A 144179-nucleotide genomic window follows, 5' to 3' on the forward strand; every position below is an offset into this window, starting at 1 on the left:
TCACCGCTGGCCGTGGGACATGTGTACTAATAAAGCTCCTGCAGCTGGAGCAGCATGCTGTGATGCAGAAAGAGTTCTCCATAGTTCTCACCTTGTAAAGCCCAGCAGCTGAGGGATCTGCCCTTTTATTTTCTTTCTTTGTATATTTATGCTTGAATAAAAACCTTTCATACGAGCAGGGAACATTAATAATCACCTCACGCCTACTCCGAGGCTGGAACTGAACTACGTTGAATGAAAAGCATTCTGGTAGTGAATGTAAACAGATTAAGACTGCATTTCTATATTATTGCCTTGACGTGAATACATTCAATGATATGACCTTGAGAACAATTTTCTTTAAAGTGCATTCAAAAAATAATAACTTTAGTATAATGTCAAATTCTCATTTTAATGTCAAATGAACATATTTTAGTTCTTTATTTTCCAATATGTTAGTGTGTACTCATCTAAAATCTTAGTTATAAAATTTGTTTTATTCTAAATCTGAGAAAGCAGAAATGTTTTCATGTTTGGAGTTCACCCTAAACTATATCGGCCAGCTTCCTGTCAATGGAGCTGCACTGTTGCAGAGTTGGGCTTGTTGCTCTGACAACAGATGAATTTTAAATCAGCTTCAAACAGCCAACAAATCCAGATCTAGTTTGGTTCAAGGGAGAAAATGATACTTTGAGATCTCATCCGTTTTAGTTCACACTGACTTTTCAGGAACAAAGTGAGAGTTTTGGATTGGCAACAATAAACCTGTAACATGTGGTGTGTGGACCCAAGTGCAGTACGACCAGGAGACAGAGTAACGTTCAGGAGCTTTATTCAAAGCGGAACAAACAGCAGGTAGACAGAAACCAAAAGGAGCCCCGGACGACGAAGCCTCACTGTCTGACTCGGGGGCCTCCTGGATGTTTCTGGCCGGGGTCTTTGTCCTGGAGGGCTGGTCCGGGTGCTGTCGATGGAAGTCTGCGATGAATCGATGGTCATAAATGTGACGAGCAGGGACCCATGACCTCTCCTCAGGACCGTATCCTTCCCAGTCCACCAGGTATTGAATGCCCCGACCCCAGCGGCGAGAGCGAAGCAGGCGATGGATGGTGTAGACAGGTCCTCCTTCGATGAGACGAGGAGGCGGAGGAGGAGGAGCAGCTGGCATCAAGGGGCTCTCCCGGACTGGTTTCACCTTGGAGACATGGAACGTGGGATGGATGCGCATGGACGTGGGAAGCTTGAGTCCCATTGCCGCCGGGTTGATGACCCTTTCGACCTCGAACGGACGGATGAATTTAGGACCCAGCTTCTTTGATTCTACCCGAAGGGGTCGGGGTCCCGGGTCGACAGCCACACCTTATCCCCTACTTGATACCTGAACTGTCGAGCCCGGCTGCCATCTTGGAGGATGTAGACGGGGGCTGGAGTGCGGTGTCGGTTGGCCACCTTTGAGTAGCGGTCAGCGGACCGAAGCAGGGCTGTTCTGGCTCTCGTCCAGGTCTGTTGGCAAGCGGATGAAGGTCTGGACCGAAGGGCAGGAAACCTCCTTCTCCAGTGTGGGGAACAAGGGAGGTTGGAAGCCGTGGATGGTGCTGATGAGGTGGGTGTGGCAGACAGGTGCACTGCATGAGGCTGATTAGGTGAGTGAGGGAGAGTGTGGTGAGAGAGAGGGGGCTGGGCTGTGAGCTGAGAGAAATAGTGCAGGAAGAGTGAACAGGTGTGACTGTGACAAAACCTGATAATGGACGTGACTTAAATTACCGATTAATTACTATAACACTTTTTAAAGTTCTAACTCCCACTGCATCCAGCTCCTCCTGACGGAGAACTGTTGTGGATCCATTCAGGCTAGTAGTTCACTCCCTGTAAATATCAAACTAGAATAAACTCGTATCATGTCGGAGTACTCTCAATTATTTAACATCCCAAAATAATTCAGTCTCACAGCTTCAGTCTCATTTTCAGATTTTCTTTCTGTTGTGGCTCTATGTTGCATAATATAAGAAAAAAAGAACACAGCAATGAATATTTAATGAATGTTCTGCTTTTCTGATTTTATTTGTGAGGAGATTGTTTGTACCTGGAGATTTGTTTCTGTCCCCCTTCATACCCATGAACTTTACTGTTACTGCGTCTAACCAAGTCTCGCTCAAGGATAAGTCTTTTTGAAATCTTGTGTTGATCCACATTCTCCAAATCATCTAAATAGTCAACCACGATATTGAACATCTTTCAGGAGATACGCTTTCTTTACTCCAACACAACAAACTGACAACATCGGCCCTCCTCTCTACAACTCACGTTTCAACCACGGTCTTTTGGCAAATCGTACCGTGACAAGGAGAAGAAGAACAAGGTTTCATTTCTCTGCAGGGTTCTTTCTATACTGCTGTCAGTCACTTAGAACAACAATCTGAGCCAGTAGCAAAAACATAAACTGTATCTATGAAGTGGAAATAGTCGTGCAGGCTGTTTTCATACAGCGTTTGTAGCTCTACATATGGAAAGGAGTGGGCTGTAATTCAAATGAAACCAAAAGTCAATGTTGATTTATATGTTACGAAACTTTGGGACTTAGGTGACATCACTTCCATTGTTATTGCAATCCAAACCATGACGTGCCACTGAGACTAAAAGCTCATGTTTACAATGTTTTTGAGTAGTAAGTAAAGAAAAAGAGCGATTAGATTGTAGTCCGTTCAGTGCCTGCTGTCTGCAGTGTTTTCGCTCAATACCCAATCAGTTTTATAAATTGTTGTCCACATAAGTAAAAAAAGGGTTTTCCACTTCAGGTCAAACATGAACCAGTACGTGTTGTTGCTCAGGTAATGGGCAGCAGGTACACAGATGCATACACTCAGACCTGACTGCTAGATTTACCGTTCACATTTAATCATGTCTGTTTGCAGGTCTTGAGGAGAACTACTTTGAGGGAAGTTCTATGAAGCCCTTCAGATCCCCAAAGGAGCTCCATGAAAAATTGAACAACAATGTGAAGTGTGAAGCTCATTAAGACGAGTACTCTCTTGACTCAATCAGAATATGATTACAAGAAAAACCAAGCGTTATAGTGCTACAACACAATCTTAGCTCTGGATGTTAAAGGTGACCATGCTTCTGCCATCAGGACCCCTTTACTTTGTACCGACCTGCCTGAGGAGATCAGTCATATCTCTTAAATCACTTCTTTAAACACATTTTTTGGATGTCATCTTTTTACTCTTTTGTTTGCTTTTTTCTCTTTTGATTAGTATTTATTGTAATGAGTTGTTGTTTCATCTATCGTACTGTCTGATCAGGGTTTTACCTCAGTTTGTCTTGCTTTTGTCTGCTGTTATTTTGCTTTGTATCTAGCTTTTCATTTACTAATCTCTGTTTTTAAAAGTGTGATTATGAGATATTCATAATAGACAGGTTGGGAAACACTTTTATTTTCATCTTTGTTTCCAGTTGCAAATAACATCTCTAGATAGTGCCGTTAATCAGTTGATTTATGTAAAATCTGTACGACTGGAACTGAGGAAAATAAATCAAAGGATAGTTCTGTCAGATGCTGTTCCTTGTTATTTTTGTTGCATTAGAATTTTAAGTAGCAGTACATTGATTGATTATTCATTATCATACATTTGTTGTGTGTGTGTTCCTTCAGTTTGTGTATTTTAGGAGCTATCACATGGAGTGTGCCACTGTCTCAGTCGGCAGTCTGCAGTGAGTTCCCCTTCAGCCAGAGGGCTTTGGATAAGTCAGGGGGTATTAACATTTTCCTTGTGAGACCCAGATGTCGGGCTCCTCTCTATCCTTGCCTGCGGTCAGTGATAACAATGGACACCAGTCTTGGAGGACACATTTAGACCGGCAGCTGGAGGTTGGAGTCACATTTGTTTGTTCTCTCCTCTCTCCTGGGGGAGAGCGCTTCTCATTCAACGAGCCAAAAGACTTCAGAGGTTAAGGATTCATGTTCAGGATCCTTGTTTGGAAATGATCATGCATGTCCATGTATAGTCTATTCATTACTCAATTAAAAATGGTGATATCACCCCCTCATCTGATTCAAGCATTGACAAGCCATGTGGAATATTTGGTTCTTAGTGTCTGTTGCAACATGTAATGTTGGTACAATTGGCCTTTTGCATTCTGAAGCTGTCGGTACAGATCGGCACAAATAGCATGAGCCAGATTAAACTGGAGAGGACGCATGTTAATCAAATGTGGAGCTCTTTGAGATGTTCTACTTAAGTGATGTGTCTCAGCAATGACTCAAGACCAAACCTGTCTAACATCTCTAATCTGTGCTATCACCTGACTGAGGTTTCTTCTTTGCACACTGAAGGAAGCCTGTAAATTAAAGTGTGACAGTCAGTGTCTCATTGTGCTTGATACATTTAAACATGGTGGTGATATGTATAATTTGTATATAATGTCAATGTTGGGCGGAATCCTTGTCTGTCCAAAACCGTTATGTTTCAGGAGCACTGCATGTTCATCATCGATCTTAATAGCTTTGGATGCTTTATACAATCCACGTGAACTCCAGATACCAGATATCATGTGACAGCCCAAGAGAGACATGTTCTTTATGCCCGCACAATACATCCCCAGTCTGAGCCAGTACAGCCGACCGTAAAGAACATCACTGGGCTTAACGATGACATTACAGCCGTCTGCCTGTGAGGAGGAAGATGTGAGACAGTAATGTTGATTGATGGTTATTGTCCTTATCAGTCAGACCTTAAAGAAACCTCCCGTGGTGTCTGGCCATACGGATCATTTTTGTTTTATGTTGTTTAGGTTTTGAGATATCTCGCTCTGAGTGTTACGCCTCGACCCAAATAGTACTGTAATGCTATCTGCTAGGTAAGCAAGCACTGGAAAATTACACCAAAAACTACAATGCTGATTGGTCCAGTCACTGGCTTGTCGGACACAAACACATTTCTTTAAGATGGATCAGATGGATTTTCATGTGATCTCATGATTCTCTTGTGATCTCGTGACATTGCGAGAAGTAATGACTCTGGTGTGTTGACAAAGAAAGCACTGATTATAACCCTAGTTCTATGACAACATGCAGAGCCCTGTAACAATGTACAACGTTAGTCATACAGTCATTAGAGAGCAGTGTGTTGGATGTAACTCTATCAATATGCAGAAATGGAGGTAAAAGGGCTTATTTCTTTTATTGAACTTGTGGAATAGCTATTCATGTAAGATGAAGGCAAGACCAAAAACATGATTTTAATCGAATCAGAATGTGTTTGAAGGAGGAAGTGGTGTCCTGGAGAGCAGGAGAACATTGACATTCACCTTTTCATACTTTAAGTAAAATATAACATACACACCCTGCTGCTGACTGTATGTGCCTTCTGATCAGCAGCAGGCGAGAGAAGACAGATATAAAAGCGTGTGATTTTACACATTGCGTGACAGGAGAGGTGTTGATGAGTTCACATTGAAGCTGTTGATCACTCTGCTTGTGACCCCCCCCGTATGCAAGATATTGAGGGTTTCAATGAAAATCCAAAGGCTGCCTGTGAATTGAGAAGAAACGGGGAATCAATAAACTCATAAACAAAATGGAGCTTTTCACCAACATCTTTCAGAGGGTATAAAGGCCGGACCCCGCGGTGTGTGTGAGCGCTGCATGGCGTCTGAGCTGCTGTCCACGCTTGTGTTCACCACACAGACAGCTTCACCAACGCCACGCGTCTCTCTGCATAGAGCAGAGAAAGTTTCTTTCCTTCCTTTATAGATATCATTCATATTCATTTTTGACAGCAAAGGGTTATGAAGCATGTGATCATTTGTAGGTAATGATAACAATCCACAATTAAAAATCTTGATCTTTTAATTTATGGAGCCGTGCAAGTCACTGTATTTTCCCCAGATTTGCAAATATTTCAGAATAAAAGCCTTCAGTCAGCAAATGATGGGATTCTGTTGAAAATTGCTAAAAACGACATCTACTGTTTTATATCAGCCCTAAACTTGCGAGGCTAATTCTGAGACAGAGTCAACCGTTTGGGACTGATCTTTGTCATGAAATAAAAACTACACAGCAACATTTCACTGATTACAGAAGATTAAATATTATCGCTATTATCAAAGCTACCGTGAGCTTTAGCGCTTTCATCGTCGCCACCTCGAGGCTTTTGTTAGACAGAAGTGGGCGTGGTTTCATCTCTCTTTAATTGACCCATCCTTGCTCAGACCTTGAAGGCAGACTGGCCAATCAGGGCGTAGCATTAGCATTAGCTCCAACCACCATCCAACAACTATCCAGTTCTGAGCACCGTCACATGGTGGAAGGTTTGGTGAAACTGTTTGCAGTGAATGACATCCTGTTAAAGTGCCCTCTCTCATGGGAATGCATGTGATCGATAGTGATGCAGCAGTAAGAGGAATTCATGCTCCCTTTGTTTTATTCTTCTGAAGCTTGTTCCAGTCACCGGATGGTACCAGAGCAGATGGTTTATGAGGCTGATAATGAAAATATGCTGGTGAGCACTAACAAGCCTCAGCTCACAGTTTGTAGTTGTTGATTTTTCCCTATTTTCTTTCACTCTAAGTTGTCATTGGTTGAACAACAGGGGATTTGTGTTTTGCCTTTATTTAAGGCTAGTTCATTTCATATTAAATCATAATATTAAATATTTAAAATTTGTAATAAAATTGATTCCCATCCATATTCTGAAGCTTTCTGTGGAGGTTTATGTTCATTTAACATTCATAGCCCTATGTAGACAACAGTTATTACTGAATCACCAGACAAACAAAGCAGAATGTATTATGTATGGCTGTTGACAGTATTTTCTGATTATGAAGTCATAAAAAGAGGTGGATGTAAAACCTGATGAAATCCTGAATAGGAGTAAACGTTTCAATATTTTCTGCTATTTTCTGCTTGTTCTTGTGGCATTAAAGTGGCTGCTAGACTTTGAAATTGGATTATCATGGTATTTGCTTGAATATAACCAGAGCCAGCGTATAACAGTGGCAGAAACCAAGTCGACTTATGGGATCAACAACTTAGTGAATTTCACAGCAAATAGGAAAAGAATAGCAGCAGCATGGTTTCTCCTGCGATAAGACTTCCTGTGTCACATTCTGTCGAGCTGAGAGGAAACTGAGAATGAGAACAGCTCAGAGAGATGAAGCTTAACACCATGTGCTAGTCAGTTCAATGTCTTTCCCTCAGTCATCAGCTTCTAATCAACAGTCAATGCTTTTCAAATCCCAGAGAGGCAGGCACCTTTGGATGGGATTGAGATATAAGGCTGCATGAAAGTTTCCCCAATTCTTTATTGATATACGCCACAATAAAATATAACGTTGACTCATTTCATGTGCGTGTCCACGGTCTGTTTCCAAACCAAAGCTACACACAGCACAAGAACTCAAACCATGTTTGGGCTCCGATACTTTTGGGTTTCAGCTGATATTTTCTGCATGTTTGAAAATGGCCATTTTACGTCTTCTCAGTGTTAATGTGATTTAAAAGAGTGATAAATAAATACTGAAATAAGTAATGAAACTAACAAACAAACTGATGTCTCTCAACCTTCACTTTTCATCAAGCGCCAGACATTTTAGCGTCCACTTAAAGTGAAGCAACTTTAAGTTGAGCTTTAATAGCGTATGACAGTTTTATCAACCAGCTGTGAGTTGGATATCTTACCTTTATTAATTATAAGGCTTGATAGATTATGTATAAGGCATGAACGGAAACATTTTTTGGGGCTGTTACGTTTTGAAAACATCCAGCTGGATTGATGCCTTACTTGGACCAAAATCCATGTTATGGATTTCAATCCTGTATTAATAACTTTCACATATTTAACTGCAAACTAGATGTCTTACTAAAATGTGAGAAAAACCATGAGTATATCAAATTCAGACATTCCTTTTACAGTTCATAAATAAGCTATGAATTATTACTAAATGAGTGCCTCATTTATTTACTTATTTGACACTTGGATTATATTAGATGATTTTTTTATATGTCAAAAATAATATTACAGAACAGCAACATCATTGCCAGGCACCATGTCATCTTGGTAAATTATTCAATAAACCAGCTTCTATTCCCTTTATAAATTATTCCTTGTAATAAAGTGCTAGTAATTCATTTTCACTCTCTCAGACGGCAGAAATGTAAAGTGGAATTGTCAGAAATAACTTTTGCTGTTATCAAATTACACTCAACTTAAATGCAGTGAAGACATATTGCATTTGCTAAACATTGACTGCATTCCCATCTGCAGTGTTCATATCTACACATTACATTTTCTTTAAATGGTCGGTCAACCAAAGTGACCCACTGTTAGTCTGTGCACTCATTGGCTCTTCCAGAAGTTCAGTCTGGTCCGGAGAGACCTCTGGAGGGAAACTTCAGTGTTGGTTATGTAAAACAACAGGTATCTTAAGTCTTTTACTTACTACCGTGGTTTTATTAATACAATATATTATTTGGGGGGTCCCTTAGAAAAGAATAGTGTATATGAATATGATAAATCCTGCTGTGAGAACACTCACTGTGCTGTGGTGGTGAGCTGGTATTCTTTTCATCTCCTACAATGTGTAAATTGGACAGAATTCTGAAAGCTTTAGGTGAACATTATCAACAGATAAGAGGGTTTGTCTAAGGTGTTAGATCAGCCTATTTGAGGAGTCAGCAGACACTGAGCAACATGAGTATTCATTGTGAGTCGCGTGTCCATCTGACGAATGTGAGACCAGTATTAACTCTCCTCTTCGCTCTGGTTTGGTCTCCACCACGCCCCCAATGGGAATATCTGACCGTGGTGAGACTGAACTAAAACAGTTTAGTTTTGGCCAAAAAAACCAAAACCAAGAACTCAACTAGGTTAAATAGCTCTGAGAGCTGAACATTTGGAGGTAATTCTCTTTAAACAACACGTTCATATTCAACCCACTGTTAATAGAACATATTGATTAGTACAGCTTTATAATATGACTGATTTTATGCCCATTCATAAACCTTCCAGACCTAAATGTCTTCTATATACAGGGCTTTTTAATTTACCACCTACTGCTGGATGATAAATTAACAACCACTGCCAACTGTTATGTTTTGGCTCCTTGTTAGGATTTTTTTAAATGTATTTGCACTACAAACACAAGCGACAGAGTGAACCATGACTCTGTTGGCCTTCCAGTAATTCATAACTGTGTGTGAACTGCTAAATAGCATATCCGAAACAATATGAGATTCCATTATTTATGTGGAATGTTTCAATAAAAAGAGAAACCGTTCCATTTAAATCCAATTGTAACACTAAAGATAATGGCTGCTTTTCCCAGGAGACCATCATTCATCTTCAGTAAATATGAGACCTTTCTGTAAACACAGTCCGGTCAGACTAATGTTACATTTTCTACCGCTGATGCTGATTTACAGTGAAAAGAGCGGCATCCCACAGTGACGGGCCATGGATTAAGCAAACATTAAAGTTCCCATGATCCTGCAGTGCTGACAGGAAGGGAGAGGACCACAGCCGATGCACAACTATTTACATAAATCAATGGATTCTGTGTGGCCTCTGTGTGAATACTTATCCCTGTAATAAACTCTTCTTCCACAGAGGGCAAGAGAGTAAGCATAAAATATGATGTTTTACCTCGACTCATGAGGTATCATAGGCCACAGGCACAGCATGAGATTTCACTGCATGATTATAATGAGTTATGATGATATGATGAATAACGCCTCCAGCTATAGCTGCGGCATATAAACAAGAATGAATGTTTCTACAAAGCCTGACACATCTTCGTCCCGATTACATGGAGCTCCATTGTTCTCCTCAAACTATTGAAAACACATGGATGAGCCCCTCTGTAGCTGTTCTGTCATTACCATGAACAGTAGTTTATTATTCACAGTCCTGGTTCTGGACCTCTAAATCACTGCCCACATCTCAGAACTATATGGAACCTGAAATAGATCTGGTGTTGTCTGTTTTGGAGGTTTGGAAAAAACATTGTTGCTGCAGGCTTCCTACATGCTAGCTCGCTAAGAAGCTACTTCCACAAAAATAGATACAGAAAAATGTCATTTTTTTGCTTTAACTTTCATTATAAACAATAAACCTGCAGTGACATATTTCTTTGGACGCTGTGGGGCAGTGGAAACACGTCAACACATGACATGTCATCACCTTTTAAGGTGATATGGTGACTGCTCATTTACAGATCCAACATACGGAGCAGCATCATCCTTCATTTGGGGTTCCGTCTGTTTTCTCTCTGTTTTTGGTCTCCACCGACTCTTGAAGAAAGATATCTGGCTCCTAGTTGTGGCTCGAGTTCCAGAAGACAACTCTCTGTGGTTTCATCACTACCAGTGACCCCATTCAAAGATGAAACATAGTTATTCTAAAAATATGAATTATAGCTGCTTTTTTGCCATAAAAATGGGACACGAATACCACCCAAACAGAAATCAGCGAGTATGAACACATTTATACAGAGAATAAATAAAATGTAATGAATTGTCAGTTGGGTCTGATGATTCTGGGAGCCTCTTCTCTACCATCAGTGTTGGACCTCACTGATGTTCTTGAGGTTGAATGGGGACAAAACCCTGCAGCCTGGTTACAAAATCTTTTTGAAAGCCTTTCCAGGAGGATTTTCTGCAACCTTTGGATCTAACCTATTCATGAGGACAACTGCTGGGCTGTTCATCTGTTTCCAAATCTATTTATTAACAATTTATTGAACGTTAACAACTGCACACTTGATTAAATATGTTATTAATCTATGAACTATTAGTAAATGACTCTTTAACTTTAAATGAAGCCGTTACTTGAGACTCATAAACCTTTACAGAGGGTGCCCTTGTGACATAGTGGTCAGTGGATGAATCAGTGTTGGGTCTCAGATCTGCAGTCTGAACTTTGGTGGTTTTTCTTATGTAACTCATGGATTGTGCCTTAAAACTTGTGATTTATGTTCCAAGCTGGCCAGAAAAACAACCCCCCTGAGAGCATGCTGTGTGTTTGTGCTGCACACATTGACAGGACTACATCTCTGTCTGCAGTAAAGAGGCATGGAGAGATGAGAGCCCTCTGTAATCCAGCAGTATTAAAACAACCTGCAGGGGAGGAAGCCATGATTGAATTTGTTTGTCTGAGACGGACCCTTTGCGTTTGGTGAGTAACCTAATTCTGTCTGTCTGCCGGGGCCAGTGAAAGCACTGCTCCCTGTGCTACTGCCTCCACCCAGCCGCCATAAATCATCTGGGCAGAATATCATCTGGCACTGACCTCCACGTCCTCCATGCTACGCCTTCCATCACTCTGTTTTCCTACACGGGCTCACAACACCAAGCTGCAGTGTATATCAGTACATATGGGCCTGGAGCTGTGTGTGTAATCATCTCTACTGGTTACCAGCTGGCAGCTGACAAACAGCAATGTTCAGGCCGTAAAGATGCACATCAACCTAAACAGACCATAATGTTCACAACATGACAGAGCTCTGTCACTTCCAATCCGAGCAGAGAGAGACGTGTCGTCAGCATACCACTACTTCTAGTGTTATCACACTTTATCTGTCATCTCATGCTGCATCTGTTTCTCTGTAATAAGGGTTTTCAATCTGCCAAACACACGTCATTGGTTTTGTAAATGAAGTGCACTTCATTAAGCAGGAATTGGTAGGTTTATTATGGAGTGCACACGTGATGCCTGAGAGGCAGCGGAGTGTTTTCTCCCTGCATGAGGATGACAACGCTCTGGTACTATAGGTGAGGGGAAAGCTCCAGAACACAGACCATCTGTGAAAAACTGAAATTACAGTCCCAGAATCTCTATTCAGCAGCTTTTATAGTTTATAGCCGATAAAAAGCGTAGAAATATCCTCATCATTTATAATTCATAGCCTATAGGTTGACTATTGTATTTAAATAAACATCATTATGCGTTATTGTACAATTAAGGACATGAAATAAGCGCAGCACATTCAATATATATTTCAATAATGACAAAGACAAGGCAGAACTACTCTTCAGCCCCTCTACTCCATCATTGATAAACTGTAATATAATAACTATATTCAGTCTGTTGTTTACAAAGACCGAGACTAGAGGCAACCGTGTCCTCCACTCAAGATCCACAACACTTGAACAGTTGACAGAAACCAGAAACTCTTGAGCTCAGACTCCAGCGAGGTCTCCAGCAGAGACCGGCCCACTATGGACGGACCCAGATCCGGCTTCACTGCAGCACTCAACCTGAATTTGGGATCTCAGGCGTGGAGCTCTACTTCACCTCGCTGCTCCGCCGGTCTCCGCTGGGAACCAACACCGACACCACGCTGCTGGAGACCCAGTCCATTTGTCAGGGCCTGCTGTAGGGAATGAAGGCCCAGGAGACCCAGAACCAGGACCAGGACCAGACTAACAGACCCTGCTGCATTGGAACCTTGAGAGGTTTTCTAAAAGGACTACATTTAGTTGTAGGGAAATTAAATTAAAACGTTGAAATTTTATCCAATTTCCTCAGAACGTTTAAACCTAATCTGGTCAACATTACATTTCCTCCAAATCACATCAGCCAGTGCACATTAGCTGCATCTGAATTTAATTCATAGTAACTTTAAAATCGTTGCATTATTGATGTGTTTAGCAGTATTGTTGAACAACTGCCTTCTGACTATAAAACATTCATCTGGAGAGAGTCAGTGTTCCTGTGGATAAATATAGCAGAATAGTCGTTCCTGTGCTTCCATGTTCTTCAACAATGACAACAGATCCTGTGAGCTGCATTGGATCATTTTGCAGCATGGTTTTGGTGCTCCGTAAAGTATTACTCAGGTGGTATGGAGTATTTATGCTACTAATTATTTCATTCAACTATTAAACTCCATAGATTATTCAGCTAATGAAATATGGACCCTCCGAAGGCTTTAATTAAATTTCCCTTATGAGGTTGACAAGCAGGTGAAGATTGTGCTAATATTAAGCTTGGCTGTAAGCCCAAAAGTATTTTAGTATTCTGCTCCAGATGCTTCCACTGAAGGGCTGAAAATAGAGCATTCTGCTGTTTGTTGGCACACCTTGGATTCCTCCTCTTGTGTCTCTGTTACTCTGAAGATGAACTCCACCTGTTTCCATAACTCAAACACGTGAAGCCTTTTGGCACTAGATTCTTTCACATTCATACAAACAGTGATCTTGCCAATTGCTTTGGCCAGACCAAAATGTTAATGATGAAACATTGTGAAGTGCAGTCTGAAGTTGGATGAGATCCACTGAACAACAGCTGAGCACACAAGATGCCCGTACATCTGCTGAGCAGTCACACGGCCACGTTCAGCGGCGTAATCACAGCAGCAGCCCAGCCCATTCATACCTCAGCATTCATATGCTCTCACAGTCCACACGTGACGCTGTAAACATGTTCATCGAATGGCATCAGTTTGATGATGTGACGAGAAACTGGAAAAGTGAAGAGAAACGATGACATCAGAGGAGGCCAGCTGCTTCCCCCACATGCCCCATACGCACAAATGAAGCTCGCACAATGGACTGGATCAAAGTCACATTTTAGTGCAGCAAATTGTAAACAGTGTATTTTTCTAATTATAGTCCACCCCACTATATGGCGGTCCAGGCCATCAGCCGGCACGATGTACCAACATGAGCTCATGAATCTCAACTACTAGACGACATCCACACCACTACGGTTCTCTTTAAAACGCATATCTTTTCTTATGTTAGCGCTAAGCGTCCACACTACTCTGGCTGTGTTGTAGTGTGGACGGGCAGAAACGGAGTCCTTAGAAAACGATGGAACACACACCTACGTTCACTACGTGATTAGGTCTCACCAGGCATCACATGTCCTTTCCTGATTGGTTACACCTTTGAATGAAAACAAACACCATCAGCCTTGTTTACTGATCAACTGCTAGCTGTTGTGCAGTTCACTTCTGCTTCTTTGCAGCTTTGAGGAGAGGAAGCTCATAGAGGAAGATCTTCAGTATCAAGCACAACCTTTATTTATACTCTGTTGTATTTGTAACCAAGTAACAAATCCCCTTCCTGTTCACACCAGCACCAGCATGCCCAGTGTGCGTCAACAGTCATGTGATACGATACAAGTGTCATGCTTAATGGATCAGTATGCAGGCTTATTTGTATGTTGGGGAAAGTCTTTACGCCTGGAGCGAACGTCTGTCTCTCAACGGCATTGGGTTGCTTTCAATAGCACACATGAAAAGTGATGGAAAAGGATGTGATACAAAGTCATTTAGTTAGTAGGCTAAAATGAGGCTGACCTGCCAAGAAAAAATGCTAACAGCAAATGTATATATATATGTATATATATATATATATATATATCAAGCGTGTGTAGTATTTAGGGGTATCTATCAGGAGAAATGGAATATAATATTCATAACTATGTTTGTATCAGTGAATAATCACCTAAAACAAAAAAATAATTGGTAATCTTAGAACGAACCCTTCAGCCCCCCCTACAGTAGTGCTGTTAAGGTAAGGATGACCTCTGATGGAGTTCAACCGTTTATCATTCATAGCTCACGTTACCATTGAAAAGGGAGGAGGGACAATCTACCACCAAACCGCTAGATCCTCTCAGATCTGACCTCTGTAGCTTTAAGGGACTATCTTAGTGCACTGACATGATGTCCACCTGCTGACAGCTGGGTCACATGAGCAGATGGTTTGGGAATCTACAAACAAGGTTATTTTTCCTCTAATTTGAAGGCCTTGTTTACTAAAACCTCTGAATTAACAACTAATCGAGAGGCTTTGTCTTGTTTATGGTGCCCAGTGTCAAAACCTAGTTCAACCATAAATGAATGAAGGATAAATGGATTTTGGGCGCCTGGGCAAATGATATATTGGCGCTGCCATGCTTAGTCTGCTGAGCCTGTGGTGGCCTGAAAGAGTGCAGTACACAGTAACACAGCACACAATGCAGGGAGAGTGGGAGGAATGGGGGATGAACAGGGGCACACAGCTCAGCCTGACTCTGGGACCTCCTACTGAGGTAATCCAGGTCTGGATGAATGATAAGCTAATTCAAAATATCTGGATATGACTGACAACCTGCTGTCACGAGGCTTTACAGAGGAACCGTTCTAATGGCTGTATCCCAAAGCCCTGCACACACACACACACACACACACACACACACACACACACACACACACACACACACACACACACACACACACACACACACACACACACACACACACATGTTTGATTCATTAATAGCAGGCAGCCATTTTTAGGAACTCTGTGTAGGCTCATGTTGTGGCAGGGCATTTCAAAATGCAGCTGGCATGAGCCCCATGATCCTCTGCTGCCATCAGCTCTGAGTCACTCATTTACATCAACAACCAGCGATGTGGAAACTCCTCCTGCTGCAGCTGATGAGACAACTGATGAGACAAGCCCTAACCTAGAGCTAACCTGAGCTAACCCTAGCCCTAACCCTAACCCTAACCTGAGCTAACCCTAACCCTAACCCTAGCCCTAACCTGAGCTAACCCTAGCCCTAACCCTAGCCCTAACCTGAGCTAACCCTAGCCCTAACCTGAGCTAACCCTAACCCTAGCCCTATACTGAGCTAACCTTTTATGAATTTTAAAACTAATATGGACACAGGTAAACCTGACTCTTGGGCACTTACCTTCTCTTGTTTTACCTTCCATGGGCAGGGGACATGTCTCCAGCCAGCGGTAGAGGACCTGCGGAGACAAAGGAAAGGGTTTAACCACACCCACAACCCTTCCCTAAACCTAACCACACCACTGGTCCAGCCCTAACCCCAACCCTCTAGCCTTTTATTAGTTTTAACAGTGTTTATCCCCTTGAATTGTTCCTTCCCCCCCTTCCCCAGTGTCTTTGTCTGGTCCTTGTATTTGTTTTATTTCTTTTATCCCCTTATTTTTTTATAAAAGGGTTGGTTTTAGAACACAGTGAAAAAGAAGATGGCCTGTGCCTGTGCACGCCCAACACCTTAGGGTGTTGGATACCCAGTTTTTAACCTAACCCTAACCCTAACCCTAACCCTATACTGAGCTAACCCTAACCCTATACTGAGCTAACCCTAACCCCCTAACCCTATACTGACCTAACCCTACCCTAACCCCTACCCTAACCCTATACTGAGTTAACCCTAACCCTATACTGAGTTAACCCTAACCCTATACTGAGTTAACCCTAACCCTATACTGAGTTAACCCTAACCCTATACTGAGCTAACCCTAACCCTAACCCTAACCCTATACTGAGTTAACCCTAACCCTATACTGAGCTAACCCTAACCCTATACTGAGTTAACCCTAACCCTATACTGAGTTAACCCTAACCCTATACTGAGTTAACCCTAACCCTATACTGAGCTAACCCTATACTGAGTTAACCCTAACCCTATACTGAGTTAACCCTATAGAGTTAACCCTAACCCTATACTGAGCTAACCCTAACCCTATACTGAGTTAACCCTAACCCTATACTGAGTTAACCCTAACCCTATACTGAGTTAACCCTATACTGAGTTAACCCTATACTGAGTTAACCCTATACTGAGTTAACCCTATACTGAGTTAACCCTATAACCCTAACCCTATACTGAGTTAACCCTAACCCTAACCCTATACTGAGTTAACCCTAACCCTATACTGAGTTAACCCTACTGAGTTAACCCTATACTGAGTTAACCCTATACTGAGTTAACCCTAACCCTATACTGAGTTAACCCTATACTGAGTTAACCCTAACCCTATACTGAGTTAACCCTATACTGAGTTAACCCTATACTGAGTTAACCCTATACTGAGTTAACCCTAACCCTATACTGAGTTAACCCTATACTGAGTTAACCCTAACCCTATACTGAGAGGCTGTGAGGACAATATTCTCCAAAGTAAAGATGTTGAGGGGTTTCTGGAGGCCATTACCGCTACATGGCTCTCTCCCCACTTTACTGCATATCTATTGACTCTGAAGATTCCATATTCATCTATGAAGGCTGCTGATACCCAGGGAGGGATGCAACCAGCTGCCTGGCTGCCCAGGTATTTACCTGCATGTTAATGTAAGCTCTGGGACACAGCGGAGGCTCTGGCTGAGGCCGGTCACAGCAGGGCTTTATGCCGTGTTCATAGAAGATCCTCACCCAAAACCCTCCACACACGCACACACACACACACACACACACACACACACACACACACACACACACACACACACACACACACACACACAGCCTTCGTCTCTCATTTGGTGTGCTACCTTGTCACCGTGGCGATCGATATTCCTCGGTAATGGCTGCCTGGAGAGCGCTGCTCTTGAATGACAGCTCTGGGAGCGCGGTTGAGTGATGGCGCGTTGTTTGCCAGCTTAATTAACTTCCAGTCGAGTCTCCAGTATTCACATGCAGCCCCCCCCACCGCTATTCTGCCTGCATCACTCCTCACCCAGCCCACCCCCACCCTCAGCATAAACAACATGGCAATTAAAAGGCTGCCTGCACATCCGTGCTGCTTTGTTTCCACACGAGGCTCAAAATAAATATTCATCTCAGTGTGTGTAAGGCTTGTTTGCTGCATCATATATTATGGATCAAACAATTTCCCTAATGAAAGAAACTTTTCCCCGTCTACTGAAAATAATATTCCACACTGGCCTTTATTGATGGGGGAGCTTTGCAAATGTCACAGGAGATTGTATGGAGACATCCATTGCACCTCAGTAACTGCAGATTACTATTAAAGATTTCAATTTTCCCCCTGTCACTTCAGTTTTAAGTCAAAAGCTAATTTGCCTGGCTTGTTGCAGAGGGGATCGATAGATTGAATAGTGAGGAGGGAGGTAAGGTGGTGCTGGTGGAGAGGGTGATTTCTAGACACTTTGACTGAAGACAGGATGCTTCAGGCCTGGATGCGAGTATCAGGGGAGGCTTGTAACCACGGCAGCGGCACTCTTTGCTATTCAGCTCAGAAGTCTTGTTTTCCCTGACGGAGCACACAGCAATTCACAAAGGCCGAACTAGTCTGAGAGTTCAGCTTAGCTGGCAGAGCCCAAACTGTTTGCAGATGCAATTCAATGTTTCAAAAGTTTCAAGAGCAAGATTGCCGGTATTGATCGAGTCGAACTGAATAAGCAGCACACAGCCGCATGGCTGCAACAAGATCTACCGTCTTCTGAGATGAGGGCTTCATTGCATCATGGGAAAGCTGTAATGCAAACGTCTAAGAAAAGGTCGAAGAAAAAGTCTAAGAAAGGTTCCTCATATATATATATATATATATCTGAGAAATATAGATGCTTTTCACATCATAAGATATTTAAGAAATATAAGATGCTTTTCACATCATAATATGCAATTTAGATTGTTTCACCATCACTAGACACCAAAATGATTCTGTTTTCTTCTTGTTATATCACACATCGTTCTCCTTGTTTCACAGAACCAAAGTATCTCGTTAAAACAAACACAAAGTGAATATGTTGTTATAGAAGAAACGTCCATGCTACCTGATTAAGACCATCAAATGAGAAATGTGTTGAAGCCCAAAGTAGCTTCCAATTTGGCTTCATATTAGGGTTCATTATAAAACGGTAGTTAAATGATAAACACATCATTTCAAACCCTGTGGCTGTTAGTTATCCTTTGTAAACCTGTAAAATATACATCTGAAATTTAGATTTGAGGTTTTGAGATTTTAAAGACTTTGGACTGTAAAAACACAGAAAAAAAAAAATTATATATATATATATATATATATATATATATAATATATATATATATATATATGATGATCTAACTGAACCACCCAGCCTAGTGTTGCTACTCTTTTCCCATAGAAGTAGTCCTGCGACAGCCACAGATAGCAGATTTCTTTTTGTCAGAGCATTTGGTTTATTGATTGCTGTCGGAATGTAAAACGAATTTCAACAAATATGACAAAGATGTTTCTGAATACATTGCCGTCCTTAGCTTTAAGGGCCTTCGGGCCTATTTGTGCACAACGACCACTATTCTACATTCAATGTGTCCCCTCCTGTCCCTTTGTGCTATTACTGAGCAGAAAGTCTGCTTTCAGTTGTACTGTCAAAAAGAGAAACTGAGAGAGCAGAGTGGTGAGGATAATAAAATGGACTTTTAAAAAGAGTCCAATAAAGTATTATTCACAGACACATTTGCACACACATCCATCCAATCAAATCCAAACATGTTCTTTTTCCCCTTTTTTAGAAAATACTGTGATATTTTATTAAAAATGTTGCAGAAAAAGTTTATACAGGTTTCCAGCCAGAAATATCTCTATTATCACTTAAGGCAAAACCGCAAACAAAAATAAGACAAACTAAGGATTTTAAAACTCTACATTAAAACCCTTGTCTTCTTGACTGGTTTAGGGACCGAATGGCAAGAATATATCTTTTATAGAATTTACAAATGTAGCTTAAAATCTTCTGGATGTACATCCATTTTTTCCATTTTTTTGTAATGGGATGCAAAACGGAAAAAGAGTTATTGGTTACTTTTGTTGTAATTTTATAATAATTAATATCATTAATATTTACACTCATTCACTTGCTTTTGTAACCCAAAATATCACAAGCCTGGCACAATACTTTACATATTGCTAGCATATGACAATTTGAAATATCTAACATATATTTCTTTACAAACATATCCAACTAATATTGATACAAAAAAATCACTGCCTCTTTTATTTCTAAATAATACATTGCTGGTCACATTGTAAGCTCAGGCAGTGCTGAGATTGCAAGACAGAAAAAGCCCACAAAGAAAACTATCGGAAGCATAACAGGATGACGGCAGGTGATGGGATCAAGTCAGTCCTCGTGATCAGACAGGAGACGTGTCTGGAAATGGAGAGTAAAGCTCTGGACATGCGATGCCTAAAGAGTGGAAACAAAGCAACGTACGAGACAGTACTGTATGTGATGGCCTGCAGACGCACAGCGTGCACCTCTCCGAGGATGGGATTGTGTTCGCATTTTGGTTGTTCTGTGGAAAAAATATTGAAACGCAGGTTGTGATCAGAAGAAGAATGAATGTTTAGATATATTTACACGCACCTAAACAGAAAGCACAAGCTGGGAAACCCAAAAGATTTCAGCCAAAGTAATACAAATAAAACCAATAATAGGATCTCTTTTAATACAGATTTTTTTGTCTTTTTTTGATTTTAAATTTCCACGCACAACTATATACCTTTTTTCTTTTCCTTTCTATTTTTCTTCTTTTTTTTTTACAAAGTTTTCATAAATACATTTCAGGCTGGGGTGTAGAATTCTGTGCCCAAGTCAGGTGTCTGATGCATGAAGGATCATGAAAAGATGATGTTTCAGACGTTTAATTGTTGCTTTTCAACAATGGCTGCCACTGTCTTCCTGTTGTGTATTTACGGCACAAAAGCCTCTGCAAAAGCTTCTCTGTCACACTGAAACTGTCCATTTCATATTGTAAGAATATTAATAGTCATCCCCTGGTTGCCTTTTCTTTTGGTCAAACTTCTCGAAAGCCATCCATGAAGCTTAGCTCCAAGTAGAGTTCTTACTAGAGTAACATTCACTTTGAATATTTTCAGGATCAATTTATACTGTTGATGCTTTTCCAGAAGACATGGTACCAAAATAACATCTTCTAAGTCTGTGCTTCACACAGTTAGCCACTCATATTTGCCTTGCGAGGATAGTGGCTGATCAAGAGGGAATCCACGCCACTCCGTCCCGGTGGAGCTATACCCGCGTGGTGGAGTGGCCGTGGGGTAAGTTGGTACTGTTCTGGCTGCCACCGAAAGTATTGAAGTTGTGCAGAGGCTGCATGCCAGCCAGCGAGTTGGGGATCATGGTGATGGTGCTGGGCGTCATCAGCGGTATGTCGTCGGGCGAGCGGCGCAGCGTGAGGGTGTAGTCGGGCGGGCAGGTGAGGCGCAGCGTGTCGTGGGTCTGCAGCGGCTCGCACTCGTGGTGGTGCTCGTGCTCGTGCTCCAGCTGCTGCTGCTTCATCTGCAGAGACATCAGCTCCTCGCTCTGCAGGTGGGCCACGTTGTTGGCGGTGGAGGGCGTGTTGCTTGGTGCGGAGTTGCGCTGTGGGGTGGGGACTCGCCGGTTGGAATCGTGCCGCCGCTTGTCTTTCTTGTAGTAGAGTGCAGCGAAGGCAGGATGTTGAGGAAGAGCAGGGAGGCTCCGACTGCGATGGTGACACTGAGCTCGGTGGAGTAGTCCCTCTTGGTCTCGATCACCACAGTCGACTCGTCCGTCAGGTCGCCGCTCTTGCGCTGGTCAGTGGTCTGTTTGGTGTTGGCGGGTGGGACCCCTGGGTGTCGGGTGGTGGATGGCCAGTTGTTTTTGCCAGGGAACCGTTTGGTGTAAGGGTAAGGGGTGGTATCCTGCGGAGGTATTTTGGTGGTGGTGGATACATATTGAAAGAATTCATTGATGTTGTGGAGATGCGGGACTAGTTCTAACCAGAAAGCCACCTTGGTAGCGCGGTAGTGGTCTCGGACTCGAGGTTTGAGGCCGATGTGAAGGTAGAGCTGGTCTTTGGGGTTGTACTTGGTCCAGGCTACCTCCTCAAAGCGGTTAGGCTTTGTGTGGATGAACTTTGTATCCTGTGGAACCGGTTGGTTTGGATCCCTGAAAGACCAAAATAGAAGAAAGAAGATATGAAGGTTATCATAAGACGTAATCAAAGTACCAAACTCTTTTCTGTGCAGCTGTAGACAGCCGTCCATACAGGGCTGAATCATTAATATGGCACATCTCTCCAAATCCATTATAACACAGCAAGCATGAATTAATACGACATAAAATAACAGGAAACATGCTAAATATTATATGAACCTTCATCCCCATTTCAAACAAAATGACCATATTTTAAAGAGGTTTGTGACTCTGTAAATGGGTTTGTCCTTCAAATCATCTCAGAGCAGTGTGATTTATTTGATTGGATCCACTGAGCACTAATTTGTGACACTTCCAGATGATTCATTACTCCAAAAAGTCAAAGCCTTTCTTCCACTTTTCTGCTCCCTCTGTTCAAAGCTAATGTGTTTGGAGGTGACTCTGTATTTGATGCAAGAGCTGACTAAATGTTCTGTGTCCTTTAAAGACCAATAACACATTTCCAGGTCTGTTGTCACATTTTCTTAATATTCAATCTCACCCGGGGTGTTACTTCTCTGTAGTTTGGAACAGAGCTTCCTCTCTAGTGACTTTGTGGGAGCGTTTTCATTAACTTTGCAGAGGTGAGGGGGAGTGAAGGCTAGACAACAACCTTGGAGCCGACACACTGGAGTGTTTGTGTAGCTGTGTGTTGTTGGGTTGGTGTGCATGTTGGGGGCTGTATATCTGAATGCTCAAGAGGAGGGACTCATTTTGAATCATACATCGCATTTAGGGGCCACCATGGAGCACTGATGAACTCCTGCCTCTATATATATATATATATATATATATAAGCAACAAACAGTGAGGGTGTGTGTGTAGACTGGTAATATATAGGTGTGTGTGTGTGTGTGTGTGTGTGTGTTTGGGTCTTACGGATGTGCAATTCCATCTCCTCTTCATTCAAATGAATGCAATGTGTTAAATGTAAAGTGTTGGTATGAAAGGTGCAAATGCTAATGTTGCTAATGCACCGTACAGCTGTCTACCCCAACATCCACACTGCAAACTATTTATATGCAGGATTTCAGTTCGTTTTCACATTGGAAAAGTGACAAAATTAAGTTTACTCAAAAAATCAGTAGTCAGGCTAAAACTCTTTATTTTTGGACTTGTTATTGATGGCCACGTTTGCCCTACAATGCAATTTGGAAAAGGAAATAGAGAAGCTGCACATAGCTGCAAAAAAAGTAATTGTGGATGGTGGTGGTAAAACAGCTCCAGGAACAACCCAGAAAATAACAAATAGCAATTACATTTTTGGAACTGCACGTTTTTGCAGTTTAATTTAAATGACATTTCAAAATTTCAAAGTTGATTGATGGTGCAATTTTAAAACAGGTTGATTTATTTTATACCAACTGCAGAAACATAAAGATGAGTATACATATTCTACACAACTAATGAAGTATGGAATTGTGACTCAGAATATATCACTACATGTGAGCCTGTATGGAGCTTCAGAGCTACATATGTATTAAATCATTTAAATCAGTGTGATCACACTGTTTTGATCATATTTGTATGTTTAAGTGAAAATGAATGAATCAGATCATTAAATGTGACATGGATCAATACTTCACTGATATAGCACTTTTCAAAAACAGGGGATCTTTTGCCTACTATTGGGAGTGACATCATCACACTTTAAAAAAATGAGCTTATTGAATCCGCAAGAGTTTGAGCTTTCCAGTCATACCCAGTTTATACTGTTTAGAGATCCCAGTGTTCAGAAATCCTCAAAAACAAGATGGCTCAGAGGAGTTGCTTCATATTTGAGAATGATTTCCTGTCAAGCTGAAACAGCAGATTCACATATCAGGAAACGTTCTGAGCCAACCCATTGGTTCTCCTTCAGGATAATACCCGGAGTAAGACAAAGCGTTGGGTCAGAGGAATCAGCTGAGTCAAGATTCCTGCAGAGTCATCACTGAAGCTCAGAATGAGCCGGTAATATCAAGGCCCAAGGACCAATCGTTTATAGAACATCGTTTTGCATGTTTTGTGCTGTATTTGATTTGTGGTCTTAGGAACCTGTGTTATAAGAGTTAAGCCGAATAACAAACAACAAAGATATGGAATGTAAAGGGTTCAAATGGACTGACAGATGTCATTTTGTACAGCAAGAGAGAGGACTAAATGAATTCTATGCAGTCCAAGTTTAGACCTCCTTTTCTGGTTGTAGCTCCTAAAGCCTTATTCATGATCTGTATCTTGGTTACATGGTTCTGAGATAACATCACTATATCAATGCCCATTAAAAGCACTAGCATACCAGTTAACTGTACTGGTTAGAGAGACATTCCAGTTGTTACAGTATTACTCTTTAGAACAGAGCTATTGTTGATTATATATGTAATGTATCTGTACATAGTAGTTTACCTTTGCTCAGCTATATTTTCCCTCTTTTTAGCCATATGTGTATTTCTGTGCATGCCCATTGAGAGCAACACATTGTTTACACTCACTTGGCCATTACAGCTGATAATGATTCTATTTCTGATTCTCATAAAGCTCATAAACCGTGACCCCCCTTAAATATGCCTTCTCTTTACGCCAATAAATGTGTGACGCCATGTGACACTGATTGTGATAAGAGAATACAACAAACGACAGTTTGATCAAGTATTTTCAACAGCAGCTTTGTCAGATGAATCCATCCTCAAGCTGATTTATCCGAACTGACGACTACCAGCACTTACTATATTTTCCCAGACCATGTTAAATCTGTGTTCTCTGGCAATACCTTAATGTCACATCCAAAATGTGACATTAAGGTATTGCCAGAGAACACAGATTTAACCAAAATAGGTTATTGTTGTTGCTTTACTTACTTACTCATTTCAAAAAGCTACAAACACACACACACACCATCTGCTTGTGCTCTTAATGGTGATTTAAAGGTAACCTGGAATGTATCACTTTTCTCAGCCTCCTATATTCCAGCATTTATGCAGATATGTCAGTGTGTCATCTGGCTATAATGATGAACCCATGGACCCCATCACAACCCCACTGATGCATATTGCTCCACATTCCTTTAGCGGGAGGATTTATGTGGGGCCGCTCACATTTTGCCCTTTTATAGCCATTTGGACCAGATCATTCCAGGAACTAAACTCACAAGCTAAATCAGAAGCTAAAAGTCCTCTTTGGGTATTAATGTTTGGTTTTCCACCACATCTGGAAATGTGAAAAGATTTAAAAAACATCAACAATGTTTGTGACTAAACCAACCAAATTAAGCTCTGGATTCCTTCATTTGGTTAAATGCAGGTCTGTTTCTTAGCTCCTGTGAAAGTTCCAGCTACATCAAGCCTTTTGCCAACTCCTAAAATTATTTTTTGTGGATGAAGCATGGGAACGTATTGTTTCCATAAATGTTCATGTAAACTTTTTCTAAACTTTATAACTCACTCCTTTTCCTGGTCGTGTTTTCTGCTTTGTGACAATGCGTTTTTACTGCTCATCCAAGTGGCTTTCATATAGTTTTAAGCTAACACTTCATCCCCTAGTTCATCGCAAATGTTCAAATTTAAAACATCTGGAGAAATATGGTTTTCACTGGACATGAAGGAGATGAAAAACGGTCAGACAAAACGTACAACATAGAGTAAAAGTATAAAGTAGCTGAAAATAGAAATACTCAAGGAAAGTACAATTATTGAATTTGCACATAAGCACCGTGCTTAGACTTAAATGTATTCAGTTACAGTTCACCAATGCATATGGATATATGAATGCAGATGGACACAAACAAAACATAAAAGACAAAAAAATGTGTCACCATCATCACTGATAGACTATTTTAACAGTAGTTTCCTAATATGGGCCCCAGGAAGAGTACTAGTTGCCAAAGCTACTGATCTTTCAAAGGTAGGACAAACAAATAGATCCAAAAAAGCTCCACAGCTCCACCTGTGTCTGCCTTATGTGGCTCCCTCATTAAAATGGTTGGTCTATGCAATTATGCAAAGTCTGCCCTCCAACTGGTGTCTACATATGGAACTATACATAAGGCAGAGCTAGCATGTGGTGGGCCTGTCATCTCACTGCTAACATATGCTGCAACAATATGCCACTACTGAATTTGTTCAGGGAAAAAAGACAACGTTTGGGGCCTTTCGGTGCTCATTGAACTGCAAAATACCTGTTTTGCTTGCATATGTTTCCATCAAGCATCCAATCTGTTGGTAATAGCAGGGACTCTTCCCATAGGTGGAGATACTAAACCTGTACTCCTCTCAGTCAGGTGTATGAAAGCAGACATTTCACAGTCACAATAGGTGTCAGCAGGAACAGATGCTGTCATGTACTGGATGAGCTGTGATGAATCCAGTGTTTCCATTTACTGTCTGTCACCAGAGCAGCTTTAAATGAAAGAGACCTTTTCAATCATAAACATACATGTTAATAGAGCGCTTTTCAATCCTTTGATTATTATAGTTATTTATTTCTCAGCTTTATCAATTCATTTATTCATTTAACAATGAATATTTGAGTCTATAAAATGACTTAACTAATGGTCGTAGCAAGTTTTAAGAGCTTAAAGCAAAAGCTTCATATTGCTTTTGTATTTTGTCTGACCAACAATTATAACAAGATACAACCTTGTTATACATAATATATAATAAAATTAAACTTTGAGAAGATGTTTTAAGCAATATTTGGTATTTTTACATGACTAGTACAATGCCTGTTGGGCCGATATATCGGATGAACGGTTGTTAAGAAACTTGGTCAGAGACTCCATTTTAGTTAGAAAAATAGTATTAATACCATTGAAATCATTTATAATAATATAATTAATTTCATTAAGTTGGGGGACTTTTAATCTCTAGTATAGATCAAGCTTAAGAATTTGTCTCTTTGAGTTCCCATGATGCAAATCAACATCATTGTATTAGAAACTTCTGTCTGGAAAACATGCTCTCATTTTAAAATCCCTTACTGTGATAAATGTGTAAACTTCAGTGTTGTAAAAGTGGTGAAATGTAAATAAGGACATGTACTCAAGTAATCAGTCATTAAATTCAAATTAAATGTACTTGTAAATGACACAAAGTTTAGTGTAGCGAGTTTTTAAAACCACCCAGAACATCATAGGTAGGATGTTAAAGGATGTTAAAGGATGTTAAAGGATGTTAAAGGATGTTAAAGGACGTTACCCCCCAGCTACAGCCTGTACACCCTGCTGCCGTCTAGCAACAAATACAGAAGTACCAGCTTCCGTACAAATCATTCATTCCTCCGGACCCTTCACATAGCATGTAGTTTTTGGGTGTTTTTGTGTTTTGTGACCACAATCTGTATTACGTTGTGCAACCCTGTTGTCGATGCCAATAATGTAACCTTGTAAAGTATATGCAGTTGAACATTTTCCTACTTCCTAAGCTAAATTACCTTTTTGAAACACCCATAGGATTAGCTGGGAAAATGCATCTACGAAAGAGCTGAATACAGGGCTGTTTTTCTGTGTTTGGTTCTCACAGGACAGCAATGCTACAGATATATGATGATCTTATAGAATGCATTGCTGTAGATTAAACTACCAAACAGCATAGAAAGGAGTAAAAACATCTGTAAAGTGTCACATACACATTAATGCAGCAGTAATATTCATCCAAACACGCCATATATACACACACGACATGGAACCTTTTACTGCACAATAAATACTTTTACTTTTTACTTTAAATGAAAGCCCTATATTCAAAACCTTTCTTAAGTAATATTATAACCAGCTAAATGTACCTTTAGTGTTTTCCTACTGTGGTATTGGTACTTCCTATATCTACTACCTCTGGGTACTAAATGCTGCTCTGTCTTTGGAAGCAGCAGACTCTGCCGTGGGCCGCTGAGGGTAGCATGGATAACGCTGTGCTTCCTGCGGCGCTGCTAGTCCGAGGTGACCTGTCTGGCTACTCTGTGACAGTCACTAGAAGCACATGTATGGTCCTTTGAGAGAGTCACTGTGTGTCTGGGAGTAGTGACAGTACATAGTCGTAGCCATGCTGTTTATTGGCATTAACACAACTGTTCATGAGCCCTAAATCTCCTGTTAAGCTCTAAATATTGTCCCATTTGTTCTGATTACTGCCGTAGAAGAGGAATACATCCCAGCCAGTGTTTGCTGGGGGAGTCAGCGTAAGAAATATCCATCACAGTGTTGCCTATAACATCTTAGCCTGGAGGATTCTGCACATTCAACCTTCTAATCCAAGAGACACATACAAGCTTGTTTTGTTAGAAAAATCACCTTTTTATTAAAATCATACGTATTTGCCAAAGCTTGTTGGTAATAAATCCTAGGCTGTTAGAATGTGTTGCTGACTGTTAGGACGCATGCTGGTATAAAGTGCAGTAAAAAAAGACTGGATTTAACTGGACTTTTACAGCTGGAGGCAGAAGACGGGATGTAAAAAGCTGCAGTGCTCTCAACTGCAGGACTGTTTTTTTTTTTAGCTGAACAGTTGGTGTGCCAGTTTGAGCCAGAGTGAGCCAGTGTGTCAATGCTCCTTTTAAAACGGTCACCTCTAAAATGTCCCGTCATTACATCCTCCCTGCAGCCAACTGTCCCCATAAAACCAGAAAGGATCAATGCTGTTCAATCATTGGTCCTTTCTGATCCCTCACACACTGGTTTTGATATTTAAAAAAGGAAGCTCACGCTGGGAGGTACAATATATATATATATATATATATATATATATATATATATATATATATATATATATATATATACACAAAGGAGGAGTTTTCCCGCTCAAGGTAGACATTGGGATATATGTTCTGTGGACTCTAATAACTAGCTCTGATGTGAGCTGAGATGCTCATGTCTGTCTTGGGAATACCATTGTACAGTCTATGTAGAGAGTATCTTCTAGTAGGGATGATGGTGGAGCTAGCAAGCAGTCTGCTAACCTGATTGGTGGATAGTTCGACTACTTCTAGTACCAGTGAGGGATAATATTCATCTTTGTTTGGTAACTTATAAGTTGAATGCGTTATACAGACACATAAAGATAATGATGAGACATCACCTTCATTTTGATTTAAAACATTGGCTCACATTCTTAAAATATAGCAATGCTGAAGTGTTTGTGACGCTCAGATTTGAATTATTTTTCCTTTTCACACCTGTTGAATGAAAACAGATTTTACCTGCTGCTGACCTCGTCAATTCGTTTCTCCCTGACACATGAGGACAAAATAGCTAGTTGCTGTTAGGGATGTTTTCCTGACATCAAACCTGTTAAGGCTGTTCACATTACAGAGAGTTGGAGACAAAAGGGGCTCAGTAGAGAGCGTTGGACTGATGACCAGAGGTTACTCTAGAGTTTGGGATCATCCCTCGTATTGTGTGTTATAGAGATTTCTTTTTGAACAGACATAAGGTAAAGTTTCTAAGCATCAACCTGCCATGATGCTGGACGGGAGGCTGTGTGGGGGAGATTTGTTGAAAAATGGCCACTTTCCCTCACTGCTTCTTTGGAAGTAACCTCAAAAAAGAAGCATAAAAATATCCCTCCCCCTCTAACATCAAGTGGATGGGAGCCAAACAGAGAGCAGGGGAGTGAACGCTGCAGCCTATGAAGCTGATCAACACTTCATCATATTTATTCAACTTAAAGTGAATTTTCAGGACGACTGGGCTGCAAACACCCTGATACCTAATCTCAAGGTGCATGAAACAAAAAACGTGCTCCAAATATAAACAGTGAGAAAGTCCTCTCATCACATCCAGAGCAGCCTCAGCACCAGGGGAGGATTCCACGTGTTTGATTAACCTCCACTTGATCCCTCTGACTTAGGAGTTAATTATTTACACACTAATCATAACAGAGCCTCTGCTGATACCCCGCTCCAAACCCATCTTTGGAGTATCAGAGATATTTACTCTCCGTAGGGGTTAACGGTCATTTAATTGTATAAGATTGAAGTTAGTTGGTGTGCACTCCAAACCCCCGCTGGGTGGAGGTTTGGTTTCAGTCTTTTGCTCAGCTGTTAGCTATACCTGAATCCACTTGTTTTTCTTTTTATCAAACAAACAATGAAATGTACAGATATTTACATAAGACGTCTGAAACAGATGCTTTACATTGAATATGGTACAGATTTGTAGAATGCTTAGTTAGTGGGAGTATTGTAAATGTACTGTGTAAGTTGTTTAAGTGTGTCATATATTCCTGCTGTATCTGATTAGCTGTGAACAGAGTAATGAGCAGGTATCACCATGCAGAAGAAGAAAGAGGAGGATGAGGAGGAGAGAGACATACATAAATGTGAAAAGAAATGGTCATCACAAAAACGTTGATGCGTATGTTTAATAACTGCATAAATTATAATAATATGAAGGGAATAAATCAATCAATAGTTTGTGAGTTTACGTTTGTGTTTTGGTTCGACTGCATGAAGTGTCATTGCAGACACACCTGAGGACACCTTTCTAGTGATGTCAGCGTTAGATTGGGAGCACTGTAATATCCATGTTTCTTTTGACAACAATCACTGGATTACTTCTGATGCCAAAGATACATGACAACATAATCACAATGTAGATTACTTCTAAGTAGATTATGGATGTTTGCTCTCAGTGGACAGAGTTTGGAGTAAGACTGATCCCAGCAGTGCGTGTTTGACTGGCTGATGACTCCAGGAGGAAGGGGTGAAGTTTTAGACCCATAAGTGAATCATAAGGGTTATGTTCCTCATATATATTAAAGGAATAGGATCTCATACCAATGGTATATTATCAAACCCAAGAAAACACTCACCCAGTTTTGGCGAAGTTAGTCCAGTAGGTCATGACCACAGCGCTCAGCATCACGTCATTCTTGGAGAAGTTGCAGTTGAAGAGATCCGTGGGGCCGATCATGGGGATTCCAAACACGTACGGTACTTCGTCACCGTGAGCCGAGTCGGCCCAGCTGGGCTTCATGTCGCTCTGACAGTGGTGGTAGAAAGCGTAGAAGTAGGTGGGTGAGCCGTACTGGGCGTGGAGGTCAGCCGTGGCCACTGCCGGCGCCACCCACTGGTGGTCGGTGAACAGAGCCACCAGGGTCTTGCGCCGGGTCTCCGGGTTCTCCTTGTCCGCCCAGTCCGTGTACATGAATTTGATGGTCTCCCGCAGAGTGTCCTTGCCCTCCGGGTAGCCGTAGAGATGGTCCACAAAGTCCGACACAGCGAAGTCAAAATCATTGGCAGACACCCCGTCCTCGCTGTCCACGATGCCGTCCACGAACTTAAAGCCCTCGCCCTGATTGACCCCCAGCATGATGTCGTAGTTGAGGAACTCCCCTTGCTCCATCAGGATCTGGGGATCATCTGGGATGACGTCGCCGTCGATCACAGGCCCGAAGGCGATGTGGTATTTGGCGGGCGTGATGTACTGCTCGATCAGCTCCTTGTAGTTCTTGTTCTGCAGGCACTCCACCAGGTCGATGGTGTCCAGCATGTTGCAGCCCACCTTCTCGGCCAGGGCTCGCGTGTACTTGGCAGGCTGGTAGTTGACGGCCCAGCTGGACAGGGCTGTGCCACTCTGGATGATAGCTTTCTGGAACAGATCTGAGATTGGAGCTGGTATTAGTAAAAACACTCTCATGGTCTAAAGCATGGAAATGGAGATATGTGATATAGAGTAACATTTGTTTGTGATCAAAGGAACGTTAAGAAGGTTTTTGGGGTTGTTATAAATGTTGATCTTCATTTCTCTCCGCCGCTAAAGGGTTGTGTCTGTGCTGGATTGACAGTTAAGTCCCAGCAGGGAACCACAGAGACAAAGTAAACTAAGTTGTGCTGTAGCTCTACAAGCCATTAGCAGGCAGTATAGGTTAGCAGCGGTTTTGAAGAGCAAGGTGCATCTAAAGTGACAGATTTGACATTTGCAGGTATGTTTTTAAGCTCTTTAATGTGTTATTGCTGACTATCTAATTAGTAGAAATATCCTGCAAACTGATGTCAGCCGTGCCCTTTTCCCTGGTGGACGTCTCACGCTCTTGGTTGTGTCGGCAGCTGTCTGGCTGTGTGAACGCCTGCCTGGTGACATTACTGCTGTATGCAAACACAGTTCAAAATTAGAAGATTTAGGCTGCATGGAAACAAATTAATGGCAACCGGTTAAACAAAAAGGGACAAGGTATAATCATGGAATTATCCCGTTAATCTTAAATATCACTGCGACAAGCCCAGTCAGAATTCTTAAGCTCTGTCTCTTGTCACACCAGCATGAAAAACAATTCAAGGGGAATAAAAGGATGATTCAGAATATTGACGGTACATCTTTGTGTCCCTAATGAATAACCCGAGGCATAAAAGAGATTTGCTGTGTGTATAGCAGCGACACCTTTGTCAGATTTCACATCCTGGTATATTGGCAGAAGGGCCTCACAGACAGCCAGTCAGCAAGTAGGCCACATGCACTAGGAACAGTGGAGTTATGTGTTGTTCTTTTTGTTTTGTTTCACATAGTTCTATTTATACTCATGCAAACACACAGTGGCGGTGACTCAACCAGGTCGACTTGAGAAGTATGTTTGGAGCACACAGCAGACATTTCCCACAAGGCCCGGGTAGCAGAGTACAAGCTTTTACTGCTCCGGCTGTTAGTCAGACGTGAAGGATCAGTTCAACTTACAGTCAGAAATGAATTACAGAACTATACATGAGTGACTGAGTAATCATCTCGGTTTGTCGCTGATGCACAAGCTGAAGGTTCCTCTGTCTTCATGGCAGCTAAACAACAGCAGGGCTCCATTTTTCATCACCAAGAATGCTTGTCTAGTTATGGGCTGTTTGTCGACTCTCTCTGCAGTGATTGATTCCCATCAGAACATCAGGACTTTTATCTAAATGTAAAGTAAGACATTCATATTCCCCCAAGTCCACCAGCAAGACAAATGACACCGACCTTATAACTGCAACAAGAAGCAAGACAAAAAGAGGTTGATTTTATGGGAAGGTGCATTTTTCATTTCACAAACCCATTTTCACTGAGAAGAAAATGGCCTGGGAACTGAAGGAGCACTGTTCTAACCCTTTTCTCTGACAGATGGGTCAGGCCATCTTCCTCATTTCAAGTTTCAACTAATCATTAGTGAAAGCCAGAAAGAGAGCAACCTTTTGACTCTTCTATTTAAAAATGTCCATTAATAATACATATAATTAAGTATAATAATTCAGAATCCATCCTCCATCATCTAATGCTTTCAGACTGAGGTAGAACACACTTGAATGAACACATACTTTAGTTGTTGTTGCACGTGGTTATCAAATCTGATCGAGAGATCCAGATTATTGTAACTCACTTCCCTGCCACAGATAGCTCACTGATTAAAGCACTCTTTATGAGTCTAAGGATCATATAAAGAAAGCCCATTCCTTTTGAGGTGCTTTAGAAACAGGAGGTCTTAAACTTCTTCATTTGAGTTTACAGGATATTGAACCTTCGTTCTTCATAATTCATTTAATACTTGACTTTCTTCTTTACAGGACTTGTGCAAAGGCTCGCCCTACGGGGCCAAGCACGAGTATAAACCTAGCTTCACCTCAACCCTAACCCCAACTCTGACAGGAAAAGATCATATCTTGAGTGGATCATTTGTGTTTTTGCCTGAAAGGGTTAATTCCTGCGTTGCATGAACATGCAAATTCACATTCATGGCAATTTTCCATTTAATACTTCTTGTGCACGAGCATAAATGTCTTCCTGATGGTGCTACTGCAAGAAAGCTAATTATTATCTATTAATTATTATTAATTATTATCTGTTTGAGGAAATATGACAAAAAGTTATTTTAGTTTTCGTCGGTTTTATTTTTTCTAAGTTACCTCTAAATGACAATATGAAATGAAAGAAGTGCTCCAGCAGTCACTGTGGACCTGTTTGTGTAAAGCAGCTGTAGATGCACATCTATAGCAGTCATGACAAAGACGCACCTTCTGAGTAATGTGAGAGGGTGAGCAGGCTGACGCACGACGCCCCGGCTCCAGAGCCAAAGATGGTCACTCTCTTTGGATCTCCTTTGAAGGCCTGGATGTTCTCTTTGATCCACCTGAGAGCCTGGATTTGATCCAGCAGGCCGTAGTTGCCCTTGGCTGCCTGGTCTCCTGTGCTTAGAAACCCTGGATTGATGAAAACAAGAGAAGAAAACAATTTCAAATTTGCTTCAAAAGGTTTTTGACATTAATTTAGACTGAGAGTTCAAAATATTAATACATGCACCCTTCACTGTTACAGTGAGTTAAATCATTGAAATTAAAACTTCAGCTCTCATATGAAGTCATCTGGCATGGCAGCTTTTATTATTAAAATAGCAGGTTGTTCTCTCATGTTTAATAGCTTTAGCACCTTTAAACATTACTTTTTGGACACAGATGTATGAGTAAGGTCTGACCAGTAAAAAGTGTCCGTGTTGATAACTCTTTTAAATAGAAAAGGCCTGAGCCTGCTTGAGAACCCGGACGTCTTGTGCATGTTAATAAGAAATGTGTGTGATTGAAAGTCTGAAAAGTCTTCCTCCCCTGTGCCATAGAGCTCCACTGTTGTCCCAGAACTATCATAAATACATGAGTATCATCGATGCACTGGGTGACATGTTCCTTCATTACCATGAACACACTGTGGTTTATTTTGGCTCAACGCCACGTACACCCAAATTATGAATTCATCCGCTGTTGGAAATAGCCCCCAAGAAATGCACACTTTATTTTTATTTGAGTGATATTTTCTAAATACCACAGGAACCTGCTGTTTAAGGTAATTACTGACCCTCTTTTAATTATGGAACCGTTATTTGTGAGCTGTCATGTTTTAAGTATAACCACTGGACTTGGGGCTGAGAGCCAAACAGACAGAGCTTCCTGTGTAGACTCACACTGAGCACTGAAGCTGCTCACATGCTACACCTCCTTTTAAGACACCATCCTATCAATGCCAAATATGCCAAAAACAAATCATTATTTACTGTCTCCCATGACTGTCTTCTGTCTTGCATTGATAATCCCCTGGACAATAAAATAATTAGCCTGTTTGTAAGTTATTCAACACTGAGATCTGCTTCCTCAAGTGCCAACATACAAGTGTGCAAAGGCCTTTGAATTTGATTTCACCCATGGCTCCAGAAATGGTCGGCCAATAGGGATCCCTCCCAGTCAAGAGCCAGACCAATCAGCCTGGCAGCGCCTCCACATCCGAAACTTGTTGACAAATTAGCAAATGCTCCTAAACCCATTAAGTGGCTTTCTAGATGGAGCCACGGCGGGAACTGGTGGCTCCTCTCCTGCCAGGCCTAAGAGCTTGGTGGCCAAGCCTGGCAGCGACAGCCTGTCTCTGCAACTGACCAAGACCGAGGCGGTGTAAATGACAAATGGGATGAGGACTGCTGGGTAAGAAAGGGGGGAAAGAGGAGAGGTAGCCTGTGGCTGCTTGATAGAGGACAGATCCGGTTTGTCATGGTGAGGTGGAGGGGATGATAGAGAGGAAAGGAGGGCAGGGGTGTCGGAGGATTACAAGGCCTCTGGCAGCCTCATTCACCCTGCAGGACGACCACAGGCCCCGCCTCTCTCTCCCCCCTCCTCACCCCTCAGCCCCTCTCATTTCTCATCAGCTACCCCTTTTTTCCTCTCTCCTCTCATCTCTCACCTCAAAGGAGCCGAGGAGAGGAGCATGCCTACCAGGCTCTCCCCAGGATGTGTGAAGATTAGTCAAAGCTTCATTTCAAAGCATGTCCCAAAAATAAACTGCATACATAACTAAGCCTACCGCCAAGAGATACATTATGATCAGCGTCTGAGAAACACAGATATATCAGAACCCTAAGAGACTTAAGAAAACACACCAGTTTGAAATGCTGAGGAGCATACAGATGTTCACTTGGTCAAATATACCTGTTCAGGAGGGATAGCTTCTGTATCAACATTAACATTTGGAACAATGACATTTATGTTACCGTTTCCTAACACACTGCAGCAAGTGAAAGTGTAGGTCAGCAAATGTTGATATCACAAACTGATCAGGTCAGCTGAAAAGCGACTCTTCAATTGGACAAATATGGTGAACGGATTCAGCAGTTCAGAAAAAAACTGCTTGAAAATTCTACATAATAAAAAAATGGTTACAAGCTTACGGCTACATTACTGCTTCTATTTAGTAACACCTTTTTTGTTATGACACAGCAGTATAATATTTTGACTTTTTCAGGAAAAAATCAATTGAGTCTTGACTCAATTGAAGCTCTTTTTTGCTAGGTTTGTAAAGAAATGTATCGTCTGCATACTTGCAGATTCTGTGCTTGTAAGATCATTTAGTGCATTCACAGAACTTGGCCTGCTGTTGCTGCATGGTGATAGGCTGTACAACTGTCACAACAATATGAATATTTAGTCAAACTGCTTGCCAATGTCAAGACAAAGCCTTCAAGTTCACCTTACACGGGTGAAAGAGAATGTTACAAAATGATGCCCAACGTTTGTCTACTTGATTTGATGAACTGTCATTACTGTTTCAATTGTGTGCCGTACTTCATGTCAATCAACCAGTGTCTCAACATTACCATAACATATATGTATGGACAAAAACAAATGTAGCTATTAAATAGCTACATTTGTTTATGTATTTTGTTTTTTCAGATCGGGTTCTAGCGGTGCTGTCATTGACACTGTGATCTCTCACCCTTCATCAGCCACTAAGGAGGCAAAGCATTAAACCCTCACCTCCCCTATTTCTAATAATTCTGCCTTGAGTAAATCAAGACATCAACACCCCACACCCTTTTCTGATGTGAATAGAGGTTGGATTATAAATACCAATATTTTTTAAACTTGTCAAAAAACAACAATTCCCTCAAGTAGTCACATACAGCTTAATTCATTCCTTTTTGCTATACAATACTGCTTGTAGAAACTAAATCGTGATTAGATTAGAGTTGTGTTGAGGTACTCACAGCTTTTGGTTAAGGTTTGAAAAGTTCTAAGTCTTGGTTTAATTTTGCGGAGGCAAGACATGATATAACATGACACTCTATTAATGATAAACCAAAAGCACAATCTCTGCCTAACCATGAGTGCTCAGGTTTGGTTTGTAATCACACTGTCCCTGTACTATTTTATATTTATACTGAACATATTATAAAACAAAAGATTGGGATCAAGATTTTAAAAAATAGACCCTCGTTGAGACCTTCCAGCTTTTGACTGAGGCCTCTGATCTTACCTCCAAACCCCTCTTTCAATGACCAACTGCATTATGAGATATATGATCCATCATTTTCAGAGCTTGACCACATATTTAGGACTAAAAGTCAGGATACCTTGATCTCTTATGCTTCAGTTTTAACAATTATTCCATAAATCTTCATTTGAGTCCCCAGTTTTTACCCCTTGCCAGCATGCATCACTGTATCTGTTTGTGTGATATTGATGGACACCTATTCTCTCACTATATACCTCACAGCATAACAGTTGAGGAGATACTCACAGTTGGAAATCGTGCAATAATCTCATCATTCATTGCAATGACTGTGTACATCTAGGTAGGATGGAGTAACAGATGTGAATCCTTTCTGTTTGGTTACATAGTTGGCAGTAAAGCTCCAATAAGGTTAGTACAAAATGTTTATGCATCAATATATATATACGTATTTTATTATAACAGCCAAAACAATACATCGTCAAAATCAGTATTCAGATGGAGCTTCATTTGTTCCAAACTTGCAAACCTACTGGATAAAGTTTAAAATCCATGTGATCAAAATGAACAAGACATTTTGGAACACAAGTGATTTCAACCTGACAACAGAAATGCGTTTGCAGAGCCAGATATGAGCACAGTCCCTCGGTTCCATTTGGAGCGTTTAAACTGACTTAATCTGCACAAAACATCTCAGTTGAAATTTGAAATGAGTTTTTACCATGTGCTGAAAATACCATCGGCGTGTTATCTAAATGCCACAGTGTGTTTCTGTTCACAGTTTAATGTTAAAAGTAGCAGCATCAGATGACAGCAGAGCCATGTGAGTGACACAAACGACACAGAGAGAAATGGCACTGCGGCTCTGTGGACAGACGGTGAGCCGGCAGAATGCCAAGTGCTTGAGCTCAGAGCACAAAATGTTCAGAGGGAAGAGAGACGTGTGAGTCAAGGCATTTCTTTTAACTCACTCACACTGTTTTTGTCTTTTCAGCTCAAAATGAGGGCTTTGTTATTGTCTTGTAGATTTAGAATAGAATGCTCCATTCATACTAATCTGAGCACCAAATATGTGTCAGGCATGCCGGCTCAAATCCAACGGATTGTATTGTGACTGATCAGCAAATTGTGACATGACCGACACATTAAAAACAATAATAGTATAGTAATCTCTTTGTTAATGTTAGCATAGTAATCGAAGCACATTCCCTCTCACAACTAGAGAAATGCCGAGACTTGGTCAGTGGCCCTAATCTGGCTCCACGTACCCCTGTAGCATCAGCTTTGGACCTGTTCACTCTCTATGCATACAGTGTCTTCTCACAATAGACTTCTGTGTGTTTTATGTTTGCTTTCACAGAACTTCATAGTTAGGTTTAGGAAACAAAACTCAGGGAAAGATTGGGTTTGGGTTCAAATGATTATGTTTGTTAGGTAGAATACCTACCCTGTTAAACAACTGCTGTTTGTTGTCCAGAATGTATGTAAGAAAACTACATTCTGTTTGATTTTATGGGGCTATGGACTCCCTTTATGCTTCGCAGCACTCAGCTCAGATATGGACATCATCATCGGTGCATAAAAGCTCAAACAAACACCCCTAGAGTCCACATTCAGTGGCAGATTAATCGTAAACGGAGCAGCCAAAAGCCTTGCTAGTTCTTGTGTCTCAATACAGGAAAGAGGTGGTTGTCAGAGCAAACATAAAATGACACCTCTATCACTGTAATTCAGCAGGAAGGAGACGTAGAAGGTCCTTTATCAGTGTGTCCGATGCAGAGAGGCAGAGCACACTGACAACATGACAGTCGTAGAGCTCACGTGCTCCTGTCCAGAACATAATCTCCCACCGCTCCCGGATGCAATGTTAATTATCAAAGGGAACGATGGGAGAGGAACGCTTTGGGATAAGCTCAGCAAGGTCAGCTCAGCTCAGCCATAGCCACACCAAAAACTGCTGTGTGTGAGACAGGAGGTGGCCCACCAGGCCGGGTCAGGAGGTGAAGAGAAGACAATCCCAGCCAGGCCTTTTCTCACAGCTGAGGTCTGTAATTAGGCCGAGGTATTAAAGTCCACACGGGGCCGCCTGCTGTTAAACACAACCCCCCGCCTGACAGCGCTGCAGTGAAACAAACACAGCTGTCAGAAGGCCCACGCCGGGGCATCGGAGGGTCACATCGTGTGAAGGATTTTGGATGACAGCGGAGCAATGAGTCACACTAAGAGTGACATCTTGATCACGAGTGAAAAAGACAAATGTGGACATCCCTCTGCAGCGTCTCTTCTTTTCACTTAAGCTGCAGATTAGCTGTGGTTGGCTAGGCTGCACCCCGTCTCCACACCGGACAGGTTTGAGGGTATTTTAGAGGATGACACCAGAGTCATCTTTTTCCTATCATCATTAACACCTGAGAAAAAGAGACGCCAGCAGGCTCTCCTTCCCTCCCAAAGCTCCCATTAAAAGGAGCTCACAGAGACACGGCTGTCTTCTCTAATCTCATCAATCATGTTCAACAACACGTGCTCGGCACTTTTGTCTTGCTGTGACTTTATTGCTCAGCTAATTACCAGTTTAATGGGACTATTTTAACTTTTCTCCCCATTACTGTGCACAGATACTTACTTCTGTTGGTAGTGAGGAGGCAAAGCAATACTAAAGGCATTAAAGGGAGGTGAAAACACACAGTGGTCTCCTCATTCTGCCTACTCACTGCAGGAGGAATGATAGTTCTATGTAATCTATAGAAATGAAATGACTCATGAAGCCGTGCTTGGAAAATAATACAATATTTATGATGAATCAGAACTGATGTTCTCTCATAAAACATCCATGTCCCCTGTGTATCTGAAAAAGAGAAAGGAACTCCTGTGGTTTCCGTATTCTAAGAAAAAAAGATTTTCTTCCTCGCTTGATCTCATAATTTAAATCCTTTGTGAACATTTGTGATAATCTACGACTATGATGTTGTCACAGAGACAATGTAAGCCTCGTCCCTACACTGTAATGAATTGTTGTAAATTTAAAACATACAGTATTTTCTGTGAAGTGGTGTAAATATGCTCCTCTATATCCAGAGAGCCACCACCCATCGACATGCTGCTGTCCATTGTAGGTGAATGTGTCTGTTCTGACGATAGGATATTGTTATTAATCAAACTTCTCACTGCACACAAGTCATTTTGAGTGACAGGACGTAATCGCCTGCTACTGACAGCAGAGCTTCAGCTCCTCTGTGTGGAGATCAACAGAGGAACCCGGTGTCCTTACCAAACCAAACTGAAAGTCTCTTCTATTGTTTTCATGCATGTGTGAGTTCATTAACTATAGATATGTATAAGACCTGTTAACAAGCTATTCTATTACACGGTTCGTGATGCTATTTTAATTCAGTCTTTGAGGTTATGGTCATGAGTTCCTTTAAGGGTTATTAATGATTGTATGATTTGATTATTTTTATTATTCTGAACATGCAGTACATTATTAGTTTTGTGATGTCTGTCTTTCTTTTATTTGTGGGAAATTAATGCAACAGTAGTGGGTTTTGAAACCCTTAAAAATAACCGGTAAAGTTCTGGCATATACTTTGAAATGACTGTAAAACCCAGTTATCCTCCTATCACAGACTGTAATCACGTATATGGTAAGATACCGTGAAACAATATTAAATAACTGGCATCCCTGCTTCTAGTAATTCACCGTTATTTTATGGTGAAATGGTTTGGAGGGTACAGCAGTCCGTAAACAGTAGAGACACCGTCACCTGAAGGTATTCGGACATTGTAGAGCCTCGTTGGATCCGTGACATCGTGACAAAAATAGAACCAGGTTAAACTTTGGCACTGTTTGTTTGCTTTGTTTGGCACCTTCATTATTATCACTGACATAAACGTTGGTGTGTATTATCTGTCTGAACAGAGCTGTATTCTCTCTGAAGTAATCTTTCTAACTTCTTTAAATAGGATGGCCGTTAGTCTGCTTTTATCTAAGGACTTGTGGGAAATGATGCCTGTTAACAGCTAAAAACTGTAATTTTTTTTAAACATTCACCATCTTTATCTTGACATCTGGAGTGAAACACCCAGCATGGTGTTGGGTAAGACTGAGCTCCATTGATGGAGTTTTATTAAGTTGACCACCTGTCCAGCATAATGAAATGTTTTACACAGAAGAACATTCTTCACTTTTAATTCCAATGACCAATTATCCTCTGTATGAATGTTATCTCCTTACACAATGGCTTAAAGGCTGTTTCAAAGCACAATCAGCCTTTCGGATTATCTTAAATATACTCTTAACCTTCACATTGTCAGGAACAATACAGACTTGACCTCTTTGTTTTAAATAGCAGCTACCTGCTCTCTATATGAGTAAGAAATAAATAAAGTGTGTCTCTTTGAGCTCTTTTAAATAGAATTTGGACAATGGTGAAAGCTGGTGAGGGTTGCTTGTGATTGTCACAAACACATTGATGGGTTTTGATGGCGCCAGATAAAAAGAAGTAAAAATCTCTCTAAGGTCACGGCAGATCGAGTTTGAAGAGCTTAACAAACAGGCAGCTAACTAGACTGAAAGCAAAGACTGCAACAATGCGGCTTTGATAACAGCTTGAATGGACTCAATCGACACAGCTCCTCCATGCTGTAAATTATTATTTCATCCAATGCCAGTCACACAGATGTTGCCTAGCTTCATCATTTTGGGGCATTGTTTGAAGTCAATTATATAATAAATCTGTTATCTGGGTCTTTCTGGTTTTTAAGGAGAAACTCTGTGATGAGATGAGACTTCTCTCCCGATAACAAGTCTTCTCCTTGTTGTTTTCTTGATGTTGGTCTCACAGCATCAAAGGAAAACTACGTAGTGATCTAGGACGAGCCAGCCGATCTAAATATGTATTCTGTGTTGTGCAATGGTTGACAGTATCACAGTGTGGTGTTACTGTCATGGCCATGGCCATGTCTCTGGTTATTCCTTGTGTTTCATGTGTTTTCCCTTGTTTGTTTATCTCTGTGTGTGTCTGTGAGGTGGGCGTGTCACTCCTCTCACTCTCCCCAGCTCCCTGATTACTGCCAAGCATACTCACCTGCTCCAAGCCACACACCTGCCTTCAATCTACTCATCAACTCTGCAGTATATCAACCCCGGTCATCCACTCACTCACCGCCAGATCGTTGCATTTATGTCAGACCTTCCAGCAATTTCCCGTGGACTGATTTCCCGTTGCCGACCCTGCCTGCCTGTCTGGACTTCCCTGCCTTGCCTGTGCCCCGGTCAACGACTCAGCCTTCTGTCCCCGACCCCGAGTTTAGCCTCCGCTTCCTCTGGTTTCCGTCTGCCTGATCCCCTGCCTGTTTCCCTCTGTGAGTCATATCCTGCCTGTCTGTCTGCTGAGTTCTCAGCTTTGAATAAAGCTCCAGAACTTTATCCGTCTCCTGGTCGTTCTGCTTTTGGGTCCACACCACAATCCGTGACAGAACGATCTGGCCACGACATGGACCCAGCAGACGCAGACTCCCTCCTTGGTCAACGCCCCTGCTGTGTTCCAGACCCTAGTCAACGACGTCCTCCGGGACCTTCTCAACCAGTCTGTCTTCGTATACTTGGACGACATCCTGATTTTCTCATGTAACATCAAGGAGCACATGATGCATGTCCGTCAAGTGCTGCAGAGACTCCTGGAAAACAAATTATTTATCAAAGCGGAGAAATGTGAGTTTCACGCTAGTTCTGTAAGCTTCCTGGGGTACATCATCGAGAGCGGACGAGTGAAGACAGATCCTGAGAAGGTCCTGGCGGTGGCTGAGTGGCCACAGCCCTCCTCCCTGAAACAGCTCCAACGGTTTCTGGGCTTTGCCAATTTTTACAGACGCTTCATTAGAGACTACAGTCGAGTAGCAGCACCTCTGACTCAACTCACCGGTCCTGGTTCAGCCCGACCCCTCCCGTCAGTTTGTCGTGGAGGTAGATGCCTCTGACACTGGGGTCGGGGCAGTCCTCTCTCAACGCTCCCTCTCCGACCAGAAACTCCACCCCTGTGCTTTCTATTCCCGACGACTGTTCCCAGCCGAACGCAACTACAATGTGGGAAACCGTGAGTTGTTGGCGGTAAAACTCGCCCTGGAGGAATGGAGACACTGGCTAGAGTGAGCGGAACACCCATTCATTGTATGGATGGGCCATAAGAACCTGGCTTACATCCAGACTGCTAAACGCCTTAACCCTCGTCAGGCTCGTTGGGCGCTGTTCTTCGGTCGCTTCAGCTTCACACTCACCTACCGGCCTGGTTCCAGGAATGTTAAACCGGATGCCCTCTCTCGCCAGTTCACCTCCGAGGAGTCCCCCACCAGCCCTGATACCATCCTCCCGTCTTCCTGTGTGGTGGCGGCCGCTACCTGGGAGATCGAGTCCCTGGTCAAGAGGGCGCAAGCTTCCCAGCCAGACCCAGGTAATGGCCCCCCCAATCGTCTCTTTGTCCCTGACTCTGTTCGTTCTCAGGTTCATCTCACAGGTATGGAAAGCCTTCTGTCAAGCCCTTGGAGCCTCGGTGAGCCTCTCGTCGGGTTTCCATCCACAAACTAACGGTCAGGCGGAGCGGGCCAACCAAGACCTGGAGGCCGCGCTTCGCTGCGTCGCCGCCCAAAACCCCTCTTCCTGGAGCTCCCAACTACCATGGATAGAGTACGCACACAACTCTCTGTCCAGCACTGCCACAGGTATGTCACCCTTTGAGGCTTCGTTGGGCTACCTACCCCCTTTGTTTCCCGCTCAGGAAGAGGAGATTGCTGTACCTTCAATCCAGGCCCATCTCCACAGGTGTCGCAAGATCTGGAAGGATGCTCGCTCTGCTCTCCTCCGCACCACTGACCGCAACCGGCGCCTCGCTGACCGCCACCGTACCCCGGCACCCAACTACCAACCAGGTCAGAGAGTGTGGTTGTCCGCTAAGGACATCCCATTAAGAATGGAGTCTAGAAAACTGTCACCCAGATTCATCGGTCCCTTTGAGATTGTTAGTGTGATTAACCCCTCTGTTGTGAAACTCAAGTTACCCAAGTCCATGAGAACCCACCCCACCTTCCATGTCTCCCAGTTGAAACCGGTATCAGTCAGTTATGAGGGCTGCTCTTAAACCAGGTACCAACAGCTGGTCACCACTCACATGAAGTCATAATAAGTTCCTTAACTTAAAGCTTCTACCAGGAGCTTCAGTTTTGTGTTGATTCTGGCGTCCCCTGTGGACAAAAGCTATCGTGTTTCCGAGCACCAGATTCCTTCAGAAAACTGCTCTTTTTACTGCAGCAGACTTCCTGACTTTTAGTCCCTCGTATTAATCAAGCAGCAGAAACGATGGATCCTACATTACCCATAACCCAACTTGATAGCATATTTTCAATGGACCCTCCCTGACAGATAAACACCCACATCTGTCAAACTGCACACTCCCTGTTCTGACACATTGGCTCTGTCATTAATTTACAGTGTGGAGGCGTTAACAAGGGCCCATAGTTCATCTAAGCCCCAAAGCTGGAGATGGAAACACTCTAAATTGTACTATAAATAATACTATACAGTAGTTGAGCATCTGGCATTCACTGCTCACACGCCCTTATATTCTAAATACCTATTTAGGAAATGTGGAAGTGACACTTAACTTGTTTTTATATTCTATAATTAACAAGATAAAACACTAGCGGTGAAGTTGTTAAAAAGAGCATTTTATCAGTTTTCAAGACGGAAAATCAGTTTTCCTGTTTCTTGTCTTTGTGCTTAGCTAAGCCAGACTAAACACATCCTGGGTTTCTGCACTGGACCGACAGATGGAATTGATATTGATCTCCTCATCTGACTCTGGGTAAGATGGCAATCAGGCATATTTCCAAAGATGAGAGAGTGTTCCCTTAAAATTCAAACTTGACGGGCAATAAGAAATCTCATTTTCTCTGTGTACCACAGCTGTATTGGTAAGTCAAGGTGTAAATTGATTTTGGGGTGTACTGTCCCTTAAACTTAAAGAGGTTAAATTGTTTTGATTGAGGTATATCAATGTAAAAATAACACATTGATGGTAAAAAATGTGAAGAAAAAAGGGTTCTCCATGAGTCTACCATTTACAGACTTTATGCTAATCCCAGGCACTTTGGAGTGAAAAGCAAGCAGTGAATTGTGTTATTTTTAAAATGGTTTCTGCATATTAGGGTCCCTAAACCCTCTTGGACCTGCATACATGGGGTGTGTCTGGAGAGCTGAGACTCTTGTGGATTCAATGAGCCCAATAGACCCCTTCACTAAGACCCACCCCTCCACTGCTACTCCGTCAAGCTGTCAGAGCTGCCATGGAGCCCACACTGTCACTAACTGCACTCCTTGAATACATAAGCATTTGACAGATATGTCTATGATTTAAAAAGCAAGACCCTCTTGGATAATCACATGCTCGTGAAACTTTACAACCACAAACTAACTAGACATAGGGCATTACTAGGTATCCTGACAATAAGAGGGTTTGTGAGCAGTTTCCAGAACAGTCCCATCCATCTGCTAAAGAATGCAAATTCTATTTTAATCTAGACATTTTTGATACCAAATCACAGCATGGATTTCTATATGGTGTTCCTGAAGGTCTTGGTGACCTAATGTGGTATTTTTGAGGTATTTCTGATCATTTTTATAGTTTATCAAGCGTTCATTCCAATCAGAGTATTGGCGGTTCGATACCCGGCTTCGGCAGTCCATGTTGCTGTGTCCTTGGGCAAAACACTTAACCCCAAGTTGCTCCAGAAGGCTTTGCCATCGGTGTGGACTGGATGTTGTATGAACGTTAGTTAGTCTGATGGGCAGGTGTCACCTTGCATGGTAGCCTGTCACCAGTGTGTGAGTGGGTGAATGGGTGAATGATATGTAATATAAGCTTTGAGCTACTGATTGTAAGTCGCTTTGGATAAAAGCATCTGCTAAATGACTGTAATGTAATGTCAAACATTTTTAAATATGGCACCAAATCTGTGTAACAAATGCTATCAACCCCAAAATTATGAGAAATAAAAGATTATTTAAATCACCATCATATACTTCCATCCTAATGTTTTCTAAACCCTTTATACACTCTGTACTTTCAACATTTTAATAGACCCCTAACCAAAACACATGTCTATAACAGATGTGACATGTACTGCTATCTCCCCTAATGCCCCCCCCCAAAAAAAACCCAATGGTCTCCATGGTAAAGAAGGGTGGAGTAGAAGAGGTTAAACACTCACTTGGCTTCCTCATTGCCTTATGAAAAACACTTCCATGGAAAAGAGAGTGAGAATGTGCCGGAGTGATGTTGTGGTGTGGTGTGGTGCCCCCCCCCTACTGTGGAAGAGTGAGGCTGGTCCCACATCCATCACCCTGCGTATCTTCATTAAACTCCACAGAGCTAATTAGGATCTATCTGACATCCGTGGGGAGACATCTGCACAGCTTGCAGAACTGCACAAACAATTCACGGACACAAGCAGCCGTGCACTCTGCAGGCATTTAAATAGGAAAGATGCCGTTGCAGCACGCGAGGTACAGCGAGGTACGGCGATGAAGCATGTGAGTCTGCTGGACTTGAAATGTCTCGTTAGCCAGAGCTGTGCATCTAATGAAAGCACTTTGGGCTGGTTTTCCTGCTTAAACAATGAAGACAGCCTGACAGCCCAAATGTATTGTTGCTAATGTGGATGCTCTGACTGCTGACTCAGCTCCTCACTGAAGCACCAAATCCATGACTTCTTCAAGGCTTGTTCATTCTCATTTTCATCTCAAGCTAAATGTGGACTAACACAAGTAGTAGTGCAGGTCTCGCCTTGAGCTTTAACTTCCGAGGTGCATATTCCAAAATATATTAGCAATTAATCAAATTACCAAAAAGTAGCTGACACACCGGGTAGGGGTTCCCGGGGGAGGAGTCGCACATCTTTCTGCCATTTTGGCAATGTTGATAAAAAATCCTACGTTTTACCTCAACTATATTAAACAGAGTGAAGTACTATTGGTGATTATGAAACAGCACCGAATACGTTTCTTCAGCCTGTATTTATTATATCTCTGAGATCTGTATCTCAAAATTAAGAAAAAAATCTATTTTCACAATCTTGTTTTTGAGTAGTTCATTTTTAAGTTTTTAAAGAGTTTACAAAACTCTAAATAGCTTCTTATTATCACAATGAAACAGATATCCAATTACCAGATCTACTAATGAAAATAACACAATTATTTTTATTATACAAGAGTTTTTTTATCAAAACTATTAGGTTGTTCCACGATGAGATTAGTGTCTCATAAAAACACACCGACATTTACAAAATCAAAGATACTTATGCTAAAAATATATAAGAAACATATAAATATCATATATATATATATATATATATATATACATTTATATAGTTATATATATATATATATATATATATATATATATATATATATATATATTGTTCTGACACCAGGCTCTGTGTCCTGTCTGTCTTCTCTTTGTCTGCTTGATTGCAGCTGATGAGACACACCTGAGCATCGTTGAGTTCCAGACATACAGACTCAGAACCTGAACATGGACTTCAGCTCTCTCTCTGCTTTACCTCTGCTGACACAGATGCTGTTAGCTTAGTTTATCTAAGTTAATCTTTAGTGGTATTTGTTAAATAAATGTGGTTGTCTCCCGTTTATGTTGCAGCCTTTGAGCCGGGCTGTAACATATGGGGGCTCGTCTGGACTGGATTGACCCGGTTTAGATCAGTGAAGTTGGTTCTGCTGGTTGTAAGTAGCTTGATGTACAGAGACAGATCTCTGATCAGCAGTAGACAGGTAGACAGGTGCAGCTCGTTAGGTGAGTGAGATGTTCAGTCTGGTTATCTGGTAGTCAAGGACTGCTGTGCTGAGTAGACGAGACGAGAACTTTTCTCCTAATCATAATTTATAGTAGTTTGGGCTGCATGTGTCATGAATAGGATATCTGTATATTTCACAGTTAGGACTTCTAGGACGTTTCTAGTAATCTAGTATTTTTCTTATAATGAGGGGAAGCTGATCTCATTTCTTCTTATGAGAATATTTAAATCCAGAACTTGTATCTGTTAATACAAGCTAAAGATCTCATAATCCTGAGATAATTAGTTCCTGCATGTATCAGATACTGATCTTGTAATTATAAATTCCACATATATATTTTATAATTCAATTCAGAAGTCAGGATTGAAAGAAACCTTTAGAATTCGGTGCATCACACAGTTCTCTGCTGACAAATCTAATCCACGCTATCCACTGAATGAACTCCAACATGCACCACACTGTTCTCCTCCAAGTTGAGATGTAGAACATTTTACATTCTCACCCTCGTTTTACTATAAACTCTACATATGCATTAGATTATGAGGGTTATAATGAGGCAGCGTGGCGGCAGAGAGTGGGAGTGTCTCAGCGGGAATAATTGGTTTGTTAACTATCAGTGTTTTAGCTCTGTTCACACACAGCAGGGCCGCGGTTTGACTTCCACAGCTCAGTATCTCTGTTAACGAGCACAAACCCGCCCCACCACCTTGAACAGCGAGCCCAGATCTGTGCAGTGTGAGGCTCACGTCCCCGGGCTGCTGAGTCCCCGACTGTTTGTCACTTCATAAATGTCAGCCGAGTTGTCAAACTCAGCCCATGTGTCAGTCCGAGTCAGGGCTACTTCCTTTCTCCTCCTCCTTTCCGTTCCCTCCATCCGTGACGGCGGCCCGAAGGCGCGACGGCCACATCATTAAAGCCTCATCATCATGACGGAGCTCGCTCACACAGGACGTGAGGAGTCTGACGGGCCGACGGAGGGTCTGTGACGAGCTCCTCATATGGGGGGGTAACAGGACGTGCTCCCTCCAAAGTCCTCCACCTTTCTCCACCTTTGCCCCCCTCAACACTCAGCCGCTCCCCCCGCCTCCCCTCACCGGGCTGAGTGGGGATGTCAGCCTCCTCTCAGGTTTCCAAATTGCTCCCGAAAGCCACCCAGCCGTGGCAGATGTGCATCGGGCAGAGGACGGAATGAGGGCACGCGGAGAGGAATACGTTTCCAAAACGAAGCGTGGAGATGTTTCTGTGCACGCTGGCCTCCGGGAAACAGGCTTTTTAAACGGGGTGAAGGAGTCACTTAGTCATCCTGGAGGATTAAAGCCGACCTTCAGGATGCTCGTACAAGGACGAGGATCCCTTTCCCAATGATTTGATTATTAATGCTCCAATGCATGTGGGCATTTCCGTCTGAAGGAGCCTCTGTGATGAGGAGGAACATGAATTAAAGCAAAATGAGAAATCTAATCACAGTCTGAACCACACAATGTCAGAGGTGGGAGGTAACCAAGTACATTCACCAGAGTACTTTATATTCTACCACAGGTTTGGATTCACTGAGCACATTCTATATTCAACATGAAATAAGATGGTTTCATCCTTCCTCTCCATTCTCTACCTTGCCTCCTCTGTCCTTCCTATTCTTTCTCCTTTCCTCCTGTCCTCCCTTTCTAGGACACATGGTGGTCTTTTTCATATATGAATGTTTTGTCATTTCTTGGGATTTCGGTCATGTCTGTCCATCCTGGTAGAGGGATCCCTCCTGTTGCTCTTCCTCATGTTTTTTCCATTTTCTCACTGTTGGGTTATTTCTTCCTTCTCTGTCTGTCGTATGCTGAGCAGATCTTAACGCCCCCTGTGGGGCTTCTGATTGGGGATACTGGGCTACAAGATGAAAATTGACTTGACTTGACTCTTGTGTTTTCAATCTTCTGTCTGCTTCCTCACTTTTCCTTGTCTGCTTTCTATACTTCCCCTTTGCCTTTAACATTCTTTCCTTCGGTTTGTCCTTCCTCATTTTCTTTCTGTTATCACTCATTATTTCCTTTGTCCTTTCTTTGCACTTTTAGTCATTCCTTTAAACTCATTTCTTCCCTTTTTGCTTCTTAAGAGACAGGTTGGTACATGTGGTACAGGTACATGTGGTCCATTTACAGGTACATGGTGGTTATATATGCTGCAGGGCTGATGAGGGAACGTAGAACCAGGCCAGGTGAGCCGGTGACTGGGGCAGAAGCTGGAGGTCATCTGGTAGACAGATGGAGAATGTTAATGAATGTGGATGGAGGTCTTTGTTCCTCTGATTTCCTCCCTATTTCTGATCCTCGTCCTTTACTACATTCAGTCCTTCTCCTTATGATAAGAAGGAAAAAGAAAGGAAATGAGGATCCTTCCCTCTTTTTTTCTCCTTCTTCCTTCCTTCCTTTGAATTGTTCCTTCCATTACATTTGTCTCTCTTTCTTTCTCCATCTTATCTAATCATCTATCATTACCCAACGATGAGGCTTCTCTCTGAATCGAACATTTCATTTTCCTATGGGACAGACTGCCTGCTAGGCCGTTACTGATACATCATCTCTCCTTAGTGGAGCTGATGCTTTATCTTCTGAGGAGACGGTGTTTCCTCTCAACTCTGAGGCAAAGGAAGGAGATCGCTGGATGTGTGAGTCTGCTACATGGACAGAGGACGTGGCAGTGAGGCTTAACAAGCTTCCTGTCCTGACCCCAGGTGGGCCGGCCCTCCTCGGACTCCTCTGTGCCGCGGCGTTCATACTGAGGGGGCGTATGATGTGTGACAGCTGTCACAGGTATCAAACCTGCGAGCAGCAAATCCAGCGTCTGTGGCGAGCAGCGCGGGGAGGACAGGCGGGACGGAGGGGAACAATGGGGGGCTGAAGGAGTGACAGCTCGTCCAGGTGGAGGACAGCCGGGTGACAGTGATGGAGGGGGAGGAGCTACAACACACCGCCATCAGGTCCCTGTAGTCACTGCTGTTCTCTGCTGTCTCACAGAACTATGCTGTCAGAACACAGGGGTGTTTGCAGATAATACAGTGTGTGTACATAATGTACTGTGTGTGTACATACTGTACTGTGTGTATACATAATGTACTGTGTGTGTACATACTGTACTGTGTGTGTACATAATGTACTGTGTGTATACATAATGTAGTGTGTGTACATAAAGTGTGTACATAATGTACAGTGTGTGTGTACATACATACTGTACAGTGTGTGTACATACTGTACATACATAATGTACTGTGTGTGTACAGTGTGTATACATACTGTACTGTGTGTGTACATAATGTACTGTACTGTGTGTACATAATGTACAGTGTGTGTACATAATGTACTGTGTGTATACATACTGTACTGTGTGTGTACATAATGTACTGTGTGTACAGTATGTACACACACCGTACTGCAGCATGTGGAACCACACTCACATGCACATCCACAGTGAAACCCAACTACACCACTGAACACTGGACACACATCACTGCTCAGGCTACATCTGGGTCACAAGTCATTAAATCCTCTTGTTCATCAGCTGCCCACACACACACACACACACACACACACACACACACACACACACACACACACACACACACACACACACACACACACTCACTCCCGTGAACTCACCGCATACCATCTGTCCTCCTAAAGCTGGGCTATCAAATCCATGAGGGTCTAACAGGTCAACATCCACAGAGCTGCAGACGCTCGTGAACCAGCCGGGAAGAACTGTGAAGACTACCCACAATGCAGCTGTGGTCACTGCTAACACTCCATAATAAGTTATTAGAGTTATTCTACTGTTGACAAACAATGAAATGATGATAATGTTTACTTAATATTAGTAATGCATTCATTTGTTATTCTAACAGTTAGTAGTTTGTAAAACATCTGTCAACATTATGGACCCAGATATTCATTACATTTTATTATTGGTTAATAATTGGCTTGTAAACCATCAATAAACATTATTTGGATGACTATTATAGAGGTTCAATTGATGGTTATAATATCTTCTTAAAAGGAAAGTATATACTTTGTAAAGCATCTATAAACTTCTATAGACTTCATTTATAGTAACTTGTTTAAAGCATTATTAATGAATGCTTAATTAATCTCTCTCTCTCTCTCATATTTATACAGTGTATATCATATATTATATAGAGTATATAATTATAAACAAGATATTCAACTTATATAATACAAAAACTAATATTAAAACATCACAGAATATAGCATAACTAATAATTAGCAAATGTTTCTAATAATTGAATTGAATTGTTTAATTACAGTTCAATTAACTGTCCATTTACCATTTATTAATGTTAGTTATTATAAATGTCCCCTTACATTGCCTTAGCAGATTGATAAAAACACAATTTGATTCTTGAAATTGTAAACAATAGTCAATCCATGTGACTTAAGGCTTTACCTAAAACATATTTACGGATGCATATGAGTACAATTCATGGTTAGAAAGTAATAAATGTGTAAGAACTGAGCACACTGTCCCTACAGTAGATTGTTTTGCATTCTTAATATTGTTCAGTATTATTGTATTCTTTCTGTCATCAATGATTTTCATATATTGATGCCTTCATATCATGACTGCTGTAGAATAGTCTCAGGCAGAGTGACCATACAAAGAAGAACAGATGGAGACATGTGGGGGGTGTTTCTGTAGAATGAGACAGTAAAGTAAAGACAGTCTGCTGGGCGGAGGAGGACCAACAGAGATCAGGAGGAAATGATGATTATCAGATAAAACCACAGAACAGCTGGTGTCTTTCTTCCAGCCGTATCTTTACTGTCAGACTCCCATAAACTCCATAAAATGCTTTAGTTGTTCTGATGTTCATTCTACCTTCTGGAAATCAACCTGACCTCCACAGAGAAACAAGGCTGAGCAGAGTCCAGCAGACGTTCTGTTCAACCCAGCATCAGCACACGTTCATGGCTATGTCGAGCCACAGAGCAGTTTGAAAGCGCCTGAGCGGTTCTGGAGAACCCGATCCATCCGGCCATGTGGTGTTGAGGCTCTGACAGGTTCATGAGGAGAAACTCTATTTAATAAACAATCAATATCAGTGATCACACATCGGAGGGACTCCAGAGAACACTGATGACGGAGCACTGTTGTCGTAGCCCTGACTTGCCTTTTTCCTTTTTTGGGCTGCGTTCCATCACCTTAACCATGGTGCCAAGTCGACAGAAGTGGGTCACAAAGCAGAGAAATGATATAAGTAATCAATCCTGAGCAGACGTACAAGCATGTCAGAGCAGCTGCTAATCCTCTTTGTTAGGAGCTCCTCCAGGAAGCAGCTCCTCCAGGAAGCTGACAGACGTAAACAGCCTGATGCAGCGTCTCCAAACCCGTTACATGAAAACCAAAATGTGAAATCAATGCTTTATTCTCGGAATATGTAAAAACATGTTCAAAACAAGTGCTGCAGTGCGCCCGCATTACTTTTATTCTTTGCCACAAGAAACCTTTCAGACTGATGTAATGCACTCTGAAATAATGGGTCTTAATTGTCAGAGTGGCGAGCCCGGCTCCCTTTAATGCAGTGACGTTGTCATGGTGACCGCCATCAGAGGGAATGGGAAGCTTTTCTCCAACATTACATCTTGACCTGGGAAGACTTAAATGCATTTGCTCGGAGTTCTACTGTGTGCTTTTTGTAATTACCACACATGAATGCAGCGCAGTGCGGCGGTGTGACAGGTGATCTCCTCTGGGTGCTGAGAGGGAACAGGACATCACTCATCCCCCGGGCTGGAGCTCACTCATAGGGGATGAGTCTGGGTATTATGGGACATCAGGTCACAGGCTATTTTAAAAAATGTCCTCCTGACTTTTTTGTTAAACTCAGATGAAAGGAAAGCTGGACACTCATAACTCTGATGCATCCTTGTTTTAAATCCTATAAATCAACTGACTGGCTGGCTCCAGACCAGCTGGTAGAGCGGGTATGACTACGACTAGTAGTGTTGGCTCCGTCGTCTACATGTTGTGTCCTTGAGCGATACAATAATTAATGTGTAGGGCAACCAGTATGAACATAGAGTCCAATGGAGACGTAAATGATGAGAGAAAGTTTTATGAAATGAAAAAGCAATAGAAACCCATCTAGAAAAAAAATAATAGGTATTTGACCACAAAATACATAAAACATGGAGTATGATGTTTGGAAGACAAGCGTAAAAGCTGTGTTAATATCCTTTCAGTAAATGTATGCATATATAAAATAAATAGAAAACATAAGAGCAGGATCCAGAGAGTGTGAACTAACCGCCCTGCGGCTCCACCCAGAAGATAAAGACTTCTTTCACGTTGAGGACTATAAAGCTGGATGCTTTTTGTCTTCACCCCGTTGACAGGAAGGCAAAGCTAAATCCACTTTGCTCAGTACTGGTTGTGTTTAACGTACAGAACCCATCACACACACTGAACAGCTGTTCATGTGCTCTATAAAGCCGTATCAAAGAAACCCCATGGTGGGATGGCTTTGTGAGTGCATCTCACAAACCTGTAAGCAGGCCAGAAGAGGACCCCCCCACTGCGGAACTACATGTTCTGGTCCTCCTTCATAAACCAGTGATTGTGGTGTGTGCTGCTTGTCTTTTGACCGCTGCAGGATTAGTCAGTGACTCTACGTAGTTCAAGGCAGGACGTGCATTTGTTGCCTGTAAGAGTTCAAACTGAGGGTATTGTAACCCTAGTTCTATGAGCACAGAAGGAGCCCTGTGTTAAAGGGGCCCTGTGGCTCCTACGCAGCTTTCTCAAACAGGTACGGGGTGCCTCATATACTTGGGGTTCTTTAATCAGCTTTGCATTTTGGGATCACTCTGCCCCAAAGATATCATGATAATGAGCCCACTGCTCTTTGGTGGAGCAGCGCCTGGTGGGGTGCTGGATGCGTTCTGGTGGTCTGTAGTCAACCCGGGAATATTATGTCGGATTGGATCTTTACAGGCCTGTGCCAAGGCAGCGCTGCTTTTCAACAGTCCCACGGGAACACAAACTTTACCTCTTAACCCTCTACTCAGTTCTGGCAAGGCCCTGGTTGTTTGCGGGGGCTTCCAGATGGATGGAGCTGGAGAGGGATCTCTCTGCTGGCTCAGAGGTTTCTGTGGGTGTGCACCTGGGTCACTGATTGCGTTACTTCTGGCTACATTCACCACAGCTTTTCCAATAAAAGGCTGGTGTCTGTGGCCTGTAGGAGTGAATCCCAAGCGTATTTATAAAATGTTGACTAGCAGAAGAAAACCCTCAGTTAAAATAATGAGAATATAATCATATCCATGTCTGTGCTTAGTTTATCCCGGAATCTGATTTAAAGTGTTTGCTCCTTGTTCACTTAATGACCTTCTAGTCTCTCTGAACTTGGACCTGCTCCCCAGTGTCCAACCAACTGGAGAGAAGGCGCTGAATGTTCATTTAGAAAGCAGCGATTCTTTTTTCATCCTTCAGCTTGTGGGTAGCTGCTGTTAGATCCCTAGCCATGCTATCTCTCATACTGTGAGAACCCCCGCTCACATTATGTTCTGTCACTTAGAAAGTTATCTGCAACGACAAACATTTGTGCAAAACGTCCGTTTGTGGTCATTATGCTTCTGAGTCTGTTTAACAGGACACGGACATACCCCCCAGACCCTGGCTGAGTTACCCTCTAGGCGAGATTACTGCAATTCCTTATTATCAGGCATTTATACTTCCTGGTATTATGTGGCTTACATACAAATTCATTTTGTGGGATATCTACGAATCACAGCACATTAAGAGAAATAATAATAATAATTAAGCCTTTATTAGTCCCACAATGGGGACATTATTTCTCTGCATTTGACCCATCCCAGAGGAGCAGTGGGCTGAAGCGCCCGGGGAGCAACTTGGGGTTAGGTGTCTTGCTCATGGACACCTCGGCATGTTGCCAAAAAACCAACCTTGTGGTTACGGGACAAGCGCTCTACCTCATGTGCCACAGCCGCCCCGAAAACACATGCTGCATGAGAACAGCCTGCTTATTTCCATACCTCTTTCACTCTAATCCAACACACGACAGGCTGCAGATGAGAGGCTTCAGTAAGATCCTCTGACGGCAGCTTTAGCTCTTCTGCTGGTGTAAGGAAGAGCTGTCTTTGATGTACTAACTGTCTGCAGCAGCTGAATGAAGGCATACTGAGTGTTTGTGCAAACACCCTGCTCTTCAGCCACAACAGCCAGCAAGTATGATTTTAAACTTCACAATGACAGGTGTGTGTTCACAGACACCTTTGAGTCATCAGGAACAAAGCTGTCAGCCAGTCGTCTGTCTGCAGCGCTGTCTGTGGTTCACATTACGGCTGCTGCCTCAGTGTTGGGCTCACTGACACCTTAAACTGTGCACATTAATGCGCTTTGACAATACGATGCTCATGTCACATATCAGGTGCTATGTCTGGATAATGGTTAAATGGTGACACAAGAAACTAAAGAGAAAATATCACTCTGTCTGATGAAATCAAAGCACAGCGTCCCTTTTACACGACTGTGAAACGAGCAACTGAGCAAAGTCTTGTTTTGGCCCTAAACACATAGTAATTCATATAAGTCCTCCAAGTTAAACGACAAAATACATTGTTTGTCCCTTTAGTGCCACAAACACATGAAATTAATTATTGAACGGGCCTTCAGGGGACCGGCCCAGGGGCCCACAGTCTCAGGGACCCCCTGGCCTTCACCTGCAAACTGTCACTCAAAGAGACATGTGCCACCCAGTGAAAGACTCAAATGACCACAAAGAACATTTTAAAGACATTATAGCGACAAAAACCACTACAAAGAGACACAAAGTCTCAGGGGCCATCGTCACGATACGCTCATGCACACATAAGAGTGTTTTCTGATCTATGACACATTACTGTTGAAAAATAATAAACACACTGGTTTATGTTTGTGTACAAAGACATACTTGGCTGGGCTTAACATCAAGGTTTGAGATAAAATAAGGATTTAGTGGAGGTTTAAGGTTAAATGAATATGTGGTTACAATGAACAACACGGTTATGGTTATGGAACGATGGTGTCATGTTTAAAAACACCCAATGCTGATTGGCAGTAGAAAATGGGAAACAGCAGTCCTAATGGTTGCAATCTGATCTTTCATGAAACGCTAACTTCGATATTTCTTAACCTGACCCTATTTTCCCATGCGTTTGTGTCTAATTGACTAACAGGGACAACGATTTTTAAAACGGGTCCAGTATTGATCGGGAGCTCTGCAGCCAGCAGACATCCAAAGTGCTGTAATGTAATCATGTGGAGCAATTCTTCAACGTCAATGTACGTCCACTAGAAGGGCTGGTTTCCACCGTACACGGCCTCAGATGTAGCTGATCCCCTCTGTTTGTTATTGTGTCTCACAGTGTCGCAGTACTCGAGATCAGTCTCCGTCTCGATGCAGTCTATAGACCACCTTATGAAGGTCTCAGTCTCGATGCAGTCTATAGACCACCTTATGAAGGTCTCCGTCTCGATGCAGTCTATAGACCACCTTATGAAGGTCTCAGTCTCGATGCAGTCTATAGACCACCTTATGAAGGTCTCAGTCTCGATGCAGTCTATAGACCACCTTATGAAGGTCTCAGTCTCGATGCAGTCTATAGACCACCTTATGAAGGTCTCAGTCTCGATGCAGTCTATAGACCACCATATGAAGGTCTCAGTCTCGATGCAGTCTATAGACCACCTTATGAAGGTCTCAGTCTCGATGCAGTCAGTCTCAACGCAGTCTATAGACCACCTTATGAAGGTCTCAGTCTCGATGCAGTCTATAGACCACCTTATGAAGGTCTCAGTCTCAACGCAGTCTATAGACCACCTTATGAAGGTCTCAGTCTCGATGCAGTCTATAGACCACCATATGAAGGTCTCAGTCTCGATGCAGTCTATAGACCACCTTATGAAGGTCTCAGTCTCGATGCAGTCTATCGAATGCAGTCTATAGACCACCATATGAAGGTCTCAGTCTCAACGCAGTCTATAGACCACCTTATGAAGGTCTCAGTCTCGACGCAGTCTATAGACCACCTTATGAAGGTCTCAGTCTCGATGCAGTCTATAGACCACCATATGAAGGTCTCAGTCAGTCTATAGACCACCTTATGAAGGTCTCAGTCTCGATGCAGTCTATAGACCACCTTATGAAGGTCTCAGTCTCTCAGATGACCACCAGTCTATAGACCACCTTATGAAGGTCTCAGTCTCGATGCAGTCTATAGACCACCTTATGAAGGTCTCAGTCTCGATGCAGTCTCAAGAAAACCTGATGAAGGTCTCAGTCTTGTCACAGAATCAACCTCATTTGAACTCCGTCTTGTCCCCGTCTCAGACAAAGAGGACTCTGGTTTTATTTCTACACCACAAATGCGTGGATATGGTATACATGTACACCACATGTATTTTGATATCATTCATTAGAATTCTCAATGTATGGTATTTATTGTATCACTGTTGGTATTGTGCAGTAAGAGAGTCACAGCTAAAGGTCTGGTTGGTCCAGAAGCCAACTGTGCTTCAAATGGATTCACTTACAGCGATGGCAGCCACTTACAGACTGTGTTCTGGCTACAGCACCACATAAGTGGCCCGTTACGTGGAAAACCACAATTTGAGGAAATGACATATGGGCATCTTTATGACGTTTTATATTTTCCATTTCATAGTGATGATTGACCTGAAATGTGACAGTTGGCCACAGGAAGTGACTCATGAACACCCAAGAGGCAGTGGGGGAAATGGACCATGTTGTTCAATGAGTGACTGTAACTGCTAAGCCTATGAAGACACCAGCTAACACACACACACACACACACACACACACACACACACACACACACACACACACACACACACTCTCTCTCTCTGCTGTCACAGATTAAAAGCTAATGTGAATCTGTGTGTATCTTTGCTGTCATTGCGCCCCACTTAGCCATCTCTGATTTAGATGTTTTGGAGATATTTTGTCATGTTTTGTTTAGTCAAAGCTTCCATTTGGACGTGTCATTTCCTGTTCCCTTTCATTATGCTCCAGACCTGCTGCGCTGCTTTTCAACTCAGGAAAATGAGTCTGAATCTCAGCAACTGTAATTACTGAAAATGCATTCCATTGTGCAGTTATGTTGACTATCCTTTGCTTATACCATCACTTACTCAAAGGAGAGTACATCACACTCTGGTGGGGATGTAGGGTTGTTATTGGTGTTGTTATTATTATTATTATTATTATTATTATTATTGTTGTTATTATCAGCTGTTATTAGCTGCAGCTCAGCCGGGTCCATGTGGCGGTTGGAGACCGACCGGGACATCCATCTCCTGGCAGAGAAAAACCATCTGCCCTGCTAATCCCTCCAGTGCATCTGTTGCATTCTGCAGAGGGCGTCTGCATGGAGAGCAGCTCCTAAAGCCAACGCTGACTCCTCATAACCACATTTAGTTTTCAACCAACATTGTTTCTACCCCACCCAATTATTTTAAGAGTAAGAGAGAAAAGGCCACAGTCGACTGCAACCACATGAGAGTCAGTGGCTTCACAAAGAGACATTTAACAGAACATCTTTGAGAACTGGTTCCTCTTACTTCAACTCTTTATGCTAAGCTAACCATGTCCTGACCATAGAGTGTATACCTGCCTTGACATTGGCGTTTAGGTCGGCCCCTTCTTTGTTTAATGCTGTCGCCATTTTGTTTTAAGGCGACCAGAATGTAACAGTAACTTTCATTAACTGTAAAACACACTGTACAAGGCTTAAAGTTCTAAGAAAAATACACAGACAAGACTTGGTAGCGACCTGTCAATCACAAGGTAGCCCCGCCCTAAAGCATACCCTGCTTTATGGTCTTTATTTTACTCTAAATGGAGCATCATTTACCAACTAAACACAATGGAGACCATAAATTCATGTTAACGATATTTAGTGAAGTGATAAATCGAGTATGAAGTAGGGGGGATTTCTCATAGACTTCTATACAATCAAACCAGACGTGGCGCCCCCTGCTGGCTGTTAGAAACAATGCAGGTTGAAAACACTTCCACGTTGGCTTCATCTCTCAGAACCTTCGGCTACCACCTGGTCCAGAGTCCAGCTCTGCTTTAACACAGATATGAGATGGATCTTCTCTCCGTCGGAAACAAAGCCAATGTTCGTATGAAACAGCGTCTCTAAAGTAAGAAGAGCCAGTGGACTCTGCTGATTGGTCCGGACCATGGCCGTGGCACACATTGTGAAAAGCACACACAGAGCTCCATTTGTCATGTTGTTCTGCCAGAGCGACAGATGACTCCCCCTCTTCCTCCTCCCCTCTCTCTCATCATCGCCGGCCAAGATGAAGAGCATGTTCTGTGTTTATTTTCTTCTGTCTTTGTTTGAGCAGGTCTGTGTCCCGTCAGAAGGCATCACCTCATGGTCTGACTCATGACTGGAGTGGACTGCACATTTCCCCTCTTGCTCCTCACGTGCTGTCGTCGCTTCACCGCCATGGGGGGGTTGGATCAATAATGACCTCCTCCCAGCCACAGCTGTCCTTGCAGAAATGTAGTAGTCATGGAAGAAGAGGAGGCTGCTGGGAGGCTGAGAACCTGCCCTCTGGCATCTAAAGAGGCACTAACTAAGACTAGAATAGAATGATGCAGCGACATTAGGGATAAAGAATCACACGGGTCTCTTAAAAACATGGAATAAATAACCAGGCCAACACTCTGCTGGGCTTAAAGCACATGGAGATCAAACAAAAGGATTTATTGGAACACACTCTGGGGTTTTGCTTCTCCAGTCCTACTTAGTCTGGTTTCACCAGATGACTCTACTTGTACCACCGTTACACTTTAGCATTTACTATGTCTCATACTTGATATTTTGTAGCCTCTGGACATGTCAAACAAAGCTAGATCCAAAGAGAGTGAATGATGAATTCTTAATTGTTATTATTTCTCTTCCTGTGAGTTGGTTTCATCTGAAGGCGAGCTCTTGTTTCTTTAATGATCCCTGAGGTTATACAGAGTCCAGGTTGTTCTGGCTGATTGGTGAGCAGTGGTTTGACAGCCTCTCAGAGCTTCATCCTATCTGTCTATTTGTGAGAGATGTCCCTCTCAGGGCCACCGACTCATACTGAGCAAAGTGCTGGGCCATAAGGTAGTACCACAGGAAAGGAACATTTTATTCATCTCGTCAGTGTCAGTGTCACGACAGCGTTTCATGTGTGATTCAGCTTCTTCTTTTTACAAATTCCAATTTTCCTATCTATTCATTATTGTTTGTTTACTAGTTTTTCCAATGGTGTTTTATTTACTCTGCTTTTAATAAAGTGTCCACCAAAATGTTTCTTTCATGAGGCTGGTGTATATTCTCTCTTTGCAATGGGAGTGCTACGTATTTATGCTATGCTACAAACATCAGCAGTGTTTACAGGTGAATATGTATTTTCCACTGCATATCCGGTGTTTTTTTTTCCTGGTCCCGAAGAGTTGAAACATGTTAAACTTTGGTTAAACGCTGAGCTCGTCATTGACACGTTTACCCCGCCTCCGAGCTGTATGTGAATCCACTGTTTGAGTAAAGAAATGAAGGTGAACATCCACAGTCTTTGATCGGTGTAAAAATACATTCAAGGGCTGAGCTGAAGCTGAACTCCAGAAGTTTTCTTTTTTCTGGAATAGTTTATAGTTATGTGAAGGTTAATTGTCCCTGCTGCATACCCACATACTGTATGCCCACGAGTCCATGGAGACACAAAGATGCATGCTCTGGAGAATATCTCAGAGCATCTTTTTCTACACAGCAGACATATACTGACCTGACCTCAGGTCAAAGTCCTTTATAGCAAATATTCCAGTTCCATCTGTTTTTGACAAGGCAAACCGTCTGCTGTGAAAAATTGTCCATACAATTTATTTCACTCCACATTATCTCCTCCTGGTCACATCAACCCAATTATCAACAGATCTGTAGTTCCCATCAGCTCTAAGAAGCCTTTCACTCTTTCTTTAGCTCATTGTGTTGGTTTTCACTCTCATCAGCCTTGTTTCCAGCAGCAGCTGGGCGGCTGTTTTCAATGAAACCCTCTGACACACACACTGTCCACTACCTGCTCAGCCAACCCATTCTGACTCCTTTCTACTTAAATATCGACCTTGGTCATGGCACCCTTTAGCATTTTAGATGTCAGAGCAACTGACTTAGTTTAAATAGACGTCTGTGCAGGGCGACTGGGAAGCCTAATCATTTTTTGTAAAAACATGCTTAATTTAACATACGCAACAAAACACAACTGAATGTCACTTCATCCCTGAATCCGATTTTATTTTTATTTTTTTTATTGTAGTCACATGGTGGAACATTTTTAAAATACCTATCAGCAGCTCGACACTTAACAGAGCTCTATTTGTATTAGCACCAAAGTCTGTTGAAGGTTGATCACTTCCTGGCCAACTGTGTAATGAACGACATAGTGTTCCATTAAATGTGATTTAATGACATTAAAATGTATCTCTGGTCTCTCGAGTTCTTGTAGTAAATCCGATAAGTGAGTAAAATGGTGAGTAAGCTGAGTAGAGGTCGCAGGTTTTTGTAGCAAACAGAAAATAAATCCCATCTCCATCAGTCAGCCATCATGAGTCATCTCACGTCTGGCCACAGTGGACAGTGGGGGGTGAGAAGCAGAGAAAATGGAGAGTGCCATGTGCTTCTGACAGATCCCAGTGCAGCATAATGGAGCTCACCATCACTCTGGCTCATGTGACAGCTTCCTGAAGCCAGATGGCACTCAGTGTTGTCCAAGAGGCCTCCTCCTGGTAACTCCCACACCCCATTGGTGGAACCAAAACCTGTACGTACAGATGACCCACTGCAGCTCTGCTGTTGGCTGCAACCTGTGGACCATCTTGCTGAAAAGAGGGGACCTAGACCTTGTGGACCATGCTGCTAATAGCATGCATTGGACTTGGAAGGTTGTGCTAATGCTTGTGCCTCAAGGATCTGTGAGCACTTTCTCTGTTCTATTACTAGGGGAGAGAAAACCGTAACCATCTAGAGAGAGCACCTTGTAGGAGACTCCTTGGTGTCCCAGATGTAAGAGGCACCAGTAGGCTGAGCCATGGCTGGCATAAAGAGATCAAGACTACAACTAGAACCTGAACCCCAACCTGAACTGTTTAGGTAGACCGTTTCTGGAAGGTGAATCCGCTGTGTTAGAAACATGGGGGAGAATTTACCAATCAGCCGATCAATAAGTGTTCTGGTTGTTCAGTAGCAAACATAGATTGTCCTCTGACAGTATCCAGTCGATAGAGCAAATTGAAGTCACACAATTGAAAGTACTTGACTTGTTTAAATAGAGAAAAACAATCTCAAGTTTTGAACTTGTACAATCTAACAACATTAACAGAAATAAGAGGAGATGAGACACAGGTCTTGAATACTTTGGTTATGAAGTTATTTGGTTTCAGCCACGTAAACATTAGTTTCTAATAAAACCGCTCATGGAAATAACGGTAATTTGGAACTAACTGAAAAGTCCATTAGTTCACTTCCAAATAATTAATTAAAATAAAACAGTTGATATCATAACCCGAACATATTTTTGTCAGTTTGACTTGGATTTACACAAAAAGACTTCTAAGCAGCTGTGAGGCATATTACAGAATTGTGTTAAATATCTTGTAGGGTTGGAATTCATTTTCCTGATTAAACCACAGTCACACAGTAATCAAATCATAGGTAGATTTATTCATATTTATGGGGCAGTGTGGTGAAACTTTATAACCTGTAGTTTTCTAAAATGTTCAATGAGAAATAAATTCCTCCAACACCCCCAAAAGGCACTGCACAACAGTCATATTTTCTGCTGAGCATGCATTGCCTCAAATTCCCTCAGGCAGATCAATGATGAGTGAAACTAAATGTAAAAGTTAAACTCAATAAAAGCCAGTATATAGATGGCCCCAGTGTCCTGCAGTGACAAGTGAAGCAGCAGCCCTCCAGCTTGTCCGGTAATTCATATTTATTTGGACAGACTGATCACTGATCAGAAAAATACCTGAAATGACCACAGAACATCTGAGAAACTCTCCTTAGAAAGTGTTTGGAAAAAATGAAGCACTTTCCAAAAATACTTGACAGGTGACTGGATAAAACATCTGTCAATCAAACTCTTACCAAGGCTAGTCTGGAGAAGAACAAAAACATCATTTCCATCTAGAAAAGTCTTCAGAGTCGTTCTTTGCTATTTTGCAATGAAAAAATAATCTCCAACTTTAATCTGGTCAGCATTCTGTTTCCAACAAAACATATTTGCTGTTTCACATTGTATATAAGTGATGTATTAGTTATAATATAGAAGGTGATTACTGGCTGCAGCTGTGTAGTAGAAATCAATACACGCCCTGCAGCCAATGAGAACGGAGCATTCTATATGCTACAGATCCTTTAATGCACAGTGCTTTGGATTATCTGACACTTTATACCAAACTGATCTTGACGATTATCACTTGACTTATTATTATTATTATTGACTAAGTCTGAGTCAAATGAAACTTTTTTTTTAATATTTCCATAACCAGCCCAGCCTGAACCCAGTGACTCAGACATCCATCTTGCAGTTGGTGGAATAAATAACACCCTTCCTGGTGTTGAACAGGTTTTACAGTGTGTGCTGCTGAGTCATGCAGCAGTGTGAAGAGGACAAGCCAATCGTTTGTCAGCGTTTTCCTTAGTCATAGCTGCTTCATTGATTTCGTGATGAATTATCCGTGATGATATTTGATGTGACATTATTTAAATATTCTGTATCGATTTTAGCCTCGGATAGATGTTTCACAATATTCTGTAAATAAACAGGACCAGCTGTAACCATAGCTGGCCTCAGCCTCCCTGTATCCGTCTACGGGTACAGTGGTGCAGTGGTGTCTGTGAACCAGCCCGAGGAACCTGAGCCGAGGCAAACAGTGTAAGCCATCCAGCTGTGGGACGGTGTGTGAGGTTAAAGTGGTGGAGGGTGATGAGTGTCGGATGACTTCTCTCCCTCCGTTTACACTCCCCTTCTCCATGTATCCTCCAGCACAGGGCTAACCCCAACCCCAACCCCTCAGAAGCTGCTCTCTGAGCAGAGCTCGTCCTCCCTCCACACAACAGGTCTGCCTCGGCCCACTCTGTTCCCACTGTGATGGGCAGCGCTGCACGTTAGCACCTTTCCCACCAGCAGCTGGAGGTATCTGTTGGAATCATTCCAACCGCAACACCCAGAAATGGTGTGAGGAGAGGGGCTGCTCTGTGCTCCGTTAGAACGTTTAGCAGACCTTTATCCCTGTGAGGTCCTCTCTTTGTCCACAATGGGATGTTTTTTCTGCCAATGGACAAAGAGCGTTCTGTGCCAAAAAACATGCTTCCTACGTAGATGATCTGATGGTCATTTATTTGTTAGAACCTTTTCTTTCACTCGGTAACTGCTTAAGCTGAAATAAAGGGCACTGCAGACCGGTGGGAAACAAACATCCAGCTGAGCCAAACTTATTTAGAAGACAAACCTTATTTTAAAGGGTTGTGCAATATCTTTGCTGCACTAACGTTAAAAAATGAGTTCACTACCTTTCTTATGTTAAAAAATTCCAAGTTTGGTGACATCAGTGGTGGGTACATCCATCCCAAAATCTAGATTTTGATACAGGTCCCCTTTACAACTGGTTTAAAACCAGTGCCTCCCTGAGTCTATCTGGGGTCTGGTTAACAATGAGCCTTGACCTAAGAGGATTGATAAGTGGTGAGCTGCAGATGACTGTAGTTTGTGTGAACCAGCACCTCTACCTCATGTTGTCACGGTGATCTTGTTTTTTGCTGCCATGCCGTTACGGAAAAATGAACGAGTGAGGCGAGTACAATATTATAATGATTGGTAGAAATGATGGCAACGAGAAAGAGGACCATCGTTGTGATTAACTGGGATTATAAGTAACTACCAAAGGGACCAGAAAGACACCAGTGAGTCCAGTGAGTCCAGTGAGTCCAGTTCTGCTGGAACCACTCTGCTCCAGTCTGAGGGTTTGTCATGGCTTCCCTCCAGTGACTCCGCTGACACAAACATTTCATATGAGCCCACAGAGTGAATCTACTGTGTGTCAATTAGTGGAGATGGGAATCTTCTCTGTCAGAGCCACAACCACTTTGTGTGTTTCTACATCAGAATCTGCAGCCTAACACGATCACCACTTCTACAATGTCACTCTGTTTCTCTCTTTCTGTTCCAATCAGCTTCCTGTCTCTGTCTCTATCCTCATCTCTCTCTCTCTCTCTCTCTCTCCTCACCTCTTTCTTCCTCTCTGCGGTGCACACTTTTCCAGAACACCTTCTCCCCCCGGCTCTCTAAATATAGTGACTGGTGCAGACAGCTTGGCCTTATAACAAATGGTAAGCAGAGCAGAGCGATGGTAGCAGCAGTGTAAAGATGTGCTGTGGCTCCACTTCAACAATAAACCACATGCACATGAGCCACAGAGCCGACGCATCACATTTAAGGATGCCAACAGAAATTCACGGCTAGAACCAGAGCAGCTAAAACTACATTTTTTTTGTTATTCTTTGTTAACATCACATATTTTTTCTAACAAATTCCAAAAAAACTGCATTCCATATTTGAAAATGGCTAGAAATACAATTTATGATTTAAATCAGCCCTGATCAGAGTTGACCTTTTCAGACTAATCTTTGTTGTGAAGTGAATGTTAACGCCTTTACGCTTTCACACATTTTACTACAGCCATGTAGAATAATTAAACAGATTTGTGAACAGTTTTGGAAGGCACAGAGAAATGTTGTCCATGTAATAGGGCAGCAGATTAGCAGACGCCTTTTGTCATACCAGAGGCCATGAAGAAATGACTTATTATGCATTTACTTTGGATGTTGTAGAAAGTTTCATCTTTGAGTTCTTCACTTTCAGGATATTTAATCTGTAACTGATTGTAAAATATGTTCTGCTAATGAGTAGACATGTTTTTTCATTCCTAAGAGGCACTGTAGGCCTGGGAAAGGACTGAAAACAGATGAGGGCCTGTTTCTAAATCACACATCACTATCCGTGTTAAAACGGGAGAACTTCCTACAAGCTCCCAGCTCATGCTGAACTCAAGCGATGATGTTTTTTTGAACCGACTGCTGAGTTTATTTGTTGAGCTGACTGCTATTTCCAATCATGTAGCCTTCCATCTTACAGAGGGAAGAGTGTGACTGCAACTCTGATCAAAAGTAATGGTTTCTCTTCACACTGTCTTTACTTTTCAGACATGTGCAGGATGCTTCTGTAACAGCCAATCATCAGAGCTCAATTTCCTGCAGAAATGGACTCAACTGCATCTTTGCCCAATTAGGTCTACATCTGTGCTCCTAAATATCCCTGTGTGTTGGTGTTAACTTCTGTAACTCTGACTCGGTTCTCCGTTAATGTGGCCCCGAGGGATGAACTTCGATTGAAGTCTCCAATTAGGCGTTACAAGCTGTTTACAAAGATGAGATTTTAAAAAGAGAAAGACGGGTTCACATTTGTTTTACGCATAATTTAGAGGTTACAATTAGAACAGGCAAAACAAACTCTGTGCGGATCCTTTAAAATGCTTTTTTGATCAGAAGAGGGCCGATGTTCTGTCAGAGGAGAGCCACAGCTACGCTCCCTTCAGCTGGAATTTAAAAACTCTTTCCCTCCGAGCGTTTGATGTCGTCAGCCTCTCTCAGACTGCGACATTTTCTCGGGCAACAGACATTCAGAAGCCAAACCTTTGCGTCAAAGGCAAGATAAAGTATCCCTGTGTGATCCAGAAACCACTTTCATCTGACAGAGGGAACAAAAATAAGATGCACAGCACTGCGGTGTAGATACCGGCTCAGATCACAACGGATCAATTTTCCTGGCATGGAAATTTTGAGGCTGCTGGATGTTTGATGCTGCAGAGTGATTAAAGTAATTGAAAACGCTGCAAATGTGAGAGTCTTCACTTAATTTGCATGGGATTAATTTGTGCTTCGAGGGTCATTCGAGGCTGCGTTTGAATACAACCATTATAAATAAAGCAAAGAATGCTGTAAAATGCAAACGATCTCCTACACTGCCATTAGCAGCTGATTAGCACCATGGGGGAAAAGCATGATAGAATCAGAGAAGCCCACAAACCACACAAGCAATCAAGAATATATCAAACATCTCTGCTTCAGTGTGAGTGGATTCATCTGCTTGATTTGCTACAGTATATATTTGCTCTGTTAGAATGAAGTGATGGATCTATTGTGACATTCAGACCGTTGATGTTTTTCAAATTTAATTGAAGGTATCAAAGATTCTACAATGTATTCAAAGAGCGCTCTACAACGTTTCCACTGATCAACTCCTGCATGTAGACATCCAAGTGATCCAGCGTAGCCTTCCTTCACTCAAACACCATCCAGCTGGTGAAACAGTGAGTCATTTCATCAATAAATCAGCCCTCTCCAGACTGATCACAGATCTGTGGACTCACCCAGAACTCCGAGCCGGTAGTTGATGGTGATGACGATGACGTTCCCGTAGCTGGCCAGGATGCTGCCGTCGATCATGTTGCCGGTTCCCTCCATGTAGGAGCCTCCGTGGATGTAAACCATGACCGGCTTTAACCCATTCTCATCGTGGATATCTGTAAGAAAAGAAATAAAAGATATGAAATGTGACTTTGTATTCAGCAAGCATTTGATGTAAGACCTGATGCAGTATGTGGCTGATTCCAATGTTGTCAAAGAATATCCCCAAAAATGTACCTCTAGAAAAATGTCTAGTCTATGTCTAGTCTATGCCTAATCTATGTCTAGTCTATGCCTAGTCTATGTCTAGTCTATGTCTATGTCTAGTCTATCTAGTCTATGTCTAGTCTATGTCTAGTCTATGTCTAATCTATGTCTAGTCTATGTCTAGTCTATGTCTAGTCTATGTCTAGTCTATGTCTAGTCTATGTCTAGTCTATGTCTATGCCTAGTCTATGTCTAGTCTATGTCTAGTCTATGTCTAGTCTATGTCTAGTCTATGTCTAGTCTATGTCTAGTCTATGTCTATGTCTAGTCTATGTCTAGTCTATGTCTAGTCTATGTCTAGTCTATGTCTAATCTATGTCTGTCTATGTCTATGTCTATATGTCTAGTCTATGTCTAGTCTATGTCTAGTCTATGTCTAGTCTATGTCTAGTCTATGTCTAGTCTATGTCTAGTATATGTCTAATCTATGTCTAGTCTATGTCTAGTCTATGTCTAGTCTATGTCTAATCTATGTCTAGTCTATGTCTAGTCTATGTCTAGTCTATGTCTAGTATATGTCTAATCTATGTCTAGTCTATGTCTAGTCTATGTCTAGTCTATGTCTAGTCTATGTCTAGTCTATGTCTAGTCTATGTCTAGTCTATGTCTAGTCTATGTCTAGTCTATGTCTAGTATATGTCTAGTCTATGTCTAGTCTATGTCTAGTCTATGTCTAGTCTATGTCTAGTCTATGTCTAGAAGAGTGTTTATTTGCAGGTTTTTAAAAAGACATCCAGAAGAGCTCATCCATTTAGTTTTACATATCCCAGGTCAGTGGTGGAAAGTAACTAATTAAGAACATTTACTCAGATACACTTTGAGCTTCTTTTCTTCTGGTTGCATTACATTGTAAAGTAAAGTGAGGAGAATTCAGATGAACCTAATTAACCCCATGCAAGTAAAGCAGAGGTGAGTACAGAACAGATACATGCATCGATTAGCAAAGTAAACCAAGTGCAGAACAACTACCCCGGGTCCTAAGGTATAGAGGGCCCCAAGCACAGGGGCCTCCTGCCACGATCTAGTTTACTTCTTTGAATATTCACTACTATGCAGTGAACACCAAAGGAAGCATGGGATGGACATTAGGGAACTACGTACAGATAGTTAATACCAAACTAAAACGTTGAACCAAAAATAAAAGGACCCAACAAATGAACCAAGAGAAAGAATAATTAAATGACAGTAAACAAAACAAAACTGCAGCTGATGAGGAATGGATAGTACCAACATGATGAAGACCAAAGCTGATGTCACTGCAGCAGGAAAACAAAATGTGTGACAAAGAGCCATTCTACAAATGAGTACTTAACCCTTCTACTAATACCAGTGAATGTCCTCCAAATCCCTACGACACCACATGGGTCCTTTGTAATTACCCTCTAGTGTGGTCAACACTCTAGTACGACCCACACCAATGTTTCCTAGATGAACGCCACTACCAACGGCAGGAGATCAACACGTCCACCTGCCTCAAAGTCACACCTTAACATGTGGTTAACGCTGTGAAGCCGCTGCAGCTTGGTTAGCTTTCGACCACCGAATGTATTTACATATCTTTATGTATGCATGTTCAATTGCCCCCTTAACTCCCTGCTTATGTTTTCATATTCTTATGTTTTGCCAATGTTTTTAAGATCAGAGTTTATTTATTTATCTTTAAACGGTTTATATGTCATTTGTGTTCGCTGTTTGAAAAACCATCAACACATTCTCACCCCAAAAGGCTCCAATGAAAACTAAGAATAACAGTTCATATCTGCAGGTCCTTTACATAAACACAGTACATGAATACATGAAGATTAAGGATCCCAAAATACTGTTTTTAACAATGGTAAAGTACTGAGCAGGACATTTTACAGCACAGTGCTCTCTGTTGAACAGACATGCAGTGAATGAGCTGGAAAATATATCTGTCATCTTTAAACTGACATTTCCTATTACTATGTTATTTGTTTGCCTACATGTGCATCAATACCAATATAGTTGCAAAAAGCTAATATCCTTCTGTATAATGGTCTGGCTGTTATACCAGCCGGTCTCTCTATGAAAAAGCCAATACACAGATCCAACAAGGGACCCACAGGCTGAAAGCATCACATACTGCAGGGGACCATTTCATTCAGATTGTCTCATTCTACAGAGACAGAAAAAAACATCAAAACAAATTGAAATGTATTAGAATTACATAGGACTTCTACATCTGGCAGCTTTTCATTAAAAGATAAAACACTTCTTCCACAACTCTCTAAAGTCCTCAATAGAGAGAACAGAAACAGCTCGGTGTGAATCACTGTCGCCCAGGAAACACGGCCCACTGTCTACACAAACAGGAAACTAGTGGACCCCTGATTTAACACTGATGATTGTACAGTACAGCTCATAAGAGGGATGATGTCAGAGATATGAATCTCCTGCAGACTCTAATAAGATTTCCACAGCCTCCACCCTGAAATCTCTCCATCTCCCCTCCTACCTGCTCCATTTGTTCTTTGTGTAATTTGCAGGGAATGCTGCATTAGGCCGGATGAATACGTTGTTTATGAGGCTCTCCAGCTGTGATTAGATGGGCGATTAGTACATGTGTAGGTGGTGATTATAAATGAAGAGTGCATGAAAGAAGATGGAAGGAGAAGATGAATCCTCCCAACGAGCAGGGCTCACATAAATCATCCAGCAGCATCTTCATCATCAGGAGCCCTCAGCTGGCTGAACATTGGGTCCTCTGGGTGGACTCTAGCAACAGCCAGTGTTTGTGGACATGCTTTTTGATTCACTTGTTTTTAACTGGAGAAAAAAAAAATACTGCAAAAATAAGTATCATATTGTCCTCACACGGCCCAGTGTTTCTGCAGACCTGCTGCACTACAGTCAGGTCTGGTTGCCTTGAACCAACAGCTGAACGAAGCCATTATCTGCGGCCCCGCCGACCGGCTGCTTGGAAGTCTCTCAAATGTCATCCGGGATGAGAGCATCTGCTGAGGAAAATGTCAAATGGAGAGGGGAGCTGGAGCGCGTGTGTGCTGCCACTGTGAAAGATTTAAAGCCAAGATTTTGTTTTCACCGTCCATTCTCAAAAAAGAGGCCTCGGTTTACCTCGACTGTAGGGAGTAGGCCTGTTCAAAACACACCTATATTATAAATATATTGACTTCATGCTAATATTCCTGGATTGTGGTAAATGCAAACTAAACACTATTTTCATCAGTGAAGTCAGTTAATACTCACAACTCTGTGTTTCTAACATTATCAATGTTTTCATTCACCAATAGCTTCCATTTTGTTTGGTTTCGGTTTGTTACTTAGATGTATTTTGTTGTTTTGTTTCTCCTTCCCCCTCTCTCTTTCTGTGTGTGTGTGTGTGTGTGTGTGTCAGGAGGGCATCGCTGGCTGCTGATCAGACACACCAGTTCTCAATCAAGTCATCAGCCTCAGACTACATAAGCTTGGCTCAGGGCCAGATAACTCTGTTTGACTCTGCTAGAGGGTAGCTGGTAGAGGGTAGCTGGTAGAGGGTAGCTGGTAGAGGGTAGCTGGTAGAGGGTAGAGGGTAGCTGGTAGAGGGTAGAGGGTAGCTGGTAGAGGGTAGAGGGTAGCTGGTAGAGGATCAGATTCTTGCTCTTCTGTATTTGCAGGTTTTGAGGGTAGAGGGTGAGGGTAGCTGCCTCCACTGGTAGAGGGTTGGTGACTTTGGTAGAGGGTAGCTGGTAGAGGGTAGCTGGTAGAGGGTAGCTGGTAGAGGGCCTTTAGAGGGTAGCTGGTAGAGGGTAGCTGGTCTAGCTGGTAGAGGGTAGCTGGTCCATGGTAGCTGGTAGGGTAGCTGGTAGAGGGTAGAGGGTAGCTGGTAGAGAGGGTAGAGCATGGTAGAGGGTAGAGGGTAGCTCAGTGGTAGAGGGTAGCTGGTTGGTCCCGCTGACCTTCAGTAGAGGGTGATTGGTAGAGGGTAGCTGGTAGAGGGTAGAGGGTAGAGGGTAGCTGGTAGAGGGTAGCTGTGTAATGGTAAAGAGGATAGGGGCTGGTAGAGGGTAGCTGGCGTGACCGTATAGGGTACCTCAGTCTGCTCGGCAGGAAGCAGCAGGTAGAGGGTAGCTGGTAGAGGGTAACAGTGAGGCTGGCTAGAGGGTAGCTGGTAGAGGGTAGAGGGTAGCTGCTAGAGGGTAGCTGGTAGAGGGTAGCTGGTAGAGGGCAGACGGCCGTCTTGAGTCCAGCACTTACTGTTTGTCTTTTCAACGGTGTGGGCGGGGGAACAACCTTGGAGAGGCAGAACGCTGCCATTAAGTTGTCGTCGTCTCTAACTCAGTTCTGCTGACATGCTAAAAACAACAGCATCCTACTTCCTGTCCAATACGATTTTAATGACATGCTACTATGGCTGGCTCTCCAAAACAACAGCATCCTACTTCCTGTTCAACACGGTTCTACTGACATTGGTTTTAAAACAAGAGCAGAAATCAAACTCTTCAAGCTCTCTCTCTCTCTCTCTCGGCCCGTGGTGCTGCCTGGGTGACTGTGCAGCGAGTTCGTCCCGGACATTCATCACTGCCACCCGAGCTGGAGGGATAATACATTCCTCCAGTGGCTGCGCTGCAGTGCACACATTACTCATCTTTATATGGGGGGGGTCTCTGAATGTTTCTGTTGCTTTCAGCGTGTTCTACTGTTAGCTGGATGAATACAAATGCTAGCTGAAGGGAGGCCATGTAAAGTGTGTCCCCCATCGCTGCCCCCCCACCATCACTGCCATCACCTCTGTCTGTCCCAGCATGCCCTCAGCAGCACAGACGGCATCCTGCTTCCTGTTCAATACGGTTCTACTGACACGCTAAAAACAACAGCATCCTGCTTCCTGTTCAACACGGTTCTACTGACATGCTAAAACAAAAGCATCCTACTTCCACGGTTCTCTAAAAACAACAGCATCCTACTTCCTGTTCAATACGGTTCTACTGACACGCTAAAAACAACAGCATCCTACTTCCTGTTCAATACGGTTCTACTGACACGCTAAAAACAACAGCATCCTACTTCCTGTTCAATACGGTTCTACTGACATGCTAAAACAACAGCATCCTACTTCCTGTTCAATACGTTTCTACTGACACGCTAAAAACAACAGCATCCACTTCCTGCATCCTACTTCCTGTTCAAAACACACTAAAACAACAGCATCCTTCCTGTTCAATACGGTTCTAATGACACGCTAAAACAACAGCATCCTACTTCCTGTTCAATATGTTTCTACTGACATGCTAAAAACAACAGCATCCTACTTCCTGTTCAATACGTTTCTACTGACATGCTAAAACAACAGCATCCTACTTCCTGTTCAATGTTCGCTAAAAACAACAGCATCCTTCCTGTTCAACACGGTTCTACTGACACGCTAAAAACAACAGCATCCTACTTCCTGTTCAATACGGTTCTACTGACACGCTAAAAACAACAGCATCCTGCTTCCTGTTCAACACGGTTCTACTGACACGCTAAAAACAACAGCATCCTACTTCCTGTTCAATACGTTTCTACTGACATGCTAAAAACAACAGCATCCTACTTCCTGTTCAATACGCTAAAAACAACAGCATCCTACTTCCTGTTCAAATAACTGACACATGCTAAAAACAACAGCATCCTGCTTCCTGTTCAATACGGTTCTACTGACACGCTAAAAACAACAGCATCCTGCTTCCTGTTCAATACGGTTCTAATGACACGCTAAAAACAACAGCATCCTACTTCCTGTTCAATACGGTTCTACTGACACGCTAAAAACAACAGCATCCTGCTTCCTGTTCAATACGGTTCTACTGACACGCTAAAAACAACAGCATCCTACTTCCTGTTCAACACGGTTCTACTGACACGCTAAAAACAACAGCATCCTACTTCCTGTTCAATACGGTTCTACTGACACGCTAAAAACAACAGCATCCTACTTCCTGTTCAATACGGTTCTACTGACACGCTAAAAACAACAGCTCCCTACTTCCTGTTCAATACAGTTCTACTAACATGCTAAAAACAACAGCATCCTACTTCCTGTCCAATACGATTTTAATGACATGCTAAAAACAACAGCATCCTACTTCCTGTTCAACACGGTTCTACTGACACGCTAAAAACAACAGCATCCTACTTCCTGTTCAACACGGTTCTACTGACATTCTAAAACAAGAGCAGCCTACTTCCTGTTCAACACGGTTCTACTGACACTCTAAAAACAACAGCTCCCTACTTCCTGTTCAACACGGTTCTACTGACATGCTTAAAACAACAGCATCCTACTTCCTGTTCAATACGTTTCTACTGACACACTAAAACAACAGCATCCTACTTCCTGTTCAATACGGTTCTACTGGCATTCTAAAACAACAGCATCCTACTTCCTGTTCAATACAGTTCTACTGACATTCTAAAACAACAGCATCTTACTTCCTGTTCAATACAGTTCTACTGACATTCTAAAACAACAGCATCTTACTTCCTGTTCAATACAGTTCTACTGACATGTTAAAACAACAGCATCCTACTTCCTGTTCGATACGGTTCTACTGACATTCTAAAACAACAGCATCCTACTTCCTGTTCAATACGGTTCTGACATTTTAAAACCACAGCATCCTACTTCCTGTTCAATACGGTTCTAATGACATGCTAAAGTCAACAGCATCCTACTTCCTGTTTAATGCGGTTCTACTGACATGCCAAAACAACAGCATCCTACTTCCTGTTCAATAAGGTTCTGACATTCTAAAACCACAGCATCCTACTTTCTGTTCAATACGGTTCTACTGACATTCTAAAACAACAGCATCCTACTTCCTGTTTAATAGTTCTACTGACATGCTAAAAACAACAGCACCTTACTTCCTGTTCAATACAGTTCTACTGACATGCTAAAACAACATCAGCCTACTTCCTGTTTAATACAGTTCTACTGACATTCTAAAACAACAGCTCCCTACTTCCTGTTCAATAAGGTTCTACTGACATTCTAGAACAACAGCTCCCTACTTCCTGTCCAATACAGTTCTACTGACATTCTTAAACAACAGCATCCTACTTCCTGTTCAATACGGTTCTAATGACATGCTAAAGACAACAGCATCCTACTTCCTGTTCAATACGGTTCTACTAACACGCTATTACAACAGCATCCTACTTCCTGTTCAATACGGTTCTACTGACATTCTAAAACAACAGCATCCTACTTCCTGCTCAATAGTTCTACTGACATTCTAAAACAACAGCATCCTACTTCCTGTTCAATACGGTTCTACTGACATTCTAAAACAACAGCTCCCTACTTCCTGTTCAATACGGTTCTACTGACATTCTAAAACAACAGCTCCCTACTTCCTGTCCAATACGGTTTCTAAAACTGACATTCTGACAAAACAACAGCTCCCTACTTCCTGGTCAATAGTTCTACTGACATTCTAAAACAACAGCTCCCTACTTCCTGTTCAATACGGTTCTACTGACATTCTAAAACAACAGCATCCTACTTCCTGTTCAATACGGTTCTACTGACATTCTAAAACAACAATACGGTTCTACTGACATTCTAAAACAACAGCTCCCTACTTCCTGTCCAATACGGTTCTACTGACATTCTAAAACAACAGCTCCCTACTTCCTGTCCAATTCAGTTCTACTGACATGCTTAAACAACAGCATCCTACTTCCTGTTCAATACGGTTCTAATGACATGCTGAAGACAACAGCATCCTACTTCCTGTTCAATACGGTTCTAATGACATGCTAAAGACAACAGCATCCTACTTCCTGTTCAATACGGTTCTACTGACATGCTAAAGACAACAGCTCCCTACTTCCTGTTCAATACGGTTCTACTGACATTCTAAAACAACAGCTCCCTACTTCCTGTCCAATACAGTTCTACTGACATTCTTAAACAACAGCATCCTACTTGCTGTTCAATACGGTTCTAATGACATGCTAAAGACAACAGCATCCTACTTCCTGTTCAATACGGTTCTACTAACACGCTATTACAACAGCATCCTACTTCCTGTTCAATACGGTTCTACTGACATTCTAAAACAACAGCTCCCTACTTCCTGTTCAATATGGTTCTACTGACATTCTAAAACAACAGCATCCTACTTCCTGTTCAATACGGTTCTACTGACATTCTTAAACAACAGCATCCTACTTCCTGTTCAATACGGTTCTAATGACATGCTAAAGACAACAGCATCCTACTTCCTGCTCAATAGTTCTACTGACATTCTAAAACAACAGCTCCCTACTTCCTGTTCAATAAGGTTCTACTGACATTCTAAAACAACAGCATCCTACTTCCTGTTCAATACGGTTCTAATGACATGCTAAAGACAACAGCATCCTACTTCCTGTTCAATACGGTTCTACTGACATGCTAAAGACAACAGCATCCTACTTCCTGTTCAATACGGTTCTACTGACATGCTAAAACAACAGCATCCTACTTCCTGTTCAATACGGTTCTAATGACATGCTAAAGACAACAGCATCCTACTTCCTGTTCAATACGGTTCTAATGACATGCTAAAGACAACAGCATCCTACTTCCTGTTCAATACGGTTCTACTAACACGCTATTACAACAGCATCCTACTTCCTGTTCAACACGGTTCTACTGACATTCTAAAACAACAGCATCCTACTTCCCGCTCAATATAGTTCTACTAACACGCTATTACAACAGCATCCTACTTCCTGTTCAACACGGTTCTAATGACATGCTAAAAACAACAGCATCCTACTTCCTGTTCAACTGGAGGGTGGCTTAAAGAGACAAGCACCTAAACAGAGTGTTTGAGACAGAGGATGAATGAAGGTTTATTCAGACAGAATGAGAAACATAATATGTTCTTTTAACATTAAAGCATGTAAACATGTTCTAGTAGAAACCCAGAATAGAACTGTGATCCTGAAAATGAGCATGATATACTGTATCCCCTTCAAGACGAGCACCTCTGACAGAGCTCATCTAACAGTGAAGAGCAAACTTTGAGAACAAGCGATGTAGAAGAGTTTAGGACACACTGGGTTGTCTGCAGTGCTGTTTCTCTGCAGCAGCCGCTGAGGTGTAGCTGAACCACAGGGGATCACAGGAGTAATTCATTGCCTCTGCAGATGTTCAGACAGTCACAGCGAATCGATCCTGCTCTCCTGAAAACACAGTAAAGCCAAGTAGTGCCTGAAGACGCTGTTTATCCAGACCTTCCACCATGTAGAAACCGTTTGTCCTAGTGTGTCTGTTTTTCCCTGTGGTTTCAGCAGAAACTGTGATCATGAGACGTTGATGCTTATACTGTTCCTTTGCTTATGTCTTGCACTCTATAATACTAAACCTGAGCCAGTAATGTCTGAGTAAGAACACTTATCTCTACATAATCAAAAGCAGTGGGTTTCCTCTTGCATTTACAAGGAGGTTGTTGTCTGTTTTCTGCACCAGCTGTGGGCAGATGGCGAGTTTTCGATCTGTTTTAACGACACATGCCGTCTCCTAACGATGTGGCCCGTCTGATTCGAGGTAAACTATGCTACATCTGTTACCATCAAACCCAATATATGATGCTGTTTACAACCAGTGTGATGAAACCCCGGAGAAAATCCAGCTTTTAGAAAATGGAGCTACAGAGCAACACTAAATAAATTACAGTTTCCTAAATAGACCAATCATTTTATGAAACCAATTTGGCTTACATAAGAAACCTCTGAGGATGATTTTCAAACATTAGTGTATCATTTCATTACATTATTCACAGGAGAACTTAACCAAAGTGACATCGTTTTTTTTACCGTGCACTCACACTGGGAACATTTTGGGGTTTAGGTTCTGCGTTGAGGACACTTCAACATTTCCTTCACAGGACAGGAGGAGCCTGGCAGCAAACCTGGAGGGTTAAAGGGGCCCTCATTCACGTTGAACAACTTCCCCTCATTCCACTTCTCTCATTGCTGGAAGCTCGACAAACATTGGTGGATTTTGAAGTTGAAAGTTGCACTTCCTGTTGAGTGTCTCAATGAATTAAGATGGTAAAACAAAACATTAACGCTGCAGTTATCAATACCTTTATATTAACGATGGATCTAACGTGTGTACTGTGAATGGTGTCACTCATGAATCAGAAAGTCGGTGGTTTGATCCCCGTCCCTTGTGTGTGGATGTTTGGCTCTACTAGTGAGCAGATGGCGCCTCGTATGGCAGCCTCTGCCTCCAATGAGTGGGGAATGCTGGCTTGTGTTTGAGTGTCCGCTAAGATTAGAAAAGTGTTATATGAATGCAGTCCATTTACAAATACCATCATCTACTGAGGCTAGCAACATCCAGCACAATGCATCTCCATCCAGACGGACCTCTCCTCAAGAGGCCTTAGAGGTCATCAAGACGCTCATTACGACCTTCATTTTTGATTCTTAAAAGTTGGAAACTGTCTTCATCTTTTATGTCAACAAAGCCCGGCAGAGCCAAACCCACCATGAACTGGTAAACGACCAAGTACTGTGTCACGTATGTTACTCCTCTGTGGCGTTAAAAACACATGATGACTCCCACTGCTGCTGGCTGACATGTTCCTTCATCACCACCAAACACAAGCTATAGTCCTACAAGCAAACTCTGTACAGTCACTCCAAAAGAGTCTTTGTTAACGAATCAATCAGCAGAATTTCTTCTTCTTGTTCTGTATTGTTCTAATAATTGTAGCATCCTTTTAACATTGAATCTGATATGAAAGGCTGGAGTACATTCTGTTTGTTTTACTGAAAGCCTGTTAACTCCATCTAAATGTTTTTATTTGATCTCATGTATAAAACATTTTAATTCTGTTTTGGTTTTCAATAACACTTGTGGAAAACAAAGTTGTGATTTTTATATATCTCTTCTAAATAGCAGGTTTCCCTGTTCAAGATGGTATACGTTGATGGTACTGGCAGTGAAGATGGGCAGGAACATTAACTTGTGCATAAAGTCACTTTTACACATTAATAGATAAGGTCTGTGGTGAATTATGTCGCAGTGGTTTGTCATTTTTATAAAAAAAGGTTTGAGAGAGCTGAGAGACAAAGAGAGCTCAGAGAGTGTTTTCATGGGTTTACAATTTGCATGTAATTAGCACCTGAGCTAGCACAGCAGCAGCTCACTGCAGCAGCAGCGTAGTGCAGGTGATGTTCAGAAATGAAGAAACAAAAGGCTTTACATTTACTTCTACTGAGAATAAAAAGGTGTTTTAATGAATTGCAACATAACCAAACCTTTAGTCTTATTACTACAATGCTGAAGACAGCTGATACAGCTCAGTAGAAATGTGAGCCCATCTCAGTGTAAACTGTTATTCAATCTTTCACTGAATGTCAAGTTTAATGAACTTCTGTTCCTTCTCTTGTTGCTGTTATATTCTGCTTAAGCTGTAAATATATTATTTAAATTATGAAAAAGAGATCATTTATTAATGTCCTTCCCATCACAGCTGTAATAGTTATTTAAACAGTGATACTTTCCATGGAAAACTTTATTTTGCAAAGTGGCTGAATCTTGTTTTCCTATCTTGTATCACTGTATGTGTTCTAATCCATCACTCATCAACATGTCAGAGTTTAAGCTTGTAAAGGTTGTGTCACCCAATGAAGGAAATATGTTGTTCATACGGAATAAAACCATAAACCACTTTTGGCTTCAATCTAAATACAGAACAGAATTCCATCTGATCCAACATGGACATATGTTGACATATATTTTTTTTAAATAAAATGTATAGCACTTTGGACACAGCTATTTTCTATTGTTATATTTTCCATAAATATTCTATATTATGGTATAAAAGCAGTTTCAAAGCGCTCTCTACACTGTCAAAAATAAATGTATTTTATTTAAAATAGGCAAGATGTATATTAGTGTGTGTGCAGTTAATGTTACGCTGTTTAGAATGACAGAAATGAATAAATATCACTACATAAACATATATACTATAACTGTGACATAACCCAATAAGTTATTTTAAAAAAGGAAGACTTTAATAAAAAGTGGCTTCATGAAATATACACTCACTGGGAAAAAGGATATTTTGAAATAAAAACTGCTGGAATCTTATTATGAAAGTAAACAGGGTGAATTAACATTTCATATTAATATTTTTACCTCCTCATTGCATGGTCATGGAACATACAACACAAGGTCACACTGGAAATCTATCCATCATGAGGAGAACTGGTGAAGCAATTCATATAGTTTGGTTTTGTTGGGCACAGTATGAGTTTGTATGATGGTGTGAAAATAGATGCCTATTAACCAGAGGTAAAATCCCCTCTATCAGATCCATAAATCATAAATCATTGAAGAGTACGTTCAAACCCTCAGCTTTGGCCCCTGGTCATAGCTCACATAGCTGCCTGGCTAATGCTAACTCATGTAGAAGAATGCACGCAGAGGATTATGTCAAATATCACTCTCCGGAGCAGCAGCCCTCAGAGCGGAACAAGCGGCCATGTGATTCAGAGAGGAAACTGCCTTTTCTGACTCTAGCATGTCTCTCCCCGAGGACAAACGCTGCCCTTTACTCAAATGTCTCCTTCTCCTCCTCCAGTCATCTGCCAGTCCCCACAGATCACCAACCAGGGCCCAGAGAACCTGCTGGATCTGGTTATTGTCATGCAGAGGAGCGAGGTGTTAATAGAGGAAAGAGAAAGTGTTTCTCTGGAGCCACTGATGAACAAATCTCCTCTGTCAAAACAACATGGGTTAGAGCTCATGCTTCACCAAGCAATGGAAGAAAAGAAAGGTTAGAGAAGGGACATGATCGTTAAAATGTTTAAGGCACCAGAGGAGATAACATGCAGAGCTGCATCAGATCACATTTATATATATATATATATATATATGAGACCTCCTTCCTGTTTAGAGGAGCCCTCTCTCCTCAGACCAGACGCTCGGCTTCACACCCCTCCAAAGAGGAAAGAGGTTGGTTCAAAAAGAAAAAGCTGAGTGCACTCCGAAGCCCTTCAAGGGGAGTAAAAATGAGAGAGGGGGGGGGGGGGTCAAAAGGAACTGACTAAAAACAAAAAGGTCTGCAGGTTCGCTGTCATGCACTTGTCAGGCTTTTATTTTGTCGGTCAAAAAGGGGTTAAAAAGATAGTAAAATACCTTCATCAGCGCCACCATCATTACTGAGGAAATCTGCACCCTGCGTGTTTGAGTTGGCCCCTGGTGTTGAGGAGAAAAGTAGAATAAGGGGAAATATTTAAGATGAAAAAAAAGAGAAAAAAGAGAAAAAAGAAAAAAAGAATTCAGCCAAAAAAGTAAAAAAAATCATTTAAAAGTGTATAAAAAAGGTTGTGGTTCTGTGTGAGGAAAAACAGGTCCATGGTGAGCTTTGTGTCTGTGAGCAGCAGCCTGGCAGAACCAGAACAGAACCGAGTGACGGGTTCTGTTCAGTTCCACTGTGGTGATAAACACTCTGATATTCACAAAGAACCGATTCATTCTCACTGTCAAACTCTGAGTCCTTCAGGAGAACTAGAACACGTTTATAAGTTACATATATGGAACACAATAAAAAGATTCCTTTGTTTTTTTCTGGTGGTGCAACGGATCAGATCACCACAAAAGACAAACTTTTTGCCACCAATACTCCCGATTATTGATGATCCATATTGTCAGAGATGGATCCCTTTGTTCTTTGATTGGAGCAGATGGTCTACAAGGCTCTAGGTACATTTCATTTTTTGCAAACCATATCTGCAAACAACTTTTAAACATATTGAAACAGAAGAAAAGAATGAAAACATTTGAAACCACTGTATCTAAATGTTCATATGGGGTCAGTGTCTCACAGTTGACGGTTGTTATCGTCACACATCATTCTTTTCCAGTTTTTCCTGCGCTCAGCAGTCAGAACAACAGTGACAGTCAGAACAACAGTGACAGTCAGAACAACAGTGACAGTCAGACAGTAAACAGAGCGATGATACGTCTCCGCCCTCAGCACAGTCTGACAGGACTGGCTCTGAGCACACCAACAAGACTAACATCAAACTGAGCCTGGCTCAGCTAACGGCTGGACGGACAGGTTTGACTTGTGGAAGACGGATTTCCTCCGCTGTGGTACTGCATGTTCCAAACTTCATATCGTGTGATCTGACTCTCTCATCGAGGTAAACATGAAGCCAGCAGCACCGGCAGCAGAGTCAGACCAGAACTCACATGGAACATCAAAATGTCTGCTTGTGAAACCTAAAGATCAACTCATCTCGATTTGGAAGAAACTGAAAGAAATACATGAAAGCAAAATACAATAAAAGCAAATTGTATTGATTGTTCACTTTAGTTAAACATGTATCTGTAAATCAAAGCACCTGTTTGTTCTTATTCAGAATAATTAAGAAAAGGCCTTTTTATGTATTTAATATTCATATGCTATATTACATCATCATATACTGAGCCTGTGCCAGCGTATTGCTACATATTCAACCTGGAACAAGCTGTCTCCAGAAATGATTCTACGATTAGGGGGGTAGTATTCCTCGTTTTGTTTCTGTAAGTATACCTGTTTAACTGTGCTGGATTAAACATTAAGTAAACTAAAATGAATTGAGAAATTGAGATTAAACAATAAATACACCGTCCAACCTGAGGAGATATTTTGTATTATCATTCATAAGGTGGAGTGAGTTGCCGTGGTGATGGACATGCAGGTCCTGTAATTGGAGATCTCCCAGCCAGCTGGTGATTTGCCAAAAACAAAAGAACAGCAGCAAACACGCTGAGCTAACAGCCACATCTGACACACAGAAGAACACATTCAGCTGCTGCTGGCTTTGACTGGCAGATAGAACCCACAGCAGTGTCCATGTCAACATGTGGACACTTGAGCCGGTCTTAATGCTAAGCTAGGCTAGCTATGGCCCCACTTCAGCTCCATATTTCAGTGACGTCAGTCCCTGATGTGGGATTCATTTCAATCCTTCAGGCACATCTGGCAACAAAAAGCAGCCCAGTGATTGGATGTTAAGGATCCTCAGTCTCAGAGCAAATACAACTGAAAACTGAAAGAACACGTTTGTTGATCAACAAGTCATTAATTAAAAATGAAAACACACAACACACACACACACACACACACACACACACACACACACACACACACACACACACACACAGAAACAAATTGATTCATACTGTTTGTGTTAGGCTGTTATGCGATATGATGAAACTCATTTTCAAAGGTTTTCATCCTTTGTTTGTTTGTTTGTATAGAAAGAAAAATGAAAAGTTGAATTCATGTGATGATCACCTGAAACATAATTTGACTTTTGCCATATTTTATCATCTGAATTACTTAGCATATTACAGTGAACAGTGTTTAAACAGAACTAAATTACCTTTTGGAGATGACTCTGAGCGTTCCCTCTGTTTGTGTCCTAGGTTTATATTGTTAAAGACTGTGTATTCATTCTGTTATGTTGTTCATCCTGTAGACATTACACATATTACTCTTCTGTCCATCCTGTAAGAGGAATCCCTCCTCAGGGCTGCCCTGCTCAGTTGTTGACGATGTTGGGGTAATGGTTCTTTCTTTCTGCAGATGATGGAGCTGTGTAGTGTTTTATTACCTTCATGAAGGCCCAACGTAACCCTCGGCTACAGTAAAGGAACAGTGTGTAGCATCTAGGGGGATCTTTTGGCAGGTACAAATGATTATACTTACATATTTTGTTTAGAAAGATAATCTTCACATTGAACACGACTTTTACGATATTTGAATCGATCAATGGTCACATGAGCGTAAAGGTGGACTAGTCGCTGTGATCGCTTTCTGTAGTCTCATTTAGACACTTGTTAGCAGCCAGATGTTTAAAGACACTTACAAGGTTCAAAATGTACATGAGGGTTTTGACTGACATATTTTATATCATAAAACAAAAAACAACCCTTTAACTGTGAGACGGGGGACCAGGGGGAGCTAAAACGCTGACTCATGTCTGAGTTTAAGACTCATTCCTGCACCACTCCACTACTGCAAGAGCTGCTTCCTGTAATGAAGAGAAGCATGATATGAAGAAGAGGTGTTTTATAGAAAAACATCTGGTGTTCATTATCCGTGCTGCCCAATAGTCCTGGAGCCCTACCCCTGTTGAGAGTGTGTGTCCTGGTCTCACTGTGCTCCGGCCTCCATGGTGGGCTGTTACATTCACTGATCAACGAATGGTGGAGAATCGGTCTCTACAGGCACATTATGTGGCAGCAGCGCTGGATGGGGGAGTGTTTGCACAATACTGAGAGGGCAAGCTGCTCAAACACGGCTAGTGCCATGTCAGTGGAAGTAGGCCGAGCATGAACACTCACATCTGCTCACACACACACACAGATATACGCATAACATCATGATACGGAATATAAACCAGAATATATACATACAGTACATAGAGATATAAATGCACCTTATGAAATCAATAGTTCACAGTGGTTTTCTATAAGAACCATGGTGCTTTCTACACCCAGACAAATGGAAAGCAGCCACCTCACAAATGTTTAAAACCATAAACCAAGCCAAAGATCTACCAACGTAACAAACACAGTACTAACAGGAACAAGAGGAACATTTGCATTGATGGGTAATGCTCCAGTAGGACTACTCTCATCAGTGTACACAGCTGAGCCGACGCCATTCAGAAGTGACTTCAGAGTGGAATCAGTACTGGGTTCAGTAAGAGCGACCATGCAGCCATCCTGCTGGGATCAATGTACTTCAGATTTTTTTTTTTTACTTGTATGTATTTATAATTATTTAATACCGATGCTGATGCCACTTTGGAAGAAATATTTTATTCAAAAACTCTAAATTATAATGCATCCATTACATATCTATGCCACAGGTCTTTAATATCTATAGCCCTCCACCAGTCGGGGCTTTATGGCAGAGTAGCCTCTCCTCAGTATATATATATACATCCCAAACTATGAGAAATAAGATCTGAACTTTTTATAATTCTAGCGGTATGTACATTCATCTGCATCGTGCTCAAACATTCCAGTAGCGATGAAGGTCTAGTTGCTGATTAGACCTTTATCTAGCCCTGATGCTGACTTGCATGATTTTTTGATGATTTTGTTTTTTCTGTCAAGAGGATACATTAATGCCAAAAAAACAATTTTAGCAAATGGCTGCAATGAAACAAAGGGTGAAAAATTTAAAGGGGTCTGAAAGTACCCACTGCATTCACTAGTTGCTGATTAGACCTTTATCTAGCCCTGATGCTGACTTGCATGATTTTTTGATGATTTTACAATCACCAGAGCAATAAAGAACAATAGTTGAACAATAGTTCTGTCTACAAAGAAATAAACACCATGTGACATGTGAATTTTATTCTTAGAATTATAAACATAAATTTAAGATTCAAAAGAGTCCTTAATCACGGCACTGCTCATTTTTCTGAAATGTGTCATTTAATATGCAGATGACTCTGTATTTTCTAAAAATGTAGGAAACTTCAGAAAGTAAATGAGCTGATAGTGATTTCTACTGACAGCATTCACTGTCACCAAATCCTAAAGAAGAAAACCAGAAACTGCATATATTAATGGTATATGTAGTACAAACAGTCGGCAAGGTAAAGGTAAGCTAATTAAAATGCCCAGATGTAATTAAAAATTGGAACCTGTGATGTATAAAAGGAACTTATTGCATTAATGAGTTTTTAGAACTTAAATATATATATATTTATATTTTTCTATTTTTAATCTTCCAAACTTTTGTATTGCAGTAAAATGACCACTGTTGATCGATGCAGTTATTTAACAGTGTGAACATGGAGGGAGGAGGCAGAACATTATCATGGAGGCTGTGGCTGAGCGGAGCACAGATGTGGGCTGTGAGCTACACCAAACACAGAGGAAGTGCTGACTTTACACCCTGTGAATTACATAATCACCTGATGTGTTTGGCATCAAGATGCAAGTAAATAAAATTGAACCGCAGTGGTTTGGAAAATGCAGTCTTAGAGCGGATTACTCTCGGGGCACCTCGGCTTACCTCATTTTATCTACGCTTATAAAGTGCTGCAAAGTGTATTTTAATCTAAGGAATAGCTTGCTCCAATGCTGCACAAAACGCTGAAAAATGTCTTCAGGTTGGGAGCTCGGAATAAATGATGTCTGCCGATGGAACATTAAGCTGCTGGTAGTGCCTGTGGTAGAGGGAATGAAGGGAACACTGAACAATGAGCTGAGGGTTGAGCACTAAAACAGACTAATGTGGGAGATGTGGACAATTAGAAAGTAGAGACGAGGCGGCCGTGGTGTTGTCCCCCCCCTCCCCCAGAATGTCCTCCAGAGGAAACGTCTTCGCTACACAGCTGCATGTCACCTCCCCATCAGTCTGCAGCGTCTGCAGGCCTTAACACACTCACACATGCACTCTCCAAACTAAACTCTCTTTCTCTCCATCCACCCTCCATCTGTATCCTCACAGCCTCTTTCTCTACGTCCACCCTCCATCTGTATCCTCACAGCCTCTTTCTCTACGTCCACCCTCCATCTGTATCCTCACAGCCTCTTTCTCTACGTCCACCCTCCATCTGTATCCTCTTTCTCTTTCTCCACACAAATGAGCTCCTGGGCGTTTGGGCTGCAGACAGCCAGCACCTTGTCTGCTCGGCCAGTAGATTCCAGCTGGAAATCTAAAAGGCTGTGACAATACAGTCGTCTGAGCATGCTCAGTGCAGGCGAGGGCGGATTTCCTCTTTCGACTTCAAATCAGATGACAAAGAATAGGCATCGCTTAATCTGTCAACCCACTTGAGGTGCAGTGAAACTATAAATCCCTCCCTGATCCTCAGCGTGCAGGATATTTTGACATAACACTGGATTTGTGAAAAGGCCAGCTCGGGGGATCTAAAGATGATGGGCAGCGAGGGGAGTCTGACTGGAATAGACATGTCACCCCCCCGCTGAGCTCAGACTGTGAGGTACTCTACTGAGACTCTGTTTCTCCTCACACGTCTGTCTCTGTACGCCATCATGGGGAATAATGTAATGTAGTACATTATCTGCATCTACAAAGTACTGTTTCCATTTACCAAGCACACCTCACACTCTATCTAGTGTTCAGGTGACCACCTCGGAACTCCACTTTGGCTGATGGCACGTGTTCCCCTACAGGTTCACCTCCAAACACACACCGGCTCCCAATGCTTTCAAGAACCCATTAAGAACAATTAGGAGACAAGGTGCTGCCTGGACTAAAGTCCTCGTGTTTCACAATGCCTCGTCTGATGAAAACCTTTCAGAGCCCTGTTGGGTAGAAGGATAATGTCATAGTGTGCAGAGAGGAGAGGAGCTTACTTTACTGATGTAACAGTATCCTTTGCAAATGCACAGAAATGAGACATTTGAATACATTTAAGCTGGGCCATTGAAGCAATATGCTGCAATTTGCTGATGATTAATTAATCAGTTGATCAAAACAACCCCCACATACTTTGATAATCTGTCATCTTTCAAGTCAGAATGGCACTCCTGGTGGTTCCAGCCACTCAAATCTAATAAGCAAAGTAAAGTGAGGTTTGTTGTGTTTGGTTAACGCCACTGTTGTGGTATCAAACGATTGGTTGTCTGAAGAGATGGGCGATCCTTAAAGAAAAAACCTTGCTGGCAAAGAAACCAGCAGCTCGACAACCGAAATGCAAAGAACGATCATGAATAAATGAGGGAGGAAGACATTTATGGTGATATGTTAATGTTGTGGCGATACTTAAAAGCTACTGATGTCCAACACAAAGCTGATTGGTTAGACATATAATAAACAGTAAGTTTCAGCATCCCTGGTGAAAGTTCATCAAGAGAAGCGAGATGTGACGACCAAAGTTCCCCTTTCGCTCTGGTGTGTGACACACTTCTTCTGTCTGGAGGACGAGCTCCTTTGTTCACACCTGGGAACAGCTCTCAAACATTGGGCTAAGGTTCCTGGGGAGAACTGTAGAACCCAGGTGACGACAGGAGGAAGCACGATGGTTACGGAGGGGAGCTTAGGAAACGATCAAAGAACGGGAGATAGAAGTCGTATCTCTATTCCTTCGTCATGGGGAATTTTGGATCTCTGGCTAATAAGCTGGATAAGCTAACGGCCCCGGGGACGAGTCAGGAGACGACTGGGAGAGCAAGGGAATATCTTTCACTGAGACATGACTGCAGGAGGATATCCTGATTCTGCCGCCACCAACACTGTGAGGAAACCGAGAGGAGAGGGATGAGGTTAAAAGGAGGGGTCCTAGCGTTGTCAGTAACAACATTTTACCGTGAAGGAACATGTCTGTAGCACAACATCAACACCTTCTGTGTCCCTATTATCTGTCTCTGGTGTTGTTGTTGCTGTTCTGCACTCAGCAGAGGTTTGAGACGTGACTCCGTCAGAGCCAGGCTGACACCCCGACGCCTTCATGCTGATCTCCAGAGACTTTAAACACAAGGCCCTTGCCAACACCTCAACAAACGTCACAAACCGTCCCCCAACCGAGACACTAAAGACAATGGATTTACTCTATGCTCATGGAAGAGAAGCACACCGCTCCACAGCCTTCACCCTCTTGGCGTGTCTGATCACAACCTGGTTCAGCTCCTCCCACAAAATACCCCTTGTCCAGGGGTATCCTCCAACCAACAAGGACAGAGGGAGATGGTCACTGGTAGAACATTTAGGGGCTATTTGGGGGCCACAACCTTGAGGAATGCTGACAGAGTCATGAGGGCATCTAAGGACTCACAGTACGGATCAACTTTGTGTGGACACTGTTGCTACAGCAACGACTGTAACATGTCTCTGGATCACTGGGGACAGCAGGGCCCTCAGGAACAGGGGAGCAGATTCAGAGAGGGCTTAGGAGGAAGGTCAAGGAGGGCAAGGACATCTACAGGATGGAAATGAAGGCCAGACTGCAGCAGAATAACAGGCATGAGGACCGTCACACACTATCTACCAACAGCCAGGGGGAGAAGGTGGCCCCGTGGCTGATGAGCTAAATCTGTCCTTTAACAGATTCCACACATGGGCCCCCTCCACATCCCTCATGATGAAGACTCTCAGGAGACCGACACCTTCCCTGGATCATTTCAATCTGATCCGCTGACCAAATGTCACAGATTTAGTTCATATTGTGATAATCTGTTCAGTCTGTTTGCTTTTGTGTTCACTTCCTGTTTTATTTCGTTGTCACGGTTGTTGTGTATGGTGTCTAGTTTTACTTCCTGTAGGTTTCCCCACACACCTGTACCTTGTTGTAATTAAGCTTTCCCTATTTAGACCCTGTGTTTCCACTCACCCTCTGACAGATAGTCTTTGTCTCCTTAGTGAGCACATGTTTCCTGCCTTCAGCTCCTTCTGTTGATTTACCTGGTTTTTGACTCTGCCTGTATTATGGGTTTTATGCTTTTTCCCTGAATGGATTTGGTCTCTTTCTTTGACTGCCTCCCTGTGTATGACCTCTGGATTACCAAATAAAGTAGTTTATTTTGAATTATATTTTGTCTCCATTGCTTCCCTCTGCGTCTGAGCCCCAGTTTGGTACAGAAGTGTTTCACATATCTAGAAGATCAGACTGTTGTGATTAAAGTGCTAACGAACATACAGCTTCTTTAGCAGTGAAACAGCTCTGATATGGCTTTCATCATCGGTAAATATAATATAATATGTGGCTGATATGTGACAGCACACACCGCTATCTCCTAATGTGAGGCTGTAGTGGAAAGGACCTGCTAAGGTGGACCAACCCAGGAGAAACACTATTACTCCCTACTAATGCATTGAAGATGCACTATATTTAACTTGAAACTCTTTTTTATTATGTATACTGCACTGCTGTCCACTGATTAATTGTGCTCTACTTGAGTACAATAACTTTTTAGAGCCACTGAATCATTTGCGAAAAGCCTCCGAAAAACACCGGATTGTGAGATTATCCCTCTCCTGCACTTTTTAATCTCCCACGTACTCCAGAGCTCAGTCCAAATTTAGCACGGAGCTGTCAAAGATCTCAGCCTCACACGCGTTAATGCTCCACTCTCCTTCCAGAGGCCGTCCACACCGTCCTGCTGCTTCCTAAAGCGGGCTGCCCTCTAACCACTGCAGGTTACCTTCCACACACATGAGGTCTGCTGCTGCTGCTGCTGCTGCTGCTGCTGGACCGGGCGGGTAAAGTGCTCCACACAGCCACTCCAAGTCACAAGTGCTCATTCAAACAGCGGAGTGCAGGAAACAAGCTATTGTGGAGGAGCCTTTGGCCTGATAGCAATACACAAGCACTCTGTGTTGTTTTTCATTTTAATCTTACATCACTGTTGGTTAAAAGCTCTTATCAGTCAGAGCACAAAGACAGAGCTCTGAGCACATAAAGCAGGCTCTGCATTCCCTCCTTACTGGACAGAGTTCACTGATTAGACTGCAGTCAAACTACCAGGTAATCAGTGCACAAAGACGCATGTTTACTGTTCCCAATGTCTTAATCACCAGAGGGTATGACACATTACTCACTGTAAGAGGAAATAAACATTCATTGTTTAAAGAAGCATGATTAGCGTGTTGTCCTTCTAGCATAGCTAATCAAAAGTCATGATTTGTATGAATAAACAAAAGCGTCTTTGGGTGATGTCAGTAATTATCCCTGTTCCTCTCCTGACATGTCTCCCCTCTGATTTCTGTTTGATCTATTTTTTGTCTAAGGAGCTAGAAGAAAAACACAATCTAAGTTCAACTGGACTTCATAAACAGTTCCCATTTAAAAATGAAGTTTTTTATCAAACTGCTCAAAAGCATCCATCACATAAAATCAATTCCATAATCAAGCATAGTCAGTAGTCAGGTTTAGCCAGCTAATCAAAGCATAATAATGGAACCATTGTTTTGGTACCTGCTTTTAGTGACCACCTGCTACAGAACACACGGCCGACTACACATTGACCCAAACACTGCTCTTACCCTGGAATACTACAGTATGTTCACTTATCCTGGAATACTACAGTATGTTCACTTATCCTGGAATACTACAGTATGTTCACTTATCCTGGAATACTACAGTATGTTCACTTATCCTGGAATACTACAGTATGTTTACTTATCCTGGAATACTACAGTATGTTCACTTATCCTGGAATACTACAGTATGTTTACTTATCCTGGAATACTACAGTATGTTCACTTATCCTGGAATACTACAGTATGTTCACTTATCCTGGAATACTACAGTATGTTTACTTATCCTGGAATACTACAGTATGTTCACTTATCCTGGAATACTACAGTATGTTCACTTATCCTGGAATACTACAGTATGTTCACTTATCCTGGAATACTACAGTATGTTCACTTATCCTGGAATACTACAGTATGTTCACTTATCCTGGAATACTACAGTATGTTTACTTATCCTGGAATACTACAGTCTATATGGCTTATAATTATTTATTATACATATATATTTTTTTTACTTCCCAGCAGTATATGACAATAATTATGTCGAATGAATTAATTAATTGAACACAAACTGGGCCTGCAAAAGAAAATGGATGGATGGATTTACCAATTCAGAATAATTAATAATTCAAGTTAATTTACCGTGGGTCGTTTGACACTAAGCTAATTAGCTTCCTAGCTATGCAGCTAGCAGTAGTGTCAGTGCTGCAGGTCAGATGGTGTCAACTGAAACCCTGCATGAACCGTCCACTTTAACAATTATCCCACTTTTAGTTTAAAGATGTTTAATGTTAACAAACCCACCAGCACAGAGGTGGAAATCAATGTGCTAAATCGTCAATGTGCTAAATTTTGATTAAATTGTTGTATGCAAAGAGAAACACAAAGCTATGTTTCTATCCAAGCATTTAAAAGTGATCAATACAGAGTTTATGCCACAAAAGATGTTGGAATAAGGAGCTCAAGCTTCCAGGTGGCTATACCATATAGCATGGTGGTCACAACAATAACTCTATTATCTCCTGTTTGAAGAAAGGCCCTCATCATATTCATTCATATTGAACTTTAGAGGTGGATTTTCCCTAAACAATGAAAAATGACCACCCAGTCAAACCTGGGGCAGTCCAGACCTGGATAGAAGGGCAGGTATGACAAGCTGTGTTGGAATGACTTCACCTTTAAATGACGTCCGTGTTAAAGGTGAACACCGTCATTTTGTTATAGCGCTAGTGGGTGCCATATAAAAAAAATCAGTGAACAATGACATTCATCTGAACATGAATCACAAATAAGCTGTGTTCTATTTCCTGTGAGCAGAAAAGGACTCAGACCTTCTAGAAGTAGAGCTGCTCAGGCAGGTGAGGAATAGGATGGAGAACACAAAGACAAACAGGAAGGGGTTAAAGACAGAAGACAGGAGTCAGGTGACCTACCGTCCTCCGTGGGGACGTAGATGTTCAGGTAGAGGCAGTCCTCGCTCTGCTCCTGCACGTAGGTCACCACTGTATCCAAGTTGGCGGTGAACCAAACAGGCAGCATATCATTGAGCAAAAAGCGGTCCTCTAAGAACTGAGGACAAACCGCAGCGAACTGAGTAGCATTCCTGATGCCGGGCCAGGACATGGGCGGCTCCGGCGGCTGGAACCTCCGCTCCCCCGTCGGGGCCAGCGCGTACGGGATCCCCAAATACTGTTCCACTGGTCCCAGGATCTCATTTGGTAATGTAACCTTCACTCCCCGCAATTTCCCATAATTGGTGGTGACCACTGGGTGCTGCTGGGACTGAACGGCGGCCACGCAGATGAACGCCAGCCCCACCCACATCAGAAGGTTGGCCTTTGCTGTGGAGCGACACATCCATGAAGGGCCTCCAGGTGCTGACATGCTACTGTTGTGCTGGGCCTGGGCCTGGCAGGTCGTGGTTATGGTCCACCCTCGGGTCCTCGGTGCCCCCCGCCCCTCCACCGAGATGCTTCCTGCTCGTCCTCAGGCTGCCAGCTGAATGAAGGAGCCCCAGCCAAACAGAGCAGCTTCCTCAGAACTCCCCATCCTGAGAGCCTGCATGGAGATGTTACCTGCTGTTAAGCTCCAGGAGACCAGGAGAGATCCTTGGATGCCCTGTGGTTACCTGCACTCCAGCTTGATGCGTTATCCTGAAAGAAAAAGAAAAGACCAAGGGTTCAGTCCAACCTGCAATATCATCAAAGCTTGGATTGTTTTTAACTAAACAACGAGCGTTCCAGGGATAATAACGTTGGTCTTCTTTGATTCAAACTAAGATAGCTGGGCAAATATTGGATGGTTTGCCAAGAAATTACATACACACATTCATCCCCTGCTTGTTTGGGATCAAATGTATAACAGATATATAAGGTCAGTAACTTTTTATGAAAAAAGGGATCTGGGGTCTATTATCAATATTCAATATGATGTCAGTAGTGTGACAAAACAACATCACATGTAACTCCACAAGGTCCTGTGCTTGGACCATTTCCATTCACCATATTCATACCTCCTTAAGGCAATATCATTAATATCAAAACACTCCATAAACTTCCACTGTTATGCAGATGACATCCATTTATATCTATCAATCAAGACAGCCAGAACTAACCAGTTAAATACAAGGCTGTCGAATGTTAAACTCAGACAAAACTGAAGTTCTTCTACTTGGCCCAGACCACCTCTACATACATACATACATACATACATACATACATACATACATACATACATACATACATACATACATACATACATACATACATACATACATACATACATACAGACATACATGATCTAATGATAAAGTTACTCTAGATGATGTTGCTATGGCCTAAAGCACCAAAGTCAAGAATCTTTGAGTTATGTTTGATCAGGATATGTCCTTTAACTTCCACATAAAACAATCTACAGACTGACTTTTCTTAACTAGAACATTAGTCAATGAAGACTAGATTATTGCAATTCCTTATCATGCTATCAGGCGTCTCTAATAAGACTCTTAAGACTCTCTTTCTCTCTGTCTATATATAGATACATATACATATAGAAATATATATAAGTTATTTGGATGAAGAAAATCTCACTCCCTACTGCAGAAATGTTGATTAATTACCCGCTCACTCAACTAACACTCCATGCCACTCAAAGTCAGGCCAAATCAATTATTAATTATTAAATATCATGCTGACCAGCACTGACTCCTTTCTGATATCAAATATAAACTAAAAGGCTGCATGAATAAATAAGTGGAATTCTGTTAATAGAGTTAAAGTTCATGCCAATCTTTGCAGGCAACATCTTTTAACTGAACAGTTTCCCAGCATGCATTAGTGTAAAAGAACAGAACAGACTCAAAGTGTTCCTGACTACAGCTGTACGGATCTGTCATGTTGTTCTGTTTGGAAACACATCCGCTCAAACAACAAGATGTCTTTGTACATGCTGCTAAAGAGTGTTTCACAGGGTCCACATGAGCTGGAGCCGAGCTGAGTTCATCATCAGCCAAACAGGCAGAGAAGGCCTTGTTATGTGTCGGGTGGAGTAGGAATGAAGCATAAGGCCTTGTTATGTGTCGGGTGGAGTAGGAATGAAGCATAAGGCCTTGTTATGTGTCGGGTGGAGTAGGAATGAAGCATAAGGCCTTGTTATGTGTCGGGTGGAGTAGGAATGAAGCATAAGGCCTTGTTATGTGTCGGGTGGAGTAGGAATGAAGCATAAGGCCTTGTTATGTGTCGGGTGGAGTAGGAATGAAGCATAAGGCCTGGTGAGTAGGAATGAAGCATGTGTCGGGTGGAGTAGGAATGAAGCATAAGGCCTTGTTATGTGTCGGGTGGAGTAGGAATGAAGCATAAGGCCTTGTTATGTGGTCTTGTTATGTGTCGGGTGGAGTAGGAATGAAGCATAAGGCCTTGTTATGTGTCGGGTGGAGTAGGAATGAAGCCATGTGCGTGATTCGACCATGCAGCTGCATGGATGCCGGTACAACAAATATCTACTTCAAGTTGCTACATTACACATTAATAATACATTCAATCAGACTTGATTTAAACACAAATATGAGGTAAAGTAAAGCTATGGGATGACTATTTCCCACCATTTTGGATTTAACGACATCGGGATGTCAGTGACATCAGCAGGGGAATCTCAAAATAAAATAAAGACACAGCCTCAAACTTATTTCTAGTGGATTTAAATACTAAGATAATATTTTGGTAAAATGTTTACAATTAACATTAGCACATATAAACGTATTTAGCTAAATCATCCCAACAACAATAAATCATAAAATTACATTTTGGCATCTTTAAACAAAACCAACAACAGCCAACTACCAGGTTCTGTTTTCACCAGTTAGATGGTCAAAAGAATGAAATAATACTTTCCCAGAGAAGCTACACGTTCCAAGCTAAACGTTTCCTGAATAAAAGGTAACATGAATCTTGAACACCACTGCTGTTTCCTCGTCTATATCCAATGTATAGCTTCATGTTGAAAATGAATTCAGTCTGAGTCTCCTCCACTCCACCCGGCAGGATGAGCAACAAACTGTCAACAACTTGCTCTGACGTGAACAAAATAATATGGAGGATGAATGTTATAAATGTTAACCAATAGCACCTTTACACCTAAAATAGTTTGCTATTCTAACCTCAGGCTTCTCTCAGAGCCAGCAGCTGTGTTTCCATGGTAACAATCAATGATGAATGCTGACAAGTGGCCAAAACTGAGAAAAAATGTCTCGTAATTCCTGCTTTGCTAACAATGTTGTGAAGCCGACAATGAGAAGAGAAGGTATTTTTCAAGGCTGCAGTAAACAAGTCCTTAAAAATATTTTGGGAGGAAAATAGTTTCTAAAATGTCTGCTAGAGTCACTCTCATCTCTGAGTCTCCCAGTAAAAATGTCCTGAATCTATACTGCAGCTGATGTCTGCTGGGCTGGGACACATTCTCCTAACGTAAAAAGTCATTATTGTTGTTTACTGAGATACAGTCCACACAGCGTTAGCACCATTACATGCAAGATGCAGCACTATTATAGGCACTAAAATTGGAAAAAATGTTGTAACCACACAAATGACCAACTATTTTCATTTGTAAATCTATTCATCATTAGCTGTGTGGCTCAACGGATGGCAATGATGGTCCTGACTGAAGTATCTCAACAAATATTGGATGGATTTCCATAAAGTTCAGACATTCCTGAACCCTTTATTCTGATTGGGTGAGCCTCTGACCTTCCCTCTGAAGTTTGTGGTTTTGATTAAGTTTCCACAGATCATAACTACAAATGTCTTTTGGTAACTCTTTCCTTATGAATTGGACTTGATGTGTGTCCATGGGCTTCTAATGAGCCTGTTAAACAGGAACCAGAACCCAGAGGACCTTTCTCACATGATAGAGTAAATACATGTGTTATTGTTAATAAAGGTGGTAACGAGTGCTCCCAATGAACCCCTACATATCAGTTTTTTGAATGTATCTTTATTATCTTTCAACAGTTACATACCTATTTTGTTCAGTTTCAGTAGTAAAGATCAAAGTGCAAAGAAAGTATTGATTACTATATCTATGTGCATTGCAGATATTAAACAACACTTTTGAAATGCTACAAAAGTTCTGGAAGAAACACTGAACAAAAATCACACAAAGTAAAAAAAATCAAAGAGACTTAATGTTGAAAGACAAAGAACCTCAATGTGAAGAAACAGTCTAGACCCTATGATAATATGAAATAATGAATCTGAATTTAACTGAAGTTCTGGGATAATATGAGATAACTTGTAGTTTGCTTATTTGCATGATATTAGAATAAATGTATAATAATGGATACGTATATGCTGCTGATATCAGATCGAGTATGTGAAGGACCAAGGACTGATTCCTGAAGTACTCCATGGGTACTGGAGGACTTATCGTCCCCTGCAGCCATAAAAAGGTTATTTTATAATTAGTAAGTAATTAGTTTGCGTGAACTTGATTGAGCACACATTTATATATACGTTAAGGTAACAAAGGCCTTCTCTTTAAGGCCCCTATCACTTCACTCTATAATGCACTTTAGTGGCGTACACAGCATTAACACGTAATTAGAATTCATTTATCTAATTAGCACAGACTAATGCATGGTGGGTCTGAGGTAGTTTCACATTTAGACCAGGTGGTAATCCAGCTTACCCTCACAGAAAACATGATGATGGGCAGAGAGAGTGAATCCTTAATGTATTCATGTTGTACAGCTTCCTGACAGCAACATGGGCCTGGAGCTGAGCCCTCAGAGAGAGCAGGGAGACTGTTGGGAGCTGGACCAACACATTGCTCCAATGTTTCGGTCTGTTCATGGGTTTTGTTCACAGAAAGAATAATATAGAATTATACCATATTTAACCATTTACAGGAAGCTCTGTTATAAAACTACAGCATCATGGAACTACAGGAAATGCATGACCAGTGGTTCTGTTCAGTGTGATGCCATGGGTTAATGAGCACTGGAACCCCAGAGTAGAACATGAAACATCTTCATATTTACTTCATTGTAAATTAGCATATTAATAAGGGAAACAGAGTTTCTTGACAAGTGCTATATACTTTGAGCTGCTATTAATACGCCAAATGTAAAAACACAAGCATGTTAACAAAAACCTAGAGTATGTGCTTATTTATTCATTAAATATGAAACTGTATTTTTAATGATCTTAATATAATAATTGTCATATCCTAGCAACAGGAGACGGGGTGCCCTGAGCACATGATTCTGCTGTTTGACTACAACCACAGGCTGCTCCTCACTGGCTGTTTGCCTCCATAGCTTATATAATGATGATATTAACGACTGTATTAAAGCTATCAGTGCACACACACACACACACACACACACACAGATATACATGTATGTGGTGCTCATTGTTCACTCAGGTTATATGCTTCAAAATGTTTGTGTGATAAATGGACACAGTGAACGGTGTTCATAATAATGTGCTGTTTCATGATGAACTGTTCTGCAGACGTGCTCGTGGCTCTATGTGGCAGAGTGTGAACATTGTTCTCACTCTTAATGATTATAGGAGATAAGTGTCATGAATACCAATGAGGGCGCCCTCTGTCATTTGCATTTCAATCATTATGAAGCGATCATGTCAGAGGCACCTCTCCTCCAAATGTCACTGACACACAGAGCCACAGCGGCTGATAATCACCACATATACATAGTGTATGTATTATCATATCATATATGCTGGATTTCTGGTTTTGAGGCTGTGTTGAGGATTTACAGATCCTTCTGCAGATTACTGCCAGACAACCTTTTAAACACTGCGTCTTTGTAGATGTGTAAGCTAAAGTATGGACTGACACTAAATGAGTGTAGAACGGGGAATGGCCATCGTTCCAACGGCATTCTGCACCTTTAACTATCCGAACAATGTCCCATTGAACAGAGAGCCTATCGGACCGACAGCATTACAGTACATTATAGTACATTACATTACATTACATTACATTACATTACAGTCATTTAGCAGACGCTTTTATCCAAAGCGACTTACAATAAGTGTATTCAACACAGCCCGTTGTCCTGAAAATGGAACCTGGAAGTTTCCATCCAATAATCGTGCCCGCTTCACGCAGTGGTTGGCCTGGTTTGTGTTGGTTTGCTGGTCTTAACTCATCACTTTTCATGTCAACAACCAAACGCAACACAATGAATGTCTCTGAGGACAGATTTTAGACTTGGACGTAGTCCACCATGTCGTTTGTGAAGTGGCTACGTGCCTAAACTAAATAACTCTTTGTCTAACTTACACAGGGGACCCGGACAGCAGTCTCCTGGGTGAAAGTCCTCTGACCTGAGTGTACAGAACCAGAGAATGGACCACAGGAGCCAGAGTGATAATCACAAGCTCCCCATCATCTTTAGCTCTACTGAAACATGTTGGCAGAACCAGTTTGTGTCCCAACATGGAGGCAGAATCACCGTGAGCCAAAGACTGGCCAGGTTTGCTAGAAGCACGTTCATCTTACCAGTCTGTGCACATCACTGACACTGACATAAAAAAGTAAAAGAACCCGGTCTGGAGTAAAAGCTCAGGCTACCTTTGCCTTTCACATGCAAATCATTAGCCAAACATTTTCTTAAGGAAAAATGTCTTCACTCTTCCAACTGTGGTTAAAACTGAAACACATTTAACAAGTTAACATGTGATCTGTCAGATTCAGTTCCACACACCGTTCACAGCAATGGTGGTTATAATGGTGGTTATAATGGTGGTTATAATGGTGGTTATAATGGTGGTTATAATTGGTTATAATGGTGGTTATAATGGGTTATAATGATGGTTATAATGGTGGTTATAATTGGTTATAATGGTGGTTATAATGGTGGTTATAATGGTGGTTATAATGGTGGTTATAATTGGTTATAATGGTGGTTATAATGGTGGTTATAATGGTGGTTATAATGGTGCTTATAATGGTGCTTATAATGGTGGTTATAATTGGTTATAATGGTGGTTATAATGGTGCTTATAATGGTGGTTATAATGGTGCTTATAATGGTGGTTATAATTGGTTATAATGGTGGTTATAATTGGTTATAATGGTGGTTATAATGGTGGTTATAATTGGTTATAATGGTGCTTATAATGGTGGTTATAATTGGTTATAATGGTGGTTATAATTGGTTATAATTGGTTATAATGGTGGTTATAATGGTGGTTATAATGGTGCTTATAATGGTGGTTATAATGGTGCTTATAATGGTGGTTATAATGGTGCTTATAATGGTGGTTATAATTGGTTATAATGGTGGTTATAATGGTGGTTATAATGGTGGTTATAATGGTGGTTATAATGGTGGTTATAATGGTGCTTATAATGGTGGTTATAATGGTGGTTATAATGGTGGTTATAATGGTTATAATTGGTTATAATGGTGGTTATAATGGTGGTTATAATGGTGGTTATAATGGTGGTTATAATGGTGGTTATAGTGGTTATAATGGTGGTTATAATGGTGGTTATAATGGTTATAATGGTGGTTATAATGGTGGTTATAGTGGTTATATTGGTTATAATGGTGGTTATAATGGTGGTTATAATTGGTTATAATGGTGGTTATAATGGTGGTTATAATGGTGGTTATAATGGTTATAATGGTTGTTATAGTGGTGGTTATAGTGGTTATAATGGTGGTTATAGTGGTTATAATGGTGGTTATAATGGTTGTTATAGTGGTTATAATGGTGCTTATAATGGTGGTTATAGTGGTTATAATGGTGGTTATAATGGTGGTTATAATGGTGGTGGTGCTTATAATGGTGGTTATAATGGTGTTATAATGGTGGTTATAGTGGTTATAATGGTTATAATGGTGGTTATAATGGTGGTTATAGTGGTTATAATGGTTATAATGGTGGTTATAGTGGTTATAATGGTTATAATGGTGTTATAGTGGTGGTTATATGGTTATAATGGTTATAATGTTATAATTGGTATGTTATAGTGGTGGTTATAGTGGTTGGTGGTTATAATGGTGGTTATAATGGTTATAATGGTGGTTATAGTGGTGGTTATAATGGTTATAATGTGGTTATAATGGTGGTTATAATGGTGGTGGTTATAATGGTTGTTATAATGGTGGTTATAATGGTTATAATGGTGGTTATAATGGTTGTTATAGTGGTGGTTATAGTGGTTATAATGGTTATAATGGTTGTTATAGTGGTGGTTATAGTGGTTATAATGGTTATAATGGTTATAGTGGTGGTTATAGTGGTTATAATGGTGGTTATAGTGGTTATAGTGGTTGTTATAGTGGTGGTTATAGTGGTTATAATGGTTATAATGGTGGTTATAGTGGTGGTGTGTGGGCTGCCTACATTAAATAGAAGGTATCCGTGGATAGTCCAGCATGCTGAACACTAGCTACAGCTCTCTGGCTGTTTCTACCTGTGAGTCATATGTTTGTGTGCATATGTCGGACAGATCAGCCAACAACTGCCTGCTCAGCATCTGCATGTCATCACTGTCAGATGGATATGTTGATGCACCATGATGGAAGGCCTGCAGGGGAAATGACAAGATTATGGAAGCAGATGCAAGGCACAGCGAGCAAAATGACAAATTATTTCTTTTTGTTATGCATTAAAACTGCAGCACAGTGGGCAGATTGAGCTCCAGTGTGTCATTTCTACCTTAAATGACTTCCCTTCTGTGCATTTAAAAAGAGGCAACAGGGGGAGTCAGTGGAATTAAAAATGAAAAAAAAAGATTTAAGGCCAAAGCGCTCATTTAAGATTATTCTCTGACAAAACAATAAAACCAATTTCCTGCATTTGTACCGTGACATGTTCTGGGAATCCTCGGTGTTATTTGGAACAGGCAGGAGGAGTGGATTATGGAGGGATGTTGTACATCTCTGACTCTCATTTTGAATGCCATTTCATCTTGGATGAACTGTGCAGTTTGAGGAAAACAAAAGTGATGAACAGGATGTCTGTGTGACTGAACCTGGAGTTCATGTTTTCACATCAACATGCTCATTCCGTCCGGCTCTCTCCGTCCATGTCAAACAACAACTCGCTGAGAATTACCATAATCTTCAAACGCCTCATGCAGCCTCTCTGGAGTGAACCTCACACCTGCCGGCCATGTTTCCCCTCCGTGCTAAAGATGGTGAAGAGGCAGCCTCCGCTTTACAGCAGAGTGATCTCTACAGGAGATAGGACACTCTGGAGTTACATATTCATATATATATATCTATATTACCTGAGCTGGTTTAAAATGCAAAAGATGCCACACACACACACTCACACACACACACACACAGTGTTTTCTGGTAGGACACATAATGCATAATAGCACAATGAGTCCCACATGGTCCTGACAGACACTCTGGACGGATACAACACACACACACACACAAGGTCACCTCGTGTTAAAGCAGCTCACGTGCACCTCTCTCGCTCTGAATGCCCCCCCCATCTCACTATTAGCAGAGCTGTAGCTGTAAAGAAATAAAGAAATAAAGAAATAAAGAATCATGCACTGCACAAAGCCCCCCCCTCAGAATCCACATCCAGACATCTACACCACCATCTTGTGGCTGCTCGGGTGGAGACGCGTGCAGAGCTGCTGGCAGGTGCCCGTCTGTGCTGCAGCTCGCGCTCACACTACCGACCCGTGGCTGAGAACAAAAGGTGTGAGACGCTCTAAGTTAACCGAGCTGTTGCTTTGGCACCGAGTTTGGTCAAAGCAGTGCGTGTGCGTGCGTGTGCGTGCGTGTGCGCGCTCAGGGGCAGAGCTCAAACACTGATTTAAATAATGAATAAGAAGCCGGCTGTGTGGTGACCATCCTCATCCTCATCCCTCACCATCCTCATCTTCACCATCATCCTCATCATCATCATCCTCATCAGCATCCTCATCCTCATCATCATCATCATCCTCATCCTCATCACTCATCATCCTCATCCTCATCATCCTCATCCTCACCATCCTCATCCTCATCATCATCATCCTCATCCTCATCAGCAGCTGCTTTCTGACTCTTTCATCAACACTCACAGGTGAACTGGAGTCGGAGGAAAGTGCGCAAGAAGCGCTGCGGAGGTGCTCCCATCACAACACGCACGACGTGCACGCGCGCTCACACACACTACTGTGAGAAGTTGTGACGGTCACACTGACTGGTCCAGAGGAGGCTGGAGGTACAGGTCTGGAGGTCTGGAGGTACAGGTCTGGAGGTACAGGTCTGGAGGTCTGGAGGTAAAGGTCTGGAGGTCTGGAGGTAAAGGTCTGGAGGTCTGGAGGTACAGGTCTGGAGGTCTGGAGGTAAAGGTCTGGAGGTAAAGGTCTGGAGGTCTGGAGGTAAAGGTCTGGAGGTCTGGAGGTAAAACTCTGAAGGTAAAGGTCTGGAGGTAAAGGTCTGGAGGTCTGGAGGTAGGTCTGGAGGTCTGGAGGTCTGGTACAGGTCTGGAGGTACAGGTCTGGAGGTACAGGTCTGGAGGTCTGGAGGTAAAGGTCTGGAGGTACAGGTCTGGAGGTACAGGTCTGGAGGTACAGGTCTGGAGGTAAAGGTCTGGAGGTACAGGTCTGGAGGTGGAGGTAAAGGTCTGGAGGTAAAGGTCAGGTCTGGAGGTAAAGGTCTGGAGGTAAAGGTCTGGAGGTAAAGGTCTGGAGGTACAGGTCTGGAGGTAAAGGTCTGGAGGTAAAGGTCTGGAGGTAAAGGTCTGGAGGTACAGGTCTGGAGGTACAGGTCTGGAGGTAAAGGTCTGGAGGTAAAGGTCTGGAGGTAAAGGTCTGGAGGTAAAGGTCTGGAGGTAAAGGTCTGGAGGTAAAGGTCTGGAGGTACAGGTCTGGAGGTACAGGTCTGGAGGTAAAGGTCTGGAGGTACAGGTCTGGAGGTGGAGGTAAAGGTCTGGAGGTCTGGAGGTACAGGTCTGGAGGTACAGGTCTGGAGGAGGTCTGGACAGTACAGGTCTGGGGATGTGCGCACCTTTGTGGAGCCCGGAGCGCGTCCGGAGCAGCCGCTCCTCTGAGAGAGGAGGAGGAGGAGGAGGAGGAGGAGGAGGAGGAGGAGGCTGAAACACAGCCGCTCATCTGCACCCTTCCTCCGCTCCTCTGAGCCCTTCCTCAGCGGGAGAAGCCCTGCGTCGCATCCCGCCGGCGGCTCACTTACCTCGGCCGTGCGTCTCCGCGTTAGTCCGCCTCATAGAGATAAAAACCCCGCTAAGTCCTCCAGCCTGCTGCTGCAAATCCAGAGTCAGGAGCGCGGTCCCGACGCGCTGAAGGCAGCCCGGCTCCGCGTCTGTGCGCGCGTCTGTGTGCGCGTCTGTGCGTGTGCGTGCGTGTGAGGAAAGATGCGGCTTTATCAGCACACAAGATGTTTCAGTGAGTCACTGCAGAGGGTTAGGACGGAGGACGGGAGGCTCTGAGTGTTCTCATGGAGAGAGAGGATGGAGAGAGAGGATGGAGAGGACCAGAACCCACACCAGTGCTGGAAACCACATCTCTCTCTCTCTCTCTGTGTCTATGTCTATGTCTCTCTATCTGCCTCTCTCTCTCTCTATCTCTATGTCTCTCTCTCTCTCTCTCTATCTCTCTCTCTGCTCTCTCTCTCTCTCTCTCTCTCTCTCTCTCTCTCTCTCTCTCTCTCTCTCTCCTCTCTCTCTCTCTGACTCTCTCTATCTCTCTCTCTCTCTCTCTCTCTCTCTCTCTCTCTCTCTCTCCCTATCTCTCTCTCTCTCTCTCTCTCTCTCTCTCTCTCTCTCTCTCTGTCTCTCTCTCTCTCTCTCTCTCTCTCTCTCTCTCTCTCTCTCTCTCTCTCTCTCTCTCTCTCTCTCTCCCTCTCTCTCTCTGTCTCTCTCTCTCTCTCTCTCTCTCTCTCTCTCTCTCTCTCTCTCTCTCTCTCTCTCTCTCTCTCTCTCTCTCTCTCTCTCTCTCTCTCTCTCCTCTCTCTCTCTCTCTCTCTCTCTCTCTCTCTCTCTCTCTCTCTCTCTCTCTCTCTCTCTCCCTTGCTTGCCATTGGACTACACCGCCTGAAATTTACTAAGCCTGCAGCCAATAGATTGCCGCATTCTCTCAATCACCCTTAACCAGCCTGTGTTGTGGCAGCTCTGGCATGGAGCATGGAACACAGAACACAGAACACAGAACACAGAACACAGAACATGGAGCATGGAACACAGAACACAGAACACGGAACACAGAACACGGAACATAGAACATGGAACATGGCCCCTGAAGGTCCCTGAGAGCATCACAGACACATGGGGGATTCTTTACTTCACTGGGATGTAAAGAAAAGTCCAAACATTGGTTCATTTGTCTGCTTGCAGTAATATAAATATATATAATGTAATAAATATAGCGTGATATATAATGAAGATGCATCATGTGAAAGTTTTGACAGGAAAAGCCTTCCGGGGCCTCATTACCCATCAGTCCCCCAGCATTGATTTCATTCATTTGAGGCTCTGCTGAGTCGTTCCATCCTCATTACAGGTCACTGGGAGGAGCATTTAGCTGTTATGAATTTAATATCTTTGCCTCTGTTATTGATGCTTGTCATCGGTGCCACGTGGTCGGAGTCAGCGCTCAATCACAGGAAATCATTGGTTCACCAGCAGCTCCACCCGAGCTCCTCCTGCTGGAGGAGGAGCTCCAGCAGGAGGAGGAGAAGCTCAGCACCCGGCAGCAGAGCTCCTCATCCAGCCACGAGCGCTCTGGTGCTCAGATATACGACCACTTTGTCCACAGGGAAAGACAAGAGCAACACTCAATCCCTCACAATAGCTTTGAGCACACGTAGCGTAATATCCCATTAGTAACACACAAACTGGGCCGTTCAATGGAAGGGAGAAAATAGAGCCTTTAGTTGGGAACATGGACTGCTGGATGCAGAGCAGCATGTACGAGTGTGTGTGGTAGAGGTTCCTCTGAGCTCCAGCCCCAGGTATGGACCCGACAGAATCCATTCTATGTACCCAGGCTTCACAGCTGGAGTCTCTAACACCCACCAGAACTTCTCTTCAGTACTTCTATCACAGCGTCTGCTCCTCTCTGATTCTGTGTGAAGTTAATCTATAGCTTCTGTATGCCGTTCACATACACGTTTTATTTGATCTCTTGAAGAAATATTCATAATCCACAGACGGAATCCTTTCCCTTCAACATCCTGCAGTTGCATTTAGATAATGATAAAGCCTGGAAATGGATGCCAAAGCTTTGAAAGTTGCAATAGGATTTCCGGTGATATCAAGGTCAAGTTCATGTCAAATCAACATGAAACACACACACATCAGTGTGATATGATGTTCCTCATCATGTGTCAGAGGATCCAGGCCTTCAGCAGGGCTGCAGAGTGAGGACCAGCCTGAGGACCAGACACAAGCCAGGCCTCCCTTTGAAATGGTCCTCATTTATTCCTCTCCCCACATACCACCCTCAGCGGTGGGGGGTGTCCTGCTCCCCTCTGAAGTATGTGTATGTATGTATATATATATGTATATATATATACATATATATATATATATATATATATATATATATAAAGGAATGTCCCAGTCCTTTAATGTCTTAAATGTATGTTTTTCTGAAGTTTAGTTAAATTGACTCTGTTTACATCATTTTAGAGCTAGTTGAGTTTTAAACAGTTTAAATCAGCCCAGCTGCTTTATCTTCTGTCACTTAATGAGTGGTCATAATGAAGCAGCTGTGGTACCTGGACCGTGGCCGTGCCTCCTGCTGTGACCCTGCTGACACCCACTGATACTACCACTATTATTATTATCATTATTATTATTATTAGTCATATTATTGTTACTATTCCCTGTATCATTATTATAATTCTACTATAGTCATTGCTGCTGTTATTATAATTAGTCTTAATGTTTCCTTCCTTACTCTGCTTACTACTGTGATCATATGAATCATTTATGTCATATACATTGAATGTGTTGTATCTCTGTTATGCTGTTCATTCTGTCCACCCTGGGAGAAGGATCTAAGGACAGAGGATGTGAGGGTCTAAGGACAGAGGAGGTGAGGGTGTAAGGACAGAGGATGTGAGGGTGTAAGGACAGAGGATGTGAGGGTGTAAGGACAGAGGATGTGAGGGTGTAAGGACAGAGGAGGTGAGGGTGTAAGGACAGAGGAGGTGAGGGTGTAAGGACAGAGGAGGTGAGGGTGTAAGGACAGAGGAGGTGAGGGTGTAAGGACAGAGGAGGTGAGGGTGTAAGGACAGAGGGTGAGGGTGTAAGGACAGAGGAGGTGAGGGTGTAAGGACAGAGGAGGTGAGGGTGTAAGGACAGAGGATGTGAGGGTGTAAGGACAGAGGAGGTGAGGGTGTAAGGACAGAGGAGGTGAGGACAGAGGAGGTGAGGGTGTAAGGACAGAGGAGGTGAGGGTGTAAGGACAGAGGATGTGAGGGTGTAAGGACAGAGGAGGTGAGGGTGTAAGGACAGAGGAGGTGAGGGTGTAAGGACAGAGGAGGTGAGGGTGTAAGGACAGAGGATGTGAGGGTGTAAGGACAGAGGATGTGAGGGTGTAAGGACAGAGGAGGTGAGGGTGTAAGGACAGAGGGTGAGGGTGTAAGGACAGAGAGGGGTAAGGACAGAGGATGTGAGGGTGTAAGGACAGAGGAGGAGGGTAAGGACAGAGGATGTGGGGTGTAAGGACAGAGGAGGTGAGGGTGTAAGGACAGAGGAGGTGAGGGTGTAAGGACAGAGGATGTGAGGGTGTAAGGACAGAGGATGTGAGGGTGTAAGGACAGAGGAGGTGAGGGTCTAAGGACAGAGGATGTGTCGTGAAGAAGAGGACGAGGTCACTGAACACTTCACTGTGTGGGATGTAAGGACAGAGGATGTGAGGGTGTAAGGACAGAGGAGGTGAGGATGGACAGACAGTGTGGCCGTGTGCTCTCATGCAGAATAAAGAAACTGTCCATCTTCCAGCAGCAGCACAAGTTGAGAGCAGGAAGTGTTTCAGCGTTTAATACTTCACAGAGGACAAGCTGGCCTCTGATGATTCAAACAAACAGAGGCAGTAACCGCATGCAGGGACGGAGACGGAGACGGGGAGAGGGGAGAGATCTGAGACGGAGAGGACTCCTCTCTTCCTCTGTGTTTAAGCACAGACCATTGCTGTCGCCTCGGGGTAGCAAACACATTCATAAAGACAGCAAAGGAGCGCCGAGGCCTGACGATGGGATGGCTGAGGAGCAGCGCGCTCTGTCTGCATGTGAAGAAGAAGAGGGTTGTCTCTGTGTGGACGAGGCCTCTTCACTGAACACTTAGGGTTGTCTCTGTGTGGACACGTGAAGAAGAGGACACGTGAAGAAGAGGCCTCTTCACTGAACACTTAGGGTTGTCTCTGTGTGGACACGTGAAGAAGAGGACGAGGCCTCTTCACTGAACACTTAGGGTTGTCTCTGTGTGGACACGTGAAGAAGAGGACGAGGCCTCTTCACTGAACACTTAGGGTTGTCTCTGTGTGGACACGTGAAGAAGAGGACGAGGCCTCTTCACTGAACACTTAGGGTTGTCTCTGTGTGGACACGTGAAGAAGAGGACGAGGCCTCTTCACTGAACACTTAGGGTTGTCTCTGTGTGGACACGTGAAGAAGAGGACGAGGCCTCTTCACTGAACACTTAGGGTTGTCTCTGTGTGGACACGTGAAGAAGAGGACGAGGCCTCTTCACTGAACACTTAGGGTTGTCTCTGTGTGGACAGGTCTCTTGAAGACACGTGAAAGAGGACGAGGCCTCTTCACTGAACACTTAGGGTTGTCTCTGTGTGGACACGTGAAGAAGAGGACGAGGCCTCTTCACTGAACACTTAGGGTTGTCTCTTCACTGAACACTTAGGGTTGTCTCTGTGTGGACACGTGAAGAAGAGGACGAGGCCTCTTCACTGAACACGAGGTGTGGATGTCTGTATGTGTGTTAGCCCTGCCGAGCTGTTCTTCATCCAGTGTCGGCTGGGACCGGCTCCAGCCCCCTTGCGACCCGGAGCAGGATACGGGTGAAGGATAATGGAATAATGGTTCTTTAAAGGAGCAATCAGTAACATTTTACAGTCTCTTCCCTCCTCTCCTCTGCTGCTCGGTGCTGCTCAGACTTCAGACTTTAACAGTAAACAGTTTGTCTCTGTAGACCGTCTCTGCTGAACAGGACACCCGTCTGTACTCTGGGATAAAACCAGGTGGTAACCTCCGCTTCTGAACAGTGAACGTCTTCTTAAACTAGCATTTCTTCTAATGGCCACCAGGGGGCGACTCTTCTGGTAGAAACAGTTGTGTTGTGTTATTCAGCGTTGGGTTTTCTCAGCTCATCTCTCTCTCTTGTTAAAAACTCAGATGGCCGAAATGATAAACTGAGTCCACGAAGCAACGGTTTACTTATGAACAGTTTATGTAAGAAACTCCCCTCAACCCTTCCATTTAAAGGAACAGTTCACCTCGAGATACACTGACTCTCGGTCAGTTCCACTAAATTACAAAAATACCTCTACTCTACTGCTATCTTTGCAAGGAGTTTCTTATGCTGAAATCCTGCAGGCTGCCCTCCTCTGGGTCGCTTAGAATGACTCTTGTGTTTGTGTGAATTAAGAATGTTAATCTATGTCAACCATATATATATATATATATATATATATATATATATATATATATATGTTCCTGCTGTGCTCCTGCTGTGTTCCTATGGATACCCCTTGTTCCTATTTCATGCCATTTCTTTCTGTTGGATTTTTAGTTATTACTTTTGTAATCACCTGACAACTAAGTTTATTTTTTTCAATCCCTGTGTATCATCCTTCTTCTCCTTTGAGTCTATCTGCATTGGGGTTTATCACCTGTTGCCTTTTTGCTGAGCTGTGACATCAACTCAACAAAACTACATCATGATACACGACCAAACTATTACCGCTGAGCCGACTGCAGTCAGAAGCAGATCCATTGATCAACGGCCCTCATCTGAACTGCTCTTCTCAATGATATGACCTGTCACTTGACCGGATGCTAATAGCTCACAGTTTTTCCTCAGTGATTTACATTCGTATTAGTCATCTAGACTATTATTAGCTAGCACACATAAGTCATCGAGTCAGCATTTAAGCTAGAGAGACATTCACCAACACCTCAGCTCGTCATCTGTCTTTCTCAGCAGAGATATTACTGGCTAACGTTTGATGTACACATGTAATGCTACATCAGATAATGAATGAACAAAGGTACAAGTATTAAGGCTATAAAGTCTCAGATTTATAGAGGCGCAACCTTCTGACAATAACAGGAAGTATCATTGAGAGAGCTAGCTACCGTCAGCCCTCCAAAACATCATCACAGTCTGATGTTGAGTTATTAATAACAAAGATGCTCATTTACAATCAATCACATGTAGAATACTAGCAGTATTTAGGTCCCTCTGAACCAGTGATGGTTACTGCTATGTGATGCTTCATTAATGTTCTGCCCATGCTGACGGCAGCAGCAACCAGCAGAGGAGGTGTATGTTCTTTGGCTGAGGATAGTAAGCCTGTGAAGTGAATCCAGAGGGGGTATAGAAATGATGACTGACGCTGCTTCAGCCACATACAGTAGAAGGCTGAGCCTCTCAACACGGACATGCCTGCCACTATGCAACCATCAAGGTAAATGGATGCTTTCATATATCACCTATTCAAAAAGCACTTTGTCGCCATGCAACTGCCCATCGGAAGCAAATGGGGTTCCATTCTTGCTCAAGGACTCTTTAACGTGTAGAAAGGAGGAGCTGGTGATTAAACCACCAACCTAGTGATTAATGGAGGACCCTAGCTCTGTTTGTAAATCCAGTAATGGAATTGGTATCTCTGCAGATACAGTGATACATTGCTATTAAAGAGAACCGTGCTGAACAGCATGTACAATCTAGTAATAATAATATGGATGAAATGGCAGAGTGACTCCCACTCAATATTTACACATCAAGAAACTGAAATCACAGTTAGCTCTGTAAATATTGTAAGATTTAATTAAAACACTGCTGGAGTTTGCTTTACTTGATTTAATTAACCCTGCCTGATTTAAATGATCTCTTCTTTTTTTTCAACCAAGGTAAATAAAGAAGGCGTCTTCCAAAAAGAGAACCCTCAGTTTAGAGTTTTCACTCTAAATACAATGTGATCAATTGCATAGCACGTACAGTAAGATGCAGTTGTGCCATCACGTTTTTCAAAGCATTACTGTTCACTTCAGACACTAAATATATAACCAAACTAAATAAAGGCAGGTATTCAAATGACGACCGAGTTCCACAGGCTGGCATAGAAGGCTGGTCCCTAATCAAGACTAGGTTAAAAAAAAACATCAAGAGGGTAGAATTACCTCTAGGCTACTACAATAGCACACTTGTTTAACTCAGCGGGAAGTATGTTTCAAAGCAGTGAGTAAATCCATCAGTGCAACAAAAGAGTCATAACCATTGAGCTAACCCCTGTCAATGAAAGTCAACGGTTCCTGTGGCTATTTCCCATAAGAGCCAACAAAATGAGGAAGAGTAGGGAATATGCTCTTTGTGCAATTGGATGGCTTAATGTTAAACATTTGTGCTGAAGGTAAAAGGTAAATGAACTGTACTTTTTTAGAGTAAGTCGCTTTAACGCTACACATCTTGATTCCCCTTCACACCTATTAATACGCTGATGCTTAGCTCGTTCTTTGGGCAGGGGCTACCATGCAAGGTGCCACCTGCCAATCAAAAGTACTAGCTAAACATTCATACCCATCAGTACACCGCCGGCACAGCCTGCAGGAGTAATTAGGTGTTAAGAGTCTTCCTCAAGGAGGCATCGACATGGACCATTGGAGTCAGGGATGGAACCTCTGATCCTCTGATTGAAGGAGGACCCTGCTCTACCACTGAGCCACCGTCAACCCTCAAGGTGTTGAGTCGTTGAAAGTAGCTAAACATCAAGCTACAAAACAGTTTAGTAGTATTAGACAAGAAGGAGGGCAGTAAGACATGTCAGCGGTGGACTGATTGGACATGTTCTTTATACTACCGAGCTGGCGCCTAGAAGCTAACGGTGCTAACAAACCCGTTCTCACTCCGACGAATGGCTGCTCAGTTCCCCTCGGCAGAGGAAGTCCATGCAAAGAGGCCCCCTTTAGCATCTGTTCAGCTAACTCTGATGTAAACAACACGGCATTAGTGGCAGTAAGAGAATGTGAAATGTGCCTGTCAGGTTAGGTTGAGCAGGAGCAATGGTGTCTGGGTCAAACAAACACAGGACTTTGAACCTGGAGACCAACATTTGTATCCAGTGTGAAACAGAAAGTAAATGTTAACATTTTGTCAACTGTGTAGTTAGTCACATAATTTGTTAATCATTGGTATCATCGGTATCAACGGTATCAACGGTATCATCGGTATCATCGGTATCAACGGTATCAACGGTATCAACGGTATCAACGGTATCATTGGTATCATCGGTATCAACGGTATCATCGGTATCAACGGTATCAACGGTATCATCGGTATCATCGGTATCATCGGTATCAACGGTATCAACGGTATCATCGGTATCCTCGGTATCAACGGTGCGAGCAAGTGTTTTTGAGTTTGTAGTAAATGGAAAAAGAAGTGTATTAGAAAACAGGGAGATTCCATACAAAGATATGATAAATACGCTTGAAAATAGAAGAAGAAAAGTTCAGTTTCTATCATAAGCCATAAGATCTCTATCATTCATTGAGGTAAATATACTCAGAGTCCAGGTGGCAGACGGGTAACAGGCAGGAACGTTAATCAGGTAACAGAAGCTCCAAACAGCCACAAAGGAAGACGAACCGATAACCAACAGAGAAAAGTGGAGACAATGAATGCTCCAGAAACTAATCAGACAACAATACCCAGGTGGGCAGACATGAGGGCAGGCTGAAGGCTGATTGGAAGAAGCAAGAGAACAGAGGAACGCTGTGGGGAATAATACAACACAGAGGACACAGAAAAAGAGGAGGGGAAACCACAAAGACAAGAAGTGGACAAACACAGGCCGTATCAGGCAGGAAACAGACTTGATAAAATAATGTTAATTTAGTTGTAAGTTGGCCAAATGTTTATTGTGTTAAAGCTTTTCTTAGTTTGTATTCCTGCTCCTCCTTTCTCCCTTTCTTCCCTCTGTTTCATATTGATCTTCCAGAGGTTTTCCACCGTCTGTGTTTAGCATTGATATTTCCTCCCGTCGCTCTCCTTGACCTGTTAGTGATCCCTTCTTCTCAAACGGAGAAGTGCACCTCGCAGACGTCCCCTGTCACCCTGACTCTCATGAATTTGGATTGATGTTGCCCACAGTTTGTCTCTGACCTTAGACCGCAGAAGTTCCCAGGCGATCCGTTGACCAATAGGGCTTTTGATCTTTATGGTAAATGACAGCTGCCACGGTGGACTGGGATTCAGACGGATGGGTTGTCACGGATCACAATATGTTCTGGATATCATGAAGTCTAGGGCCAAGTGCTTATTTCAGCTCTGCAGCTGGTGTTTGGTGTGCATTTTAAAAAGTATGTCATGATTCAGTTTAGTCCCAAAGCTGTCCTGTAGCACTCCCTTTCTTACTGGCTTTTCTGTCACAGAAACACATAAACATACTGTTATTAATTCCCTTATTTAGATTCTCCTATATCTCTCAGAATGTCCAAACATTTTGGTTTGATTTCTGAAGCTGATGGACAGATGAACAGGTGTGACTAGCACAATGGAGTTTTGGGCGATGATGGTAGTCATGATGTCGCTCCATTGTTGCTGCTGACACATGGAAACTGAACCTACAACAGTAAAACCATTTATAAGCAGCGCCTACATTCAACCTGTGTGACATGGAAACATGTTTAAGAAGGTCTGACATACCTTCATGTAAGCTTTACTTTCATTATCGCAGACCTCTCCATAGCATGAGGAGCAGTGGGCTGCTGTCAAACGCCCGTGGAGCAGACAGGACGAGGCAGTGATCAAACCCATATCCTTTTGATTAATGGAAGACCCGCTCTACCCCTTGAGCCACGATACAATAGAAACAGAGGAGCAAGTTGCAGTGAACTATTTAAGTTTAATGGTGCTAAGTTTGAAATTCAGAGCAGTCTATGTAAAGACATAGAGGAGTAACATCTACCTGAGCAGAGAATGAAGTCACTCTGTGTGTGTACAATTTAGATCAAATGACAGAAAATACAGTTCAAATGAATAGATGAGGTTAGGGAGCATTGTGGGTATTATGTTAAATGAAGTTTAGCATAAATTCAATCAGAAAGACTGACTATCTTCATAATGACTCTATTTATTTAAACCCTCATTAAATTATTGTGAGTATTTCCTTTTGTGATCTGTGATCTGATGCCCTGTGTTATTTGTAGCATAAAGTGTCACACTATGGTTTATTGTATGCAATATCATTCTTAAAACTATAGATAATACCCCAAAAGCTTTCTTTATTTGGATTACTATTCTATTACACAGGCCTTCTACTCATAATAAGGAGTCTGCGGCTCCGCCTCCAGCTTTGGTCCTGAGGGGCGTCCCCCATAAAACATTATAGTGTGGCTGTGATTTTATATGAGCAGTGAGCCTCAATGTGACTTTATTGTATTTAATTTATTCATTTATTCATTAAGGACAACACACAAGAGTTTGGGTCACTAAGAACATTGGCCCAGATTAAGCTAAACTTTCTGGGAAATATGATTTCAACCATTAACTCACTGGTTACTGCCAGTTAACTTTTATATGCTGTCAATCTTTTTTTTATTAGTAACAGTGGGAGTGGGCAGGGTTGTATGTGGTAATGCTGACTGAAGCTCAGTAGGTAGGGATGGTTGTTTTCTCAGGTTAGTGCAGTCATTTCTTGAAGCTCTGGTTTTAAAGTTAGCTTCTGTTTGTTCACTTCGGTCCGTTTCTCTCTGCTGTGTTTCCACTGCAGATAGAACCAACTCATTGTACGCTGGATTCTCAGCTCTGTGTGAAACTACCATGACATCATCATCAATGTCCACTCAATCAACCATTTCAACGGCAAACAAACTGAGAATTTGCACTTCATCAATTGTACGGCATATTTAGTGTGTGTGGCACACTAAATATTAAAATACTTAATACCAAATATTACTATGTAAGTGTACATAGTGTGAAGCTTGGTTTTGAAAGCTGCTATGTTTAATAATCCTGTCGCACTAGTGACCATTCTCTCTGACCAATCAGTGATCTGCAGTATTTCAACTCCACCTCTTAGTTTTAGCTCAGCTCGCTACTGAGATGGTACCAAGAATGGAGATGGTACCAAGACCATGGATTTTGTTGAAACACAAAAATAACAGTTGTAATGTGTAACTGACATCACCTTGAGTGTGAGAACAAGGGAATTTTAAATACAGATGAAACACAAAAATAACAGTTGTAATGCTCTTGCCTTTACCTGACATCACCTTGAGTGTCAAAACAGCATTATTAAGCAAATAAAAACTGCCTGATGAATAAACCAGGTAATATACCTCATGCTTGCATGGATCTGATTTCATGTGTTTTTATGTACCATCTTGAATCCTTGATGTTAATGTTTGTGTGTTAACTATGCCAAGCTGAACACTAAGTACCATCGTCTTTGTTTACCATTTTTTTTAATGTTCGGGGTTCCATCTGTAACCCCGTATCTAAAGTCCCAAAGCTATGAATTGTGGGTTATTCCCTCAGGCAAGGTCTGCAGAAATGTTAACTTACAAAATGTGTGCATTAATTAATCTTCAAGATATCCCTCAAGAACTGGATGATTTAAAAGTGGGACAGCCCTGAACCCTGATGGTCTTTGTTCCAACTCGTCTCCAAATCCAAATCCGTCAATCCGTGACTTTCAGAGTGATTCTATTCCATCGGTCTAATCCCAATGTCCACACATTGGGATCTAATCCCAATGTGTGGACTAACCCTAACCCTAACCCTAACCCGATGGAATAGAATCACTCTGAAAGTGGTCATTGTCACAGATTGTTACAGGGCATTGTGCTGGGGGGTTCCTCAGATTACAGTTGATGTCAAATGGAAGTTATGGTGACATTAATCCCCACTAATAGCAGCATTTATAAGCAGTAGGCCATAAGTAGTGTTACAGTTATATAGGTTATATTGAAATGAGTGGAAACTGAAACATGACACTGTAGTACCACCACTGGCCAAGCTATGGACACGCCTGTGAAGATAAGCAGAAGATCCCACATGTGACATGTGTGGCATGAATGTCCTGGACTCCCTGGACAGTTTACCTCCTGAATTTTGGAGTAGCTTTTGGAGAAACAACCGGGGTAACTCTCCAAATGCTTACCAAAGACTACTAAAAAAAAAGATCCAAGAGTACAAAGCTGGGCTGTGGGAACAGAAATCCAGTCCATGACCTTGACCTGTAAAAAGCCGGCCCTGCCTCGCAGCACTCTGCTCACTGGCTGTGGTCACTGAGAGCCCATTAGTCGCTGGCAGGCGCTGAGGATGCTGCAGCTCTCATTGGTTTGAGGAATTTTGTTTAATCACATAAAATCATAAGCAGTGTGCATTAGTTTGTGTAATCACGCATGTGTGAGTCAGCAGAGCGAGGAAACAAACTATGTCAAATGTTCATTATAGCTGCAGTAGAGCACTATCTGTTGGGCAGTAAGTGGCAGGGTGGAAGGCCACATTCACACAGCTGCCATGTTGGATTAAGATGGATTATTTGTTTGGCAGAAAAGTAATCCTGGCTAAAAGCTCCCTGTGTTGTGATGGGTGGTTGTAGTCACTTATCAACACTCCTTTGTTCGTGTTTATTCTGCCTCGGTTGTCATTTATCTATTGGTGCTTCCAGTCAAGACTGACAGTGTGGTGAAATCACATGAGCAGCATCCACAAGGACATGAGTTCAACACCTGGCTCTTATTCCTGCTTCAGTGAATACAAGTGATTCTACTGATGCTTGCTATCCATGACTTTCTTTTTCTGGTGGTACTTAACTTTAGAAACAGTTGATGGAAGCCCCATCCAAGGCCTCGCTCCTCACTGCTACACATTGTAATAAATGAAACAAATGTCCTTCTCTCTTTGCTCTGTTCTCAACAGGACATCATTAACTCATGGCTTTATCAAGAGGAGTGAAAGATCATGGTTCATTTTAAAATGACCAGTTTGACAATGTTAGGGGGACCTTTGTCGTCATGGTGAAAAAGGTTAGGGACAGGTCATGGTCAGGTTAAAGAAAAAGTCCAACCTTGACTCACTGCTGGCAACAAACAGCGGCCTCCCGTCTGATATTTAGTCGACCCATCCATCCGACCCGACCTACTCGCTCTGTGGACTTAGTCACCTGACTTCCTTGTTTCTGATGATTCTGTGGGGTAAACAGACTCGCCTTTTTCAAGACTTTAACTCAGGAGGCCCCTGTTTGTGTCCTGTATGAAACCAAAAGTCACCATTGACTTATTTCAATTTACGTCTATTACTTAAATAACTTAATGTACTTTCCTTAGGCTTAAACAGAAGTTAATCTGTATATCCTGAACGTTATATTTCGTAACACGATCATGGCATCTTAACTCTCAGACACAGCAGATCAGCCAGACACACATTGAATGTTGCTGGTGTGTGTTGTGCTTTTTTTTTTTACTGTAGCCCTTGTCTAAGTAGAAAAATTCAAAGTATGATGCAGGCATCCTCTGTTTGGTGCCTTATGGTGAGAAAAAAAAGATATGTTAAACAAATAGGTAGTGGCCCAAATAAATATTTAATAGAATACAAAGCAAATAAGTGATGCTAGTCATTCATACAACGCTGGTGATATGTTGTCTAAATATTCTTGTCATAGAAAAAGTATTTTTCTTTGAAACCCAGCGCCCTGCAGCGCTATGTTGATCAGGCCCCAAGTGACATTTTCTTATCAAAGTTCCTCATTTAGACTTTGTATGTTTTCTCAATGTAAGAATTAATAAATAAATATAAACATAAAATGTAAAATGTAGTAGACAGACCTTGGACCAACGAACAAATGGCTTTTAAATGTTGTTTATCTAACTCTGCATTTACACCAAAATAAACAAAATGTAGTCCTTAGTATGAAGCTCATAGAGCCCAGATCCTCAGCGTGTACACTCAGGGTGAAGAAGCCAAATTAAATTACATCTACGAGTGAGAAGTTATGCTTTTGGTTGGAACGCCAGTTCGGGAATAGTTCAACCTTTATGTTTGCACTCTGAGTGCCTTCTCATTAGCATGAGTGATGGAAAGTCCTTCTGATTTTACAGTTGGACTTGAACTCATTTTCACTGCCTCTCCATGCAAATACTCTGTTTGAAGAGCTTTCCAGGCACTTTTTTAAAAAGGGGACTGCTGGAGGAGGACCATGCTGAGTTTACAGCTCTGCACAGCTGACCTCCACTGTTGTGGCATCTCACACACACATACACACACACACACACACACACACACACACACACATACACACATACACATACACAAATCAGAGACACACAACAACGGCACATGGCTTTACCTGCTGAGTATCTATGCCTTATTTACTTCATTTTCTATTGCATTAGTATCGGAACGCTTTATCATCATCTGCTCTGTCATTTATCAATAATTTCCCTTCTTTATCCCACAAAGAACCATGTAAATAGGATGTATTAATAGGATAAATACAGAATACACTTTGAATTATTTATGTGAAACCCAGAAAGTCCTTGAGTGCACAGCAGGTCAGCTTTTCTTAGACGTTTGTTCATTAAAAATAGGTGAAAAATTCATTATTGTCTACTTTTATCTTGTTTTTTTCAAGGAAACACCTATTTACCATTATAATTAGTATTGCATTTTATAGTTATTTCCAGGAAATGTAATGGGAAACTGTTTTATTGTGAAAAAACACATAAAACTCCATCTATAAGATCTGCTCTGTGAATTACACAACACCACACAGAGAGAATTCTCCATTTTGTATTTTGTTGGTTTGCTGCTACAAACAGTAGTGAATGACCTGCTGTCTTCTTCAGTCAACACTGATGCTGTTAATGTGGTTGTGGAACATAAATGAATGTTGAAGACAATGGGCGGAGCCACTCTGGAGGATCAGTAGGATCTCAGACTGAAGAGCTGGACCACCCTGGAGGGCACCCTAACCCTAACCCTGGAGACTGATGAACCAGCTGTAGACTGGACCAGCACCTACAGGAGCATTACAAGAAAACATCATGCAACACTAGAATAATTACACAAAATGAAATGATTGTATTTACTGTATTATATTACATCCCCATTGTAACAAACCGTTACACGTGTTTAGTTTTGCCATCCTGCCTTTCCGTCTACTGTCTGCCTACTTACATATTCTATTAGCCGAGCTTTCTTGAATGACTACACCTTCAGAGAGGAGAACTCCAGAGTGTAAAAGGAACCCTCCACCAAGGCCTCGAGCACCAAAGACAAGAACAGGGCTACATCACCTTAAGTCTTCACCCCCAGAAAGAACAGTTCCACGAGAGGCTGGACAACAGTTGGAAGAAATGGCTGCTGCATACACTTTAATAGTGGTATGGTCTGCACAACCTGTGCAGACAAACCAGCCCTCCTCAGCCTGTCCCTCTCAGAAGACAAGCCTGGAGTGGATGGCCTTAGGTGGGCAGCATGCCTACTGCCCACCCCTCCTGAGACAGAGCCTCCCAGAACCAGGGCTCAGAGTCCAGGGCTGGGGCGCCATCATCAGAGTCCTCTCTGCATACGACAGCGCCAAGCCATGACCTAAGGCTGAACCAATGACAGACATGAACCAATGACAGACATGAACCAATGACAGAACCAATGACAGACATGAACCAATGACAGACATGAACCAATGACAGACATGAACCAATGACAGACATGAACCAATGACAGACATGAACCAATGACAGACATGAACCAATGACAGACATGAACCAATGACAGACATGAACCAATGACAGACATGAATCAATGACAGACATGAACCAATGACAGACATGAACCAATGACAGACATGAACCAATGACAGACATGATGAATGACAGACATGAACCAATGACAGACATGAACCAATGACAGACATGAACCAACATGACATGAACCAATGACAGACATGAACCAATGACAGACATGAACCAATGACAGACATGAACCAATGACAGACATGAACCAATGACATGAACATGACAGACCAATGACAGACATGAACCAATGACAGACAGACATGAACAATGACAGACATGAACCAATGACAGACATGAACCAATGACAGACATGAACCAATGACAGACATGAACAATGAACCATGACATGAACCAATGACAGACATGAACCAATGACAGACATGAACCAATGACAGACATGAACCAATGACAGACATGAACCAATGACAGACATGAACCAATGACAGACATGAACCAATGACAGACATGAAGCCAATGAGACATGAACCAATGACATGAACCAATGACAGACATGAACCAATGACAGACATGAACCAATGACAGACAATGTCAGACATGAACCAATGACAGACATGAACCAATGACAGACATCATGACAGACATGAACCAATGACAGACTCAATGACAGACATGAACCAATGACAGACATGAACAATGACAACCAATGACAGACATGAACCAATGACAGACATGAACCAATGACAGACATGAACCAATGACAGACATGAACCAATGACAGACATGAACCAATGACATGAACCAATGACAATGACAGACATGAACAAATGACAGAAATGACAGAAATGAACCAATGACAGACATGAACCAATGACAGACATGAACCAATGACAGACATGAACCAATGACAGACATGAACCAATGACAGACATGAACCAATGACAGACATGACATGACCAATGATGAACCAATGACAGATGAACCAATGACAGACATGAACCAATGACAGACATGAACCAATGACAGACATGAACAAATGACAGACATGAATGAATGACAGACATGAACCAATGACAGACATGAACCAATGACAGACATGAACCAATGACAGACATGAACCAATGACAGACATGAACCAATGAGACAGACAGACATGAACCAATGACAGACATGAACCAATGACAGACATGAACCAATGACAGACATGAACCAATGACAGACATGATGAATGACAGACATGAACCAATGACAGACATGAACCAATGACAGACATGAACCAATGACAGACATGAACCAATGACAGACATGAACAAATGACAGAAATGACAGAAATGAACCAATGACAGACATGAACCAATGACAGACATGAACCAATGACAGACATGATGACAGACATGACAATGACAGACATGAATGACAGACATGAACCAATGACAGAACCAAGACATGAACCAAACCAATGACAGACATGAATCAATGACAGACATGAACCAATGACAGACATGAACCAATGACAGACATGAATGAATGACAGACATGAACCAATGACAGACATGAATGACAGACATGAATGAATGACAGACATGAACAAATGACAGACATGAACCAATGACAGACATGAACCAATGACAGACATGAACCAATGACAGACATGAACCAATGACAGACATGAATGAATGACAGACATGAACCAATGACAGACATGAACCAATGACAGACATGAACCAATGACAGACATGAATGAATGACAGACATGAACCAATGACAGACAATGACAGACATGAACCAATGACAGACAATGACAGACATGAACCAATGACAGAATGAATGACATGACATGACATGAACAATGACAGACATGAACCAATGACAGACATGAACCAATGACAGACATGAACCAATGACAGACATGCTGTTGTTACCCGTGACCTTCTATCTAGTTTAGGATTTCATGTTATTTTGGGAGCAACAGAGCGGCGTTGGTTGCTAACTACTGGTGCTGGTGGTGTGGACGTCCCACTGTCCTTCTGTTTGCATCTCTTTCTCTGAAGTTTGAGAGGGAAGACTGAGCTCTGATGAAACCAGATAGACTATGAAGTAGTGGATCCTGATAATGGCACATGGAAGTCCTGATGTACATCTGTTGTGTGAGGATGAGATTATTATTATTAAATCCTGAAAAGAATGAATTGAAAACCTTAAAAACAATCATTTGAGCACCATATGTTAGGTTTGTATAATGAGATAATGAAGTGGTGATTTCCAGATAGTGGGCCAAAAGACAGATGGGTAATCACATGTGTTTATTGTGCACACAATTTCCCAGATGAAAACATTGGAGCTCAGGAACAAGTGGAACATTTGGCTGCTGCACAGCCTAAAGAGAGGGCTGTCATCTGACACTTTGATCTGAGCCTCAGTGGGATTTACCTGACTGTTAAATCCAGAATGTGCTTATGGTTCAAAGCAGCCTGCACTGACCCCATCACTTTCTATACAAATGAAATGCAGTGACTGGAGATGGACTGTTCAGTATTCACTGAGGCCTCAGAAATGGATTTCCCTCTGCCATGTATTTTGCAGCAGCATCGCTGTGGCATACATACATTTATTTATTTGTTTTAAAGGGTTCTAAACTCCTGAAGCTGGTTGCCCTCTGGCCTGCTGCATGGAGGGTTATTGTCCCACCTAAGTGTAGAGGGCAGGTCTATGGTGGTCTTTGTCTCCAATAGTCTACTGAGAATGACAGTAGACACATATACATCTTACAAAGAGACACATCAATGTTACGTATAATAGAACAAAGCAGAACAGTCTCAGGTGTCTCAGTGTGGCAACAGAAGCTGCTGCAATGCTCCACCAGTCAATGTCGGCATTAAACAGCCAGTACAACCTGATGGTGGCACTGCTTGGGTATATGTCTCATGCTGATACCCCACCAGGATATGTCAGAAAGCTTTACACGTTTTCTAATTGTAACAGCACCTAACTGCTTCACTGCAACATTCCATATACATGTGTATAAGAAGTGTTGGTCAGCTAAGTCCCAGTGTATCAGTGGAAACATGAGTTGGTCCTCCTTGCGATGCTGCATTGGCTTGTTAATGCATACAAACCAAGTTACATTAGGATAGGCCTCACATTTCCACAGAGACACACTGCGGTTTCTGCTCTTTTCTTTCTGTTTGCACAGAGCAATCTGCAGCTAATTTGTCTGTCGAAGACTATTTCAGAGAGCGTCCAGGGACTTCCAGCATTACAGTGCTGCTTTAACTCGCAAACCATTCAATTGTTTCATTATCCTAAACCTCAGAGAGCGACAAATCACTGCCACTACGTCTTTATCTTATATTCGCCAATAAACGCTGTCACTTCTGCCCTTTACTGCTAACTCCTCCATTTCAGCTTCATAGTGAAGCAATATATATATATATATATATATGTATACAAAGTGTATAGTGTTTCCCAAACTCTCTGTGTTGAGTTTCAATAGAAACATGAGGAGAACTTTGTATATTTTAGTTTTAACATAATCAGGCAGTAAACGTCCATTGTATGATAGCACTTATAACACAAACACAAAATGAGACATTTCTGAAAAGAATCGTATGCTTTTTTTTGTTTTCACACTAAGAACTTGAAAAGCTGTGTGTGTGTGTGTGTGTGTGTGTGTGTGTGTGTGTGTGTGTGTGTGTGTGTGTGTGTGTGTGTGTGTGTGTGTGTGTGTGTGTGTGTGTGTGTGTGTGTGCATGTGTGTGTGTAGTATATATGTAAGAATGAAGCACTTATTTAATTACAAACTACACAGACGTGTTTAATTAAAAGGCCATGGTACAGCTGAGTGCTGGTCCCAGCCTGGCAGTGCACTCAGCAGCGGTTCCTCTGATGGCCACTAGACTCTGTGTCTAGAATCAATACAACAAGTGATCTATGCACTGAAGTGTGTTTTATCTGTATAGGAGCAGTATACTCGATTATTCATCATCTCTTTGAAACTGCATTCCTCAAAGTTTCAAAGACACAGTGCCTTTTTTGCAAGAATATTGAAAATCTTTAAACACATCTTTAATTTATTTTATTGTACATGGATATGTTTCATCTTACAGTGTTATAACATATTTTCAAAGCAAATAGAAATGAACCACGGCTGCCCGCAACAAAAGAAAAAATAAATACATCTACATATCTATATACATTAATCTAAAACACTTTTTTGCTCTTTTATTTACATTGTGGGGTATTTTTGTATATATAAAAAACACCAACAATGAATGAAACGTCTTTATACTAGTTAAGTGTTGTGTTAATTGTAAACGATAAAGATAATGCAAAGAAATAAATATACTACGATATATATATATATATATATATATATATATATATATATATATATATATGAATGTTGAGGTTTTTGCATTCAATCAGAGCAAGTCATGAAGTTCAGAAAACAACATGTACAGCGAGTGGCTTTCCACGTATCATGAGAAATTCATCCGAAGGAGTTTGTTACTGGAAGGGAGAAGTGTGTGTAGGTCACTCCCTCTCATGGCCATGATAGGTCGGACACTGTGGGAAACGTTCGCTCCCAACCACCCATGAGAGGGCTTACTTAAAAAGGATGAGACCTTAGTGTGACGGGGCACGTTGAGATATCACCCATCATATCACTGGCAGAGAGGGAGCTTTTCTTTAGAGGGAAGTAAGTGGCCTTGAAAAGGTCTGTTGTTTCCCATTTGTGCCACTGACGGCCGGGTTGGATCAGAGCGAGGTTGGCAGTTGGCTTTTACTGTAATGGCGGGGAGCTTGCTGGGTTAAAGCCATCGGAGGAAGATATCTCAGCAGGGGACGAGGAGGCACTGGAGCATGTTGACTGGAGGGCACCTCTTCTTGGAGCAAGTGTCTTGCTGTCTGGGATGTTGTGGCTGAGGCGAAGCTTGGCTCAAGTAGGTGTGTTCCCTAGCCCCCTTGTTCCTTCTTTACCTCATGCAGATGAGCTGTGCTCTGGAGAAATTGTCCAATCAGCCCATTAGGGGATATGGGACCATCCATTATCTCCATTCTGATGTGGGGGGAAGCTATATATGGCATATATTAAGATATGTCATTGTTTGCAATGCCACTGTAGAAGCCCTGGGCTTAGTGGCCGTTGCTGAGGCAGGAGAGGACACCAGCGAGACGTTATGTTGGGCTGCTGTAACGCGAGCAGTGAGACAGGCAAGCACACCTAGCATACCTGGTCCAGAGGAGATGGCGCTGTGGATTTAGTCACTGCAATGCCTCTCAGATCTGACGATTTAAAAATCAGTCGGCAGGGACATTATTTTGAGAAGGAGAAATCTCCATCTGCTGGGCTTCTGGCTGGAGTTGGAATGGAGAAAGTGTCTGGGCTCCGTATCCCTCATCATCAGCAGCTTCCAGTGCTCCCAATGGGAGGAGGGGGAGCCAGGAGAACTGCTATGGAGGGAGCAGAGCCAGCAGACTTGTGCCAACCACAGGGGTACTCATCCGCCATGTCCATAAACTCACAGGTGGAGAAGTCCAGCTCCTCCGTAGGCTAGTGAGCTCAGAACTGGCAAGTGGCCTGTGGAGTAAGCGCTAGGGAGGATGTAGCTGATCCTGCAGCCAGTACACAGATGGACACCGGTACCCTCTTCATCTTCTTAACTTCTCTCATTGAATGCTTGAAGCTGAAGACAAAATGGAGGCAGGACTATGGTTGCATGGCTGTTGTACGTCACAAGTGCAGATCAAAGTGAGGCCTGTACAGGGCACCAGGGCACGAAGAAAATCTGTGATTAATCCAATCATTAATAACTAATTCTTCATCCCTCTTCTGTAAACTCTACCTGCCCGCTACGATTCCTGCCCTCTAGGAAACTGCTACTAGAACCCCTGTTCACCCAGAAAAACCAGACCTACAGAACTCAACAACTACGCCACTATGACCTCACATCTAGAATAACGAAGTGCCTGGAGAGGCTGATGCTGAACATCCTTCTGCCAGTGTCGCCCAACAACTGGACCCCCTCTGATTCGCCGATCAGGCTCAGACGAGCATAGATGATCCTCCAGCACCTGGACTCCGCTGGCTCCTTTATTCAGGATCCTCTTTGTGGACGTCAGCTCTGCTTTTAACTACATTGAAAGGCGTCTGATGATCTAGAAGTTACACTGCCCCCCGTGCAGAATTTCCTGAGTGACAGCTTGCAGGCTGTGCAGGTGGTCTAACTAACGCCACTAACGCCCAAGCAGCACATCTTGTATTGATTCCTACACACACGTTTGCCACACATCACCAATTAGCTGAAAGTGTCACAGTTCTTCCTCCATACTGTCAGTAGCTCCATACTCCCTGTCACTCTCTCTCAGTTCACTCCGGCCACTCCCACTCCCAGTTCCACTTCCAGCTCTCAGCCCAGCCCCCGCTCTCTCACCACACTCTCCCTCACTCACCTAATCAGCCTCATGCAGTGCACCTGTCTGCCACATCCACCTACACCACTGCACCTACACCCTGCAGTGTTTAAACCCCAGTCATTCACACACTCGCTGCCAGATCGTTCGTTGTTTTCATGCTACACTTTCCAGCAATTTCCCGTGGACTGACTTCCCGTTGCCGACCCTGCCTGTCTGGACTTCCCTGCCTTGCCTGTGCCCCGGTCAACGTCTCAGCCTTCTGTCCCAGACCACGATCACTGTGAGTCATATCCTGTCTGTATGTCTGCTGTGTTCTCAGCTTCAAATATAGCTCCAGAACTTGATCTGTCTCCTCGTCGTACTGCTCTTGGGTCCACACACCAACCGTGACAGAAATACTCAGATTACAGCCATTCTTGCCCTACTTCTTCTCTGGATTATCTCAACACGGTTGCATACCTCTTTGTTTAACCTTAATTTAACCAGGTTAGTCATTAAGAACAAATTGCTATTTGCGATAGTTGCCTGACAGTAGTGTTACAAGGATAACCATCTTCACCTCAATAGAAGCAAGACAAAGGAATAATAATTGGTCCCCCCTGTCCTCAGCAACACATCCTCATCAATAACCAACGGTTGAAATGGTTGACAGTTTCAAATACCTCAGAGTGACACTGGACAATAGACTGCTATGACCAGCACACTAATAACTGTTGTTGTATCAGAGCATTATTCAGCACATCCTACTACACAGTTCAACCTTCTTCTTTAACATGTTATCTAACTGGGCCAAACTCAGACACATAACCAACAGCACCACCAGGATAATTAGTCTCTCCACACCCAGTCATGAAGAAGTAAACAGTAAGGCCATAGCCCAGCAGGCCTCGCTCAACACACTTGACTGTGTACTGTCTGTAATGTGTGCCTTTACGGTTTTATGTATTGTTGTCTGACATGTACAGTGCTGTGGAGATGGATGTCTACAGTCAATAGTCTATACTATATAGAGCGTGCACCACGTTGCGTTTCCTTAACTGTGATACAGGCCTGATATAAAACTCTTTGGGTTCACATCTGTGATTTGCAGAAATGAACAATGCCAGCATTTTGTTCTGATGCATGGGTTGCCCTTCCATGCCTCTAGTTCATTGCATTTGGTCTGGACCAAAGTCAAAAATGAAACCAACACAAACCAAGAGCTGTAAACATGTTTATACAGACGGAAATCTGGAAATCCATGAACTCCCGTACTGACGCGCATACATGTTATGATGTTTACCAAATGATTTGAATAATATTCAATGGTTTCTTTTTTTTTTTTTTAAATCTAAAAAATATCTTGTTTCATCCCATAAATTCCTGTGGTTCATTTGCCTCCACATGTCAAACAAACTGCTTCACAGCACTGAAACCCTCCTTTTGGGAGTTTGTTAATCACAAGTTTCACAGCAGCCTAAACAAATCAAACTAAACTGGTAAACCAAGCGTTGGTGAAATGAATTGAATGAAACCAGCTTGGTGTGAAATCCCCCTTAGTCTTTAGACACAAGTCTTTCACAGGCTGAGAGTGAGTCCTAATGGATTTATTGGTGATATCTGCTGTCCTCAAAACCAAGCAGTTGTGGTGTAGTGGAGAGCAAGGTAGTTCTCCAATCAGAGGGTCGGTGGTTCGATACCCGGCTTCGGCAGTCGATGTGTCCTTGGGCAAGACACTTAACCCCAAGTTGCTCCTGAAGGCCATCGGTGTGGACTGGATGATGAATGTTAGTTAGAGTCTGATGGTGGCACCTTGATGGTAGCCTGTCATCAGTGTGTGAATGGGTGAATGATATGTAACATACTACTGACTGTAAGTCGCTTTGGAGAAAAGCCTCTGCTAAATGACTCTAATGTAATGTGGAGTACATGACCCGTGCAAACAATGTTTAACAGTCGGTTTCCATGAGTCCTATAGTGCAGTGTGTGAGAGTATATTAAGGAAGGGAGTGGGCCTGTGGGGAAGGGCTGGGGGGGGGGGTCATTCAGCCGGGCTCAGGGCAGTCCATCAGTGGCATTCAGCGGCCCTGCACAGCCCATGTGAGTGGCATGCAGCAGCCCTGGCCCACTTTCCCCCACTGAGAGACCATTTATGGGCCTCACAACGGGAAGAGGACATGCATAAAACAAGGCTGCGCCCCTGGGGTTAGTGTGTGGACGGGAAGCACGGGTGCAGAAAATTCAATGACACAGAAAGCCTCTTATAAAACCAAAGAGGGCAAGCAGAGAGGAGAAGCACTGCTGGACACATGGGGAGGATGATGGATACACCAGAGGTTCTCAGAGCGGAGTCCGGGGAAATGTAGCCGTCAATAAGCAGTTTCAGGGGAACTTCAGCAAAATAACAAATGTATTTCTTTACTGTAATTCAGTTTAAGAGAAAATCCTGTCAAAAAATCCATAAAAATGCCTCAGCATCCCCATAGATACACACCACACCACAGCAAGGAGCTGTAACAGCAAGGGACATCCACATCTTTATGAACTTTGATTACAGCTCGCAGGCTTTCAAATCAAGTTAGGAGACCATGGGTGCTAACATATCGCTACTTGATATATTGTAGTTGTGATTCATATACACCAAAGCACTATCTACAAAAAGAACGTGTTTTTGCATGCATCCGGCCTTCCTCCTTGAAATCCAGACTCTCATCCAGGACAGAGCTTGGGTAATAATTCAGGCCCACAATCTTATGTAGGCTTGGCCAATCTCCACACATTCACAACAGACGATCATATTGCTAGAGCAATTCGTTGAGATATCGTTTACTGTTTATGCCCGGGACACATATTTTGTTTGTATTAATAAACACAACTTGTAAGTTTCTGAAAACATAGAATCAACTCCTATACAATGACCTCTTCACGTGAGCACATCTGTAAGGTCACTTTCCTCCTTGGCTTCCTCCTGCCCTGTCATTGTTCTTCCACAGTGCTCGTCCACGTGCACATCCAGCGATAACTGAACGCGGTGTCATCATGTGACCAATCGTGTGTTAGACTGAGGGGGGGGAAGAGCAATCGCTGACGGTATTCAGAAATATAACTAAGGGACATAGCAACAGCAAATCAAACGACCCCCCACAACTCCTTAAAAGCATTGGAAAAGCATTTTCTGACTGTGACATTGTGCTCAGAGGTTTTCTGATGATCTCGCTGGCTGTGCTGTCCGGGAGTGCAGCTTTTGAAAGTTAAAACAAATCAAGCACAGATGTGAAGGCTCACCATCCTGACCATTAAAGGCTGCATGTCAGATGAAATACACAGATCTCACTCATCACTGTGTGATTCTTTCTTTTTAGCCCAAAGTGGGTCCATCTCATTTATTTACAAATCATGGCAGGATTTTGCATAGAGCTGCCATATTATTATTATTATTATTATTATTATTATTATTATTACAATATGGCAGAATGATTGGCAAGGACATTTCTAAGAGGTGTTATTTTCTTTCAGTGGTGAAATGCAATGAGAATTAAAAGTTGTCAGTAATTGTGTGGGTTGAATTTTAGGCTGAACTTGTATACTGGATTTTTTGGAATGTTTTATCTACATGAAAATAATTAGCTAAACAAATGAAATGCATTTTCTGGAAATGGTGCTGCACAGTTTAACTAGAACTCAAATTGCTCGTGCGTTGTGGTTTATGCATGTCAGTGAAGTCCACACGGGGCTTCACACCCCTCCCACCACAGCTCTGCTCCTTCTGACATTTATTGTTTCCAATAACAAGCCATTTCTAGAATTTTCATCATACCATTTCACTGTTTCCAGTCCTCCATTCTGTGCTGTCCACGCTGTATATTGAGCTGTTCCTCTCTACAGTAGGTCTGTTGGAAGCTTCCCTGACCTTCTCAGTAGACATCACAGCTTCAGCAGGATTAACAGCCACACTGACTATGGATGAATGGTATCAGTACTTTAGTTGGGGGGGGTGCTTATAACAGGAGATGGTGACAAATGCCACAGCCTGCTTTATGGTTATATGACCTATAGCTGTAGATTTGTCTTTAGACACCCAGGGAATCACAGGGCCGTGTGGACTGGCTGTCAGATCCGTTGGACGTTTTCCTCGATTGGCTTGATGAGTTTTTTTGGGGGGGGGGGGGGATCAATACGCCCACTGCCTGCCATCCGTCTGTTAGGCCTCCTCTCTTTATCCTTCACGTCTAAAGGTCTGCGTCTTTCCCACTGACATACTGCATCTCCAGTCGAGAGCTCTCCATTTTCATAGATTCTAACTTCTCCTCCAATCAGGCTGCAGGAGGTTGGGCTACATGGAGAAAGCTTTCTTCATCAGGTGGTCCGGGAAGCTTAATCAAAAAGCTATGTGTCCCCTCTATTGATTTGTGTCACAAACATTAGTGTGAAAACGCCGTCTGAGCGGGGTATCCTCCTCTGCATGTCTAAATCCATAAGCAGAGAAATACCCATCTGACACAGTTATTACACATCAACTTACCCTAAATGAAGCATTGTTGTGGAATAAACCTTTTGATATTGTTTCCTTTTTTATCATACAGTAACATGAATCCTAGATATATGGTCCGCTTTAATACGTTTTCATATTCACCCTGCTTTACTCTGACTTGTTCTCGTCATTACATGTAACCCTGTTTTTATTGACACACATTGATAAAATCCACACTTTGTTCCCCTTATGTTCACATTAATAATGTGCATACAAATCAGTTTTAAGGCAGAACTGGCTTCACTGTTATAGTTTGTTTTACATCCCAATGGATCACCTAATACGCATATCATTTTTTTATGTTTCATCTTTAGTAAATACCAGTGCTGGAATGTTACCAAGTATATTTACTCAGGTATAGTACTAAAGTACAATTTTAAAGTACTATTTGGAGTTCTTCCCCTTCATGCTACTTTATACTGCTACTCCACTTGTCCAGGCAACATTGTACTCTCCTGACCCCAGAACCCAATTATATTCCAAACACCAAAAGAAAATGTTAGAATGATGGATTTCTACTCTCAATGCAGACATAAATCATTGGCAACCAAAATGTTGTATGTTTATCATGTCAATTCCAGTAGTTTTAACAATGTCCAGACCAACATCTGTGTAATACATTGTGATACCTATCTGCTGCAGAGCGTTGTCCCATTCATACCACCAGACTAAAGGTGTGTTGCGTAGCGTCAAGCTACCCTGTTTGTAATCGTACTCGGTCTATTGAATGCACATTTTAAAGACTGTGGTGGATATTAACATGTGTGTTTGCCTTCTCCAGATCTATCATAAGGAACTCACTCAAGTTTTTACATTTTTATGTTAAGGCTTCTTTGACTTTTGCCAGTTTTTTTTTATTTAACAGCCTGTTGATAGTTTTATTTGATGTTTCTAAGTGGCTGCTAGCAGTAACGTTTATTCATCAACACAAATATAACATGAGTTTTCTACGTTTTCTTGGTATATACATGGTCCCCAGAGATTGGACCGTTTTGATATTGATGATGCCATCACTCCTAAGTTTCCTCCAACACCATCCTCAGGACATTCTTTACATCACAATATAGAGACAATGTTTATTATAGTCAATCTGATCATTGGTCAACTGGGTCGCAAATAGTTATTGTTTGAAGCGTTATGTTGAAGACATTATTACTATAGTAAAAATATGATTTATTACATTTACTCATGGGAATACCTGTATTTGAGCATAAAGATGTTTCTGTATGCTTTTGAAATGTAAATCAAGTCAAAGAGCATGTTTGATTGATCTATCATTCCAGACAGTAGAGAGGAGGTTAAATGAGGTATTGAACCAACCTCAGCCTAATATCATCCATCGTTTAACTTGGCTCTGACAAGCAACACAAGATATAAATGACTATATCGTCTGTTTGGAGCTGATCCCTGAACAGCAAAGGGCCATTGATATAGAGCAAGGCTGTATTGCACTTGAGCTTGATTTGAATCTATAATCAGTGTATGGTTATGTTACATGATGAAGTTAATGTAAAGCAGATGTAAGGCTGAATGAATGGAGCTCATCACACTCTCTGACGTTGGGGGAGTGAAGGCTTCATGCTTCATTAAGCATTGTTAGAGATCATTCATCTGTGATTATTGAAATGACACAATCATGCATACACCAGAATTTTTGTTCAAATCATTCTGTTTTCTTAAGTTCATTTGGCTGTTGACACTTTTCAATGTTGTCACTGTCAGATACTCACACCTGAAACTGGCTCCATCTCCACACACCTGCTATGTGATGTTGATTACAGACCGCCTGCATCACACACTGAGCAGTAATCATGTCTGACATCAGTGGAGCCTCCCATGTGGAAAAACACTTTTGTTCACAGCGGTCAAATACAAAATCAATACACAACTCCGTTAACAATTTATGGTCATGCTACATTCCCATGAACAAAAGCTGGTATGAATTATACACCAATGCTTCTCAAAATGAGTGAAGTCCAGTGATCTGGTATAAAGTGTGTGGCCTGATCCTAGAGTAGCCTGATATACAGAGATACACCCTAATGCATAAATGAATACTGTACAGTATGTTCAACACGTTCTCACACAAACTAGGATGCTACCTTTACCCTCTAGCATCAGTTTTGAACGAGTCAGTGATGGTCAATATAAGCTGGTTACATGCATAGTGCCTTCTCAAATCTACCTGCTGTGGAACTAAAAAGGATTAACTTATCTTACCTTAAAATAAACGTCCCATCCCAAGAGTAGGATAGGGTGTGACACCCTTTTTCCTCCTCCTCTCCTGCGTCTTACTTCTTTCACCTTTCAGTCCCCCTGACTGTATGGGATGGTGGTAGTTGTGCAGACTGATGGCCAGCTTTTCTCCTCTTTTGATGGCACTCTTCCTCAGACTGTGGCTTTGACAGCCACTCATATAAGGGTCTGTCTGTCCTGGAGAAGTCTGGTATATGGTGTTAATAGTAACTGAGGAGACCCATGAACTTTCTCACCTCTCAAACAGTCGGTGTTTTATGTATCAAAGCTTGCATTTCCTCCACTTCCTTTAGGCAAATGTTATATCCCTCTGCAGGAACCACACCGCCCACCTAACAGACCTCTTGTCTGAAAAAGTTTCTGTGGCCTTAGCTTGATCCCACTCTGCTTTTGTCTGTGTATAAACGTCTTATAGTTTAAATGTTTTGCTCATAGTCACGGCTGAACACTAGCACATCATCCAAGTAAGTGACAAACACTTGATCCCTCAGGTCCCCAAGGCACACCTCCATTTAGTGCAGAAAGGCAGCTAATGCATTAGTGAGACCCAATGGGATGACGTGTATTATTTAACATTGAGCAAATAGCTTGCATACATAGCCACTTGCTTTTGTGTGAGAATGAAGTATGTTTTACAATGCTCTACAGCCCATTAGTAGTGTACAGGGGCGGCTGTGGCGTAGTGGAGAGCAAGGTAGTTCTCCAATCAGAGGGTCGGTGGTTCGATACCCGGCTTCGGCAGTCGATGTGTCCTTGGGACTGAAGGCTTGCCATCGGTGTGGACTGGATGTTGCATGAATGTTAGTTAGAGTCTGATGGTGGCACCTTGATGGTAGCCTGTCATCAGTGTGTGAATGGGTGAATGATATGTAACATACTACTGACTGTAAGTCGCTTTGGAGAAAAGCGTCTGCTAAATGACTGCAATGTAATGTACATATCTGTTAGTTAGCTCACTTTGATTTACCGCTAATAGCCAACAGAACTACCAGTACACTGCTGTACCTCCATGTGGGCAGACAGCTTGGTGAAGAGACTTATAGAACAACTTCCATCTGATTGCCTTCATATCTTTTACGCCTGTTTTTTACTTTACGATACTAAAGAGCCCATTGCTGTCCAGACAGGTGGTTAGCCAATTGTTGGTTGCAGTCATTCAATCCCATAATACGGCAGTGTGTGGGCACCTAAGTAGTTATCACGATAACTGGCAGTGAGCTTTCAGGTATGATATGAACAGCTGGGAACAAGGCTGCTGAGAGCGGAGGCTGTGGGCTGGAAGGCCTAACATTCCATATATGAGTCAAACACTACTAAGGAATCAAACACTCCTGAGGAATCAAACCCTACTAAGGAATCAAACACTACAAAGGAATCAAACACTACAAAGGAATCAAACACTACAAAGGAGTCAAACCCTACTAAGGAATCAAACACTACTAAGGAATCAAACACTACTAAGGAATCAAACCCTACTAAGGAATCAAACACTACTAAGGAATCAAACCCTACTAAAAGGAATCAAACACTACTAAGGAATCAAACACTACTAAGGAGTCAAACACTACAAATGAGTCAAACCCTACTAAGGAATCAAACACTACTAAGGAGTCAAACCCTAATAAGGAATCAAACACTACTAAGGAGTCAAACCCTTCTAAGGAATGAAACCCTACTAAGGAATCAAACCCTACTAAGGAGTCAAACACTACTAAGGAGTCAAACCCTACAAAGGAGTCAAACCCTACTAAGGAGTCAAACACTACTAAGGAGTCAAACACTACTAATGAGTCAAACCCTACTAATGAATCAAACCCTACTAAGGAATCAAACCCTACTAAGGAATCAAACACTACTAAGGAGTCAAACCCTACTAAGGAGTCACATCCATATGGTTGGACAGGCACAGCGTACTCTCTCCTGTCCAGTGTCCAGGGCAGTCCTGGACCTCAGGCCTCAGCACATCACAGACACAGCTTCCTGAAGCGTATCCAGCCCCGCTGAGAACTCATCAGCCACCACAAACACAGTTCAAGAGACCAACGCTTCCTGCTGAGGCTCACAATCAACGTGGATTTCTCACATTCAGCATCAAAGTCATTCCACGCCGTTGCGACTAAGATGAAGTCATTGCGAAAGCGGCTGACATCATGCTTGGGACAGTCGAAGGTAGTGTTGCTATGGCAGCTGGTCTCAGCCCCCCCACACACACCCTGTCAGTGACTGACAGCATTCAGCTGCACGGCCAATTAGCAGCGTACGATTGCCCCAGGAAAAGGGTAACCCTGGAATTGATTTAATCTTTGCCGTTGGTGAAGATGACAATGAGAGGGAATGAACCTGGATAGTAGCTTCATGAAATAACACAGTTAATGTGCAGGTTTTCATTGGTCATGGCCGGTTTTGTTGATGGCAAAATAAAAAACTCTGCTTCTTATTTGGCTTCTACTAATGATCTTTAAAGTTAAGAGTGTTTTCTAAGAACAGTCTTTATTTTCTCTTTCTCTTGACTGGCATTTTTATATGAGAGATGACAGTTAAAGAGAGAGGGGATGGATGGTGAACTACAGATGTTGCTTTTCACGGTCACCATACTCGACCCCTAGGCCAGCAGAGCACTCATACACTCAAACATGATGTGTTTTCCAAAGCAGTGCTTAAGAGTAAGAACATGTACCATTAGGATCATAACATCAGCTTTTGGTGGTGAATGCTGAATGTACAGTGGTTCCTAACCACCTGATCGGCTGCTGTGCCACAGGGGCTGATTTGGTAAGAGTAAAGAAAGAATGAAACAACTAAATAATAATGATGATAACTATATAGACTATTTGTGCAGCCACATCATCTGCTAGAGGTGTGTAGATATGTGCTACCAGAAACCCAACATATCCAGACAGAGCACCAGGTTTTTAGGACAGGTTGTGACATTTTGTTGCTTACAGTTTCAGTTTGGTTCAGAGATATTTCTTTTTTAAATGTCACCCTTTCTGTGTTGCAATTAGACGAGTAGATCCAGTACACGATGCCCTGTGGGAAGAAGGAAAGGCTGTTGCTAGACAATGTGTTCTCATGGTACGAACAGGTCAGTAATGGATAAAAACACAATGGATAAGGTTCTCAAATCTGACCGTAGAATTTGGGTTCAGTTGGGTCTGGTACGAGACAAAGTCACTGACAAAGGTGAGCAAAGTAAGCAACTGGTCAACAGTAGAAGTCAAAAACCTCCAAAGATGTATTCAAAGGGTCAGTGTTCGTGTACTTTTTGACCAAATCCCCCGAGCACTGTGATACCAATGAAATACATTTCATTTACAATGCTCAGAAAGAATACCTGTGGCAGAGTGAAGATATACTCACTCCTTTAGGTGCTGTCATTCTTTGTTTTCATGTGAATCACTTTTCCATCAGAACTGCTACTGTTTCTGTGGCAAGCCAATTCCAGTGAGAAGAGGCTTCCACCTGGAACTCCCTGAACCTGCATGCCTTTAGTGACAGCTCTCATTTCACTTATCTGCTGCGTGGCATGCAGAGGCGACGGGCCGGGACACTTGTCAGGCAACTCTTAGCGGAGCAGTAATCGCGAGTCATGGCGCATTTGCAAATCTTCCATTAGCTCACGACCGTAATGAAAATGAATAAAAGCAAATGAGATTATGAGTCAAAACAATTCCAGGGGGCAATGTGGAATGCAAATGAAGACAATCTTAGCTCTGAGTTATGCCGGCGCTGCCTTTGAACAGATGCTGATAGACAGGACATGACTTCATCACTCACAGTCCTAACCTCCACATCTCCTCTCCACTGGATACTGTACTTTCACCTTGGGAAGGATACCAAACTTGTGCCATGTAAACAAACTTGTGCAAAGTGAAACCCATTAAGAATCTAATGACTATTGATCTGGAGCCTGCCTGCATTCTCAGTGAATTCATTGGTTCAGCTCTCCGTGCTCCACCAGCTGTGCTCTAAAATCCTTTCAGAAGCCAGCAGCGAGTTGAGCTTGGTAGAAAGCCTGGGAGCTGTACTCTGAGCTGTACTCTGAGCTGTACTCTGATATGTGCTACCCAACTCGACTGAGGTACTTTTTTAATTAGGATTCATTAGGCCAGCCTAGATTCTCCTCATCTGAATACGTTCTCAACGCTTTGCTCTGTTTTAAGGCTGCTGAAGCACCGTTCTACAAGCGTTAAACCATTTGAACTTGAGTTCTCTCCACAGTGAAGCCTGTCTAATCCAATCCCACTTCATATAGAAACAGTCCACACAGCTTAGGCACTGACTGCAACACTATCTCCTGCATACACACCCATACTCTGTCCTGTTTATTACTGATGGGCTGCAGGTGTGCGCTGACGCTCCGTGAGGTTAACGCTGGCATGGAAGTGACGGGCGATAAACAGTCTGTGGAGCAGATACAGATGATCACGGTCATTAAACAGGAGGCAGAGAAGGGAAGGTGTCTGAGTGAAATGGAGAAAGAGAAAGAGAGAAACACTGCTTCAGACCACACAGAGGCATGTTCAGTGTGGCTGTGGGTAGGTCTACATCTTTGTCTTAGACCTTCAGAGTGAAGACGTTGTTTACCAGTGAGGACAATGTGTCTGGTCAGCACTTCTTAACAGACCTGGTGGAGGGTTCAGACTTGGTTTTAAGGTTCAGCATACAGTATACAGTTACATTATATTAAAAGCACAAAAGCATAGTAACAAACTGAATGTTAAGTTTTCAAGAACAATGTGCAAAAACATTAATCTTGTGCTTATTTATCTACTAGCTGTTTTGTTTGTTGTATTTCAGGCAGTGGTAGTCTATATATCTATCTATATATTATCTAAAAATAGTCAAACTGATATTCTAATTTATATTTAAATATATATTAATTATATACAGATATATATGTATGGATAGATAGATATATATGAGAATAAAATGATCAAAAAGTATTAATACTATAATTGTAACTGTATCAATGTATTTAATTCAAACAGACACAGTTGACCCATGTTTAGATTGGGTAGTCCTTGTGAAGGGATCTATGTTCGAGTGGACTTAAAGGCACGGTTAGTGTCCACACCATTTCAAGAATTATCCAACCAAATATCCCAACTCTGTTAAATGAAAGTAGCCTGCAGCTCTAGATCCAAAGGTTTATGAATCTAAAAGAAAGTAAAAATGATCAGTATGAATGTAAACAGAACATAATGAATGTTAACAGCTAACATGGCTTTTGTTAGTACTCACAAACAGTCTGAAAACAGGCAGAAAACAGGCGTAAAACCATTGGACGGGCTCATTACAGTCCGGTGGCAGACACAGACACCAGTTAGTTCTGTTTTTGACACAGCATTTGTTTCATAGATTGTTGTTAGGATGTTATGAGTATTTCAACGTAAAATGTCAAAACCTTTTTTTTGAAGATCACCAGCCCTGCCTTTCCAGGTTGTCACCGTTTAGAGGTCATGACCCTGGGCCCATTCAGTAATACATCTATGTAGTTTGTTATAAATATCAGTTTGTTCTTGATAGATTTTATTGACACCTTTGAGAAATAATAAATAGCCTAATAAATGGTATGAGGCATTTCTTAGACGAGTTAGACTGACACATCTTTTCTTACAGAGTGTGTCAGGCTGCTGATCACGGCATGTGAAGTGTAAAAGAATGTCTATTACAGGTTGTGTTTAGTTTAATGGTTAATGCACCCAGTTCACTGCTTCATGGACGGCATGCATTCTTTTCATTCTCTACTGAATCAACTGGGTGGCTCAATAATGCTTCTCCTCCAAATAGCCTCCGTTCTTTAGGGTTCGGGTGGAGAAGCGTGTGCTGTTTCTGGATTCCTAAAAGAGATAAAGGACGCCATCCTGCAGCAAATAAGAGCTGTGGCCTTCGTGTCCTCATTTGTTCCCTGGAGAACTGAGCTGCAGGTTCCTGTGTTTTAGGTGTGAGTCTCAGGAAGCTAATGCTGAAACCATGTAGGGTTAATTGATGCAGTAAAGGGAACCCTCTCTTACGGCTCAGTCACATTGGGCAGAAAGAGGCTTCATGAATAATTGAGAAATTCTCTTTAATGGCATCGCACGGCGTGAAGGTGTAATTGGAGCGATTATGTCTTGCTTCAAGTAATCTTAGGAAGAACACACCTGAGATATAAACAGCAGAAAAACTGTGAAACTTTGAAGAAAAGCTTGACTTTGTCACTATAAAGTTAAAAACGTGGCTTCTTTTTTTAATCAGCTGTCCTGTTGTGTTTCTGTTAGTAGTTTTGTCTCTATTGAGTTGCTTATTGCACAGCATTGAGCTCTCAGGGCCACCATACTCCTCTCCCTCGGTTGCACAACTACAGTCATGTAACAAGGACCTTGTGAAATGTCTTTGAACTACAGAGGAGAGGGAGGTTTGTGCTGTTGATTACACACCAGTAAGAGCTACACACATGTAAAGAACAGGAACTCCTCTCTCATTACCAGAAACTCTAAACTAACCCACGCTTGTTAGTGACGTATGAATAGGTTTAACACAAGGTCGGCTTATGTTCCATGGATTGACTATGTAGGGTCTGCTCCTTATGAAAACTAATGCTTTTACCTCTTTGTCCTGGCTGTTGTTAGGTAAGGTTGCCCAAACACAAAACCAGAAGTCCATCTGAAAAAACTGCTTGTTGCCCAATGTTAACCCCTGTTCCCCAAAGACGTGTTTTCTTCCACTATACTGTAGCTTCACTTAAGTAGTAGTAAGAAGTGTTAATAAGCATCCACAGCCTGACTCAGCATAAAGCACAGGCTGCATTACAGTTTTTCTCGATTGCTTAAGCACAATTTTCAAAACAGGGCCTGTGTTTTCAAAACACTACACACAATTAGCACAACCACACACCCAATTAGCAAAACACTACAGATCCTTTGCAAAATTAAACACTCCTGTAAAAACTATACACTTCTTTTTAAAAACCACACTTTGTTACTATATGAAACACACACGTTTCACATTACTATACTCTGTTTGCACGAGTTACACTCTGCTGTGATAAACCTAAAACACTTTTAGCACTTCTACTTCCCTATGATTAGAGTAGGCTACTATCAACAAAGTACAAATATAATGTAAATTCACCAAACAATACACAAGACCAATGTTGCAGACTGAAGAAACTCATTTATTTCTCAACACGCCCAAAATGTTGACATAGAGATTCATAATACTGTAATCAAACGTCACTTTACGTATTGTAAGTTAAAAAACAACAACTAGACATTGTCTCTTCGCCTAGCTGGATCTGGCCAGAGAATTTCATCAACATCGCAGGCAATGTTGTCATTAGCAAGACACCTTGGAAAGAAACGTCTTGAATGACGAATCCATCCTTGCATTGCTGCTACCTCCATCTGGTCACAGGCCTCCTCCATGGCTTGGATGAGGGGTACCTCAGCCTGGAGACGGAGATCATATACCTTCCACCGCCATGCCGAGAAAAACTCTTCTATAGGGTTGAGGAATGGAGAGTATGGTGGAAGATATAAGACGGTGAAATGTGGATGTTGCTGAAACCAGTTCTGAACCAGAGCAGAGCGATGGAAAGACACATTGTCCCAGACAACAATGTATTGCATATGATTTATTTGATTTGCTGCTGTTATGTTGCGCAATTGGTCCAAGAATGTAAGTATGAGTGCTGTGTTGTAAGCGCCCATATGGGCATGGCGGTGGAGGACCCCATTCTGTGTAATGGCTGCACAGAGTGTTATATTACCCCCACGTTGCCCTGGGACATTGACTATAGCCCTGTGGCCAATGATGTTTCTTCCCCTCCTTCGTGTTCTCGTCAGGTTGAACCCAGCCTCATCTACGTAAATGAACTCATGCTGGATCTCCTCTCCATCCATTCGTAAAACTCTCTGAAAAACAGTGTCCGGCAAAATTGTGTAGTTCAGTGTAGATCTAGTATACATATTACAGTACAGTAAAAAACTGAGACAGTATGCAAGATCACACTGCTAAAGTGAATACATACCTCTGCATAATCATGCCGCAGTCGTTTTACCCTTTCGGAATTGCGCTCGAAAGGCACTCGATAAATTTGCTTCATTTGAATATGTTTCTTTTTTAGGATGCGTGCCAGTGTTGATGTTGAGACCTGATGGATATCATTGAAAATGGCGTGGTTATTGACAATGTTAGCTTGGAGCTGCTTGAGTGTTATAGCATTGTTGGCCAAAACCATGTTTACTATCTCCCTCTCTTGCTGTTCTGTGAACATAGGAGGCCTTCCCCCTTGTCGTCCCTGACCCTCAATCCTATGTAGAAAAAAACCCAGTATACAATAGTACAGTAATTTCACAGGAAAAGGTAACAGAAGTGCTGATAGTGCATAGAATACAGTACTGTAAGCAGTGACTGAAACCGTGCAGATGTTTTTGATATGATGATATTTTTACAATACCTATTTTCCAGTCGAAATGTTCTCATCACACTTGCCACTGTATATCGGCTTAGATTTGGCTGTACTCGCAGTCCAGCCTCCCTCAGCGTCAGGCCGTGGTTGACAACGTGGTCAACCAGTGTTGCGCGGATCTCATTTGTCAGATTCGGTCCTCTTTGAGCACCTTCTTGTCTTCCTCTTCCTCTTCCTCTTCCTCCTCGTTCTCCTCGTCCTCCTCCTCCTCGTCGTCTTACTCTTTCTCTGACTCTTTCCATTGTGCTTGGAGAACGCTGAACTCACCTACTGCTTTTTATAGTGCTTACACACCTGATTGTTGTGTCTGCAATTAAGCAAACAAGTGTTTGCACACCTGATGACTGTGTTGAACCAATTGGTTGGACGGTGTGGTAATTTGACAGTCAGTGCTTTGGTATTGCAAGGACGTGACTTCATGATAGATTTTTGTGTGTAATGTATGTTAAGTGTGTTTAGTGTTTTGCAAATCACTGTGTGTATTGTTTTGCAAAAAGTGTGAAGCTGACATTGTGCTTATAGTGGTGCAGATCTGGGCTCATGTTATGATCCTTGAGTGTAAGGTTTTGATAATAGTGTCATACTTTTGATTTTAGTGTTTAAGCAATCGAAAAATCCATGGATTGACTATGTAGGGTCTGCTCCTTATGAAAACTAATGCTTTTACCTCTTTGTCCTGGCTGTTGTTAGGTAAGGTTGCCCAAACACAAAACCAGAAGTCCATCTGAAAAAACTGCTTGTTGCCCAATGTTAACCCCTGTTCCCCAAAGACGTGTTTTCTTCCACTATACTGTAGCTTCACTTAAGTAGTAGTAAGAAGTGTTAATACGCATCCACAGCCTGACTCAGCATAAAGCACAGGCTGCATTAAGTGTTACCCTGAATTCAAACAAAGCATCTTGTTGAATGCAGTTGAAAGCTGCGGGGTAAAAGAAGAACGATTTCCTTCTTTTACATTAAAGTAAACTGAATGGTTGGAAAGGTCTACTGTTGATTGAGCAAAACAAGATATTTGTTGATGTCTGGTTATGTTTCATCAAGAAAAAAAAACTGATTTCATGTGGGTTAGCACCTGTGTGTTAACCTGTGTTTAACCTGTGTGTTAACCTGTGTGTGTTTGTGTTTACCTGTGTGTTAACCTGTGTGTTAACCTGTGTGTTAACCTGTGTGTTTACCTGTGTGTTAACCTGTGTGTGTTTACCTGTGTGTTTACCTGTGTGTTTGTTTGTGTTTACCTGTGTGTTTACCTGTGTTTTTTTCATAGATTATTACCTTTGTTTTAATCTGATATGGTTTGTGGTGGTTCTTGTGTCGTCACTTGAAATTACACAGATTTTAGAGAGATATCCTCGACTTACATTATCAGTGATGAAGATGATGTACACATTATGATTACACTCCAGAGCAGATGGTGATGTAAAAGGCAGGAGCCTCCAAAAGTTGCATAAGCGACTCCAGTGGGCTTTTGTGTGAGCCGCCTTCTTTTCTGACAGTGTTTAGCAGATCTCTGCAGTCAAAGCCCAAGATTCACCCCCCGCCCCCTGGAGGTCTGAACGCTCCGCTGTGCCAACTTCAAACCGTCTGGAAGTCTTTCTGCCAAAGAAAAGAAAAGAAAAGACAGCGTAACAATGCACCACATGTAGCTTTTAAACTTTAATCTACCTTTCAATTAAATATATGCAGAACAGTGAGGGGAATTCAATATGAATGGGGAGTCTGAGCAGAGACACTCTGTTGGTTTCTGGGGAGGAGATTAATATGTCTCATGGTCGTCTGGATTGTGACTGTAGATGTAAAGCAGATCTCTAGTGTGTTCTGGTGCATTTCTGCCCCTACTCTCTCATAAATACGCCTGTTAAGAATAGTCTGCCAATTCAGAAATGTAAAGCTAGGTTTATTTATGAGGCTGTTAGTATGTTAGGGCAGCCATGTTACACATACAGTATGGAGGAGCCCAAACTAAATCAGCATGCTTTTCTTTGGAACACAGACTCTTTTCAGCAGCTTTCTTTGCCATCTAATCAGGGTTGTCTCTTTTTTCATGGACTTGCAGCCAAACACAGTAAGCTGTGTGTTTTGATGATCCAGTGTTGTTTTGATGCAATGTTCCATCTTGATGTTAATTCCAGGTAAAGTGATCACCAACTAAAGAGTTATCTGCAGAAATAACTGGAAAAAGAAGCACAACAGTCAAACACTAAACTCATGGGGTTATGCTGATTGGGCGTTTGTCTAATCTGAAAGGAGCCAAAAACACCAAATCACCCCCAAAAGATCTAAACAAAGCCCGTATAAAACTGGAGAATCAATGTAATTTATAAGGAGTTACCAAACACAACCTCCTGGTATTTTTAGCCACACGAGTGGAGAGGTTAGTGATGGCAATGTTAGTGATGGCAGAGTGAAATATCTCAACAGCTACCTAATGACCTGATCAGACATCTATGACCTCCTCAGGAGGAATTCTAACATCTTTGGTGATCCTCTGACTTTTTATCCAGCGCCATCATCAGGTCCAATCTTCACTTCA

The 144179-nt window shown here is 42.3% G+C and overlaps 2 protein-coding genes across 2 annotated transcripts; both read right to left on the reverse strand.

Moving 5' to 3' along the window:
- Positions 1 to 20755: 20755 nt before the first annotated feature.
- Positions 20756 to 93448, reverse strand: nlgn4xa (neuroligin 4 X-linked a). Its single transcript, XM_054623835.1, is given in 7 exon segments — positions 20756 to 21180; positions 21183 to 21655; positions 30463 to 31252; positions 33623 to 33808; positions 68288 to 68440; positions 81745 to 81804; positions 92998 to 93448. Coding segments are annotated over 7 exon segments (2538 nt in total).
- Positions 93449 to 140420: 46972 nt separating this feature from the next.
- LOC129111963 (uncharacterized) lies at positions 140421 to 142183 on the reverse strand. Its single transcript, XM_054624128.1, has 2 exons — positions 141209 to 142183; positions 140421 to 141092 (listed from the first exon to the last, which is right to left on the reverse strand). The coding sequence occupies exons 1-2, from the start codon at positions 141452 to 141454 to the stop codon at positions 140445 to 140447; spliced, it is 894 nt and encodes a 297-aa protein (XP_054480103.1). The 5' UTR covers positions 141455 to 142183; the 3' UTR covers positions 140421 to 140444.
- Between the last annotated feature and the right edge of the window lie 1996 nt (positions 142184 to 144179).

The sequence above is a fragment of the Anoplopoma fimbria genome, chromosome 22 (assembly GCF_027596085.1).
Source record: "Anoplopoma fimbria isolate UVic2021 breed Golden Eagle Sablefish chromosome 22, Afim_UVic_2022, whole genome shotgun sequence".
NCBI lineage: Eukaryota > Metazoa > Chordata > Actinopteri > Perciformes > Anoplopomatidae > Anoplopoma > Anoplopoma fimbria.

Coding starts and splice junctions, on each gene's coding strand:
- LOC129111963 (XM_054624128.1), bottom strand. CDS start 141,454: ATGTTCACAGAACAGCAAGAGAGGGAGATAGTAAACATGGTTTTGGCC. Junction 141,093..141,208: donor TGCGGCATGATTATGCAGAG/GTATGTATTCAC, acceptor ACTGTTTTTCAG/AGAGTTTTACGAATGGATGG.